The sequence below is a fragment of the Aptenodytes patagonicus genome, chromosome 1 (assembly GCF_965638725.1).
Source record: "Aptenodytes patagonicus chromosome 1, bAptPat1.pri.cur, whole genome shotgun sequence".
Taxonomy (NCBI): Eukaryota; Metazoa; Chordata; class Aves; order Sphenisciformes; family Spheniscidae; genus Aptenodytes; species Aptenodytes patagonicus.
In genome coordinates this window covers 195,089,397-195,233,282 of record NC_134949.1, presented here as the reverse complement: position 1 = coordinate 195,233,282, position 143,886 = coordinate 195,089,397, and the positions used below count along the sequence as shown (strand labels likewise).

Below are 143,886 nucleotides of genomic sequence, written 5' to 3'. Positions count from 1 at the left end.
TTGAAGCAACTGAAAATATTTTGTAATCTGATGTCACTTTTCTTGCTTCTGCTGCTCAATCATTCAGCAGTAATTTTTTTTCATGATGCTTTCATACTTTTTTTTTTTTTCGTAACAAACAGCAGATGTCACCAGGACTTACCTTAGAAATTTATCTTTTAAGCAGCGGCCCTGCAGGCTTAGGAAATGGCATGAGAAGACACTACAGAATGCTCTCCAGCATTAGGATATGGAAGCTTTCAAGGGTCTGCCTCTGACAAGTGGACCTCTCTCAGCAGCCACTCTAACATTTCGCAGGGTAAGACATCCTGTGAAAACACTCAGTTCTTCCAGCACGTTGCCTGAGAACTGCTGCTTGCCAGAACAGATGAAGCGCATCAATGCAGCAGTTACACAGTTCAGATGTCAGAAGTCAAACTTCGGATTCTGGGAATAAAACATTTATCACTTATCAGCTGGGTGCTGAACATCTGAATAGAAAAGAGCCCTTTTGTTCTGTTTAAATGAAGGAGAGACCTTGATGTAAATTTGGTGCACCGACTTCACATTTTCATTGGACTCACATAGTTTTCCCGAATGTCCCAGCAAAGACCGGAGGAAAAGAAGCTGTGTCTATCAATCAGGCTCACCTACTTTAATAACTTGCAGTGACTAATCCTGCTTGATCCTTTACTTTCGCTATTTGCAACTACGGTTCTCAGCATTTTTAGTTTGGGTGCCTTCCCGCATTATTTAATGCGGGTGAAATAATTTTATTTGCTACAGAAGTTTTGTCAGAAGAACAAATTTTTTACTGGTAGTAAGTTACTCATCATCTGTGATGGGCGAAACAAAAAAGAAAAAAACATCTTTCTAGAAGTGACTAGTCTAGTGATACAGCCGTGGCTCCTTGATCCATTTTCTTTTGTGACATAGCTGGTTTAACAAGCAACCAGCTCCATTCTTTGTCTCCATCTGCTTTTTCTTCTCACACACACACACATCCTCATCTGTATCAGTCTTGCGGAGCTATGCTGAGCATTGGATTGCCAAATAATGAATTAATAATAAGCTATAATACCTCTTTAATTTTTTTCCTTTTAATGTATAGTGTGAATGACAGTGGCACTGGCAACTGAAGGAGCAATAAACTGCAGAGTAGATGTGGGAACACATAGCTATGAGACAAGATAGGTGGCAGCAAGGACAAGAACTTCTTAAGCCAGTTTTGCCATCCGAGAAAATATATGATATATCTACCCAGATGGGATATGGAGAAGTATGGTCCACATTAACAGTATCTGTTCTCTCTCTGTCACACATTCGTGCTAAGAAACTCCACCATCATCGGCAAGCAGTGTGTGAGCTCAACTCTTTACCTCTTTACGTAAAGAGGACTTAACGCAGTCGAGCGTGAGTTCTTAAATGTCTCCATTTCCTGTGTTTTTAACCTCCGCTGTGATTCACCCTTCTCCCTTTTTCTGCTTAATCCACCCTTCCCCACATGCTTCACTTCAGAAACTGCTATGCAAATCATGTTTCTAAATTACTGGGTTTTTTTTAGTTGTACTCATAAGGAATAGTTGCATCCCAAGCTACGCAACAGGTTAAAACCAGAAGTTACTTAAATATGCCTGTACATATGGTATTTTACTGACTTTAAAGACACTGTATAATCCTTGCCTCAGCAGTTGTATTGGTACAGAGTTTACTATTAAAAACATCCAAAAGTGATGTTTTTTCAACTGTTTCTGGTGTTCAGTTCATAGCTACAAGGATTAGCCTTTTCCCAAGATGCCAAGTTTTTCCATCTGCCTTGAAATGGACAATACTGGAAAGCTTTTACAGCCTGAATTTAGTGGAAAACGGCAAGGTCTTTTCATTTTTCTTTCCTTGACCTCCTGAGTCCAGCTCTACTCCTCCTGAGATCAGTTCTGCTCTATCCTTTCCTGCGCTCCATGATTTCCACTGATTAAAAGGATGTGCAGACACGCACTTGATTCTATCTTCTAATGACAATCATTTCACTTACTACAGGGTCTTTAAAAAGGGCTTAATCTCATCTAAAACATGAATGTGTGTGTTAATTATGGCCGTTGCATCGTACCAGAAATGCACAGAGTCAGCGTTCCTGAGCAGGAATGGCTAAGGTGCCTTCAGTCTCCTTGCCCTTCCAACTTGGGTGGCTGAGCCACTCATAAAACAGCTGTCAAACTGCTAGGATTAAATGATGCTGTCACAGAAATTATCGTCTTCGGCTGTGTTAGCACTGACTACATATTTGTAAAGAAATATCCACCAGAACAAAGCAGGATGTGCATTGATCTGATGGAGATGTGCCACAGCACCGTAAGGTCTACCAGCAAACCGAGGCTACGGTAGCTCGCTCAGGAGCAGCGTGGCCAGCCACCCAGCAGCCGGGTGGAAAGCTGAGGACACTGTCGCAAGCTGTCGTCCTCTGCCAGGGTACCAGCATCCTCAGGCATGTTTTGTATTTTGACTGGATGCCTGTAAATCAGCATGTCTGGAATTCTTTAGAGGGTCAGCTGACCACCAATTTCCTGGATGTATGTTTGGCTTGGGATAGTTATCCTATCCTTGTAATTATTTTGGTTTTACATGCAATTATTTTTATGCTTCCTTCTTTTAGCATACTGCTGATATTTTTAACTTTAAGCCTATTCCAGGTAGCTCTTTCCTGGAGAATTATGAATAATGATTATTTACAAAAGGTAGAATTCAGTCATTCTGCAACATTAGCCTTAAAACTTAAAAAAAAAGCCTTTGGGACTTCTCTGTAGAAGTCTTCCAAATAATTGCCAAGGCTGAGCTATTTCAGTTGTGTGACTAAAAATACTTTTTTCCCTGATTTAAAAACGGAGCCTGTTTCTTTCCCACAATTTGATGCAAACATTATGGAGTCAGCACTGTCTTGGGCCCCTGTCAGAAACAATGCCTTGAACGTGTTTAAATAAACTGTATTAGAGACACCAGGGACATCTGCTTTCAGTTCTCCCCAGTGTACCCTTTTGTAGCTCAAAGATCTCACTGTGGTGTTTATTTCAGCTACTGCTGAAGTTTACAATCCATTTACTTCCACGCCCAAGATGTGGAAAGTAGGAAGATTCCTCCACAGAAGCCCATTGATGCGAGCTCTTAATCCACTGTCTCTGCTCCCAACCTCATTCTTCTGGTTTTTGACATTCTGCTGGAAGGTTTGGGGCAGGTTCTTCCTGATGCTTTTCATTTTGGCATATACACTAGACAAAATAGCTTGTTTTTTTCCTCTTCCTAAACCAATGCGGGTCATTCTGGTATTAGGGCAGGATGCCAGTTTGGTGCACTCTGGTCTTGTTGAGTTTCCACCTTGTCAACTTTAAAAACAGGTGGGCATTTCCTTCCTTTTTTTCCTTGTGATTCTGCATCTGTCCGGTTTTCTAATATTTCTGTTGGTGATGTACAAAAAGTAGAGAGGCTTTTAATCACATCCCAAGCAAAGGGTCTGACACAATACAAGGGTTCCTGACAACACACACATACATAAAGAGAGCAGCATGGAGAGAACAAAAAAAGCACCAAATGGATATGAAAATCTTTGAAATGCTACCACACTCTTCTTGCGCAGTATTGCTTTCAGACATATTTAGAATTTTGCATTTGTATAACACTTTTCGTGTAAGAATTTTGGAAAACTATGGGAATGAAGCACAAATTCCCTAGCTGATTTTTGCCAGACTTTAGTAAGAAATCCAGCAGAACTCTAAATAAATCTATAGCCTTTCCCACCTTACTACCAGTTCTTCCCCACCTGAACATGTAAGTTTCTCAAAAGTCGAATTTATTTTAACACATAGCCATGTGAAATTACCATTTTATAGCTGGGAATTTGATAGGATAACATCCAGACCAAGTTCAGACAACTGTGCAGCTTGGCCAGCGGCTACCCCTAAGTTTCCACAGCCCAAATCCACTGCCCTATTTACTGGCAAAGTCATCATCTGTGCTCAAAAAGGGAGGCAATTACTCCAGAGCATCTGAAAGCCACATTTTCAACTGTAGCTCTGTGTTGCATTCTGTTTACTGCTTCTACTTATTTCTGCATGGTACCATCTGGATTCTGCTTCCTTTCTACTTCCTCATGGTTTGCAATTTCCTAAGTTCCTGCAGATATTTTTTGCATTTTGTGGACAATCAGCAATTTTTTAGCTCCACGAATACGGCTCAGCATTCCTTCACTTTATTTTTAGCCCAAACTGGCTACGAGAGAACTGCAGTTTGCTAGCTTTGAGCCTAAGACAGCTGACTCACTCAGAGACCGGCCTGGCAGATGGCTCAATCCCTCTCTAAAGCTAAGCAAGAACGGATCTTTGTCATTTCCAATATGCCAGCTGGTTGCAAATCCTCGAATACAGCTGATCCTTGAGGTGTGTCTGCACATGTTGCCTGCGGGCCTCAGCATACCCCACCCCACCCCGACTGAGAAAACACCCTCCATTCACTCCTAATTGACTTATCTTGGTTCTGTTTGGTTTTAGAATAGGATAGAATAGACTAGACTATTTCAATCGGAAGGGACCTACAACGATCACCTAGTCCAACCGCCTGAGCAATTCAGGGCAGACCAAAAGTTAAAGCATGCTGTTAAGGGCATTGTCCAAATGCCTCTTAAACACTGACAGGCTTGGGGCATCGACCACCTCCCTAGGAAGCCTGTGCTGGTGTTTGACCACCCTCTCGGTAAAGAAATGCTTCCTAACGTCCAGTCTAAACCTCCCCTGGCGCAGCTTCGAGCCATTCCCACGCGTCCTGGCACTGGATACCAGGGAGAAGAGCTCAGCACCTCCCTCTCCGCCTCCCCTCCTCCCGAAGCTGCAGAGAGCAGTGAGGTCGCCCCCCAGCCTCCTTTTCTCCAAACCAGACAAACCCAGAGTCCTGAGCCGCTCCTCACAGGTGGGTTTTGTTGTTGTCTGGATTTGTTTGTTTTGGTTCCGTTTGGTTTTGTTGGGTTTTGCTTTCGCCGAGCCGTGCCGCGGCACCGAGGGCTGGCCTTCAGTTACCAGAGAGCCGGGTGGCTGCACGCTGGCTGAGGGACCCGCCCCCGGGGCCGGCCGCGCCGCCCCTCGCCGGGAGGTGGCGGGACCCGCGCTGTGTCCCGGCGGGCGGGAGCGCTGCTCGCCGAGCGGGAGGAGCCGGGCGCCGCGCCTGCAGGTGGGGACGGGGAGCCGGGGCCGGGCGGGAGGGAGGCCGGTGTTGTGCAGGGCGCGTGGTGCGCGTCGCTGGGGCGGCGGGATGTTTCGGTGCCTCTCTCCGGATTAAACGCTTTCCGAAGCTGTCCGGCAGGCTGAGCCCCTCCGTGTGAAGGGCTACGCGGCTTCCCAGCGCCGTGCCGGGAGGAAAACGCCGGGTTTTATTCGCCGCCGGTGCCTTCCCCTGCCCGGCGCCGGGGGGAGAGCAGCCTCTCTGCTAGGGAGCCGGAGCGCGGGGACCTCGTTGCTGCCGAGTCCGCTCCGTTTCTTCCTCCTTTTACAACAAACTGCGGGGCACGACAGATCAATGCATTCCTCTTATGCCTGTGGTAGGCATTCCCGTTGTGTTGTGTTTTGTTTTGTTTTTTAATTCTAAATTAGGCTCTTTCTAACGCAGATTTCCATTGTTGCTGAGCTCTGCTTTTGGGTAAGCTTACAGGCATGCAAAATCAAGACCGAAAAGAGTTCAGAATGTTAAATGTAGAGTCTGCAAGACACATGGAGAATCGCGGTTAACGTGGTGGTGATTGTAATTCTTTCGCTGTTGCTTCCAGGTACTTAACAACAGCAAAAAAATGAATGTTTTCCCATCATGTCTCTCCGTGCAGTAGCTCTAGCCAGCTACAGCAGAACAGAAGTCTTCAAGCACCCCCACTCTAGAAAGGTAAGGCGAGGAAGGCATCTGAATGTTGGCTCAGTGTTTTCGTTAGCTGGGGGGACTTTTTTCAAAAAATAGCTTTTAGTTGTCAGTGGTTGTGGTAAATATTTTTAAATGCTGGCGGTTTCATTACGGAGTTAATTTTGGAAATACAGTCCCAATATTGGGGGGGGGGAAAGGCTGACTCATGCTGTGAAAAATGTCCAACTGTCAGTGGTTTTTAGTAGTTACGGCAGCGTGTTGTACTTTTAATGCATGTCTGTTGTCATATTTCCTTATAAGTGCTCTTTAATCGCTTTTTTCTTTTTTTTTTCTTTTTTAGTTTGATAGTTAAATACTAAAGGAGCTCTTTTTCCCAATCTGTGATATAGTTGAAATTGTAACATCTTGAAAGTAAATGGAAATCTTTTATCCTAATTCTCAGAACACCGGTTGCTTCTGATAAGATCTAAGAGATGGGAGGGTTGTTTAAAAAAAGATAAAATCTTAAAGCTTAGCACTCTTAATATTTACGCTTACTGATAAAGTACTTGCATTCACCCTCGTGTCAGGCAGTTGTGATACTTGCATCCTAAGAGATAGTCTGTTAATTGCTGATATTGAAGACTATTTTTCTTTTAAATAAAAGTAATTAATAAAAAATGAGTTCCTGTGAGAACTACTTTATCCAGTAATATCGACAATATGATATTTATATGTATAAAGCCTGCCTACGCGATGATTTCTCCAAATTAGTGCAGAGGGAAAAAGAAAGCACTATCAGATACAGAAAAGAGTATTTTTCTAAGCACTGGCATAATCAAACACTAAATATTTGAAATTCAGCATCCTATTTTTGGCCCGAAATATTCTTCTTCAGTTAAAAGGGAAATTCTATGTGGGTTTTAATTTCTTCTGCTTTCCGTGAGTCTGAAGGGTATCTGGACTAGATCTGCTCTCTGAGTCACCTCGCTGTCCCACGGGACCACATGGGGAACGTAGAGGTCAACACAGGGTGGCAGAGGACAACACACCTTTTAACTCCCTTCTGTTTGTATGGGATCACAGGGTGCAGGGGAGGGCGAGAGGCACCCTGGGGATATTTCTGTGTGGAGACGTCTCTCTGATGTCTGTGAGTGGGGAGAAGGCACGAGGTACGCCTTGGTTAAGTGCCTTTTAATGATGCGCCCATCGGAGCAGCGCACCCCTTTGATTTCCGTGGTTTCTGTGATGTGCTCTGCAGGTCCGTGACATACTTGAGGCAGTGGAGAGGGAGCAGGAGACGAATGTGTGACCCTCACAGGAATTTGTGAGCTTGGGGAGGAGACCTCTTGCTTTGCTGTCCTGAGTGTATCTTACTCCCTGGCTGGAATTAGCCCCTCAGTATCTGCGCTAAACTGCTTGCTCTGGTTCAGCTTACGCTGGTTTGACAATATGGTAAATCCGGCTTTGGGGTTTGAATTACCAAATTGGAAGCGTCATGACTGCACAAAGTGAAATGCTGATCTGGTATAAACCTGCTCAGTCAGTTCAGATGCAGTCAAAATTTTTGTCAGCTTATACTAGCAGGCTGTATGCCAGGTCAAGTCTTATCTATTTGTGTTGCTTCTTGCTTTATGCTGGGCCAACCACATTACTGATGTGAACCACATGTACTATGTTCTATCAAATTAGGCAGACGTAATTATGTGACTATGCTTGCTCCCAGTTGATGATACAGCTGGGAGACCAAGCAGCACATGCATCAGGTGCTTGTGGAGTTGGGGCCTCATAGATTTAGCTCACAGCTTGTATACATCTAAACAGGCTCATGCTTCCAGCTACAGATGGGTGGTTCCTTGAATTGTTTTCCACTTCATTGCTGTTGTTTGACAGATACATAGATATCTGATTCAGCATTTTGTCTCGTATATGCTTTATGCACATGTTTAATTCTCCTACCATGGAGAGTTTCTTTTGGTCACCTGCCTTCTGGAGTGAAATGCAAGATGCAGAGTTGGGATGCCAGTGCGCTTCAGACGGTGCATGCTTCTGGGGAGATTGTCAGACAACCAGAAATATAGGCACTGGTTAGGTGACTGTTGGCAGGCGTTAGCACGGTGTTCCTCCTACTGGGATGACTGTGAGACAGGGGGTATCATTACCAGAGTACGGTTGTCTTATAATCAAATTGTCTGCCCGTGTGTTCTTGTTCTAGTTAAACCACGAAGGCCTAAAGGTGGCTTTCACCGAGTCAGTGTATTCTTCAAATCCCTCAGCGAGGATTAGCTGCCTTGCTCCGACACCTCAAATCTCCGTTCTCTCAGGTATGCCAATTTGTTCTAAAATGCCTCCCTCTGGGGAGCTTTGCTGGTGCATGTACTGCTAGCAAAAGCTGTCGATGTTTGTGTGTACTAAACAAGTATAGTCTGGTTGGAGAGGGAACCTTGCTTATTGGCTTTGAAGATGGGACAACATCAAAGTATATTATACAGTTTGAAAGTACAGGGTTTTTTTGCCTTTTAAATGGTAGTTTGGCCATTTTAGTTATGCTGGCATTTTGAGTGCTCGAGTGAAATACTTGAACTGCTCAGATGATTCTTGGCAGGTTAACTCCTTGTTCATTCAAGAAATAGTTTCTCAGATTTTAACAGATTACCATAATTACTCACATGAGTATCAGTTGCAAAACTGAACTTGAGGGGTTTTTTTGTTTGGTTTTCTTATTGGAACTAACCTATTTCTGGTAGTAGCTTAAAATGTGGGGTTTGGTTTGTTTGGGTTTTTTTGTTGGTGGTGTGTGTTTTGTTTTGTTTTTTTTTTTAAGCTTGGCAGAGCAGAAGCATGAGTTAAATTTTTAAAACTTGTTCTTTTTTCTCTTACAATCTACTAAGAACAAGTATTTAGCAGAGTAAGTCAGCATGGTTATATGATTAGTACTAGAGATGCTCTATGATGCTGGAGTAGTGGAGATGACGAAGGATGAGAGGGCATGGAAAGGCTGTTGGGATGAGCTTTGCAGTAGGAGAGCAGAACAGTTGAAAACAGTAAGACTAAATGTTTTGTCTTGCACAGAAAAGATGCTGTTTTCAGCCCTGGTTAAGGTATTCCCGTGCAATTGACCTATCAATAGTTACCAAAACTGCTTTCTTTTCCTGAAAAGATTAAAATATGTTTGTTTGAAAGTCAGCTAGCTTTTATTTTCCCATTCCTGGCCTTACGCTGCCATGGCTGGCTACATTAGCAAGGTGTTTCTTTGCAAGTGCAGCCAGTAAAATGTGCAGTTTTGCTGCTATTTCTGCAAGAGCTTTGTCGTGGTAAGTGGGAGGTGGCTGGTCCCAATCACTGAGCTCTTCAGCTAATTTTGACCTGGCTTTACTAGGACAGCATTGCTAGCAGCTCTTGCAGTATAGCTTATACGTGATGTTCTTTAATATTTTTTTTGGCTTTTTCTTGATGAGGACTGCTTTTTATATAGACTTGCTTTTCCAAAGTACGTGGGGGGTTTTGTTTTGGTTTTGATCCCTTCATTAGTAAACTTTCTTATCATGCAGTTTGAGCGCCTGCTGGCTTCCAGGTGAGTGACTTGTGGAGAGGTTTACTGTTTTCCACTGAGATATGTCCAAGGAGAGTAACCTCCGGGCAAAGTCTGCAGTCTGCAAGACTTGCTGCTTTTTTCACCAGTGTTGTTTAACATTCCTCGTGGTCCTAACTAAGAGTTCTTTGCCCTGGAAATGAATCTTCTTGATTGTGTCTATTCTTAGAATTTTACAACCGACTTATCTTCCCCAAAGGAGACAGTCGTTAACTTCATTGTCACGATGTGGTTGATAGTTTCTTCTTGAACATAGACTTTGTGTCTAATCTGTCCATTGCCTGGGTGATGGCAGTTCCTGTGAGGCTTTTTGTTCAAGGTATAGGACTTCAATTTATTCTTGAATAGCTACTGGTTGCAGCGCACACTTCTGCATCACGCTACTGTTGCCATGTTCGCCACTAAAAGCAGTATTCCCATTTTCTATTGAACTGTAGTTTTGCAGTAGATTATGTAGGACCTTGGCAGGCAGTATTTTTGATTCCTTCAGAGGCATTATAATGAACTCGCTGTGACAGAACTAATTTTCTTTATGGGTTCACGTAAATGTTGCCACCCTTATGAATAATGGACTGAAGGTTACTTTAGCCTTTTCCTCATGAGGAGGAGTGTCTGACCGAACTGAAACACACAAGCATGTGACCTTTTATTAGTAAGTGTATATTTTTTTTTCTTCCTGCTGTATTGGTACTCCCTATGTCTTGCTATAATGTGACCTTCTCTTTTACTGGCAATAGAACCAGTACCTGTACCGGCAACTGTACCTCATCCAGTTTTGTAGAACAATGATGTTTTTGAGCACGCTGACAATCAGTCACCATTAAAGTCCTAACTAATTGCGTTTGGCTAGCAGCAGCATACTTTACTGTTGGTTTATTACCTAGCCTTATCAACGACAGAATTGCTTCCTGACTGCAGAAAGCAAGAGCTTTCTTGCAGGAAGAGGCAGCAGAGTGTGGTGCGTGAAGTCAGTTCTTCCCTTTCTTCTCGCCCATGTTAAACATAATTGCATTTTATTCATGTTGTAAATTAAATTTTTTTTTTTTTTTTTGTTTGGGATTGTTTCCTAACCTCTTGGTTTCTTCCCTTTTCTGAACAGACGAATACTCAAGGCCAGCAGTGATTGGACATGCCAGAAGTTTTGGATCGTACCCAGACAGTGCTGAAGCTATCAAAGACATTCTCGTGTCTGTTTTAAATGCATCTGGTTTGAAGCCCTCTTTGGTGCTGGAGCAGACCAGAATGCAGGGAGCTGAGCATCTGGACAGTGATGTGGAACGGTGGGAAGAAAGCAGTGATGGGGATAGCCATGACGACAGTGACAGTGATTCTGCACATCACAACACTGCCTGTACGCAAACAGACATTCGGTTTACAAGGCACCGGGCATGTTGGGACAACACGTGCTGCGATTCCTCTAAACCTTCGCTGGATACTTTCTTTTGTCCCCGTTACTCTGGCGGCGATCCTGCTGCTTCCTCCTTGAATGGTTTCGCTCTTTTGGACGTGTCCCCTCTGAAGCGTGACTGCTTTACGCAGGTGACGTTAACAGGAGGCACTGTCACATCAGCTGTTGTGTGTTCTGGAAAAGAACGTTATACCTCCCCTGAACGAGACTTGACTTTCACAAGGTTTCTTCCTGATTCAACTGTTGGTAAGACAGCAGATCTGTTGAAATACCCTGATGCTTTAGAGCCTGCACCCGTCAGCAGCAGTGACAGCAATTCTCCCAGTGGACTTTCCCAGTCGGAGCCAGTCAATCGAACAGGTAACTTTACAGGTCCTTTTTTTTTTTTTTAAGATTTCTGTGCTAGAAAAGACAACTGTAGTTGAAATGGGCCTTGTTTATGGTGATTGCAAATTAGACAAATGCTGTAATTCAAAATAGGAGAGGGGAGAGAAAGAGCTTAAAAATGAAGGAGAAACAGAGGGTTGGACTCGGTGAAACGGGAGACACTTATGCTTGCGGTAGTCGTCTGTCTTATGACACAGAAGTGCTTCTGTAATATGCAACCTTCGGTAAAATGTAAAAATTGCTGAGCTGTGAGCAATGTAGAACATCCACTGGATGAGGCTTCCACGATCTTTGTCTTGTCCTCACTGTTACCCTTCTCCCAAAAGCAGATAGCGTGGATCTGGGCATTTGGTAGTGATTCATGAGTGTGTGTGGGCTCCCTAGGACATCTCCTTGTGTTTGAGGTGAGCTGGAGGAGAGGGAGACCTTTGATTCTGGGGTTTTGGAGGCAGGGCATTGACATCCATCCATTCTTGTTATGACTCAATTGGCTTGTGCCAGAGCGGGACTATTCTTCCTCTTCCCCTTTCCAAGCGCACCTGCCATCTCAGAGACACATAGCCCCATCCGATGCAGATCAGGATCTTTTTACCCCTCACCAGTTTCTGCCCGTATGGATATCCCGCATGTTGTCTGTGAAGAAATGCAGACTGAGGGCTGCTGGCAAAGGGTGCCTCTCCTGTTCCTGCACTGGCAAGGGGCTCAGGGCAGCACAGGTCCGTAGGCGAGGACCTGTTCAGGTGGGATGTTCAGCACAGTGCCTCCAAGATGGCTGGCGGAGCGGCTGGCCTGGCCTCAGGGCTGCGTGTGCCTCTGGGAGGTGCGCCAGCCTTCCTGGGCTGCAGGCCAGGGTCCCTGCTCCTCGTCTGGGACAGCAGAACAATCCCCTCATGTTTAATACCTAATGTTGATACGAACAGCCTTTGTTACAGTGAGATGAAGCATTTTTATTTTATTCATAAAGGGTGTTACAGGTATCTAAGGGCTTATTCTTACTAGATACTGAGCCCTGGAAAGATGGTGCAACCGAGTCCTGATTTTCTATTGGAAAGAAGGTGAGCAGCAGGGAGCACTCAGCCTGCCTTTGTATTATAAATAAAAATGGCAAAGGCTGTTTTGTTTTGTTTTTTGTTTTTTTTGTGTTTTGTTTGTTTTTTTTTTTTTTTTTTTTTCTTTTCTTCCTTTGGTCAATAGTAGTCCTAGTGGTGACACTCCATTGAGCTCTACTTCCAAGCTCTGGTCCTTCCTAGCTATTCACCAAGAGCTCCTCCAAGGCCTCAAAACAGCAGAGAGATCTCAAATAGGCACGTGCTGTTGCAGGACTGGGAGCTTTTAACAGTAATAACTCTGTCATCTGGGATAGGATGTTGTCAACAGTTAGTATGGTGATGATTATGGTTGTTTCCTTCTGCTGAGTGTTTTGGCCCCATGTGTTTGAGAGGTGCCCGTCAGGGAGAAGGAAACCACACCTGGTGGTTGGAGCTGGCTGGGGCCAGTCGTGCAGGTTTGGGTAGCCGGGTCTGGAAAAAACAGCCCAGGCTCTCGGTGTCAGCAGCGACCACGAAGCATGTGTGTAAAGAACAAATAAATCATGTGTGACTCGATCTTCTGGCACGAGGAGGACGTGTCACAAGCTTGTGTTGGGTCAGTAACGCTGCTGGCTCTCCAGAAAGCAAATGGAGGAATACGGCAGTCAGGTGACTGAAGAAATAGCGTCCTTGATTTTACTAACAAATACTTCTCACGGAACCTGGGATCCTGTTAGACACTGCGTAACGTGGTGGGCTCTGTCTGCATTAGACTGTGGTCTGTTCTGTACAAAGTGAAAACTTCTGCATTTCATCATTCCTTGTTGCTTCCAGCCATTTAACTTGCCACTGGGTAGCCTGGGGTGGGGGGTGTGAGGTCTCATTCTCCCCTGCATTGTGCAGGACTATGAGGATGGGAAAAGCAAATGGCAAACTGAAAAAGAAGAAATAAAATGCCTAATTTGAAGGCAGGAATTACACAAGAGCATCTCCTGACTTGCCATCCTTTCCATTGCTGTCTCAGAGGTGGTGGTTTCTCAGTTTCGTTTCTTGCAAGAGAATTGGTGAGGAATGCACAAGACATAAGAAAATGACGTAAGATGACTTAAATCAGAATAATTTTTTTCAGTGGGATTTTCTGCTGGTCCTGCGAGACTCCTGTAAGGACTTGTTCATACTTTTAAGGGCTATTCTCCGGTGGCCTCATGCAACCTTCTGAAAAGGCTCCGTCATTGTTAATGAAGAGCCTGTGACTGAATTTGGTGTTTTCTGGGGGCTTTGTTGTGGCTGGTGTGTCACTGGCAGTTCACAGGGCTTGTTCTTGCTTTTAACCTTGGTGTGCACCAAGGTTGCTTCCTTTTGCCACTCTTGAGGGCTCTTCCCCAGCCGCAGCAGCCTTCAGGCAACAGTGCTCAGGAGCAGAAGGGCAACCAGATTATTTTTTGCATCAGATCCAGAGTTGCGTCCCATTGCTGGATGCGCTGGGCTCCTTCCCCTTGCTCCTTTGCACTTTACTTTTTTTTTCACTTAAAGATGCAAGAGAGGAAGCCCCCATTAGATTTCAAAATGATATATAAGATGAATTGCATCTTACATTTTAAAGAGAAGGGAATAATTTTCCCATTTCCTTATTTCTGCTTATTTTTAGTTCAGAGAGTAATGTTTGTTATCTTAACTGATGGGAATGTAGGCTTTTACCAAGCTGTAGAGCTTTTAGCGCTTACCTGTACTCCCTGCACACTGCTTATCCAGTAAGATGAATTATCAAATAGGGATGAAAATAACCTAATTAGGTGATTAAATCTGTTTTGAAAAGTCAGATCGTCAGCCTTTCCATTTTTCCTCCATGGTATACACAACGGAGGTATTAATAATTCTGTACAAAAACACTACATCTGTCTCACTGTGCTTGAGCACAGTATTGACTTTCCAGCCTGATGTCACTGATTCTCAGGGAAGCATAACATGGTTTCTATAAATAAGGCAATGCAAAGAATCTAAACTAGGCCTGAGAGTCAGTGCCCTTTAGCTGGATAAAAAGTTTTCATAAATTATTCTCATGTTTTGTGGGACCTCTTTATGCTTTCTGTGACTTTTAAACAAATTTAGGAGTGGCATTTTTTTTTTTTAACAAAGAGCCATTGATTAAGCCCTGTTATCTGTAATGGCTTTAAATGCAATGTGTGGTGGTAGCATTTAGATATGGTCTGTTTTGTCCTGTAAACATCACCACAGTGAAACAGAGAAATCGCTTGGTTATAAGGCCAAAGAAGAAGTAGTAAACAAGCGCCAGTCAGTGTTTGAAAAAAACAACAAAGCAAACAAAAAAACCACAAACAAAACCTAAAAAACAACCAGGAGCCATTTCCTTTCATATCTCATTAGTGTGTACATCCACAGACATGAAATATAATCTTCGTCATCCTTCCAGCAAATTTCTTGTAGCAGTAGTTGTGAGTGCTTTGAAAACAAAACATGAGGGCATGATCTCACACCTTCAATTCTCTGGGGAAGAAGATTGTGACTATATATATATTTATATATAAAAAGCAATCCATGGTACATCTATAGAAAACCAGATGCGTGCCCTGCTGCATAGTGAAAAGTTCTTAACGGGGAAAAAGAGATGAATTTTGTTTCACATGCTCATCATACTCAGCAGCAAATGCCAGGAAAACAAAACAGCTGTTCTAGGAAGCAGGGAGTACTGTGGCTAATGCGTCTGCCCCAGTTGTACGTATTACCATGCAGTATGGGTTGCATTTGGAAACAGGAAGGAGATTTTCTTGAGATACAGAAAAAAAATGGCAAAGCTTTTTCCAAACTGTCTGTAGTCACACAATACCAGCAGCGATTCAGGGAATCTTTTAAGGCTGATGCATCTCTCTGGATGCCCAGACAGCAGTGAGATTTCTTTTTCTTCCAGCTATTGTGAATGAGCAGAGAGCAGTGTTAGCTGGCTGTGTTGCAAACTGCAGAGCATCACTGTAATCCCAGCCCAAGGTTCTGGCTCTGACAGTCCCCAACAGCTCAGGCTGTAGCTCATAGCTGGGAGAGGGCTGGTGTTGGGAGCGCGGTGGTGCTGTCACCACACGGCATTTGAACTGTGTTTCCCTGGTAGTTCATACTCATGCTTCAGGCTGCCAGGGGTAGTTCAAATGCCAACGTGTTCCTCACATCTCTCTCTCCTTCTCCTTAACTTCCACCACAACCTCCAGCCCTAACGGCGTTCAGTTTTGGGAAAGAAAGTTTGCTTTGCTTTCTGGAAATCACCCTGCACACATCCTGGGAGCTGCAGAGGAAGAAATAACTAATAAAAGTTCTTGTTACACCCACAGGTTCTACTTCTCCTTTGAACATAAGTGCTATACCCTTGAATCGTTCGTTGCAGGACATCTGCATGCTTCCAGAAGATGTGGAGAAGGTGAGGACAACAAAGACTATTGTCATAATGTTTTTTCCATTTTATAGTGGCAAAACCAAATGACAGGAGGCGTTTCTCAATAACACAACTTTCTGATAGATGGACTAATCTTTACAAATACTGTATTTTCCCTCTTCTTCCCCTCTGTGGGTGAACCTACAAACCTAAAATGCCTATTTCTTCATTTATTTTTACTCTTAATACATTAATTAAATATTTTAATTATTTTAAAATAATGGAAATATTTTAGAACACTATACATTTCCACTTTTCATTCCATCATTTTCCCACACGTTCCTTGAGACCAAACTTTAAGATTATTATAGTCATTTTAAAGCTACGTTAGAATATGTTATGTAGAATTTGTTGCAGCTACATGCATATAGATGGGATTTACCTCATGCTTTTACTATCGGGAGATAGGGAGAGGTTGGGGTTTTTGTGTGTGCTTATGATAAGCATGTGAGCTTGCTGTAAAGGAATTACAATATGAATAACAAGCACAGTAACTGTAACATCTGCAGTAATTTAAGTGGTTTCTCATGGTTTCTAATTTGCCTAAGGGGTCCAAATGGTCTTAGGTGTGTTGCCAGGTGGGCAGCCCATTTGAGCTTATAAACAGAGATAAATACGAGAAGATAATGCTGTCACACATAACGCTGTGTGCTAAATGTTCATCTTTTCTAACAATTGGAAAAGAGGGGTTAATGTTATAATTAGTTATTGCAATGAGTAGGATTTAATACAAAAGAGCTTTAAAAATGTGCCTAGAAAAGGGGATTTTTTTTTTTTTGCTGGACTGTGGATGTGCACGTGGTCCCATGTCCTGGGCTCAAGGGGTAATCATCTTTGTGCATAGCACTGGTTTTACTGGAGTGGCAAGTTCTGCGTTTGATTTGAAGCTCTCAGCGTCCCTGAGGTGCATTTAAAAAAAAAAAACAAACCAAAAACCGCCAATAAATCACACATCAAAACCCAACAAACTTGTGAACTAGCTTTTCATGTTGCTTTTTGTGAAAGATGTTTCAGAAAGGAGGTGATGTTTCTCCGTCTGTAACGTGGGAACCAAAACCGAAGTAATTTGCTTTCAGTCACCAGGAGACCAGTGAGTAGATATCTGGATTAGAAACCACAGTCTGAGAACTATTGAGTGAGGCAAGATCGCAACAGCTACTTCTCCTGTGCAGATGATTGGGGTCTGATGTGATTACAGGTTAAAAGATATCAAGAACTCGGTCCATTATGACTGAGACTGAGGCTGCCTTTAAAAAAACTAAACTAAACCCAAACCAAAAACATTTTCAGGTTGTGAAATAATCTCTTTGAAACTTAGGAGACTGAAAACTAAGGTACTTGTAGTGTCAGCAAGTCTTGAGAGTTGTAGTTGTGTGCCAGGAAGGAGATGGGTCAGATATTCTAGGGGAACTTTCCACTGATGCGAGTGGGAGGGAAGAGAAATAAGAAGGTTGGTGTGTCACAGCTGAGTTGGGACCGCTTCCTAGCGTGACGGACCTCGCAGGAGGCAGAGCTGAAAGCTGATAGAGTCATGCTGAGTACCGGAGTGCCTGTATCCTGTTCCATCTATTTGCAACTCTCAGATAAGCTCATAATTGTTTTTATCAGCAGGATATGCTGATGTGCTGTGCTCTGCCACTAACTTGGGGTTAACCACTGCCACACAGGCTTTTTGAATCTTCAGAGTAGATGTCCTCTTTATCTCCCAAAAGCAAAAAGGCTGTTTAATTTTTTCCTTTGCTAATGGTGTATCCTGAAGTTCACTGAAAGTTGTCTTTGGAGAAACTGTGCACCAAGCAAGTGATGTTAGTTATTGTTAGGGAAAAGATAAGTCTGTTCAAACACCTACAAGGACTTGTGGGCTCTTTCTAACGTTGAGATTAATCTCTTTTAAATGTGTTTGGCTGTGGACAATAAGAAAGCAGTGATGTCTGTTGTAGTCCTTAAGATTTAGCTATTTCTAAACACTGATGTCTTTCTCCATGCTTTCCGTACAGGTTGTAGGGGATGTCACAAATACAGATGTGAGTGGTACAATTTTCTGAGCATAAGCAACTTTTTAGAAAGCTTTAATTATTCTGCACTCAGAATCTCTAGCCTTAGGTACTGCCATGGTAATTTAGGCAGAGGTTTAGCCTTGCACAGTGCAAACAGATGCAGTTGAGGGGAGAGGGGGAGAGTATCCTGGGCATCTCATGAGTGTTCACCCACGCACCTGAGAGCACCTAACCCTTCACGATGCATCCACTTTTGAACTGAGCCTGGGCTAGGAGGCTGTGCCCAGGCCAGCAGCAGTAGCACAGGTGGGGCTGGTGGGATGTTCTGTTAGACCACAGGAAGCAGGGGATACAGCAGTGGTATTGGGGCAGAGAGCTCCAGGTTTGTCTGGATGTCTCAGTGGTGCCAGAGGTGGCTTTACAAATTCCCTTTTCCCAGAAGATGGGTGATCCAGGCAGGCAAGATGGTAAGGGACACCATGGGGAGGGGTTGTCTGGTGGGGAAATGCCACAGTGAAGCTTTAAAATGACTACCTTTTATTTAAGGCAGCGTGAACACCAGGGGAGCTAGGTTCCCACTTACCCATATCACACTTTCTGTGCAGCTTTGAGTTGACCATGTAAGCTATCTCACTGCATATTCCCTACTTCACTGCCCTAACACATGAAAGGATTTTACTAGCTTCTGTGCTACCCACCACCTGAAAATCCCTTCAAAACCTGCCTCTTCTGGCCCCATCCAAGTTAGCGTGCATGCAAAACTGCTTATACACACTGACTTGAAATTAAATCCTATTAAATAGTTTACATGGATTCACATTTGCATACTAAATAATGCGGTGTAACTAGAAGACTATGTCCCTAAAATGCATACATATTCATCAGTCAGGCATGTAATCAAGTTTGGTTTTATCTAATAGATGGGTAAGATAAAAGTAAATTGTATGTTTTAATCAAGGGTGAGGCAATTATCTGGGCAGTTGCCTTTTGCATGTTGTCTCTGAATTGCCCTTGGGGTGGTTTTTTTGTGTTTAAATGAAAGGTGAGATAGCCTTACATTTTCATTTCTTGAGTTGAAAAAGTATGGGGAAAAATTATATATTTCACTTCATCTTAAGTAAAGATTAAATATGCTGTGTACTAATGAGTGTTCCAATCTTGCGTCCAGGAAAACGCGCACTTTTTTGTTGCAGATATGATTATAGCATCACTAGAAAAAATGAAGTGTAATATCCTAAGCCAACAAGCAGAGTCCTGGAGTGTGGAGGAAACAAGTGGATCAGATGGCAGCTGTCACACTGATTCGGAGTTATCTTCTTACCCTGGAGTGAAGAAGTCTGATTCTTCCGTTGCCTCTTCAGACAGTGGTTATGAAGGCAAGCTACTTAGTCTATAACGCAACCTTGTCTGACAGCCTTTGCCATTTATTTTTGTGCAAAAAAATACTAAAATAATTTGAGCATTGCTTGGAACCAAATCCTCTGTCACCTTCTTTGAGTCTCTCAACAGAGCTGCCTTCCCTCAGGATCATTATGCCACAAGTGTTTTCCCTGTGGGTCAAATTCTTCCTTTTGAATGCTCACATCTGTGTTTTGTTGGTTTTTTTTTTTCCCCCTCTTTTACATGAAAAAGAAAATGTAAGGTTGAAGCGCCACATGCCAAGCACAACTCTCCATAGAGCGTGCCTGTAGTTGGCTGGTTTTCTCTCTGCTTAAATCTTTTTTTGCAGGACTTGAAGCCTGGCTCTTTCCTTCTGTGCTTCTGCAGCATGCAGATCGGGCCACGCAACTGATTTGAGTGAAACTGCCCAGAGTATTAATTCACATATAGTTTTGAGGCAAGATAATAAATGCTGCTGGCACTATAATGCTTGAGTCAGCACATGCATTTTCAAGTAGATTTTAGTCTTGAGTAATACGGATCTTGGGGATGGAACTTAAGTCTAAAGTCTAAATGACATAACTTGTGGGGAAAAATGGATGGTGTGCTTGCACGTGAGAAGGGGAGAGACCACTGATAATATAAAACCTTTTGGTTTAGTCTGTAGAAGCTTCTTCCTAAGAAACTGAGGGACATGCTGTATGACAGACTCCCAAGAATTGGCTTTCTGTGTGTGTGTATAAAAATAAATAAATAAAATTGCTCTGTAAATACAGGCTGCGTGCTGAAGTTTTGGTAAGTGAAGAAAAATGTAAATATAATTGTAGCTACTCTATAAATGCTGGAAAGGTTTAACTGGTGGTGTCTTTGTTCCGGACAGGCTGTGCTCCGCTGCCTGTCAGCTCCCCAGTGCATCTACCATCACATCATGAGGTTACCAGATTTCGTTACCACAGTGACTCAGAGGATGAATATGTAATTATTGGTAAGACTTTAAAATTATAACTGCACAAATAGCTCTATTGTTCATCTGAATCTATTGCATCGTTTGGCTTAGTAGATGTTATCGCAGGAGAAATAACATGAGAAAATGGAAAGAGCGATGTATGCATGACTCTTTATTAAAAGAATATTATTAGAATTTTTTCTAATATTATTAGAAGAATACCAGTGTGGTGCAGGATTTCCTTTCTACAAAATAATACATTTGCTGGTTTGAGGGACTGAAATTATGCCTAAGGATTAAACCCAATGAATGTGGGTGAGCAAAGTGTGAAACTGGCACAGCCTCAGCCAACTATAGCAGCATTGTTTGAGAGAATTTAGGACATGGTCATTTCCTAATTAAAGAGGTTGATTAGGTTTTAGGCAGCCCTCCCTCTGCTTCAGGACTAGAGCAGACTGTCCCCTTATAGTCACCAGTGCCCTGCTTCTTTTCAGGACATCCTGAGTTTCTTTGGTTACCTTCCGATTTTTACATATACAGAAACCCTTAAAAGTAGCCTGAGCAACATTTAACCTCTCTCTTATTTTTTCCTGTTAACAAATGCTTTTTTTTATCGCTCCCTTTGGTTTTAGAGATTCGCTTATTTTTTCACCTCCTCTTTTCCTAATCTAAGAATGAAGAACTAGCTCCCAAAACTGCATTTCTAGTAGCAAGAGTTATTTTGACGTGTATGAATGGGGAAGCATTTGTTTTCACAACAATATGTGTGGCCAAAACTAATGCTACCAATGTGAACACCTTGTCTGCACAAGCATATTTTGTCTATATAAACATAATGAAGAAGTGTGTGCTTTAATTCCATTCATCTCACCTGTTACTAACTTGCTTATAGTGTTAGCTGGCACGTTTGTGATCGGTGTCTCCAAATATCTGTCACTGTCTGAAAAAATTAATGTGCACTCTATTGGTTCTGTATATTATCATTTGCGTCTAGTGCTTTCTGGCTGGACCTGGACTAGCAGGCACTTAGTCTCTTCTTACCAATTCTCCTGCTCTTGAACGGAGGCTGATGGTGATGATATGATGCATAGCTGTTAGGGAGTACTCTTCATCAGTGGATGTCAGAGATCTGCAGAGGAGATAAGATTCCTTATGCCTGTGTTACAACCAGGGCTGAGGTTATTTCCCACATCCAGCAAGGGTGTTGTAAAGATGAATATATTTGAAACTGACACTGTGGTAACACAGAAAGTAGATTTAAAACAGTGCTGAGTAACAGAAGCTTTGTTTCTTAGACGGCTTGATAAAATTTTCTCCTTTACCGCAGAACTTGAAGACCTTGAAAATCTGTCTGTCGCCCCAGATGAAAGGTAATGCTGTGTACCTTTACTATAATAGCCCGGTGGCACTACCTTTTCTGTTGACCAGCTTTCTGGTGACTCTTCTTGCCAGGGCAGGGAAAGATGTGGGAGTGGTAAATTTGGTCCTCCCAAGGAAGGGAAAGGAATGCTGCTTGACAGCAAATGTCTGTGGCGCTTGGCCTAGTAGAGCGTTTCTCTGGTCCTGGAGTCTCGCTGGAGGGTGGTGGCTGTGGCTCTGCAAAGGCCTGGGTGTATCAAAGCAAAGGGATAGGAATGAAGGGATGGGAGAAAACTTTTCAGGGATGCAGAAGAGGCAGCGGAGCTGCTGATGACATGCTGCTATTTTTCACTGTCTGTATTGCTTAACTTTCAGATCATCTTTTGAACCAGGCAGCAATTCTGCTGAAGCAACAGCCCAGGAGTTGTGCAGAGCTTTCAGAAAACACTGGTTGCAGACAGACTGTGCAGTTCAACTGTCTGGTTGCCTGAGCTCATCTAAGCAGAGAGTGAGTCTGAGCCGAAAACAGCGGGCTCTTTATTTGGTTCCCCAAATAATCATTGTCTCACTGCAGCTGCTTCACTGTTAGGGAAAGGAGGAAGCTGCATTTAAAAAAAAAAAAAGAAAATAAATACAGACGAGTACTTACAGCTTATTAGTTCACTTTAGATAAATTTTTAGAAAATTTCTTCTCTCTTTAGCAATTTTCAGCACATCTAAGATGTGCAGTTGTGAACGATCGGGATGTACTTTCTTATTGGACTGATAGAAGGGAGTTTAACTGAGAGGGGGACTACATGCAGGTGAAAACTGAACTTTAAAATCCTGGACTATGAAGGGAGACGTTTCATAGCATTTAACATACATCCAGCTGATGGGCTGTTCATCTTCACGAGTTTGTCTTTCCCAATAGTCTGAGCTGAAAGAAGAGATTCCAAGAGAGCTTGAGTCCAGTTTGAATCTGGCTGAAGAAATAAAGATCATATCCAAATTAAGAGGATCTTCTGGCTGGTCCCCACCAAGATCGCAGATTATATTTAATATTCACCCTTCAATCAAGTAAGTCTAAGGGATCTGAGCGTTGTCGTTTAGTACAGCATGGGGATTTGTCTAAAACCTGCTGAAGTTGATGGAAAGAGCCTGGGTGATTTAACAGAACCTAAGGTTAGAGCTAGTGCGTGGTGCAGCCTTCTGCAGTGGCTGTCACCAGCTTCGCTAGAAAGCAGATTGTATCTTTTTCCCTCTGATGGCACGTCCTGATTGACGTGGCATGTGCACTTTTACATGTGATAATACACATACCGTTTGGTGTTACGGTGGCAGCGTGCTTAGCTGGACTCTTAAAAATTTCATTTTGTGAGACTACCTGGAGAATATTTTTAAGAGTTTCCCCGCTAATATTTTATGGGGAGTAGGTTTTCAGAAAGGGGGGAGAAAACAGTGTGTGTTTGGGGAAACTGCTGTCTCACTCTGCATAAAGTGCTGTTAAATGCACACAGCAGGCAAACTGGCTAATTCCCTGTGTTGTTGCAGGTCCAGTTGCTTTTTCAGTTGCAGATGTGGATTTCCCCCTCCCCCTTGATATTGATGCCACCTTAAGAAATGGAAAATAAATTAATTCTTGCAACAAGCTATATTTAGAAGCAGTAATTGATGGTATATTCTCCACAGAATAGCTTAGAGACTCACTAAAATAATAATGTGCATCTTCTTCCAGAACCCCCTTCTTCATGTGGAGGAGTAGAAGTCAGCTCCTAATTTGGGCATTTTCAGTGGTGCCAGTGTAGCTCTCTTGCACTTTGGGAGAACGTTAACTAAACTGTGTTTTGGATGCTGAAAGGTGTAACTGTTTACCTCTGTATGCAGGAGAGATGCAGTGGTGGCTGCCCAGAACTTCACGTGTGTTGGTTGTGGAACCCCAATAGAAAGCAGTAAGTATTACCAAAAGGGAAAAAACCTAATAAATCCATTAGTAGTAATCAGGCTATAATCTTCAGCAACATAGGTGTACCACAATTGTAAAATTATCTGAGCTAGAAGGAAAATATCATTGTTGGATGTGCCTGCAATAATAAAATGGGCAGCGGGATCCTACCACTGCCTGGAATTTCTCATTGCAGACAGAATACAATACTTGATAGATGTCCTTCTCATACACAGTAAAAATTCATGACAGTCAACAACAAAACAGGAAAAGCTATTAAAAAATCAAGCTTCCAGGCTGGAAAGTGCTGGTTTTACATCTTCTAATGGTTTCTTTCAATAATTCTTTCTCTGTGCCAATTTACACATTTCCAAAAGTCTCTAAAAAGAGACTTTATGGAAGCTTTATGCAAGCTTATGGAATGTGTGGGTTTGCTCTTTTGGGGTGTCTTTTTAAAACTTTCTTTTCTTTAAATCTTGATCACAAAATCCTGCTTGTGTTTTATTTGTGATACTTTGTGAGAACTGCTTGAAATCATGACGATTTACAGGTCTGACAACCAGACCTTACCTAAGAAATCTTTGAAGTGGCTTTCAAGACTTGTTCTGGGTCTGCTCACACAAGAGCAGCATTTGTGATGGCCTGTAAAGTATCAACAATCTGTGATGGGACATTAATTTGAGCAAACCTGAGATGCTGAGGTAGCTGGGAAAAACCCACAAACCTCTCTATATGAAAAAGTAGTATGCAAATGTGACTCCAAGATCAGCTTGTCTTTCCATTTGGTGGAAGAATTTTGTTGCGTGTTTTATCTTGTGTCTTTTTTGCAGGTAGAGCAACAATGGTTTCTCTAAGATCTCACGGTGATAAACATAATCAGTTCAGTCTGACAAATGTGGAAGTGAGGAAAGCTTTCTCTTCTAATGCAAAGTACAGACCTTGTACTTGTGTTTACCACAATAATAAAACCCTGTACTTAAAATAAAAAAAATTCTTTGCCCCTCACTCCAGTAGATCTGAGTTATTTAGACAGAATAGGCATACAGACAAGAGATACATCCCATAAATATTCACAACTTCATTGCTATCTGCCTGCAGAATATATCAGGAGACTCCGCTATTGTGACTACCTGGGGAAATACTTTTGTGACTGCTGCCACAGCTATGCCCAGTCTTCCATTCCTGCCCGAATACTGATGAAGTGGGACTTCAAAAAATACTACGTATGCAACTTCTCCAAACACCTTCTGGACAGCATATGGCAGCACCCAGTTTTTAATGTGTTGTGTATTAACAAAGCCCTCTACGTGAAAAGTAAAGAAATGGACAGGGTGAAGGTAAGTGTGGCCTTTTTTTATTGGGAATTTGTGGGTCTGAGACTTTTGGGAAGAACTCCTTAGGGCAGGTTGTCCTTTGCCATGTGTGTATGTGGGAAGGAGGCAGAGTTGGTTTCTCCGCACTTAGACTTCTCCCATCACCGCTTCTGGGACTTGCCCTCTCTCCTCACAGATGAAGGGGCAGGAGGGAGAAGTTCCCAACCTATGCCAGAGGTCTCATTTCCCTCTTTGTCTTTGGGAGGCGTTTCCTTATTGGTTTCCAGTTTTAGTTCATGGGGGGCAGCTGGGCTCCTGCAGTAAATATTTACCTCCGCTTGGCAATTGGCTGCTGGAAAGCTCTGGAAGTTTTGAATGACTCCTTAATTTTGTGGGCCATTAGAGAACTTGGCTCATCTAAGGGCTGTACCTCCTACAGCTTGAGGAAGGGTGCTCTGCCGAAGATTACAAGTTGCCGTGCACTCCCTTCTTGGCTGAGGAGACACTTACCTGTTCTTACATAGGTTTGGGTCTAGCATCTTGGTGTGCTGACATGGAGCTGTCTGTAGCATTAGGAATTGCTTCCCTTGACAGTGAATAAAAGTAGCCTTTGCCTTCCTTGGCCTTTCGTGCGTTAGAAAATCCATTTGTTCAATTCTGTGCTGAGTGTGAAGTTCCTATTTTTAGGTGTGGCTTGATGTACTGGCAAGGGTTGCTGACTCAAATAGTGGTGTTCCTCACTTATGATTATATAAATGCAATTGCTTTTCATTTAAAATTGTTTTGGTTTTCCCCTTCATCTTTTAGGAGGCGCAAGAACAGCTTTTTCATTTAAAAAAGCTTTTGAAAACCTGCAGGTTTGGTGAAAGGTATGGGCCATGATCATGCATGAAAAATAGCTTAATAAAATGTACCTAAGGTGTTTATGGAGCCTTCTTTTCTAGAGACATTTGAGTGCAGTTTTATGAGTTAATATGATCATTAGAGAAAATTCTGATAACAACGCTTCCTTCTATTGCACTGCAAATGTTGAGTGAAGAACAGGTTTTATGTGGTAGCTTTCTGTTTCTTGTAACATACTTAGACATTCGGTTTTAAAAGTTGAATGATTTTTGTTAGGTGTGCATTTTTTCCTACTCTGTCTCTTAGGTTCTCACTCATTCTTAAAAGGTCAAAGATACTTATGTATATCTCTGAGATGATTTGTCTTTAAAAAAAAAAAAAAAACCTAAAAAAATTAACAAATGTGTTCCTTGAGAGTTTAAAGATTTCTTCCAGAAATCTGTCATAATGCTCGATTCAGTTTATTTTATAAACATACTCAGATGAAAGTAGTAACCAAAAGTGATAAATACCAAAACATGACCTTGCTTGTTGCTGCAAATTAAAGATTTTTAGTATTCACCTTCCCAAACTATGGGCATAACTAATAGGTAGACATGTGAATGATAAAACCTTCACTGCAGAACTGCTGAACTCTTTAAAAACAGACATAAACAAAACAAGCTTTAAAAGTAGGTTTTGTTCTCTCTTTGACATGGACCTCTTTTATGCATCAATTACACGTTGTTCACTAAAATTAAATAGAAATGTATTTTAATGTCTCTCTTCTGGATGACCACCTGTGATTCCATTATAGAAATAAGCATTAGGATCCTCACTGTACCTTCTACATCAGTGATATTTTAAAAGTAATAGCTATATTTTCAGTGTTCACCCGCTCAGTACAAGCATAGTTTCACCCAATAGTGACCTGTGCAGGATAAAAACCCTCAAAGTTCTCTTTGCAAAAAAAAGTAAATAACCCTAGCTTATTGCATTAGATACTATATGGGATTTTACCTACTGTTCCTGAGGTAGGAGAGAGCCCTTTGCACATTATTTAAGAATTGCTGGGATAACTGTGCATGGCAGCTCAAATGCCTGAGGAATGCACATTTAAAGCAGGCATTTTGCTCTAAATCCCAAACCCTCCAGTTTTATTAATGTGATCTCAAATTGGGAGGGGAGGTAGGATTTAGCATGAACTTGCCTTGTATGATACCTGAGTGACTAGAGAAGTGAAAGAGGCTTACTCTTCAAATATTCTTGAAAAACAACTTTTTGTAACTTGATTTGGTTTTTCTTTCTCTTTGCAGTGTACTGAAAGAATTTGAACAGGTCCCCAGCCACCTGACAGAGGAGCTGCATCTCTTCTCACTGGATGATCTGGTGAAGATCAAACGAGGGCAGTTACTGCCCCTTCTTAAAGATATTCTGAAGAGCTCCACCTCCCATGTGGATGGTTGCGAGGTAAGGAGAAGCCAGGGCTCTTAGTGTCCTTGCAGCTGCTAGCGTGAGGAATATCCCTGCTGACATTCCCAAATAATTTTTTCTTAGATTAAAAGTAAATCGACTCTTTTGCTGTCTTTGTAGCTCTGTCAAGCGAAGGGGTTTATCTGTGAATTCTGTCAGAGCGCAGATCTGCTCTTTCCATATCAGATTGCCAAATGCAAAAGGTGCACAGGTATGTTCCAGACCAAACATTTTTCTTTATTCCTTCGGGGGATGTTGGTGCGTAAAACTGTTGGGACTTATTTTAGGAAAACATTGAGAACTTGCTTTACTGAATGCATGTGTATTTGAAAACCGTGGATAGCATGTATCTTTGAAAACCAGCCTGTGGCAGCTGTCTTGCATCAGTGAATTCAGAGAGCAAAACCAGGGACTTGTCTGAACATAATTATGGCTGCAGGGGGAGGCTATTTTTTGGGTCTACGCATGAGAGAGCACCTGGGACAGTGTTACACTGCTGCTATATCAGATCTTCCCGATGTTCACTGTAAATCTTGCGAATCCTATGAAAATCTTTAGTCATAGTTATTACAGTGGTGGTTGTTTTCCCGGCCTTGCACTGCTTCTGTTTACTTTTATACTTGGGTGAATTAGATAGAACATCCTTGAAGGAACACAGCTATTGATTAGTTTTTTAATTTGTTTTTTCCTGAATGTTAAACTGCTTGTATGTATAAACAGAGTGCAAAACATGCTTTCACAAAGCATGCTTCGAGTCTGGAGGCTGCCCCAAATGTCTGCGGATTGCAGCTCGGAGGACGCTTTCAGAAACTCCGTCACTGGTGCCTCCGTGAAACTGGATTCCTCTGATGACTGCTGATTTCAGAAGATGCTCAAAGCCAAATCTTCAGGTGCCTGACTAAGAATTAAATAATGTTGTTTTAGACATTACTATTTTTAATGTGTCTCTCCTTTATGGGGGGTTAAAAGAAACAAAGGGAAAAAAAAAAAAGAAAAAGAAGACTAATATTATTGAAAACTCACCCTAAAGGTGAGTTTCATTGTAAGGATTTTAAGGAGTTTCATCTTAACTGGTGACAGAAAGACTGGATGTTAATTCTGTGAGCAGCCTTTTGTTACTATGTTTTGTCCTTGTATGTAAGATTTTTAATATTGTATTTTTCCATATAAAAATTACTCTTCTCTGTAATTCTGCAAATAATGTATAGACGGTAAATGAGTGTTGGAAATCCTTACCTGTGTCGGATTTTGGAAATAGGAAAAAGTGGTAAAGTACAAAATCATTCTCTCAAAAGCTCTACAATAGAACAAGCTTGTCTGCAAGCTTTAGGCAGATGCTGATCTGAAATTCTCTTCTGGTAAATGCTTAATGTGAACCAGTGGATTTTAAGTTTCTTTTACACAGATGTATGCAACAGCTTGTGGTGGGTTGACCTTGGCCTGCTGCTAGATGCCCACCCAGCTGTTTTCATTCCCCCTCCTCAACAGGACAGGGGGAGAAGGTAAGATGGAAGAGCTCGTAGGTCAAGATCAAGACAAGGAGATCACTTACCAACTACTGTCACAAGCAAAACAGACTCGAATTGGGGAAAATTAAATTTATTGCCAATTAGAAATTGAGTAGGGTGGTGAGAAACAAAGACAAAAACTAAAACAACAACTTGCCCGTACCTCACCCACCCTTTTTCCCAGGCTCAACTTCACTTCTTCATTCCCAACTCTTCTCCCCTGCCTCAAGTAGTGCAGGGGGATGGGGAATGGGGGTTGCAGTCAGTCTGTAACAGTTCCTCTCTGCTGCTCCTTCCTCCTCACGCTGGTCCCCTGCTCCAGTGTGGGTCCTTCCTGTGGGCTGCAGTCCTTTAGGATAAACCTGCTCCTGCATGGGCTTTCCAGGAGACCTAATTCCTTCAGAGAATCCATGAGTTATATATATCCACGTGGTCCAGTGGGGTCATTTCCACGGGCTGCAGGGGAATCTCTGCTCTGGTACCTGGAGCACCTCTTCCCCCTCCTTCTTCACTGACCTTGGTGTTTGTACTGCTGTTTCTCACTTCTCCCCCCTCCCCCCCATGGTGTCTTGCCCTTTCTTAAATACATTTGCTCAGGAGTGCCACCGTCTTGGCTGAGGTGCTCAGCTGCGTCCTGCGGTGGGTCCATCGGAGCTGGCTGAAAGCAGTTGTGTCTGGCATGGGGCAGTCCTGGCCTCTTCACACAGAGGCCACCCTGCAGCCCCCCACCGCCAACACCTTGCCACCTACACCCAGTACACCACTCTAGAAGTTTCTTTCCAGAGCACTTAGAAATGTGAGGAGAGGCAGTGAGCGAGCAGGAGAGATGCTCCTGTTTAAATCCACCCTCACGCTTGCAGACTGAGTCCTTGCCTAAAGGTGAAGTGCTGGAAGTTGAAAGCAGCTTTCTTTCCCAGCCTGGTCGGTTACTTCTGATGAAACTGGCTGAGGAAGCAGCCCCTGTCTTCAGAAACCCAGAACAGCTGCTTGAACCTGTAAAAACATTTTTCTGTTTGTGCCACATATGAAGTACGAATGAACAGAGAAACCCCAAAACTTGAAAGCACGTACCCAAGTTCTGATCTCTACAATGGGGTGCTCTTAATATTTTGAATTTGTTGTTCTCGTTTTGTGCTTTGTTCTTCCTCTCCTCACCTGTTAGCTTCAGCTTTTAGCAAGGAAAAGATCAGCTGTCTGTTACCAGGGTCTGTGTAAGTTCACCTCCACACTAATGCTCACAGTACTAGTAAGCTCACTAACTCTTCCACTTAGCTATTTTTTCTGTGGCCAAAAACAGCTTACCTACTTACTGCTCAGAAGCAAGATTATCATCTCTTACTCAAGATCACCAAACGGATACTGACGTAGGTTAAGACGTGGTGAGAAAGAGCCTTATGCAGCTGACTGTATTTAATATTACGCAAGAGTAAATTCTCATTTAAGTTGGGTGCACGACTAACTGAATCACATGAAAGGCCTTGCTGTAGGGATTTTCTGCTTACGAAGGAGCTCACCTGTATAATCCTTCTGTGGGATAACCTGCAGGGCAACTGAATACATCTTTTTCACTATTCATTAATTTAGAAGAGCTGATCTGGTTTCTGGCTGTGCTTTTCACAAATATTCAAGTCTCACTAAACAGTAGTGGTACGCAGGAGGGGGAGCATCAGAGAGTGAGTTTCCTGCATCAAGTGTTGATACTTTACATGCACTCAGTTCTGTCCAGGTCTCCATAGAGCCTGTACAGCTTATCCTGACTGATTATTGCTATGTACCACAATGTATATCGCAGCAAGCGAAGATCCTCCATGAGTTTGAGTAGCTGGCGGAACGCGGAAGACCCAAGAAGATCAGCACGCCTATAATCCAAGTAAAACTAGTTAAAATGTTCTGCTGCTGAAGCTAAAGTAAGAAGGACGAAGTTGTGAGGTGCCAACAGGTTGGTCACAAGTTGGAAGGAATAACGGAGGCTGCTATTTGCTGCTTTTGAGGCGGTGGTGCTCTTGACTATTAGGTCTGGAGGAGGGTCATACCAAAACCGCGTTCTTGTGTGCTGGTGTCAGCACAAGATACCACAGGAACATGCTGCGACCATTCACCCTGAACCTCTTCTCTGGTGGGAAGCAGGGCATGGGTGACTAGACCTGCAGCCACAAGGTGTTCTCAGTGTTGCTGAGGTGAGAGTTTCTTCTTATCAGCTGCTATCCTGGGATAGCATAAAGCAACCACAATAAAACTGAAAGCATGCACTGTATCTTCCTGTATTTGGTGATAAAGTGGCTTGGACAGGAAGGGGTCATTTCTGTGCTACAAACCCTCTAGGTGTCTTTAGGGTGTAGTCGTGTTCTTTGAATCAAGTTTTGAGACTCATTAAGCTGCTTAGATCAATACTGTGCTCTTCCTGAGCATCTCTCTATGGATAAGTACCGAGTTCGACCATGTCTGAGGTTAAACCAAGTAAGGCAAATCCAAGATAAGAACTTTAAGAAACAAAAGCTATATGGCTACAGTGAACTTCCTTGCAGGAAGTAAAACCCTACATGTGGAAGCTCTGAATGCTTTGAGAGGAGAAGACATAGAAGGGTTAGGCTGTCTTACCAAGGAGCTGGGCCTGTTCAAAATAAACTGCCTGCTAGCTAGAAAGCTGACTGTGTTTCACAGAGGACAGTGACAGGAGACAGGACTCTTCAGCTAGGGAAAGAAAGGGAATTGTCGCCCCTTTCTGTTTGCCTGAGCAATGAGGACCAATGCTCATTCTTAACAGTGGGTTTCCATGATGCCATGTGGATGCAACAGGAGCACCTCTGAGGACCCTACTGGAGGAGCACTCTCAGGGGCACGAGAGGCAGAGAAACCTATTCCTAGTTAACTGCCTGCCTCACTCCACAGGCAGAATTCAGGTCAAAACAGTTTTATTAGTAATTTCCATAGGAGCAGGTTTTCAAAGGAACACAATACCAATTTCTCACTCTTGCTGCTAACAATTCTACCTGCTTGCCCACTAGTTATTTCTTTATACTGATTTGTTGTATTTTTCCTCTTAGTTTCAGTTGTGAGTTGTCTGGAGGTGGAAGTGCTTTGCTAAGACTTCGTACAGTGCGTTGCAGCCAGGATCTTTCATGATACATTATACAGCTGTTGCTGTAAATAATAGAATAATACTAATTGCCAGGCGTAGTATGGACTCACAAATACAGGTCTTGTTGCAACTGTAAGCAAGTATGTCAAGTAATTAAGTAGTTTTATGGGCGCATATAATTCCAGGGATGTCTGTCACACCCATTCACTTTAGGAGAAGCAAATATCTGTGTTTTATGAGAAATGATATTTTGTCTGGTTTTGCACACAGAGTACACAACCTCCTTCAGCAGAAGTCTTTCACCTCTTGATGTGCCTATTTTCATATTTTTCATTTTTCTAAAGGAAATTTACCACTATTTCCCCACGCTTGCTCTGTGACTGCTGCTTGATACAGTTTTCTTTTAGGCCATCAGTCCAAATACTCTGAAAAACACCTGAAGTCTTCTCTTTAAGATACCACTTGTACTTATGTGGTTCAGTATTGACATAATCAGTGGTATCCTTTGGTCTAGAGTATTTGCCCTCCCTCGCGATTCTGAACAAAGCTACAAGACCCTTTCATTTTGTACATATAAGCGCCATGTTTGATCACATGTTGCATATCTGTCTGACCACAGACTGAAAAGTCTTCCGAAGATTGCAAAACCAGGACGTCATTAAGGGAAATCTAATCAGTAAAAGAGGGAAAGGAGAGGTAAGGAATAGATTTACAAGAAAGGTTTGGGTAGCATACACTTTAGTGGACTGTGGAGAGAGCTGAGCAAGACTGGCAGCAGTAAAAGCAGCTCTGCACTGAATAAATCATCCATCCTGTCTACAAAGGATGATGATATTTTACATTTGACTAGATTAAAAATAAAAATGCAGGTTAAATCTGTTATCAGTAAATTAAACTTCCCCAGAACTGGTCTCTGGTACTGAAGGCAGATGGTGCAAGATGGGCCAAGTTCAAAACACTCCATGCTTTTGTTCGCCATGGGGTCGCCAAATCCAACATGCCTGTTGTGAATGGCCCCACATCCATGCTAACTCCTGATCTGTATTTGCTGTCATGAACTGGTGAAAAGGAAGCCAGGCACCAATGGCCTGGATCCCATAAAAAGTGCTGAAGTTGGGATTAAGGAGGAACTGAGTAAAAAAAATGCAGTCTTATGGAGGCCTTAGTTAGATGGTCCTTTCCAGTAAAAATTTTTCCATTGCCTGGAGGTCTCTTCTTCCTCAGGCCCAGAATTGCCCTAGTCTGAGCGGCTTGATTCTAGTTTCCTGCCTGTTGCTGCCTGGGATTTGGAGATGGGGAATTCTGCCTGAATGATGCACAGATGCTTGCTATAAGAGAGAGCTCAGGGAACAGGACGAAATGCTTGCGGAGCATCTTTCAGTATCAGCTCTTAGCTGGAAACATGCTTTTATTCAAGTGCCTGTCTTGTGCCCCAGCACTGTGTTGCTGATGTTGCGAACAGTGCAGGATCTGAATGTACCCAGAGCTTTTTGGACAATGGACATTTGTAGGAGCTGAGCTGGACTGATTTTTGACAGCTGCTCCCGCTGCCCCTGTGTCACTTATCTGAAATGATCTGACTGACCTTACTTCCCCAAGCAGCAGCAGCAGCAGTTCCTCTTGGATTCCTTTCTCTGCTATTTTAGTCAAGGCCCTTCCAGTTGTCCATAGAGGCAAAATGAAACTGAGAGGTAAACCTCCAATGTTACCAGTCCCTCTTCTCCTAGGCCTGTTTTATTCAATTTCTAAACCATTTTTACCTCTTTACAGCCTAGATGAATTTCTTTATGAGATGCGCTCCTTATGATAAATAACATAATAAAATATTTTTGCTATTCCATAACCTAAGGATGACACTGAGGAAGATTTAGCCAAAAAAAGGGAAGAAAATTCATTGAGGTGGTGTCAGTCTGAAGAAAATAAAAAGTGCTGTGGAGTAGCACAGACAGGTCCTTGGAAAGACCTGCCTCCTGCCTTAGGAGACACCACCGAGAAGCATTCCCTGGAAGAAATCACAGTGCCTTGCATAAAACAGAAGGAATGTGGTGTTGTGGTCACTTCAAAGCAAGTCAGTGACTCTGCTGAAATGCTGCTATTGTGCATCAAGGAGCGTGGTGTGGGAAAGGAGAATTTATTTGCCTCACCTGGAACTGTGAGCCATTTTACTGTGCTCTCATCTCAGTCCAACAGTTATTGTAAATCAAGTTCCCCCTCCCTGGGTTCTCAGAAGGTGAAACTAAAAGCAGGAATGGTTTTACTGGAATAGGGTATGTTTTCAGGCCTCCTACACATTTCATGGATGAGACAAAAGAAAGTGAGTAGTAGTTTATGTGCTAACACAGCACAGAGGATATATCCATGCTTCTCCTGTAACAGAGGCTTTCCGAAGCTAACTCAGACCCTAGTAACATCTGGCTGCAACAGCAATGTTCCTCTCACAGGAAAACGCCTTGGCACAGCATTTTCCTGTGCCAGCACAGCGCTAACATGGCCAGCATGTCGTGCTGTGTCATGCTAGAAAAAAGTTTGTGGGCCTATGGCTGAAGGAGAGCCCCAGGGCTACTTAGAAGTGTAACAAAAGATTGAGAAGTCACTGAAGTAGGAAAATCTGATGAGATGATATGATGAGCAATTGGAGAAAAGTGTTTGCATTGTTTTGTGGATAGCAAAATGCAGTCGAGCTGAGGCTGAAACAGCCCTGAGGAAGTTGATGGTACAGATGAAAGCACACCCCAGATCTAGACCAGCATCCTGAGCAGAGGAGCATCTTTCTTCTCTAACCTTGAGAGACACAACAGTGATGGAGACAGACTTTCTTGGGAAGGATGAAATGCACAGAGAAGGGTGAAGAAGCCCTGTCCCCCATAGTAAAGTTTCATCAATTTATTAGTCAACATGTTAACAGCACCACTCATCAACTTTCCCTCTCAGAGTCTGCTTAACATGGAGGATCTGGTTGCCCCAGACTCCTCTCTAAATGCCTTTGAAGACACCTAGCTCTCTCTCCTTGTTGAATAGCACTGCGTTCGCTGTAGTAGGGCTCTTTCAGTAGGTCCCAGCAGTCAGGCACAAGGCCTGTACCAGTTAGACAGGCTGGACCCCCCCCCCGACCCCGATCCCCAGGATTTCTGTATTTGAAAGACTGATGGGAAAGCAGAAATAACTACAGCATATCCTACACACTTCCTATTTCAAAACTGCTTTCTGGCTAGTTAACACACGCGCTTCCCCTTTTACAGACCAAATGTGCACAACTGCTGCTCTAGCAGGTGCTGGCTGGAGATGGCCATGACACTTCCCCAAGTCAACCTTCCAGTTGCTCCTGCCAGGAGATGGAGAAATCCACAAACAGCCCACCTACTGGTTCTGGATCTGGCCTCTGATGCTGGGTCCAGGGCCTCTCTCCATGAGTCTTGTCCCGGCGCTGTGCTGAGTGCTCACCAAAGGAATATGATGACCTTACTCTCATATCTTCCCTGCAATTTACCTCACATTTTTGTCTTCCCAGATCTCCTTTCCATGGGGAAACTCTTCAGGCCATCCTACCCCATCCTTTCCTCTCTGATTTCCTGTGAACCCTTTCCAAGGGTTCCTAGCTTCCACAGCCACACCTTTTCCCTCTAGCATTTCCTCTGCGCTTCCTCTAGCATCTGCCACCAGTGGTTGTCCGGAGCCTTCAGCATTCCTTCCTTCACACCTTACCTGCTAAGAAGATGCATCTTGGTGCCTGCAGCTTATTGCCTTCAGCCACTGTCTCTCCTGGGCACTCATCTCGGGCCCAAATACTCCCCTGCTCTCTATCCCTGTTCCTCCTCCAGAGGAGCAACCCGAAGAACTCTAATTTTCCAGCGCGTATCACATGAATTGGCATTTGACTATTACTAAGAGACTTCACTTTCTCCATGACTGGAATCCCCACCGCTCTCTGTCAGGTACCTTTTCACCACTCATCTTTCTTCCAACTTGACCTGACTGCCAGTGAAGCCTGGAACACCTTTCAACAACTTAACTACGACTCTGTTTCCCATTGACCCTTGTTCACCTACATAACTTCCCAGTCCAAGGAATTCAGAATTCCAGTCAAGCTTACAGGAAAAAAACTTTCTGGTGGTGTAAGACTGAGCTAGCTCACACTTCTGCTTCCCACATCCTATTGAGGACAGAACACAAACACATGCTTTTTTCTCAGAAAAAGGAACCAATTGTAAATCCTCAGATTTTATAATCCAGGGAGTCACACCTGGTCTAGACCTAGAAATGCCATTTACAATGCATCATGAAAAAAATGACACTTCTTTGTCTTCAGAGGTGGGCTGTGACCACATTTGCTGTAGTATCTGACTGTCCTTAGGGCGCTATTTGCCAAGTCAACAAGTCCATAGGTGCTTCCAGTCTTTCATGTGCGCTGGATCTTACCAGGAAAACAAATGCTGAAACTATGCCAGTGCCTAAGGGCAGATTTCTCAAACAAAACCTATCGTCCAAATTTGACAGCAGATGGCATAAAACTTACCCGCTGGTCCTGCCACTCTGCTGTGTCATGGATCATTTCAAGCACTGCTCATGCAGGGACGGTGGGCAGCTGGTATTTACTGTTTGCCACTAACTCATCCTGACCGACCAAGGATGTTGTTACAAAAGCCCGTGTAATGAATAGATGACCTGTGGCTACACAGGACTTCTCTCCAGAGTTCTGCCTGAGTCCGGGGAAGGAGGAACAAGAGGAAAGTTGCTGACACGGAACCGTTTCTCTTTCTACCCCAGTGAAATAAAAGCTGACCCAGGGATTTCCTGCTTTTTGCAAAAAAAAAAATCTTTGTCCCCTCCCTCCTCTCTGCTAAGCAGGCATCAGAATTGGGGGGGTGGGGGGTGGAGGGGGGTGATCCCTGCGTTTGCACTATGACATGCAGTGCTACAGCATTTGGCACCTGGGAGTTACAGAGTGAGAAAGAGGTCCCAGGGTTGCACTGAGGCTGAGCAGCGAGGGTGCCAGGGTGCCACTTGAGCAAGAAGCTCTGGCATGGCATATGACCCACCATGTGGCAGTTCATGCACTGGGGAAGCAGGAAATTGTGAAATTTATACATAAGCTTGAGCTTCTAGTTATGTGTGGTGGTTGTAAGCTGCTTGTAGAAACCCCAGGTGGCCAGTCTGGTATTTAATGGTCAGCTATGTGCCTGCACAAGTAGGTACGTAGTCGTGCCTGCACAAGTAGGTATGTAGTCGTGCCTGCACAAGTAGGTATGTAGTCGCGCCTGCTCCCGGGCTTCTCAGCCACAGGCAACTGGACACTGAAAAATAAGACATCACTTAAATTTTGCCCTGTGCACTGCCCGACTTTGCCCTAAGCCAAGATGAGGGGCAAGAAAGGAATGAAGACGGGTGTGTTTCACATGTTGATCAGAAAGATGTGCCTTGACCTCCAAAGGGATTTGGCACAGTTCACAGGCAGGAAGACCGAGGACAGCAGTGACTTGTATCTGTTCACCACCTCCCTTCCCCCCAGCCTCAATCAATAAAGCAGAAACCTGTTTTCCTCTTATCGTGAGAGGTGCGAGATGCTTGCTCAGCTGGACTCCAAGAGACGGCTCAGTGTAGATGGCATAAGAGATGGGGCTGTTGCAGGCGACAGGAATAGCCAAGAAACTAAGTGTGCTGAGCTCAGTGAGAGGACAAAACGAGGAGCAGCTAAGAGTGAAAAGCAAAAGCTCGGAACAGCAGGAGCAAGCCTGTTGGGAGTTTTGTAAATGTGATGGGGCAATGGATCGTTGCTGTTCTTCCTGTTGTAAACTTCACTTCACTCCCCCTGCACACACATCTTTCCTGTGCTTGCCTAACGCACAACTGGGCGGCTGCAAGTGGTTGCTTCCTGGGAGGAGGACATGCTCCAGAAAGGACCAGGCGACCACACTGCGTGCTCCAGCTGGTCCAACACCCAGCTCTGTGTGTTGGCCTAGAAACCTATCTGTATTTTACAAGTACAAAATGCCACGGGTGTAGCCACACAACCAAGGAATGCAGTACACAATCCTCAATCATTGGCTTTTCCTCCATAAGCAATGGGAGAGGACATGCCTGTCAGTTATTATCTGTGGCCCAAATCCTCCCTGCTGGCTGTGCAAAATCAGTGAATGGGTGTCTGTCGCTCACAGCTACCTTATCCTCTGCATGCAAAGGGAAGAGCCCTCGGAGTGTCTTGCTACACCATCCGTGTTACCTGCACCCTTAAGCCACCTTCCAGCTGACTGGAGCAGTGAATTGAGAAAGGACTTGCAATAAAAAGGTTCCTTCCCCTCTAACCCTGCCTGCCTGTACAGGTATGTCCACACACCCCTCCTTCTACACACATGCACACACACATGCACACACATACACGTGTGTTTAAAGGAGCAGGGCCCAATGCAAAACCATCAAGAAATGCCAAGTTTAACTTTGGCTGAATTACAACCTCTCGTCTCCAAATCGGGCCACATCCGAGAAGCAGGAATGCTGTGTATTGACCACCCAGTAATAAGCCATTGCTGCGCTATCTAAACATGACATGAAAGTCAAAGTCATATTTTTAACGATCTTTTGATAAATCAAGGTAATGATTTTTCTTCTAACCTCATCAAAGCTTTGTCCTCTGCCTCCAAGGTACACAATTTCAAAATCCCGAGTTAGTGGGAAGATCAAACTGAGGACCCCAGCACAAGCTGGCTGGAATTTTAAGCTTTTCCAGTCCTCTCTTTGAGGAGCTGTGTAAGCATGAGCTCCGTATGTAGGCCATCACATGTAAAATATGATGCCTATGTCCCAGCATGTGGGTCAGATGCCTTAAGTTACACTGCAATAAATACTGCTACTAAAATGCTCAAGTATAGTTTTAGGGGGTAGATCTCTAATGCTAGCTTTACATTTAAAGGTGTGTTTGGAAGTGCCCTGGGTGAAGAGGAAGGCAACTGAGGCTTGAAGACTTTCACAGAAGAGATGAGAGAAGCATTAGTGTTGAACTGAAAAGCTGTGTATTCCCAAGCAGCAGCTTTGTTCACGTTTGACCATAATTTTCATTTCACTCCGTCACAGAAATTTCAGAAGGTGACTTGCTCCGTGTGCCTTGCTCTGCAGGATAAGCAAGACTGTAAGTGATTCAGACGGTTTAAACCTCGATCATGTCACTATCTCATCACACCATGCTACATGTATAAAATAAATAAAAAAACCAACCCAGTTTCACAAAGCATTAAAACTTCACGGGGAAAGTACCACTAGAGGGGGCTGGTTGCACATAACTCCGTTTAGGTTCCTGCACTGCAGGATAAGTTACCGCGATCGCCGCCTTGGTGCCTCAATACCACTGCAGGTATGTGGCCGATGCAGCCCTAATGGACACCACCAGCCCGTGCAAACGCACCTCAGTGTAGCTCTAGCCACATAAACTGCAAAATCTGCCCAGAACCAGGGGCAGAACCCAGAGTGCTAACCTGGGCGATGTTGCATTGCTGTGTTCGTGCTGCTCTCTATTCCAAAGGTGCGTCTGCAGAGCCACCCCAAGCTGGGGATGAGCAAATGTTCATCCTGGGGAAGCAATGCCCGCACGCACCAGCAGTTCTAGTGTCTGCAGAACACAGCTGTACCACGGGTTCGCTTCAAGCTCTGGCTCCTCATTCTCACAGCTCCAAGCCTGCCCACCTCTATTCCTATATTCCCTTAACTCTTTTTACTATTCACGTTTTGTGAAAGACACACCAAGTGCCAACTTTCTCTGCTGCTGCCAAGTTAGCAATGCAGAGAGTACAGCCTTCTGCCCCTGGAGCCTGGCGGAGAGGCTGTGAGTCTGGTCCAGAAATCCTGAATGCATTTGGAGCTCTTTCAGTCTGGAGACACTTTCTATTAATTAGTCCTGGGAAGCTTTACAGCCATTCCTAAAATAATGGAAGAAATTGCATAAAGATATCCCTAGAGCAGCTCAATGTTAGCAAACGATTTTTCTTTGGAAGACACAGGACTACTGTTCTTTAAAAGCTTATCTATTCAGGCAGGAACTGACACATACCACCTCCTCCATGCTAGCCTGGCACAGCCCAGCTCTCATTTTGAAGCCAGACAGGGAAGCAGTGCTGCACTTGAGATAATAATAATAACAACAACAACAACAATAATAATAATTTCAATTTGCATGGAGGACAATGTAACTGCAGCTCACAGCTCCTCCTCTGCCAGCCAACTCCAAGCCCAGAGCACAGGAGGTCGTATGTGTTCATGTTTATCTGTGCCTGCATCACCCCTTGCAGAAGCACCTACTGTATTCTGCAGTGCCAGAGTTCATTTTCCTTGCTGTAAGCAGCCAGGAACAGGTGAGAGAAAGCCCAAGGCTGCTGGTAAGTTTACTGGGGATCTTGCTAGTTCCTGGATTTGGTGATGCTTTGAAATTATTTTGAATTTCAGCCATGGGCTCTTCAGCATGTACAAATCCTCTGGACTACATCAGTCCCAAACAGCTTTAAAGAAAAATAAAAATCTCCCTTCCTTCTGTACCATGGAGCTTTTCCCTTCCTGCTCCTCTCAAAATCGTGGGGTGGTTGTTCAGACCACCTGCTCTGTGGTAGGCATTGAAACTGCTGTGGTGTCTAAATCAATTTTCTACTCCGTATGTGAAGGTTTAACACTTAGCAAATGGCAATCTTCATGCAAGTGACACATTCCCCTGTTTTCTGTGTTTGAATAATGCTTATTATCATTTGCATAAACTCCTTCAGATCTTCTCTCTTCACTGTAATGCCGATGAGTTCTACTAAACCTCTGAATTCCCTCTTTCAGTTCTCTTTCTGCTACATCCATTTCTGCTTCTGCATTTAAATGTCTCTAACTTCGCTCCCAGTCCACACTGCTGCCTATCCCCATTTCTGGCAGCCTGTAGCTGGGTACTTGCACTGAGAGAACATTCAGCTGAATTCACTGACTCCAGTGAAAATCCCAGCAGAGACAAAGCCGTTTGAGTTTTTTACTATAATTAGCATAGCAAGTGGAGAAAAAGTCACAAAGTTTCATCCTTCAGCTCCACAGAAACCAGATTTCAGGTGCGTTTAACGGAGCAAAGCCTAGCTGCATCCTTGCTTTGGCCTTTGTCCACAGGCACCTAAATTCTCCTTGCAGCTCCCCGAGGCACTTGAAGACTCATTGCTGCACACACTCGGATGGGTTACCATTCTGTGGGAGCCACACAAAGACAACACCGAGTGCGCTTGAAATTGCTGAGGAGGAGGGGAAGAAGGGAAACTGTGTCTGCGCAACCGTGCAGAGGTTGGACCACTTACCAGGAGGTGAAAAGCATTCCTTCTTCGGCTGAGGTGGTTTCAACTCCTTGTGACCATATCGCAGCAGAGCTCACCAGCCACAAGTCAACAGGAATAAAGTGATGTGCGGTAGAAAGCAGAAGCGGTGATGGGGAGGGAAAGGGGGACTTCTACAGCTACACAGCTGTCATCAGGCATGCAAGATTCATGGGGCCAGAGCGAGAAGCCAGCAGAAGGCACCTGCTGTTGTGGCCCAATGCTCAAAGGAGCAAGGATGCCCGTGTGTTGGGCCCTGCCCTTGGTGTTACTGATGCAATTTCTCCAACAATTATTTTGGGACAAGTTCTGTGTTCTCATCACTGGAGTAGAGGGGTCCATCTGTCCATAGGAGTGCCTGGGTACAAAGAAGGCCCGTGTCATCAGTTTTTCATCTCTCCCTTAGCATTTCCCTCTTCTGTCTCTGCATCCCAACTGCCTTTACAGTGTTGTGTATACAACTTCTATGAAAAGCCATTACCAGTCTTTCCAACCTCAAGCCACACAATACTGAACGGCTCTTAAGACACACAACAAATCCAAGGCACTTCCAGCTGAAGGTTGTGAAAGCACCAGGTTTTGGGCAAGTCCCATGGGGCCATACCAGGAAGATAAAGCAACAGTCCCTTTCCCCTGTTCGGTCCAGGTGGCAGCTGCGGGCGTTCCACACTCGGGGAAGACTCAGGCACTGACTTCAGTCCATCAGGGCCCAAAATCTGTTACAGACCCGTGATAAAAATCCTTGAATATAAAAAATGCTTGCCTTGGAATAGGCACAAATACAATGGTTGTTACAGAGATTAGAACAAAACCCTTGAAGTATAGCCATGAAAAAATGCTGGATTTTTGTCATGTAAACGAAAGATATGAAAATCTGTTGCACTTAATAATTCTGCATCTGTCTTGTTAAGCAAATGATAATAAAATCAGGGGGTTGGGGTTTTGAATTTTGTTTATTAAAATGGCAGTTGAGTTTCACTATTTTTGTATATTTTATCACTTGCACTGATAACAATGTGGGAAACAACACAAAGCATCAACTAAGCCCTTACTGAACAGTACTGTGGTTAAAGGGTACTAAATCAGAAGTTGGAGATCTGCTCCCAGTTCTGTTGCAGGCTGTCTTCATCATCAAGTCACTCAGGCAAGGGGTTTTTTTGTTTGGTTGGTTTTTATGTTTAGAAAATCATCAGGCATTTCAGATTTGGGGACTGGAACTCATTAAAAATATGATTTTTTTCCTACAGTAAACAAAACATATTTACAAGAAATACCAAAACGTATTTACAAGACCTTCTATCGCTTGCAAAAATGTTGCAGTTTTGACAAATCGGTCCTAGATGTAATTTGTAGTCTGGGAATAAAGTTATCCTTTTTTTTTAAAGCAGTGACAAGTATTATGATGTGAAATGACATATTGCTAGCCATGGGGAAGAATCTGATCCCTTGCCAGGTATCACTGGAGGAAACACAGGGCCAGCATATAACTTCATTGATTTTACATAGGGCTGAGTCTGCTTTTTATTTTGATCCAACTGTATATTCATTGACATGAAACAGACCATCCAGAGCTGAAAGCACTTTAAGAAAGATATAGCAACAGTACACAGCAAGTGATCCCATCACTCCAGCTGAGTCCCAGGTTGTCCAACAGAATAACATAATGTGAGATCCTGTATTTCTTAACTATTTTATCCCATTCGCAGTTCCTCTGCTGTAATCCAGATCACTTTCCACAAAGTACTAGTGTCTGAGACATGAAGTTTCTATGGCACGATGATGAGCAGGCATGGAAGTTAAAAGGGAAGCCTTCCGATCTAAATATGTTCCTATAACATTGGACGAGCCAAAGTCCTTTGCCATACCAAGGTCCACTGCAGCAATCACAGACAGTAAAACTACAATGGGGAAGAAACTGGGTCAAAAACTTTGCATCATTCTTCTAAGACTATATACACACCCACAGCAGTTCAACTTCCTTACGCACAAATGCGAATTAAAGAAATTCTCTGGCCTCAAAATGACTACGGTTCATTGCTGCAGAAGGTGCTTAAACTTCCTCAGCTCCATTTTAGCAGAGGCCCACGCTATTACAAAGAAGTAATTACTCTAGCCTTAATGCACAGTCTGCATGGCTCCTGTGGGGAAGAAGGAGACAGACAGGTCAAAAATAGAAAGATGTACTGTACAGTGGAGTGGGGTGGAGAGAGAGGGAAGAAAATGATTCTGCAATTCCCAGAAATGGAGCTGATATAATTTTTGTCTCAGCTGTAAGCTTTAGGTCCATCTCCCTTCTGAACGGACTGGCTTGACACACAGCTACAACATGAAGCTGTAAAACACATTTTGTCTGGAGGACAGGTGGCAGTGGAAAATCCTAGGAACCTTAAATACAAGAAAGTATTTGCATGCTTGATAAATCTCCCTTAAAAGTAGTTTCACATTCACTCAAATACACTCAAAATCTGAACTGGGCATACCTGCATGGAAACCATTATATACCCCATATTATGTAATAGCAACCTTTGATCAACATTAATTTCATGAGAAAGAGTGGACCAAGTATGAACTCCCACTCTCCTAATACTTGTACAATTACTGATTAGGGGCGATCTATGCCTATTTCTTGCTCACAATACTCCTCGGGGGGGCAAGGGAACGGGATGTATTTCTGTATTACTTACTCATCCAATATTTTTTTAATATCTTCTGTGATGTCTATGTATCTTTCTGTCAGGTTACTTCTGGAGAAGCAAAGGGCGGCCAGATGAGTGAGCTTCTGAGGTTGGTTCTGAATCTTTTCATTCCACAACAAGGGGTGTATGAAGTTATTTTCTATTCTGAGGCATTTTAGTGGAAGTTTCAAAATCCCAGACGGCAAAGCAGAGAACTGGTTCTCTTCAATGTTCAAACATTTGAGCTTTCTGTAATTTTAAGGACCACCGGGCATTTATAGGCTGTTCACACCTTATCCTACCTTGACCACAGTTACATAATGTCCCAATTACCATTTGATGAATTAATAAACCAAGATGGCATGTATATATAAAATGCTATGTGTTTCTTACAGTGCAGTTTACATTCTAGACAAAATTGTACATACAGTACTTTTCTAATTATAATTTAAATACCTGGGTTATCTAGAAAGACAGGGACAGGTGTATCTGAATGCATTAGACGTACACAAAGAACATCAACATTAAGGGCAACAAAGAGCAACACAGTCTCACGTATGAATACTTCCTTTTCTACAGTTGCTATTGGGTGGGTTCCACAGAGCTATGTTTTAATTCTTATCTCACCAACACTTCACACTGCTTGAAAACAACCACCCATGGTTTAGAAGTACATTTTCTCTTTCTTTATAATACAAATGAAGTGTATGTGCACATATATGGTCCAAACGAGAGAATGATCGTATTTTGCATGGGGATATTTACTTACAGCTCTCATCAAGATGCTTGGAAATAGTAGCTGGCTCTACTCTATCCACAGCTATATTTAAGGTGTGCAATTATTTACTGGTTTTGTTTAAATGAGCCTCTTGCATAGGACAGGATTAAGAATGGGAGAGAGGGTGCAGTGAATCTTCCTGATGTATTCAGTGATACAATTAATATCCAAGTATGGTCCACAGCATTATGATGTACAGATCTGGTTTCATTTTATGTTGCTTATATACCTGAGGTTCTTGATGTCATTAGGAATAAAGCTAATACCATTATAAGCAACGTCCAGATACTAGAGATCTTCTAATAAAAACAACCTACAATGAAAGAAAACAGAATGATGAATCAGGACACAAATGACAGAGAATCATGGAGTCAGAATAATTTAGGCTGCAGGAGATCTCTGGAGGTCATCTAGTCCAACCCTGCAGCTCAAACCATTTCTAATTGCTACACAGTGTGTAGGCCTCTATGGCTTTTACCTAGTATGGGAAAGTATGATGGCTTAGTCTATTTCCAACATCCAAAACTGTGGTTCAGCTCTTTTACATGAGCTGAGATGACCCCTAGAGGTATTCTCTCCCCTCAGTGTGGATGTTGAGATGGGTGCCTCAATTAAATAGCTAAAGCCAGGAGGATGAAGCTAGGTCTTAGCATTCCAAAACACTCTAAAAAGGGACTTTTGCTTCTGTACTCCAGAATCTCCACAGGACAGTCAAATTTTAATGTATTGATTAAGTTTTAAAATGCTACCTATTTTTACTGCTACACAAAGGCAGACAGCAGAGCTAAGAATGGAAGCCACAAGACCATTCTTTCTCAAAATGTTTTCAGCTAGAATGTCTATTTACCAAAAATGAGCCACAGCTGACTTATACATTTATGTAGTGAAGATTAAATATGGCAAGGTATTTTAGCAAGCATTACAATTAACTTTCAGTACTTCTGTCTTCTACTAATATGAGAAAGTCTTTTTTGTTTGGGTTAATTGCATGGCTAGAATGGAAACTAGTGAATGATTATAACGTAGGTCAAGATAGAAATCCTTGTTTGTGCTTATAAATGCTGCAATCCTCTCAGTTACTAAAAAATATGTTACCCAGATGGACGATATGATAGCAAATTGAAGGAAACTGTAAATTTCGTCAGTGACTTCAGTGTGTGAATGTCATTAGGGATTTCTCTGATGGGGCTGTTCCAGAGCACCAGGACTTGTAAGGTTTTAATATTAAACACCTGAGGAGGGAAGGGGACAGCAGGTGGAATAGACAATGGCTATCCATCACAAAGCATGTCACAGTTCTGTTACAAGTATTCTGTATTTCTCGTATCAGTAAACTGTGCTGGAAGAACTGGGTAACAAATATTGTAAGATTAGCCAGTACAAGTACTGTATACGTAGCACAGATATAGCTAACTACTATAACCATTACTGCAAATACAGTGTGAGATACAATTGCCAATCACTTACTGTATCACTTACAACAGTGTGATTGGGAATTGCAAAGCAGAGCTGCTAGTGCTGCTGGGTGTAAAGACTGTCCAGCATTTCCCTTTATAAGCCGTGGTTTTGTTCCTCGTGTTGCATCCTAACTTTTTGAGATTAAATTCTCCATTTCTATAATGTCTGCTTGAAGAATGTTTTTGCTAAAAGCATATGAAAGGAAATCAGAAAAATATTTTGTTTGGTCAGCATTTAAAAAAGACATGAAAAAACAACCTGATAATATTTCCTGCTTTTGAAAGGGCAGTGTTTTTCAAATCATGGATCAAACCCACAAAAGGAGTAGTGAAAGTTTTCAAAAGAGAGGTCTGACTATTAGAAGCACCTTCATTTAAGTTACTCATCTGACTTTTTAAGGTCTGATATAGTTGGCTGCATACAGACGGTGAGTCAGAAAGGCGGGGAGGGAGAGGATCACATTTTAGAAAAGTCTGAAAAATACTGGTTAAGCTCCTTAGCTAAGACCCCTGTGCTCCTGAGGGAGACATCTGAAGGTCTAAACTGGTGCTGCTCTGAGTGAGGGTTTGGACCAGCTGACCTCCAGAGCTCCCTTCCAGCCCGCACCTACAACTGTAAGTTGTCCAAGGACAGCCTTTGCCAAGGCAGACACAACCCTGGGCCTGAACAGGGGAGACCATGTAACCATGTAGCTACCGCTGTATCAGGCGGCATGGCAGCGGGTGGGCTATCCCAGGCTTGTAAAAAGAAGGAGCAGGAAAATGTCCACAGTCCCCTAAAACGGACATATCTGCCGGCATTTGCTTAAACTGCAAGTGTTTGCAAAATATATAGTCAGCCCATGGTCACTAAAGCTTTTCTAGATTTTAGTAGCTACTCATTCCTAGTGATTCTGTTTACACTAAGCCTGCTCCAATTTAGATTTTCCCAGTAACTGCAGGTGTTTAGCTGCTGCAGATCATGTCTGGATACCTTAAGTGAGCTGGCCAGACTGAGACCACTGGGAATTGTAGCTACAGGTTGCTCAGTTCTGGGGGATGATTGTGGATAAGGGACAGGGAGACCTGTGCGAGCAGACAGGAGCCTGGGAAGGCAGCCATGAAGATTTCTGTGATTCCTCCCGTAATTATTACTAAATTCCAAATAACCAAAAAGGTAAAGAAGTTGAATATTGTAAATTACCATTTTTCATTTCTTTTAAGTATCTGTGCTATGCCATTTGCCTCGCTGATTAATTCGTGACTCTTTGAAAGTTATTTTTTATATCTAAACTGTAAAATTTCAGCCTTACGTCATTTTAGTGAAGTCATGGAAAATAAGCAGCACATACCTCTACAGGAAAGAGTTAATTATTGAATGACAAGTTAAGGTAGACCAAGGTATCCATTAAGGGGGTCAGGTCTGGAAGGTGAAAAAAAAAGTAGGCTTAAAAGATATATAAAAACTGGATCAGCTGCATAAAGAAACCCCTCAGCCTTTTCATTTAAATGCAAAAAAGTAACATCCTTAAGAACAGTTCCTCAGGGCTCACAGATTTACCATGAAACAAAGCCAGAAATACACAGTTTGAGTCCCCTGCGGATGGTCAGCTTAAACAGTGTCAAAGATATGCCTGAAGGCCATATTAGCATCTCAAAGCCCAGCCCACCTTGCCCCTTGCCACAAAATCCTTCACTGTCATTCCTACTCCCTTCCATCAAATCCAAATAACCTGTTCTCTTTTTCAAGGTGGGCACAGTCCAGAATTGGACTTTCTGCTAAATTTATCCACTCAAGGAGCAGTCCCTGGCCACAGGTCATGAGGTACAGAGTGGCGTATGTGCACACTGACTTCTTACCTGCTTGAGAGCAGATTGCACCTATACCGCACAGCACTGGGGCCTCTGCTTTCATGCATAATTATTATTTTGAAAGGTAGGGTTTTTTTCAGATTGCAGAGTCTGAAATAAAGTGAGGACACTCCCTGAAGCCTACCATACTGATGCCTTTATAGTGTGTACAATAGCATACAGGAGGGTAGAGGGTGACAAGCCCTAAAGCATTCAATTAATATGGAAAAGGAGGACAAATCATGTGCAGTCTTATCCATACTGCTTACTAGGTTGGGCCCCTGCAATGAACCACCTGCAGCACTACAGTACAGTTTTGTTGTAGAGGAAGCTGTTTGCTCACAGCAAGAAAAACTGGGGATGAATGAATATTTTTGCAATGTAGATGACCAGGGAACCAACATGTAATGAGGCACAGACACTGACACGCAAGCTCTACACCTGAGAGCAGCGTTCATGGAGAGCAGCAAGGTCTTCTCTCTTATCAGTGCCCTAGTGCAGGCTTTCCTCATTATGCGATGAAATAAGTGGCCCAGTTCCGTGGCTGCCTCTAAGCTCTGTCATTTTTGGCTTGCATTTTCTTTTTATCCCACTCTCCCATGTTGTTCAAACTGTGTTAGACTTCCCTTTGTAGCCTTCCTATGGCATACTGGATATATTAGCTCAGGCAGCCTAGTCAAGTTCTGGACTATACTCATCCTCCAGAGAGGATCCAAACCATCCAAACATGCAATCCAGAACAGCTCCAGAGCCCAGGCGGTGAAACTCTTTTTCATTTTGTTGCTCCTTTATTAAACTCTTTCTTTCATTTCTGACCTAGGAAATTTTATACAAACTCTGCTAGGAGAACACTGCTCCTGTATTATTATGACTCCTCTGGAAAGTATACAGTTATTGTTACACACACCGTCTCAAACTACATAGATGCTGAGATAATATTTAACTATTGCCACATATAATCTCAAACACACGTTAGTATATATAATCTAGCATCTAGTTCCTTGTAAACCAGACTTAATTAATCATTTTCACGACAGATACACAATAAAGTATATCTATACAACATACACTACCTATTAAATTGCCTGTAGGCATATCAAGTCTAAATCTAAGGGTTCCAATACAATATGATAAAATCTAAGAGTGATAATAAATAGGTACATGAATGTAAATAATGAAGATTATTATAATGAAAGAGAATTTATATACTGCATTGGAGTTCAGAATTTTCTTAGATTCCTGGAATCTGTTTTGCAAGAAAAACAATGCTTCAGTGCTGAAGATTTCCCAGGGTAGTAGCAGATGACCATAGTCAGAGTAAAAGAGCATTGTCTACATTTCATTAAAATTAAAAACCAGAATGAAAATTCTTCTGGATGTAAACAAAATCTACAAAATGGAATTCTAAAGATGAAAAATATTTCCAGCAAAAATGAAAATCCCATGCAGGTGTTCTCATTGGTAGCTGTGAAACATTCAAGAGATGTAGTATGAACAAGACAGTCTGAGATACTTGAAGGATTTTGTCATGGAGTTCAAATTTGTTGTGCTGATGAATTGTTTCAAACTGTGTAATTCATGAACAACAGATAAGAGCTCTCAAGTATCTGTTCCTCATATGGAACAAAGTTCACTAATTTAGCAAACAGCTGCAACAATTCCTTCTGATTTTAAATAACTACCTTTGAGGATGTAGAGGCAAAACCAGAAGCACTTTGTCTTCTAAGCAATACGATAACTCTGGGAACAAATATCTTGACATTTACTGAGCTGTGTGAATTGTGGTGGCTCTGCTTCATGTGAAAGCCCTTCCCTTTTTCAATTCACAGCATTTCTGTTTCTAAGTGTGTGAATGGTCAAAGTATCTGAAACAGCAGCTGAACCCTGGAAATCTGTCCTGTTTTGGCTTAAAGCAGATGACGGCATTGGGATTCCTTGGTGGGTCTAGGCAGGAGGGCTGGCAGTCAGTGCGTCTGGAGAAGAGGTGCATCTCTGGCCTTCCTCCCCTCTCCAGAGAGTGCTCTGGAGGCAGCAGCTTCTGGGCCCTGCGTACAAGGGGGAGTTTGGCTCTTCGGTCACATTCCCCATTCGGACAGATATCTTTCTTTGATTCCTCCAAGGGCAAGATAGTGGGCTGGATGATTTGGTCCTAGTCTGCTGACGGCATCATAAAAGCTTAAAAGCAGGGCAAATTTAGGGTGGTGTTTCTTTAGCAACAACAAACTATGGTCATATATCACTTACTTAAAGTACTGCTTTTGCTGGAGTTTGTAATTACATCTTCAAGCGCAAAAGGAAGACTTACTGTACAGTTGCATGAAAACATGTCTTCATATCTACCTAACACATTTCTAAGATGCTGAAAAATATTTCCTGTTCCCAAAAGAAAGCAATGTCAATAACATTTAGGATTGTTTCATATTGAGCAAATCGAAATGTCTTGATGACTTAGGAAGATATTATTATTATTTAATCTTTTTATGAATCTAACTTCTGCGTTAATAAATAAGCTGACATTTCAAAGGCAATGTGCCTTAGACAAATAAAAAATGTGTTTTGCAAAATAGAAATGAAGACATTTAAAAGAAAATCAAAAGTGTTGACCACTTTCATAATTCAATTTAATCGGAAAATTTTGGCCCAATTTTTAACAGTGGCCAAGAATTATCTGGAACACTAGAATACTGACTCTGAAATGAGGTCCCTCCCCAGTTTTCATTTTTCTATTAATGTCTGGCATGACTCTGCCAATTTCTTTACACGTGACTCTGTAATTTCTTTACACACAGATCTTCACTGCTGTACAGCAGAGCAGCACACCGTGACACAGACTTCTGGAGTTTCTGGACATGGTGGATTTTCAGGAACAGAACCCCAACCTCAGCAAAGCATCAGGTCTTTCAGTTCTCCCATAGAGAAAAAAAAATGCAATATGACAAATCTTTATTTCCCTTATCGGAAGCCTTAGCAAAACTGCAGAGATCATTGCGTTTAGATGCTGCATAAAGTTACAAGACGTGTATACTGTGTAATAAGGTGTCTCAGACCTCAGGCAGCAGTGGGGAGACTCTAGGGATAACTGAAGTCAGCCTGCTCCAGAAAAGGATGCAGCAGTGCAGGGTTGTGCATGAGCTGAGAGGCAGGGCTGCACTGACTTGGCTATCCTGCAGACCCGGCCTGTGTCCCTGCACGTAGCTGCATCTCACTGTGTGGATGTGTCAGCCCATTCAAGGCTAGCCTGGAGCTCTCTGCAACATGCAAAAGGTGAATAGGCCCTCATAAGGTTGGGACAATGCTGTGGTACTTCAGTACTTTTAAGTAATTTAAAATAATTTAAGTAGCTTCCTCCAAAGAAGAAGGGATGCAGCACAGCAAAGATTTCACCAGTGATGACCATGAACCAAGAATCTTTTCAGTATGTGGCAAGGTCTGATTGTCTACTAAAAATAACTTGACAAGACTAGTCTTTCCCCTCTCAAAAAGTCAGCAAAATGATAGTAGCGTTAGCAAATAATTCTCTTAATAAACAATAGGCAAAGTGTAGAAAAGTTGAATAAAATAAGGAGGAGGGGTCATTTGAGGATCTCAGCTAGTAAAATGGGGAGTAGCTCCATTGATTTGGATGCTTTGGAGATGATTTATACAGCTGAGGAATTTATATACTGTACACTTTTCAGCAAAGAGAAAAAAGATCTATAAATACTTTTCTCTACACCCACATAAGGGTATTGCTGGCAAGAACACGAAAAATCAGTAATTGTTTTTTTCTAGTACCAAGAAAGAGAACTCCCAGCACTGTTTGCTTGTGATGATGGTTCTGGTATTTCCATCTCTGTCATTGCCAGTTTCCATTTTGGTCACACTTGCAGAAACAGATAATAAAGTGACATAATCTGTTTGATTTGATAATTAAACTTCTTATGCATATGGTACCAAAGAACCTCAGAATAAATAGGTATCAGACAAAATTTGCACCGTATTGCTACAACAACATGGGATCCTTCTTATCACAGCTTCCAAACACAGCCATATCACAGCATAACATTTTCAGGTACCAAGCAAGTTCACAGTGAATACTGACATTTCAACAGGTTTTCTAGATCGTGGAACAGGAAAGGGAACAATAATACCAATTCTTTCAAGGTCATGGAAAAAGGAATGGAATATTTACGGTTAATTTACACAGCTCATTTGCTTAAGATTGAGGTTCCTTTAAAGCAGAATGCATCCAGCTAGAATTATTCCCAAAATCCCTAATCAATTATTCCTGATCCACCCTCTCACTAGATATATTTATTCTGAGATAATAAAGTCCGGACCTGAAATCCACTATCTACCTCTAAGGAGGAGCTTGCTTATCCAGATAGCAACTCCTATTCCAATGGAAGCCTGCAGCAGAGAGCTGAGTGAAGCCTACAAACCATTTATATAAAGGTGGCTTAGAAAACCATTTCCTCATGCCAGCTGCCAGGGATTTGTGTCCTCCATGAAGGCAGAAACATAAATTCTGGCAGAGGATCCCACGTGGGAGTTTGGGTGAAGCTTCCTCTGGCTTGTTCAGCTAGGAGACTAAACTGCTGGTTCAGACCCACCAACGGACAAAGTTTAGATCAGCAGGCAAATTCCCAGAAACCATGAAATATAAAATCTCTGGTTCCTTACCAAAGGCAAGAGGCACCTTCTCTCATTTTCCACATCTGACAACTACTTTGTATGGTGCTGACATAGCTTGGGTTGAATTACACTTTGGCAATAGGTACAGTGCTGAGCAAGTGCCATGAAAATTATGCAGGATGCATCAGAAAGAAAATGAGACACAGTAAAAGTACAGGGGAAATGGTGAAAGAAGGTGAGACAAAAGAAGAGAAGAAATAAACAATGGGGAATTTAAGACAAGGGAACTATAGAAGAAAAGCATGTAAATCAGTTATCCCTACAGCTACTCTAATGTTAACAAAAAAGTTTTAAATCATTCTAAGCACTTCTTTTTCATGCCATGGTACAGTAAGAAATTTAAGATCATTTTTCTGTGGATGAGGTTACAAAGCCAGAAGATACTTTGAATGAAAGCTGCTATTGACTATTAAACACAGCAACATGAGTAATGCATCTTTAAAAGATATACCTGAAGGCTAAGAGGAATCTTCTGGTATAAGAAGCAACATAGTACTTCCGCTTGGGACCTAGACATCAGTTTTTCCTCTTCATCTTGCTTGCTTGCTATAAAATGGAAATTAGTTTGCCAAACGTCCTCCACACTATTGCCATCAGGGGCATCATGAGAGTCTATGATATAAAAAAAGGATGTCAGGCATTACAGAACTTCTTAGGGGAAAGCAAACATTAGAAAATAAAGACTGAATGAGAAGTGTTCTGCAAACCTCCTACATCTAATCCTTGAGATCCTCTGTTGCCATACTCAAGACAAAACTCTCACACAGTAATCAATTAACTCATGAGTATCTGCACAAAGATATAAAGATTGCAGGTCCTTTACAAACACTTCCTTTCTTTTTCCTTTGATGGGAGAAGAAGTCTTCATGTACTGAAAAAAGGGGCCTGCGAGTAGAATTGGATTATGGCCTACAGCAATGGCAGTAGTTTGCCTTCCTCCATAGCCACCATTTGCAGTAGAGAGACTACAGGCTTCTCATTCTGCTGGAGTGTACTCAACCCGAAACAGTTCAGAAGGGGCATCCTTCTCCTGAGTGCTTTAGGTCTTGAACCTTCAACTCACTGTCACTTCAATGCCTTTTCACTCTTCACAGCTCTCTGCTACAGCTCAGCTCTCAAACAAGGCTGGGACCGTCGGCTTATCTCACTGGCTTTCTTGCCCGCCCACCACGGTGGTTGACAGCTTCCAGCCCTCTGCTGGGCACAGTCCACCCCCTGACATCTCTGCTGCCTTTTCAGTCAACTGCCTCACCGTGTTACATCCTCACTTTCTATACTCCCCTGCAGGGGAAAAGACACGTGCCACACCACATTATCTTTTTTTTCCTAGCTCAGGGCTCCCGCTCTCGGGTCTCAGTCTCACACTTCATGAAGCACAAAACAATTCCATCCACCAAGATGATTGAATTACCATTGCTGAAGAGTTGCTTGCTGATCAATGGGCATGCTGCTGTATAAATATCTTTCAGGTGTAATGGTTACTTTGGAGAAATGATCCTTGAACAAACTTCACTGCGCAGCTCTTAGATTCTTGTCAGGTTTACTATATAAATACATAATCTATAAATAGCATCCATCACTAATATGTACTACTACAAGGAGAGCCATCACAACAGAACTTTGTTTCAGGATAAAAGGTTTATCTATCACTTTTAAAATGGTTTAAATCATCGAAGCACAGCTCTGGTAGTGAGCCAGAAATATTTACATCTGTTTGGACAGCACCAGACTGGAAATGTATCGTACAGAAATAGATTTTACCAGCCTTTCAAAATAATATTCGGGAGGGCTTAATAATATCAAGGGGCCAATAATTATATCTTCTGACTTTTCAACCTTCATTCTCTAATTGAATTTTCCTTACTATTTTTAATACTGTCGTAAAGGTATTACTTTTAATATATTATTGTTATTCCTTTAAAATTAATATTACATAATGATAGTAACAAATACAGTATACAGTATTCTAACAAAACAAAAAGTCAAATTGCTTACCATTTAATTCAAACATCATAAAAATGATTTTCATTTTTTTTTTCTTTCTGTTAGCCTGCTTTATTGACTACGTGAAGCCTGAGGAGTTTTAGCTATTTAGATACTCCTACAGAATTACAGAAGCTAGATGGAAAAAAGAAAAGCGTGCTTTGGTCTCTTTAACCCTGTTTGTAGGGACAGCATTGTTTTTTCACGCTATGACTTTATTCTAATGTGCTGATCTGTGAAAAAAACCACTGTAAAATTTCTGTATGCTAAACTTTTACAGCAGATCCTGGGGCCTGGCGGTTTTGACTGAAGTCAGTGAACCTGTTCAGATGCCAGGGTCCGTCTCTACAGATCTGGTTTCAGGATTGGTGCCTGGTTTCCAGCTTTTTTTTTTTTTGTTACTTAGGTTAAAAATGTTTTGATTATAGATCATGTTATTGTTTTTCACTTTTCTTTTTAAAGGTTAGTCCTTAAATATTTAATCAATAGCTACTTTATCTAAACTGGAAAGAGCTTTTCATTCACATATACAGGCCCACAAAATGCTCAGTTATTTCTGAACCATGCGGCACTGCAAGTCCTTTGTTTTAATTAGAAAACCCTGATGCCTTTAAAATGATATAAGCCACGATATGTCTTTTTACATGGATATATATTCTGAGAAGAGCAGGACCATCCCCCAAAACCTCATTTTTTTCATTTTGCCTGAATCTCACTTCCCCTGTGGTCTGACTCCACGTGATCTAATTTAATTTTTCTTGACGCCAGCAGTTTTTCAGTTCTCCCTCGTATTTTTGGATGAGCTAGGGGGAATGCCTCTGTTATCCAGTGGGCAGTGTTCAAGCCCGATAGGTGGAAGACCCAGGTTCCAGCACCTCTCCCGATGACTCTTCCACTATTTACGTGAAGAGCCTCTCAAAGAGAGGCAGGTCATATGGGTCATATTGCAGCCCTATTCACACTGCTTTGCACTAGTAGCTTAACTTCCAATCTATCTTCTTCTTTGTTAATTTTAGGGAACACATGGAATTTGAAACTATGCACTACAGGAACTGTCTTTGTACAATTTACCTTTGCCAACCTTCTCTCTTGGTGCAGACAGTTTAGACGGCAGCTTAGGAGGCAGAGGTCTACGAAGCAGTTTTAGCTGCTCAACCATTTTCTGCTTTGCCTTTGTTCCGGCCGGATGACTGAAGATATTTCAAAAAATCAGAAAAATCTGACAACAAGGCAAAACAAAAGAAACAGTCATCTCTAGTTTAAGGTGCTGAACTATAAATGTCTGCTCAGATAAACCAGGTGATAAAAGAATCATAAAACAGCAGAAGTGGCCAAAAAGGGCATTTGTTCTCTTAGTGACTGACAACAGTTTTTCTAGTTATCGTTAGTGTTTCAGGAAATAAATCGGTGATATTATTTAAAAAAAAAAGTAAAAGAGCTATTAACTTTGCAATGCTTGCATTAAAGAATGTTTTTCAGCACCTCTGTCACAAAAGGTGAGGCAAATGGAGTTTTTAATCTCTGAGCCAAAGGAGGAACAGTAAAATAGAGAAATACCCCACGTCAAGCATTCTGAAAGCTCCCGGAAACAGTGTTCTGCTGGATAAACAGGTTTAATAAGAGCAACAGTTAACCCCAGTAAAAGGCCGAGTCTGCAAGTAGCAATTTTATGCTTCTTTCTGGCTTCCTATTAGTTTATGAATGCATACAGTGATTTCAATCAAAGAACCCCTGATTTGGTTTCAGAAATCCTCTTATTAGTAGCCAAGTTTAGCAGATCTCTGATTCGCAGTCATTTTCAAGATTATCTACATCCTGAATTGCAGAGTTTGGGGTTGGTTTTTTTGGTGTAGGGCTAAAAACATGTAAGACATCACACAGTATAAAGACTCGGTCCTAAAGAACTGCAAATCAGAAGGAAAACACAGAAGAGAAAACATTGATGAAGGTGACTTTGAAGAGAAACTGAAAGTGCCATCAAGCAACTAATGGCTCACAGGAAGATTTACGAAGATTAAGAAAATTGTCACATACAGCTAGAAGCAAGGACATCTCTAGGCAAAAAATATTTCAATAATTTAATTTGAAAGTAGATAAACTTGAGACTTCAGTGCAGTTTTGCATGTGGACAAGATTAATCTAAATGAAGTTTAGCATGATATAAAATGGTGATGAAAAGAAAAAAAATACTGTGATGAAAAGAATGAACACAGTCCTGCAGTGTTTATAAGCAGGACTGAGTTCAGATTTGACACTTGGCTAATGGATTTGAATGACAGTTAAACAAGGGGATGGAGAAAGGAAGAAGCAGGGGAAGCTTGAAAAGGAAGCCCGGAGTTCAATTATAGCCATGCTGAGTTTGAATAAATGGTCAAACATTGCAACAAGATGAGCTACCACTACACAAAAATAACGAAGCTGGCATGGTTCATGACGTTAACTGCTGGGGACAGCATCCTTGGAATAAACTGCAGGCACAGGAGGAAGAACATAATATTAAAAAAAAACCAAACAACCCAACAGCAACAAAAAAACCCCACAATGCAGGACTTCTTAAAAAGCCAAAGAAGATGTTTCAAGAACAGGAGCAAAACACTCTATAGCTATGTCTGGACTCCCCTGGTGATACACTGCATCTTATCATTCCAGTCTTTCACTCCTCAGGATAAGGGTTCTGGCACCTGCCACATGGATCGTAGCATAGGATAATAATTCAGGTCGGAAGATACCTCAGGAGGTCTCTAGTCCAACCTCCTGCTCACAGCAGGGTTGACTATGAGGTCTGAGCAGATTACTCGGGGCTTTACCCAAGGATGGAGACCCCACAAGCCCTCTGGGCCACCTCTGGGCCTCCTTCCAACACTGATAAAAATCAAGACATAGAGTGCACACCCAGTTAGGGCACACATCTAAAGACAGATAAATGTTCTTGTTTTCTCTTTTATAGGTAGCTTCCATTGAAACTGGCTGACAGACCAAGGAGGGTGAGAAATGTTCTCAGACTTGGTTAAGAAGAAATCAGTGCCTTGAGGAGCACTGCCTGCAAATTACCCGGGGGCCAAACAGACTGGAAAGAAATGAAGGCCTAGGATGAAAGTCGAGTGAAAGAACTGATAGCGAGTGTACACAGCACATTCAGTTGGCTCAGAGTCAGGGAAGGAGCTGAAAGCACCAGAGGAAACCTGAAGTTATTGTCGTGGTTTAACCCCAGCCGGCAACTAAGCACCACACAGCCCCTCGCTCACTCCCCACTGAAGGGATGGAGGAGAGAATCAAAAGGGTAAAAGTGAGAAAACTCGTGGGTTGAGATAAAGGGAAAGCAAAAGCCACGCACACAAGCAAAGCAAAACAAGGAATTCATTCACTGCTTCCCATCGGCAGGCAGGTGTCCAGCCATCTCCAGGAAAGCAGGGCTCCAAGTAACTGTCTTCCCAAGTAACGCGCAACGGTTACTTGGGAAGACAAACGCCATCACTCCAAACGTACCCCCTTCCTCCTTCTTCCCCCAGCTTTATGTGCTGAGCATGACGTCATATGGTATGGAGTATCCCTTTGGTCAGTTGGGGTCAGCTGTCCCGGCTGTGTCCCCTCCCAACTTCTTGTACACCCCCAGCCTACTCGCTGGTGGGGTGGTGTGAGGAGCAGAAAAGGCCTTGGCTCTGTGTGAGCACTGCTCAGCAGTGACGAAAACATCCCTCGTTATCAACACTGTTTCCAGCACAAATGCAGAACATAGCCCCATACCAGCTACTGTGAAGAAAATTAACTCTGCCCCAGCCAAAACCAGCCCAGTCATGGAGATGAGCAGGGTGGATAAGAAAGCAAGCAGGAGACTGGGTGGGGGCAGCGGAGCAAACGCAGTGCAGACCAGAAACCCTACTGTTTCTGGCAGGGAAGGAATAGAGTGGTTTAAGCTGCTAGAGACAGGAAGGATAAAAGCAAGCCACAGGGAGAGGGAACATTATTTTCTCATGAGATAAAATTGATCATTATAGTTGGTGAGACTCGAGGTAAAAATAAAAATGAAAGCAGAACCAGTGAGTATGAAGACCGTGGCCACAAAACCATGGCTGCGGTCACTACTGTAGGTCTAATACAATTCGAAACACCGTAGACACGCTTGGGACTTCTCGCTCTGGTCCATCCATTCCTACCCATCCCCGACAGGCTGCCCGGGCGCTTGGCTGCCGGCCCTCAGGCTGGGAGCTGGGGCGCTCTCTGGGCCATGTCTCCCAGAAAATTCACCCTCCTCCCTCCACAGGGGCCGTGCGGGCCCCCCAGGCCTCTGGGAGCCGGGGCTTGCCAGGGGCGGCCAGGCGTCCCCCACCCCGGTACAGGGCCACCACGGCTCCAGGAGGGTTTGGGGCGGCCAGGGGTGCCGGCTCCCTCTCACCCCCCAGCCCGCCAAACCGGGTCTCCCCGCCGCAGCGGCGACGCCTCGCAGCCTGCCGCTGCTGCGGCGCGCGGGGCCAGGCGGCAGGGGCGTGGCCATGCGGGGGAGCGGGCGGGGCGCCCGCCCTGCCGCCCGCCTCGGCGGGGCCCGGCGCGGCGCCGCGGGGAGCAGGCGGAGGGGGGCTGCGGCAGCCCGCCCGCCCGGCCCGGCCGCCCCGCATCGCCTGTTGCAGCGCGGCTCCTCGCTGGTAACTATTCTCGCATCGCTGGTTTATTTGCAATAATAATAATAATAATAATAATAATAATAATAATAATAATAATAATAAAAAAAACCCTGGAATTAATAGATGGTTTTATTTTAGAGAAGTGATAATTATAGAATTACAATTATTATATTGCTAATAAATATGTAAATGGATAATTATAATTAATGGGCAACTTTATTGTTGTTGTTGGTACTGTTATTACGTCCCCCCCGGTACTCACGGGAAAAAATTAAGATAAAAATTAAATTGAGCCCTCGCCGGTCGCCAGGTAGGCGCCGGGGAGAGCGGCCGCCGAGCGGGCGGCGACCCTCTCCGCCGCCGGCCCCGAGCGCCGGGGCGGGCCGGGGCCGGGCCGGGCCGGGCCGGGCGGCGGGGAGAGGTGCGGGAGCCCCGGCGGCGGTTCGGCAGAGGGTCGCACCGGGCTCTGGGTCCGGTGGGCGGCTGAGAGCGTGGAGCCGCGCACGGATAACACAGAGCGTCGGAGGGGCCGGAGAGGGGACCCGGCTGCTTTTGGTTTCACGCTCCGCCCTACCGCGGCAGCACCCGCCGAGTGCGGGTACGCTGCCTGGATGGGAGGTGTGTGAGTACCACCTGTGTAACACGGCAGGTGTGAGTCTGGTGTTTCTTAATGCAAACCGGGTCGAGCTGCGCCAAACCTCTGCGAATTAATCTCGGAAATATAATTAATTTCAGAAACGGACCCGGCGCTGCAGTCCTGATTCAAGCAAACCCCGTTTGGTCAAGCGTGAGAGAAATCTTGCCTGGGTGTAAAGTCTGTTGTGAGTGACTCAAAAATGTGGAATAGGGCAGAGGGGGGGACTGGACAGGACGGGGGGGGTGGGTGGGACACCGAACTGGAGGCAGTTTTAGCATCTCTGTTGGCTGAAAGTGATCTCATTAGGTTTCATCCAGGGACTGATGAGTAGCCTGCATCTGTGTTACGTGTGAACACTGACCACCAAGCATTGTTTTCTGTGTCAAAAACTGTTTAGCTGATACATTTAATCTCAGTATTTATATTTTAAATTCCTTTTTGTCCACAGGGTCCCGCTAAAGACAACTTCTCTATAGCGGTAATAGTTTTGAGAATTTCTGAAGGGCATTTCCCTTGACTCACTATGGAAGTGAAGAAGCTGGTTTGCATGTTGCAAACAGCAGATGACTCTGCTCTTTGTCCCCTGCCTGCAAGGTTAACGTTTCCCTACCAGGCTGGCAGCAATCAATATCCCTCTCTTGCCTCTGCTTCTGCTCTTCCTTTGCACATATTCCACTGCGGAACGTGAGTGGAATAGGCTGAGGGAAAAATTGGGATGTCTTTCCACAAAAGAAACTGCGTAAATGAAATTAAAGGTATGGCTGCAATGTGCATAATAGATGCCAGAGGGGAATTATTTATGTAACACACCAAGGCATTTGCATTTTTTTATGTAATCGTCATTCAAGAATCAATACTGTGCCCGAGTGATTTATTTTATCATTGGCTTTTGTGCTTAGCAGTACGAGATTCAAAGCAAAATGTCATAACGAAGAAATACACTTTACGTGTACGCCGTGCCAAATCGTGAGCTCTCCCCCATTAGGCTGTAAGCTCGTTTGGGCAGCTCTGGTGTCACCCTCTTTGCGCAGTAGCGATGGTTGCGTCTCCACCGAGGTGCAGCCACCCGCTGTGTGGTGCTTGGGGTCCAAGGGCTGGCTGGTGCGACACCCCACCTCCCGCTCCGGCACCCCTTTCTGTGGGAGGCAGAATGGGGGTGTTCATGCCTGCCTTTGGGTTTGGAGTTAGGGTGTGACCAGGGTGAGGATCCAGACCTGGGAGCCCAGACAATCTCAAGTCTTCTGGTCAGATGTAGGTGCATGCGCTGAAGATGGCGCCCTGAGGAAGGCTAGAAGGATACCCAAGGGATACCAGAATCCTCCTACTCAAACATTTTGTATGCGTTCATGCCGTTGACAATGAAATGCTGGGTTGCAGTCTTCCCTTCCCCACAAAATGTGGAATTTTTTGACTGGCAATGGGGCTAATCCAACAAACCCTTGCCAAAACTTGTAATTTTTCTTCACTGGAGCACTGACTTCAGCAGGGTTAAGTAGTTTCACTGACATGCACGAAGCCAAGCATTTGGCAGGTGGGACGTCGGGTTGGCCCAGGTACAGCAGATGATGGTACTGCGCTTGGGCTTGGCCAGGTCCCTTCTGCCAGGTACCCGCTGGCGGGGGTGGTAGGGGAAGCCTTCCCTGCAGTGCCATCTCCAGGCTCTGCAGCGGTGTCCGTATGGGCCAGTGCTAGGTAGTATGTGGACCCCAGACTGAAAACCCTACTTGTCACACAAAATGTGTGATTTAGGCTTCCTCTCCCGAGGAAGTTTTGCATCCTGTAGTCTGCGAGCGGGATGGAATTTTGCTCTTACAGGGGCTCCTGGCAAAACTTCTCCAAGCTTCAGTGGGATTGGGTTTTTTCTTCTTTCAGATGAGAGGAATAAGGTGGCCTTTGTGTTTGCAAGATCAAGGCCTATCTTTTTTTGTTTCAGCATAAAAGGCAGGGACAAGAGCTGTGCTTAAAACACCATCTCACTCAACGGCTTGTGTGAGTTTTCCCTGGTGGGAAAGAGCCTCTTTCCATTTTCTGTTCCAGGCCCTTCCCACGGCGATGGCAGGGGCCATGACAGCAACTGGGTGGTGGCACAGCCGTCTGAGCGGATGTCTGGTGTGGCAAGACATGTGGGAGGGACTGTGGCCCAGATCCCCAGCGGTGTCTGGCACTGGTCTCCATTGGTGATCTGTCTTGGGTGACTGGTTAGATGGTGCTTCCATCAGCTGCTTCCAAAATTGTCCCTCTGTTCCTTTAATGATTGTTAAGATGCACTAATTGTGAGGGAGAAGGTCAGCAACAGCGGCAGTCCAGTAACGGGGTATGCTATACCTGTTATTTCTGAGTTAGAAAACAAGATGAAACTCAGATGAAACTCCCTTTCCCACACCACCACATCACGTGGTGCTTCCTCACCGTTAAAGCTTTCTCTCTCGCATCCCATCACCGTCTCTATGACAGACCTGCAACTCCTGAATTTTCCCATGTGCAACACACACTTCAGATAGCCCTTGCTCCATTAAAGGTACGATGCTAAAAAATAAGTCCTCAGATAACTCATGCCCTCCCATCATCCATGCAAAATCAGAGAAAGGAGCAGCAAGGAACCATAGGCAGGGCTGTGTTGGGAGCACACGCCGGGAGATCAAGAGGAGAAACTCGGAGATAAACTGCTTCTGCTCCTCTGCATGCACATGTGTAACCCGTACAATTGCTAAATAACCAGACTTATTTATTTACGTATTTATTTATTTTACAGATAACCCACAGGTTTTTCTCATGTAAATACAATCATTCATCAGAAATTATATTCTTTTCCTTGTTATCAGAGAATCCACATTTTGGTTTTGAGGGCTGGATGGCATAAATACCAATTGCAACAGTGTGGGTTACCAAAATGGAATGATTTTCATCAAGAAGAAGCTAGGACCATGCTGCTAGTCCTCTTACTGACCTTTAGTATTGGCGACATAGGGATCACACAACTGGAAAACTCACAAATTGGTAATAGCATTACAAGGTGGACTTGAGGGATGGATTTCTAAATTGGTGATGTACTCTGCAAAGGAAACATCTGCTTCTTTTCTTCCAGTATTTTGCTTTTCTCAGGCTCTCCCTGTGCTGCCTGTGGGAAGACACCCTCTGGAGAGTGTCTGAGCAGAGCCCCCGACCCAGCCAGCTCTTGGGAGCCCTGAAGTTGGTCCCACTGAATGCAGGCTTAGGGGTCTGAGTCGGATGCTTGGTGTTAGGGAGGGGAATACTCCCCATGTAAGGCTTCCTCTTTTCCTTCCTATGCTACCTAGTGACCTGGTGACCCTTAGTATATACAGTGCATTCATTTCCTTCTCTCACGGGAAGGCAGCTAGTCCAATTTCCTTCTCTCTTACAGGGAGATAGCTAGCCCACTTAATCAACATTTTGAATAAACCTAATTTATTTTTTAATCTGCTTTAGTCATATTTAATGTTTCTATTGTGATCATCCTTATACTTCTTTTTTTTTAGGGTTTTATTCCGAATCAATATTTAACATATTTCCCTAGTTACCATTTCCCTAGTTTAAAATTTATTTATCTTTGTTGGTTTTCATTATTGAACCTTCAATATTTACTCTTCCTTTCCTGTTGTCATATTTTAGCACTAGTAGGCCTTTATTAGATTGCGAATGTACACCCTTGGCTACTACTGTTTCAGGAAGCCACTGAAGTTATTTTGTAGGGTTTTTTCTTTAAAGAAAATCTTAGAAGAAGGTCAACACATTTCATTTTGTTCTTGCAAGCCCTTATCCTGCAGAAAGTGGACTGTTTTAGCTGGGAACACTCATACATATGAACTAAGTAATCATGTATGCTTTTACATCAGAAAAGTTTCCTTCCTCATAGCATTGCATTTTAATATAACCCACTGAGCATAAGATTTGGGTAGATGAACTCCAGAGGTCCCTTCCAGCCACACATCCACGGTCCTTTCTTCTCAGCCTGTTTAAACTGAGTACCACAGGACGGAAAAGCGTGGTTAAAACTCCAGTGTCGAAGTACTTGGGACAGCAGAGTGGCAGCACGTGCCTTTCACTTCACACTTAAATCAGCGAGTCCAAAAGTTTTTGGAAAAGGACGTCAGCATCATTTCTGGAATTGATTTCCCCAAAGATAAAGCACTATAAAACTACAGTAAAAAAATTAGTTTCAGAGACCTGAATATTTTACGAAATGTTTTTGTTCCTGTAAGCAGAAATAGCTGTATTTCTTATAAAAGTGGAATTTCTTTCCCCTTTACAGTTCCTGTCACCGTGCTGTTATGTTGCCTAACCCTGAAATGAAAGCAGTTTTGTTAACTTTTTACAAATGCTTGTTGCCATGTTGGGATTGAATTGCCTATCCCTCTCAGGGCAGAAAAAAAATACAAAAAAAGTTTCATTTTCTTGTGTGTACTGGTAAAAGGGAGCCAGTATGCTGGGTAAGAGTGGAATTGAGTGAAAAAAATTCTGAAATAAAGCCAGTTACTGGTTCTTTTTTTTTAATAATATTTTTATATTGTCATCATGTTAAATAACAAAGAAAGATGGAAACCCCAGTGTCTGCTGTTAAGCAGAAGTCTCAAGTTGAATCACTGAAGACGTACCTAAAAATAGTATCTTTAGAAACAACTTCTTTGTTTCATGATTATGTAAAGATACATGAGAATATTCTCTAATTTTTATATAAACAAGTTTCTGAATGATTGACTCTAAGAAGTTGTCAATATAATTTTTTTTCTGTTGCTTATGGGAAGAACTCAAAAGATGAGATTTCAGTGTATCTTACAGACAAATGCTTCTTTGCATTTACAAGAAAATAAATAATTTATGCCATATATCAAAATCTCTCTACAAGCTATACAACTTTTACCCTACTTTTAAATTCGAAAGCATCTGTACTCCTAATTGTCAGCAAACTTCTAGCATTTATGCCCTGTTGTTTTGTATACAGTCCTTGCTTGCCTGACATTCTGTAAAGAGAAATATGAAATTCAGTTTGTGAGATTTTTATCATGAAATATTGGTAATAAACTCTTGAAAATGTAACTGGCTCCTATTAGTTAGCTTTGGCAGACTATTTTTCTCTTCTTTCCCTCCCCATATGTTTGCTGTCTTTATGTACAGGCAGGTGTCATGACTTTGCTCCTCAGTTTTTTCACCTGTGTATCCAGGCCAGAGTTTTCAAAATAAAACTTAAGATTTCAGATTACCCAGCTTAAGACATGAAAAAAATAGAGCAGTCTCTGGAAAGTGCTGAGCAGCTACCGTCAAGTAAGCTGTACTGTACCCCCTAAGGTCTCAGGGAAGAGGATGCACCCAGGCTTTCTGGAAGAGCTGCAGACTGGAAGTTCGTGGAAGTCCTTGGGTTCTGGATCTCAGAGTTCACCCGGTTCCACTCGGGGTTAGAGAAAACAGCAAAGACCACACAACATAAGTGGAAATAGCTTGAATTACGTTTTGCATGCACAGTGAGGTCATTTGCATGTTAGTGACTTGATCAGCTTGGCTTTAATGAGCAAAGTCAGAACTGTGATTAACACAGGAAGCGTGAGCAGGGACACACAATGAGCAATAATGTCAACATTTATTTTTGGCTATGAATTAAAATGAAGTAGTCTATGTGTTCTTTAAAAAAACCTTAGTTTCTCCTAACAGCTCTTTTTTAAAATACCCACCTTGCCATTTCTCCGTGAGCATGCTTTCCCAGCAGCTTGGACCCTGCTCATCAGGGGGGTCCTCAGCGACTGCTCCGTTGTAAGGCTAGGCAGAGTAACTCCTAGCTTGGATGAGCTCCCCTTGCTAAAAAGACCAAGAATCATAGGAGAGCATCCTCCTCACCAGGTACCCAAAGCCAAATGCCTTGCCAAGCTGGCTGGTGAGGTTGCTCCCGTAAAGAAGCCAGCTCTGAGTGTGGGAAAAGGCTCCCCTGTACCCGGTGGGAAAGACCTGTGATGCCATCAAATGATAAGCCTGGGGGCATCTGCTGTCTGTGAAGTGGTGCAGTAATAACATAGACATCACGTGGATAGATGGTGCGAGGGGACACTGGGGTGGAAGAAGTAATACTGTGCTACTCCCTTCCTGATGAGGTGGGGTTGTCAGCCGCTGAAGGTCTCCCATGGTCATGAGAGCGCGTTTCTCAGAACTAACAACAACTATAAACTCTTTAAAAAGAAACTGTCTTCGAATATGCATGTCAGTAGGAAGCCTGATACTTGCAGAAGTTGTTGGGTTTTAGGTAGTGCTGGAGGTGTCAGTATGCACAGGGCATTTGGGACAAATAATTAAAAAGTCCTGCGAAGAGAAAATAATGTTTTGCACATTTTGCTTCTCGACAATGTATCAAGAGATACTTCCCAGAAAATGAGAAAGGGATTTATAGTCAATCAGAGAAGGAAACGTCCTTACTAAAGATCCTTTAGACCCACCTTCAATCTCCTGTAAGTAACAGGATAACTGACACATTTTACATCTGATTTCTAGTATTAGAAGGAATCAAAATATTTGTTAATATTAATCACTTTTTTTTTAAGAAATACCAGCCTTCCCCTGCCTACTTTTCATTTTAGGTATTCATTCAGTTAAAAAAGCGGTGCAGTCTTAATGCTGTGATATACCAGTGAGCCCCAGTATTTTTGTGTGGATGCTACACATAGATGAGAAAACAATTTTTCAAGCCAATTCAAAAGCAGCCCTCAGGTGAAGATTGGCATTTTACACTGATTTTCAGATAAACCCTACTGGCTGCCCTTGCTGCAAAGCTGCCAAAAGTGCCCAAGCATTCACCTTTGTCCACAGTTCTCATTTGCATCCCAATGTCCAAACTTCATCAACATCTACTTTCACAATTGCATGCCCCACATAGACAAGCAGACAGTTGGAAGAGGAAGGACTGTCCAATGGTTAGACCACTATTTCAAACCATGGGAGATCTCTCTCAGATATATATATTAAAAATACGTCTTTTTCTAAATAAGAGAAGTAGAATACATTGGTCAGTGGCAGCTCAGTTGCTACCAGCATTTGAGCTAGCTTCTTTAAGCAAACTCAGGTATTTCTGCACTACTCTGCCTTCAGTGTCTATATGCCCTTAGTTAAATGGGTTTGTGCAACCAATGGTAACCAGAAATCCTAGTAGCTGCAAGAAAGGTATCCCCTTAGGCTGTGACCACCATGTATCTGCCATGTATTTATCCTCTCATCCTTCCTCTCAGAGCCTTTCTTGTGGTGGGATTTGAGGACTCTCCTGAGTTGGCCCAGGTGCACAGAACCCATGCAGTGGCGTGTCCCAGAAATTTTGGGCAGAAGCACACAGCCTTTGCTTAAATGCTGACTTATTTTGCAAGGGCAGGTAAGAAGACCTGCTGAAAAGATGGCCTTTAGCAAAAGCTGGGGTTTGCGGCTGCAGATTCCTGTGTGCTGGGAAGGAAGGGAGACCACAAAACTTTGCAGGGAGGCTGCAGAGCAGCTGGTGCATGGGATCTTAGTAAATGCACAGTGATTTCTCTCTCACTCATGAGTCAACATCTCTTGCATTCATTGCTGGAACATACCCTTGGGCACAGATTAGCTGGAGCATCATAGTTCACATGCCAGCTGTCCTCACGGTGCCTCAGTCACGTGGCTGTGGCCAGAAATGCACCTGCCAAAGGTGTCCCTGAGCTTTAAGTAGATAAAGCCCACGGTACTGAAATCTCACTGGGATGTGGAAATACACTTATTTTTAAAATGAAAGGTAACAGCTCTTCAGCCATGGAGGAAACAAAGATTACAACATACAGCTGAAACTACTGAGGAAATGTAAACAGGCTGAACTAAATCTAGTCTTTGCAAAGGCACCTGTGAACCCTCTTGTTTAAACGTGATTTGCAAGTCAGAGCCTGCAGCATGTAGTTGAGGGTGCACTTATGGTATCAGCGTGCTGCACGGGAGTACGGTGGGTCTTACTTCTCTGTGAAATGAGTCAGGAGAAGATTGATTTGTAGGGGATTGTTGGAGGCCATCAGAGCCACCCCCCAGTTTTTCTTCCTCTTCCTGTTGCAGTTGCAGGAACAGCTCGTGCAGAGGAGGGAGGAGGGACCAGGCAAACTGTGGGGATTTTCTTCGGTGTGAGATCTTTGCCTGGCTCTGCTATGGTTTGTCTGTCCAGTGTTTCTGACAGCTGAAACAGATATTTCATGACACACTACTCAGTCATGTAATATGTAATGCTGTGAAGAGCTGAAGAACATATTTTGTTATACCTAAAACTTAGATACTTTCCACACTAATGCTTAGAAAAGGATTTAGAGTTACTGTCATGTAGGAAACACATTGCTGCTCATGTGCAGCTCATAACTCACCAGGTGGGAAAAGGCAAAGAAGTGCCTGAAGGAGCATTAAACCAGCCAAAGCATGTTTAACCAGCAGGCAGACTGCTCCTGCCACTCTTGACACTCAACCCTCTTTCCCTTGAGCTATATGGTGGTTTGTGCCAATCTTTTATCTCAGTCTCATTCCACCTCTCCTGTGTGCCTGTCCTTCAGCCCTGACTAGCAAAGGGGATTGAAATAAAAACTGGAGATGCTCCTGCTTTCTTCTCCTCCCAACCTTTGCAGCTCTCTGAATGATGGTGGTAGAGCAAACCATCCTTCTGTCTGTCTATATCTCGTTTTTCTTACCTCCCTCTCTCTCTCATCTGGGAGAGCGCAAGCCCTTTGGGGAAGCTTGCTTTCTTATCCTGTCTTCCTTCATTTCTGGAATCACAGTGCCCAGAGGCTCCAGAAGCTCTTGTAGAAACCAGCCCTAGGAACAAAGAAGACATAAAGGTGCAAAGGGAAAAAAACCTGAGCAGCCAGGATCATTCTGGAAGAAAAATTTCCCACCGCATTACCCGTTCCTCTGTGCAAACTTGAGGTGCCAGGGAGGATGGTTTCCGGCCAGCACTTCACAGTGACTGAGGCCATTTTCGTCCATGAGCAGTAACATGGCTCATTGTACCTGGTCCTGAGTTTTGGAGTGGACTCCATGGCTAATCTGTACATATTGCCCGTGGCAGAGCTTGCCAGGCGTGTCTTTGCCACCGGCTTCGGTGGGAACATGCCTGGTGGAATGGGACTGGCAACCCCAGGGTGGATGTGTAGATACTCCTGCCTGTGGAGATCTGCAGAGGATTTACACTGCAGTCTCTTTGGCTCGGTCCTCCCACCCATGGAGCCTGCAAAACACCACCAGGACCGCTGGGCGTTGGAGCTGCAGGAGGAAATCATCTGATACTGACGGTGCACCAAGAAATCCTACTGCTCAGGTGGTATTTCGGTGCCTACCCTCCTCTCCATGCACTCTCAGTTAACCCGTGTGGGGTGTGCAGAGGAGACTGAGGCAGAGAATCAGTTTCCACAAATGGCTCTCGGCTATTTGGGAAGCTGGTCTGGCTTCATCCTTCCCCTGTCCATGGACCACCTTGCTTTCCCCTTGCCCTCCTGCTGCCGTAGGACAGGCACCAGCTCACCGGGGCGATCCCAGCCTGAGGGTCCCTGTGTGCCCATGTCTTGTCCTCGGTACAGCTTCATCTGCCTGGCCAGGGGGAGTGATGGCGGGGCTGCTGGCCATGCCTCGGTTGTACATACTGTCCAATTGCCCGCTTCCAGGTCATGACATAAGCTGGCCAGTGGTATCATCTGCAGAGGTTCCCTTCATCTTGAATGTGTTCAGGGGTCTATGTCCCCGCTGTTTGGGAACAGCTGAGCTCAGAGGTGATGGAGTTGGCCATTCATTGCATGCAACACTGATAAATATCTGAGAAGAGGCTAAACTGATCTTCCTGAAACCGTCTCCAAAGCCATCCCGCTCATCGTCTCGGCTGTACAATGAGGGATGGAAACTGGGCAGCAAAGCCGGCTGGGAGCAGGACTAGTGACACTGTCCCTTTTGGGGTTTTGGTTTAGGGGATGAGTTGTGTGCTTTTGCACCCTACAGGTCAGTGAGTGCCTGGGAAAACGGACCTCACTGTTGACTTGTGGGTGACCTCCAAGGGATGCCATGGTCTGTGCATTTATTTAGTAGGCTGCAGAGCTGAATATGGCTGAACGCTATCGCTCCTTGGGCTGTTAATGCAGGGGATTTCTGGGTAGCTGTCTGGAAGAGTTCGTTCTTTTACTGTGATCTGTGAGAGCAAAGAGGGCGCTTGCTGGGATTACGGGTGTGTGTTACCTGGATAGCACAGGGCTTGTCTCCTGGCTCTGCCCTGTGGAAGGCCTTGGTTTCTAAATTCCTGACACCACCAACAAACGCACACACAAAAGATCAGGATGGTTGTGGAGTTTTCATATGTTAGCGATTTGTTTAACATTTCAGTTTCCTCTGTGCCTCTTGAATACTGTGTCAAAAGAGCAATTAATGTTTGTTTCAAGTTTATCTGTCTTCTAGGCAACACTCAACAGGTAATGTTTCATGCTGTTTTTCAAGAACAGTTGTTTAGGGGCTCTTTTGAGTCTTCTGACATTTGAAAACACACCTGATGACTTTGCCTTGTTAGTTTTTGTTGTGTGGTGGCCACAGCAGCACAGAAAATGGAGCAGATAGGTGAGGATGAGGAGATGAGAAACTCCCCTGCTTGTCTGAGGATGTGCTCTGCCCATTTTCTAGCAGAGCAGGCAGCTCCTGTATGCTATCCATTGGTGCCAACACAAGCAGCATCGGTGCAAGCAAACTCATACCATCTGATACACATCTGACACTTCACTTAGCATTTGCTTTCGAGTGGCGGATCTTCCATCTCTCTGTGTTCCCTCAAAGGTCTTTCACTTTAAGCAGTCAGCAAAATTAAAGTCCAGTTTTCTCTTTTACAACATGTTCCTACTGTATGATTGCTAACTGAACTACTATCCCAATATAGAGGGTCGGCTGTACAATGAGGGATATTTTAGTCAGGTGCTAAATACGTTGTTTGCTAAAATTTGTCCAGCCTGCCTCAAACTTTTGCTCAGGTGTGCAAAGCCTCGCAATCTTGGCCACCGTTACTGTCAAAGCCCGGCTGCTGCTCTATATAGACTTCTAGAATAGGAACATGTCGTTGGATGAATACCCTTCAATTGCCTTGCAGAGCGCATCCACCTCTCTTCAACCTTATCTCAGCTGAGCTTCCAACCTTATCTCAGCTGAGCTTGCAAGAGATATCAATGCCAGCCACTAGGACAGGAAGGTGTTTGACCAGCAAGATGAAAAAAATGCAAGGAAAAGCTTGGTTTTGCTTATTTGAGGTAAGCAAAGCTGATAGTGGAAACATGAAGGAATCATAGCTGGGTTTTTGTGGGGCTTGGGCTGAAGCAGAATTACAGCTAAAACCAGCTGTAACTGGTATTTGTTAGTTTACCTATGTCATGGAAGGGGTTCATCCCAAATACAAGCTCTGACGCGGAGGTTTTTGTCATCACCATGTAAAAACATTACTGAGACTAGATTTGTCAGGAAAGAAGGTGGCCTTTCATGCGTCCCTTTTCCAAAAATAGAGATGCACCAGGTAAGAGTTTGTTAAGGATTCAGGACCTTCGTGTTACAGCCTTTGCAGAAAGCCTGGCCTCAGATACCTCCTGTGTTTAATTTCCATACTAATGCCTCCACCAAAAAAAAAGACTCCAATCTTTTTTTGTCTTCCTGCAGCTTCAGTCGATGCAGGACGTGTTCCTTCTGAGTGAAGGGCTGTCACCCAGCACAGCACACGGTCAGCCTAGGGCTGGCTTTCATCCCTCACCCGCGGAGGGTGGCGAGTCCCCCTGAGGCAGAGCCAGAAGCAGAGCCGGCTCTGCAAACACAACCGTGGCAAAGCTGGACACGAAACCTCCTCGGTTCGGGCATTTGCTTTCCAGATTCTGTACTGAGATTTTTTTTTTGTTTGGATGTGCTGTAGAAACACAGCAAGTTCCTCCTGGGGGAGGCAAACTTCCCCTCCCGACAGGGAGCTAATAGCTGCTTGTAGGGGTTTATGAGTGGCAGTTTCTCTGCAGAATTTCGGGCCGTTGACCCCCAGGCTTGGAAAATGCAGGCGAGAGGCTGCAAAAAGAAGTGGGGCTTCTGAGCTGAATAGCCTTAGAAAAATGATGAAGAATGCTGACAGAAGAGCACCACGTGAGAGCAAGTGAGCAGAAACTGCTAGGGTAGGAGTCAGGGAGTGAGGAAATGGCAAGAGGTAGAGGGAGAAGGGAAAAAAATGTAGAAAATGTGCAAAGGGAAAATGAGAGAATAAAGGGAAACATGCCAAAAAAAAGAGGAAGAGATACAGGAATATAGCTTTTAAAGAATCTGAGTGAAAAAAAAAAAAGAAAATTAAGCTAAAAGCAAAGCAAACAGCCTAGGAGGTTAAAATTTCCAACATTTAAAAACATATAAAATCAAAACATAACGATAGAGTATACAAGAAGGTGCGTATGCGAGTGTGCCTGTGTGCACGCGACATTTTGTTCAGTCATACAGGTGTTTATGTGCAGATTTCCTTCTGGATCCAAAGCAAATTGAATTATCCTCTTCTTGGCAAAAAGCCACCTGTGGAGAATTTGTTTGGGAGAGCAGCTTCATTTATAATGGATTTTTTTTTTTCCTGCCGTCACACCAGTTTGCAGCAGAAGACAGGTACTTGAAATTCTGGCGATGGGGTGGCGGCACCTGGGTTCCCAGCAGAAGTGCTGTATCTTTGCTGTGACAGCCGCCCCGGGCACGCGGCGGAGCCGGCGCCCACGTAGCGGGCAGGGGAGGGCGCCTGGGGAAGCCCATTTTCCTACCGTGCCAAAGCCACCTACGGTTCACTCACCAAAAATTGAGTGAGGTTGAGGCTGTTAAGTGTAACAGATAAATGAGAAGGTGGGTTAACTATGAGACAGCTTTTGCCAGATCCAGATTTTCAAAAATCATGACTTTGTTTCCTCCCAGCTTTGCAAAAAAACCTGTCATAATTATTATAATTAAAAATAAAACATTTTTTCCATCTGTTTCTCCACGCTTTTTACTCCTGTAAGCCTCTGGCCAGCTGAGCCACCAAAGTCATGTTTTCATACTTTCCCCCCCATCACAAAGGTGAAATATTTCCTGAAAGAAAACCAGAACAGCTAGGAAACAGATTTTGGGCCAAGTCAGGGTCTAACCAAAACTCCAGTTTTCGTAGGAGTGCAAAAAACCCCCAAAACATGAGAGCCAGTATTGTTGCAACAGCCTCCGCCAGTGACACTTCTAGACCCGTATCCTTCTGGAAACGGGTTTATCAGATGGTGGAGTCACTGCCGGTCTCTGTTCGAGACGTGGGATTTGGGCACTTTCCCGGGAAAGCCAGGGGCGCGTGCCCTCCTCTCACTGCAGTCGACCCCGGGGGTAGGCTGTGGGCCGTGGCTGCTCGGTCGGCTAATAGTGGCGAGGCTTTCCCAACCTCTTCTCTCCTCACCACCAAGTAAAACCTAAGATTAGCTCATGCACCGTTATTAATATTTCACTAGTACTCCCTGTTGCAGCAAATGGATGGTTCTGCTCAATAATTCATGGCTGGGCGTAGCCTATTAAATTTGTAGTGGGGTGTACACTTTCATGTTATTTATTTATCATTGCTTTCATTTTACAGGGTTTTTCCCCTGCTGTTTCTTTTTTCACTTGCTTAAATGCCTCTCCTTCAAAGTTCAGACTGCTTACAGGAAATTAATGTTGTTCCTTACGCCTTTGAAGTAAGGCTAAGCTCTTACTCTAAGGGCCTGGGACTGGGCCATAAGAAAAACTTTCAGACACACTCAGCCACTTCAGTGCAGGAGATCTCTTTGAAGCAAAGGACTTTGGGACTTCAGTACCAAGTCTGACAGCCCAAAATTCATCCCTGGCCTCAGAGCTGTCTGCTTTTGGTTTCACAGGGATGTTTGGCTCCTTCTGCTGAGGGAACAACCTGCTCCAAGACCAGCGATTGACCGTTGCCCTGTCTCCTCCTCTGCCAGCAGGCACTGTTCTCTCCTAGGCCCCTGCACGTATGTTTTGGGGAGCGTAAATCTTTCTAGGCTGGTTGTAGGTTGTACTTCCTGCTTAGGAGTGATCTGTTGCTTTGCTTTGTGGAAACAGTCTATTCATAGATTATTTGATCTTTGTGGCTCATCTTGATTACTAAATAAGACAGCCTGTCTGTGAAACCAAAAAAAAAGATTTCCTTAGAAGACTCAAAGACAGGTTTTCAGAGTTAAAGGTTTGGAAACCGAAAGCTGCGCAAGCATGTAAAATCATAAACCAGTCTCCCAGCCTAGGTTTAACTGGACATTATCCTCCTCGCCATTCCTGTGCCCAGCTCCAGGAGAAAGGGTGACGTTTGGAGAGCCACTGCTTCTCAGAATAACCCCACCAAAAACACGCTTTTCAGTATGAGACAACTTCTTTTTACATGCCTCTATCTTCAGACATGCCAGTATACAAGCCTAGATGTCCGTCCCAGCCCAAGTGTAAATGCCTTTTTGCTGATTTGCACCAGAGCTTGCCAGCTCTGCTATGTGGTAGAGGTTTCCCTTCATTTTCTTCACACCCGTGTAGGCATGGGCCATCACCCTCCATGCTACCTTCTCCCTCCTCCTCTGGTTCCACGCAGCAGCTGTGCAAGGCGCCGCTGGGAATGCTGATACAGGAGGTCCATGGGGATCGGTGGGTCCTGGCATGGAGGGTGGTGGTTGCATGGGGGTTGGAGATCCCATATGTCTCAGGGAGGGAGAGCATGGTGGCAGACTCCAGCTGGAGGTGAAGTCCTGAAGGGGTAGGTCTGCCCCACTCCTTCCTGCATGAACAGATTGAGGCAAAGAGTGAGATGCTCTTGTTGCACCAACAGATATTTCATGATATCATGATTCTACCCCCAAATGACCCCAGTATCTGTGTTGTGACAGGTTCAACGGGATCACCCACCATTGCTTTGCATTCTCAAGGCTTTTTCTGGCAGATGTAATGCAGGAAGAATACAGCGTAAAAGGTACTATTTTCACATGCATTCTGCCAAGCCCCCAGTCTTTAGTGTTCTCTCTCCTGCAGAGATCACACGTGGCATTTCAGGATACATTGCTAACATAGACAGTCCCAGCAGTGGGTCAAATTACCTCCCCCCACCTGAGCACATGCCATCAGAGTGATGACTCTTGCTTCACAAGGACTCATTTACCTTTCAACAGCATTTAAGTTCTCGGGGTCCATTTTCAGAAACAAGGAAGGCATTTCAGTACCTAAATCACTAATGGCTACAGGAAGTGTCACTGACTTTAATAGGAACAAGAACAGGGTCACATGGAATAAAGGTGTGATTCAGATTGCATCAAACTGTAGTGGGAATTAGATCGGGTCCTCTGAACTTATATAAGAGCAAGATATTTCTTTAAATGAGATAACTTTTAAATAATTTCCATTAATTTTGATTTGCCCTAGTTTTTCATGGACCAGGAGGTTCCCCTCAAAGGGTTCATTTAAAATTGTGCTGTCATTAAAACAAAGATACTTTGCAAGGTCCACAGGAAGCTTCCACTGTGAGCTTGGAAGATCTGTGCTGCTGTCCCCGCTCTGCTCCCCACCACGCTCTTCCCATCCTGTGTATGTTCTTGGATGGAAGATGTACACAACCCATGACTGTATCAGCAGTGGCAAGGAAGGCGTTGCATTATACAAATGTGATTTTGCAAAATAATAGCTTTTGGAGAAACTCATTCCCTGAAGCAGAAGCAGCCAGCAGGAAGGCAAAGGTCTTGGGAGACTGCAGTGGGCAGTTAGTTACAAACGCAAGAGCCAAGAGGTGGTCATGCCAGAAAAGGCCACCGCAGGAATACCCTTCCCTAGTTACCACAAGGAAACTGTTCCCCTACAGCAGACCCCAACTCCCTCCTCGCTTGGGGATCCCTGCAAACCCCCTCCGGGCTGCCAGACCACAATGCTGCCAAGTAAGATGAAGCTGCTGTACGCTCTTCTTAGGCAGATGCCCCAGTTCCTCCGAATGTAATTCCCATTCATTGGCGGAAATGGGATCAATGGTTCCTGCAGGCTTTATGGGTTGCCGCTTGTCTTGCTAAGAAATAGCCGAGCTTGATGACGGGAGAAAGTGGCACTTCCTGAGGCTCCCCAAGGCACCTGGGGCTGAAGGGGAAGAAGGTGAGAGCTCGTTGGCAGGCGAGGAGGCGGGAGTGAATGCATGCTGCTGCTCAGAGCTGGGGGGCTGACGCAGAGGCAGAGGATAGCCAAGGCTGCGGGAGAGGAGGAGAAAAGCCGTGGAAGGGTTTGAAGCCTGCGTGACACGGTCTGGCTGACCAGCAGTGAAGCCTGGCTGCGTTGCACGGGCAGCAGGATGAGAGTGTCAGCGTTGCAAAAGGTGCGTGGAAAGAAAGGTCCTTCAGGCACAGGGACGATAAGGGGCAAGGCTTTTGAAGTATTTTAGTGGTGACAACAGAAAGGAAAGGGTTGTTTTTGACCTGTTCAGCTGTGGCTCAGGGGCATGATCTGTTTATAATTATAGTCCTCCCTCTTTGAGTGATTGGACACAGTGCATGTTAATTTATGGTACTTAATTTGTAGATAATCATCTTAGCTGTTTCCTAATGTCTTTGCCTGTAACTGGAGGAACACCCCTCTCTAAGTCTTCTACCTTTCATGCAAGTAAATCTCAAAGTAGCTGCGTTGGGATTTTGGCCCTAAGACTGGAGCTGTAGGTCAAGTCTATTATTTTTCTAATGCGGGACAGTAATGGACATTTAACTCAGTATCACGGTGCATCCTATCATAACACCAGCTAGCCTGTTGCTAACCATAAGCATACATTATTGCAAAATACAAGCTATTTATATTGAAGAGTTTATATTGAAGAGTTTATATTGAAGAGTCACTTCTAGGAAATCGATACTATAATGATTGCCTGCAGTATCCTGCCCCGTGTAAAAAATTACGTTAGAGAGATCATTGTCATATAATCATACATTGTCAGCAGTGCCACAAGCGAACATCACACAGGTACAAATTAACCAGGTACAGGTAGGAGTTAACTATTGCACCGTACCAGTTAAATGTATTTCAGTGCTGCCCAATAAAATTGTTATTTGTGTGATGCTTCAAGGATGCACAGTGCAGAATTTAAATAGTGCGTTGTCATGACAGGACTTCAGCTGGGGTTGTGTGTAAAGACTACTTAAGTTTAATAATGTTTGGTGAGATGGCATTATTAGGTATACACAGCGACATTCCAGTAGGTCTTGAAATAAGGCAGGAAAAGGGAAAGGGATTCATGGTCCACATGGCAAATAGATCAAAATCTTTTGTTTACACTTGCCTTATAAATCCATCGTACTTTAAATCTCATCCCCGCTGTCTTTGTATTTCTAAGCTTGTTTGAGCACTGTTTTAGCACAGCTGGTGCCTATTGGTATGTACTGGTATGAATCAGTGCTGTGTACCGATGACACAGTATTGAGCTCAGTCTAAGTGAGATGAATATAAAATATCATATGCTAGGGTGGAAAATCTAAGTAAGTCCCTCACCTACCTTCTGCATAAGCTATAATAACTCAAGAGAGGGTGTTAAGAGTGCTTAGCAAACATCTCTGATAAGGAAACACCCACCCTTAGTTTTCCTGTGCAAGTAAGATGTTAGATTTAAGGCATGCATCCATTTGGTGCCCTCTTCCCTATCTCAGAAAAGGTATTGCAGCATTCAAGGAGATGTCATGGAGAGCAACGGAAATAATTAAGGATTTGAAAAAGGTCTGTAAGAAAAAAAGTTGGGGCAAACCATCAGGCTGGTGTTAAATACCCTAGAAAACAAAGAAGAGGAGCCATGGCACAGTCTATCAAATAATGAAATACCATAGGGGAGGTATTTTTCTAATAGAAGGAAGTAATAAAAAATGCCTGGAACATGTTTCAATGTAATTCTGAATACAGTGAATGTACGTGTGCTTCAAGGATGGATCTTAACTACAGGGATTTGTTCATGAGAAGGTTTTCCTGAAGCTCTCTACATCAGGATGTGGCTGATGGTCCAGCTGGTCTGATGAGCCGTGAATAACAGCTTTTTCATTAAAGCCATTCAGTTTGGTTATTTTTTCAGCTGCCTGTTTTCAGAGGTAAAAGTCAGAACAGAAGTTGTTAAAAAAGCTGAAGGATGATTCTTCAGCCTGTGGAAAGTGGTGGGAATTTTGCTGTTAAGGCAGGACATTTCTTAAAATCCCCGTGGGGTTGATGAATCACTTTTATCTATTGAAGCTGTGTTTTCAGTTCTGTTAAGGCTTCTTCAGCACTGTGTCATCAGGGTTGAAAGACAGCTAATATTTGCATCCATCAAGCACTTTTACGCTTGACCCTCAGTGTAGCTGGGAACCGTGTCCTTGAAATCGGTGTCAGTTGTGAGGCGACATGAGGAGCACTGTGTCCTGTTTGAGGCTCTTCTGTACAAGAAAGGCTTTGACAAACTGTAGAGAGCCACCAGGATGGTCATGGGCTGGAGCACACAAGGTCCAAGAAGAGGCGGAGAAGTCTGGACTTGTTCAGCCTGGAGAGGAGAGGGCTGAGAGGGATCTTCTTGGTGTCTACACCTACCTAATTGGAGCTTATAGAGAAGATGGAGCCAGCCTTTTGTCAGAGGTGCACACTGAGAATAAAAAGGTCACAAGTTGCATCAAGGGAAATTCCAACCACACGCAAGGAAAAAAAGTTTTCACAGCAAGGACAGTCAAACGTTGGCACAGGTTGCCCAGAGATGCTGAGGAGTCTCCATCCCTGGAGACACCGCCCCGAGCACCCCAGCCTGACTTTGCAGCCAGCCCTGCGTTGAGTGCAGGGTAGGACTGCAGACCTTGTCGTTCTGCGGGTCTAAAATGTGGCTGCGTTTAATCACCGAAGAGAGAAGGTGTTTTGTGCGTGCATGCATGTGCTTAGTGAGAGAGAACGGAACCAAAGAGGGGTAAAACTCAGAGGAAGTGGTACACACCAGTGGACCTATTGTAGGAGTAATGATGAGGTGAAGAGGGAGACCGGAGAAGGGTAAATTTCCTTATAAAGACAAAATGCATTTCACTATGACGTTTTGTCACCAGTCACTTCCCTCTCTGCGCTCAGTCTTGGGCTTGCAGTCTTGGGCTTGACTAGTTGCTCTGCAGAAAAGGAAGGTTTTCCTAGTCACACAGCAACCTGTTTTGACATACTACTTCGCAGTTCCCCAACCTACAAAAAGGTTGGGGTTTTTTTTTTAAAGAAGTTCTCCCCTTTCCATTGGATTTGCAGCTGTCGAGCAGTTGCTCCGGCAGTTTGGACCCACCGCTTGAGCCCAGGAGGTAAGATCACAGCACCTGCTGTTTTTTTAGCAAGCCACCCTCATTGCACGTACGAGCAGTTTAACTGCACAGGAAATTGTGGTCACCATGAAAAAGCAGTGCAGGTTCTGTATTAGCATGAAGCATTTTCCAATTGTCTTGTGCATGGCGTTTCTACTGACCTTCAGGAAAGTGTTTGATGGATTTAATTGGGCAGAGTGGTCTTTGACTGAGTAGAGTAGTGGTCTTGGAATTTGTATTTGCTGGCATTTCGTTAGTTTGGCAGGGTATGATAAAGTAAGAAGCCGTTATTTAGATGGCACAGTGAATCCTTGTAAGAGGGTAATTCTAATTCCAGTGATGAAAAACACTGATTCATAAAGCTAATGTATTTTGGCCCGTATTGTTTACAATACACTCTGCTGCCTGTTAGGACATTTGTACTAGGCTTTTATAAATGTAATTTTGCTCTCCAGAGAATAAATCAAACTGATTCATGATGGAGCCTGATTGTAGTAGGGACTTCTGCTTTAAAAATGGTGATATGTGGTGGTCCTAACATTATATTTGCCTTTTAAGATCTCGACTGTTGAAGCTGGTCAGTCTTGTCCCTTGTCTTCTTTGGGATTTCAGCTCAGGCTGTAGATGAACTGTGACTTGCAAAGGTCTACAGACATTTTAGGCGGTAGTATTGTGAACAGGAACCTTCGGGCTTCACTTTTTGCTCTGTAAGAGCAGTAGACTTGCTGTTTTTGTCAGACAGTGGTTTCCTCAGCATGAACATTTGGTTTGAACACTGTCTGTACAACTGATTCTTAAGCCTGTGAGTAACTTGACTTTTCAAGCAAATGGGACCTCAGGTCTTTTTTAGTGTAGCCAAAGTCACAGACAATGTTGGCCGGCTGACCCCTCACTGCTGCAGATATCAAGTGAAGATGATTTCTAGCAAATGGCAGGCAAGATTGTGCAATCAGAAGTGCAGATGGGTGCTCAGCAGATGGCTGTTTGATAATCTTGATAAAAGTAGATCACGCCCTGAAACCTCTCATGTAGAGAAACTCCAGCATATATTACCTTCATCCCCTCTTGCTTGTCACGCAGGAGCGGTTTGCCCTCCCAAGATGGGGCCAGAGGGTCTGCGGGGGGTCAGGGATGGGGCTGGGCAAACTCTCCTGAGCAGACAGGAGATGTGGAAACCCCCTCTGTGGTGGGAAACTCCATCGAGGAGGGATGCTAGAACCAGGAGGGACAGCGAAGTAGGTGACTGCCTGCTGGTAAGAAGAGTGGGGATTTCTGCTTCAATCCTGGCCATGAGGTCCAGATTTACTCAGCTCAGAAGCTGAAGACAGTGCTTACACAGTAGGTCAAAAAAAGGCGTTATGTTACTGGTTTTGAATCTGCTTCCTCAACTGAAATCAAGTGAGGGTTTGGACTGAATACTGTTATGGTTATAAAATGTTTGAGATCCTATATGAAACTCATTGCACTTAAACAGGTCTAGTGCTGTTGCTTCTCTCTCCCTGCTCGCAGAACATACCATGCACTCCATCGTGCCGTATTATGCTACCAATTTTTTTTTAATCCTGTTTCCTTCTGATTTCAGTCATGAGCAGCTTAAAATGCAGCTGTGTAGCATGGAGCAGAGCTATCTTGATAGAAATCCTACAGTAACAGTCATCAACCTTTTATTTTTTCTAAAGTATGAAAGAACTTTAGAAGGAGGTTGAGTAAAGGAAAGAAGGAGATGGGGGAGATCAGGGGAGTGCAGTGCATTCAGAAATGTAGCTGATTTTCATACTCTCAGCCCTTTCATGCAAAACAGCAGACTCCAGTGAAATGCTGATACAAAATGTAAAATATTTATCAAAATGAAAAATATTTATGAAAAAAAATGAAACAGCATTTAGGATACTGAAACCAGCTGTGCTGCAAGATGGAGTAGGGGGCTCTGCATTGGTCGCTCTGTGCATCTTTGCAGTTATCAGAGGGGAAAGCTGCAGGACAGGAATAAATCACCGCCCCTGGGTGAGACAAGCGGGGTGTCCCAGACATGGAGGCAGTGCCTGCAAGGAGGAAGGTGGTGCGCTGCCACGAGGGGTGCCTGGCAGTGGGGGCTCAGGGACCACACCATAAGGCCAAATTATTCTTCAGAGGAAAGGGGCACAAGAGGACTGTGCCTCCTGCTGCTGCAGTTCGTGCTTTGGTTCCCCATTGCACACTCGGAGACTCTACAGCTCCCAGCGTGGCACCACTGCAGGAGGGTGTCCCAAGCAGCAGGACAGCCTGTAAGGAGGGCTATGTTCAGATGTGCTCTCTGTTTTCTGGTCTGGTTTGGTGGGTGGAAGGGCCTGATCACTCAGGGGCTTGCTAAGCCCCTGTGAATCCCTGCTGAAATCAGTGAGGAGTCCTGCAAAACTGAGAACGGAATACAGCTCCCAGCATGGGAGCAATAGCAACAGATTCATAAATCCAGGTGGAATCAGTCAAATGCAAATATACATTTGCATCTAAAAATAATATAGCCACCTCCTTTCTACAGCTGGAACATGTTTTTAATATTTTCCATGCACAGAGGAACTGTTTTCCTGCTAACAAGCTGGAAACACAGGCCACGTTCTCCTTTTCTTGTATCAGATACTGGGCTTTCACAGGACATTTGGGACTGAGTCAGTACTTCGTGACCTGACCTTCTGCCATTGGGCTGCAGTATGATGACTAGAATCATAGAATCATAGAATCATTAAGGTTGGAAAAGACCTCTAAGACCATCGAGTCCAACCGTCAACCCAACACCACCATGCCCACTAAACCATGTCCCTAAGCGCCGCATCTACTCATCTTTAAATACCTCCAGGGATGGGGACTCCACCACTTCCCTGGGCAGCCTGGTCCAATGTTTAACCACTCTTTCAGTAAAGAAATTTTTCCTTATATCCAATCTAAACCTCCCCTGGAGCAACTTGAGGCCATTTCCTCTCGTCCTATCGCTTGTTACTTGGGAGAAGAGACCGACACCCACCTCGGTACAACCTCCTTTCAGGGAGTTGTAGAGAGCGATGAGGTCTCCCCTCAGCCTCCTTTTCTCCAGGCTAAACAACCCCAGTTCCCTCAGCCGTTCCTCATAAGACTTGTTCTCCAGACCCCTCACCAGCCTCGTTGCCCTTCTCTGGACACGCTCCAGCACCTCAATGTCCTTCTTGTAGTGAGGGGCCCAAAACTGAACACAGTATTTGAGGTGCGGCCTCACCAGTGCCGAGTACAGGGGCACGATCACTTCCCTACTCCTGCTGGCCACACTATTTCTGATACAGGCCAGGATGCCATTGGCCTTCTTGGCCGCCTGGGCACACTGCCAGCTCATGTTCAGCCGGCTGTCGACCAGCACCCCCAGGTCCTTTTCCGACAGGCAGCTTTCCAGCCACTCTTCCCCAGGCCTGTAGCGCTGCATGGGGTTGTTGTGGCTGAAGTGCAGGACCCGGCACTTGGCCTTGTTGAACCTCATACAATTGGTCTGGGCCCATTGATCCAGCCTGTCCAGATCCCTCTGCAGAGCCTTCCTGCCCTCGAGCAGATCAACACTCCCGCCCAACACTCCCCCACTACCTCACAGGAACAGGAAGAGAGGCTTTTATCTATCTGCCCCAGGGTTTTGTGTCCCATCTGCCACCCCGGCCGTGATGGGGCAGAGGTGGGGTAACTCCTCGTACCTGTATCCAAAGCAGCCCCTGTAGATGCTCTCCTCTTCCCCCACCTTAGTTAGCAAAGGTGGAACTGGGTGGGGCAGGGCTTTCCTTGCCAAATAGGACATCTGCTGAATGACTGAAGATGTTTGTCAATTTAGCTTGGTTTGAAAACCAGCTTTGGCCAAAAAAAAAAAAAAGAAGAAAAAAAATCACTGGAAAGCATTTGAGAATCAAAATGTTCCTTTTTCTATGGAAAAATGTTTTCATTGAAAAGCTAGCTAGCTTGTGTTGGTAAAGGGATAGAAAACATAAGTGACCTAACAAAAAACGTAGTGTACTGGATCAATTTTTTCTTCTTAAAAAATATTCTACAGACTTTGATTGAAAAATAATATGCACATATATGCTGTCTCCCTGGTATGATGTATCTGACAGATAAAAGACACATAAGGAGAGTATTTATGGGTTCACAGCTCTGCTTCTTCAATATCTTAATTTCCTTGAAGGATTAGCACTCCCTGCCACTGAGGGAGTGGGAAAGAGATCTCCATTTCTCTACAAGCTCTGTGGATTTTCCCTTCCTAAGCCCTGTTGACTCGTATTTGATTTAGGACTCAGGCATCGCATTGACAAATGAGGTCCTTTATAAAACGGAACATTAAGAAAATGACTCATGGACATCACCATGTTGCTTTCTGTCTTTTCTCTGTGTTTCTTCAAATTGTATACAAAATAAAATACGTGAAGTGCAACAGCTTAACAATTCCAGTGCCTGCATACACAGTGAGATTTTGCTGTTGCAGGCACCAGTCTTTTAAAATGCCTTTGAGGCAAAGAGTGTCATTTATTGTGGGCTAAACTGTGAATCTTTATCACATACCTGGGAGGAACTATTTGCCATAACTTCAGAAAGACTCCTCTCTGTATTTTGTATGCTGATTTAAACAGCAAGATCCCACCCAGGTTGACGGTACTGTAATATCTGAGTTACACATTGCTAATAGAGCCAAGTATGTTTCTGTCTACTTTAGGATTTAAAATTTAACTCAGCATCTTTGAGGAAATTAGAAAAAGCTCTTATCCATGTGTGTATCTATAGCTATTTAAATAGGGAAATAGTCATATCACTAAGTGCATGGCTTGAAAAATGAACTTTTGTCCTGGTTTCTGCTGGGAATGAGTTAATTTCCTTCCTAGTAGCTGGTACAGGGCTGTGTTTTGGATTCAGTATGAGAATAATGTTGATAACGCACCGATGTTTTAGTTGTTGCTAAGTAGTGCTTGCACTAGTCAAGGACTTTTCAGCTTCCCATGCTCTACCGACTGAGAAGGCTGGAGGTGCACAAGAAGCTGGGAGGGGGCACAGCCAGGACAGCTGACCCAAACTGGCCAAAGGGACATTCCATACCATGTGCCGTCATGCTCAGTACATAAACTGGGGGAAAGCTGGCCAGGGGGGCCGCTGCTCGGGGACTGGCTGGGCATTGGTTGGTGGGTGGTGAGCAATTGCATTGTGCATCACTGGCTTTGTATATTCTATTATTCTTATTATTTTATTTAATTTCAATTATTAAACTGTTTTTATCTCAACCCATGAGTTTTCTCACTTTTACTCTTCCGATTCTCTCCCCCATCCCACCAGAGGGGGGGGGGAGTGAGCGAGCGGCTGTGTGGTGCTCAGTCACCGGCTGGGGTTAAACCACAACTCTTTTTTCATGAACCTCCTCGCCTGTTCAAAGATGCTGCAATTCTTCATGCTTCTTCAATGATTTTCAAAGTTGTTGTGCAAGACATGCATCTAATTGACACGTGGTTCAAAACCTGATGGTATTTGCTGATGCTGTTGGTCATGGTGAGTAGCTGGCTACCTGAATAACTCACCAGCAAGGAAGAGACATATGGATTCTAGTTTTTATCTTACATCATTAGCAGACAAAAACCTATCACAAAAAAATGTCCACGCATCTGTCTGGAAGCTGTGATGCCAAACAAGAATAAAGGACATGGATGGGATTGTTTGTTTGTCTAAGATGGCTGGATACCCTAGAGCCATTGCTGCAAATTATCACTGCTCCAAACTGGCAATAAGGCTGGGGAAATTTAGTGTTAACGCCACTATCCTACTTTGCTGGGGGTGCACTATGGATCGCCCTGCTAGTGCAGGGATACAAGCACATTATTTTGATCAGAACTGCAAGAATAACAGCAGATAATAATAAATATATGAGAGAGAAGCACGATAATAGCAAGTATGCTGAGAATATGAAGTTTAATTGGGAGATAAACTATTCTGGATTATGCAAAAGAATATGTTTGGCTGATTGCCAACAAGATGGCTTTGCCTGTTGCATTTTAGCTGAAGGTCTTTTTTGCCAATGAGCACAAGATGAAACTTTAAAATTGAGGAACTTCTAGGTCACGCTGTTGTGGTTATAGCATTAATTCTCCTTTCAACATAAGATCCACTAAATAATTTCTCTTTTTCTCACCCTTTAGTGAGAATGAAAATGACAAAAACATGTCTCCAGAAGGAAAATATTTACCAGAGCCTAACTCATAAATCTTCTCCTTTCTTGTCTCCTCCTTAGCCCTTCTGTACTGTACAAAATAAGCTAACTGAGACATATAATTTGAACAGAAATGCATATGGATATATGGACTTATGTGTGGGACCTTATGAGAGAAATGTAGAGGGAAATATGTCTGGGGAGGAATATCCTATTAGGGATATTCTGATGAGTGACCAGGAACAAGGAGGGCCCCAAAGGTGCAAGAAGTATGGGACAAAGATCAAATATGCTCAAGATCCTCCCTTTTCCCTTATATTTTTCTGGCCTGCAAGATGCTTCAGATCTATCACAAGAGTTTCTGCACAATTCTGGGGCCACTTCTCTTATTCTTGCCTGCTGGCAGCACTGTCGAGGGTGGGCTGTGCATTGAGGGAGGATTGCTGGTGGTGCCTGTTGGAAATCAGCTGGGAAAGAAAGGCTAATGCAGAAAAGAGGAGGTATTCCCCAACCCTTATGGAAAGCCTGACATTTGGAAATTGAATTTGTGGATGAGACAAGAAAGAGAAAAGAAAAGGAACTGGAGCTGTGAGCTCTGATAAAGTTAAAGGTAGAGTTTTGTGTGGTGGGGGACACAGTCTTACATTGCCCCATGCAATTCTAATAGCTGTATTTTGCAACAGCTGTTGTTTCATCATTTTCAGAAAAAATAAACAAATTTGATGAGAAGATGGCAGAAGAAATAGGGAAATTTATATGACAGGGAACACACGTGCATTCCTTTATCTGATCACTCTCCAACACCTTAGAGGGGTTATCGTATTATTAACAAAGTACTAGCGCGTTAACAAAATAAAGCCCTGGTGGCAGAAAGTGAGTAAATATTAGTAATTTATTCAACTTTCTTGGCACCAAATTCACAGTTAAGTAATTCCTGATGACTTAAATATGTGTTTGTGAAATACAATGTTGCCCCATGAAATTTGCTTTTTTGCTTTGGGGGAAGGTGCAACTTTATGTCTAGCTGTAAAGTGTGGTTTCACATCTTCAAGGTTTTCATTGCCTTGCCTGCAGTAAAGCTTAAACACCAGAGAAGTGGAGGAAAATATGAAACAAGGTAACCATTTAATATAAGTCATGGAAACCTTTAGGTTTTAATGGCTTTGCCATTTATTATTTATATTGCATGATGGGTGCACACTTTGCCAAGTAATACATAACCAGGCAGCTTCTCAGACTACAGCTTCAAAATCGAAAGAGATGAAAGAACATCAATGTTGTCGTGTTTCAGTTTAGCAGTAATGTTCAGGTTTGAGATTATTTTAGTTCTTCCTTTATATTCCAGACTGAAAATAGTTTGTTATTAGATCTCTTAAAACACCAGTGTGATCGTAGGTTCTTCTGAGGTTAAGGTCAAATAAAAGGAGGCTTTACAGCATGGCTGTAATGTATTGGTTTGGAAATGACAGCAGAAAAGGGAACGCTTCATAGAGGCTCTTTGAATATCAGTTTGTTACGATTCTCAGCTGCTTAGGTGAGACAATTTTCTCTTTTTTTACATTAACCTGTAACTCAACAGTCTTCTGGGGAGGAAGGAGTGTATTTGCACAACTTTATTTTTGCTTTTGCAATAGCGGGTTTATGCTGTTTGGCAAACGAGAATGAAGTGTCACTTCCAGGCAATGTGTAATCCGGATGTCCTGACGCCATCCGAAGCTCAGTCTGTCTCAAGGAGTGTTTTATTTTCCTTCTGAATTTTTATTACCTTCCATTTCTTTCTTGTTGGCAGTTCCACTGTCTTTCTTGCTCTGACCCGTGGAGCTGTCTTCCCCTTCTCAGCGTCCTGCCTCCACATCCAAGCATGTGCTGACTTTCGTCTTGTTCTCTCTAAGGAACTTCAGTTCTTTCACTGATCTTTGATCACACCAGGTTCATGGTCCTTCCTCCCAGCTGCTGCTGACCTTCAAAATCTCATTTCTGCTGATAGCTAAGCTTTTGTTTGCATTCGTTCTTTCTCTAACTCCCCTCCCTCTTGCCATGCCCCGCTCCTGCCCAGTGTTCCTCTTTGCTTCTTGCCATACATCTCTGTGCTCAAAGCCATCGCCTGGTTCTCATCAGCTGATTTTCCCTTTGCTCCTCCCTCAGCTCCTCAACAGCTATTCAAAGAAGCTCTTCCAACTAGTTCATATTGCCACATGTTCTCCTTCGCTGTTATACATATATATTGTGGCATTTTTTTCTCTGCATCTGTCTTGTCGTACTGATTTTACAAATGGTTTGGGGCAGAGCAGTGCACCATATGCTTACAATGCCTTGTGGATTATCAGTAACTGAATTATTCACCTAGGGTGTTGGATGCCCTCTTGATGGGATGCCTGAGGTATTTTCACTTTGCGTTGAGGATGGTGAAGCACTGGAAGTGTTTCACCCCTAGAAGCAAATGACTCTGCTCTTGGTTGATAAAAATCAGAAGAAAAATATTGGGTCTGACCTCCCATACCATTATCCAGAAGCATTTTACATTTCTGTGTGCCTGAAGATAATAATTTACTTTTAATTATCTAAGCAAAATAGGCAGTTTATATACTGAAAAGTAGCTTTTAAAAAGTGGATTAGCTCCTTTTTGCTGTGTGTTGCTAAAGCGTTGGACTTTCACTCTCTTGATTTCCCTATGTTTTGTTTTACTACTTGAACAATTTCAGAAATGACAGCAATTTTTAATTGTGAATAACTCTGAAACATTTAGTCTGAAAATTCTGGGTTTGGTTATTTGCATGTAAACTTGAGGGCTTTCACACACTATGCAGAGGGCTTCTGGCTACAGCTGACAGGCTGAAAGCAAGAGATACCAAGGGACTGAAAATGCAGAAGAAACTCAGTTGTGTGTTGCAGCAGGCAGTGATGATAACTCCATCGCCCGAGTACAACTACTCCTCGGGTGATCAAGGACTAGTTCTCACACTCAGTGCAGAGATTCATCTGATTTCTCGGCTAAGCGTAGCCACCTTTACAAAAGAGTAGGTAAATTTGACCTAAAAGAGACGTCAGAAGGGTTCATAGCAGCAAAACCCTTCATCCTATTATGTATTATTAGCATACATGTAAATGTATGCACTATTAATAGGATTCTCTGTATTTAACAGATCAGCTGGTTACTGATCAGAGGCCACAAATTCTTATGCAATCAAGAAAGGTCCAGTTTATGTTGGTGATAGTTTTTTCTCAAGGTTATAAAACTCTGCAAAAGTAATGTTACGGGCAACAACCTGTGGTGTTTCTTACCTGTTAAGCTCTAGAACAGTCTTAATGCTATTAAAAGTTGTCTTGCAAATTATATTGCTTGTTGAAATGACTGGACTGGAAGGGATGATCTTGCAGTGGAATATGGATTTTCTTGCTGATGATAGTGTGAGATTTTCACGTGTCCAGGTGCATTTTAGGTAATCCACATGTTGCAAAAACACACAGCATGCTACAGAAAAAGATTGGTAGTGAGGAATCAGAGGCAGGAAAGATACCAGGATGAAGGAGGAAGACTATGGATCTAATTTTACCCTAGCATACATAACCCATATTGCTAGCGGATCACAGGGATTTTTACAGGTAATCCTTGAAATTATGGTGGTTAGAATCACTTTTAATATTATATTAGTATTTCAGTAGCAATCACAAGCTCTGTTATGCAGAAAACTGCACATGGGTTCTTGTGCCCCAAGAGTGACTGTGTTATGGATTATGCTGCATTTCTCTACTTATGAAGGTTGGAGTGAGTGAACAGATTTTTCTCTGGAAACTGTCCTCACCCTAATATCACAGTGATGAGGCAGATAAAGGGTGCATGATACTACAGGGAGACAGCAGGCAAAAAGCCAACCACATGAGATTGCCTTTGGGCTATTTCAAAGCCATGTCCATAGTGGTTCTCACAGATACAAGCAATCAATGCATAAGTTCAGGAGAGTATTAAATCTGAAGCCCAGATAGGCTGTACACAACTCTGTGTCTTTGTAGAGGGCTATAGGAAATCCGTAATTTTTTAAATTATCCCTGTATATCAAAAAAAAAGTCGTGGCAGTCCGGTGAAGTTCCCACTGACTGGAAAAGGGGAAACATAACCCCCATTTTTAGAAAGGGAAAAAAGGAAGACCCGGGGAACTACAGGCCAATCAGCCTCATCTCTGTGCCTGGGAAGATCATGGAACAGATCCTCCTGGAAGCTATGCTAAGGCACATGGAGGACAGGAAGGAAATTCGAGACAGCCAGCATGGCTTCACGAAGGGCAAGTCCTGCCTGACCAACCTAGTGGCCTTCTATGATGGAGTGACTACAGCAGTGGACACGGGAAGGGCTACAGATGTCGTCTATCTGGACCTCTGTAAGGCCTTTGACACGGTCCCCCACAACATCCTTCTCTCTCAACTGGAGAGGTATGGATTTGATGGGTGGACTGTCCGGTGGGTGAGGAATTGGTTAGATGGTCGCATCCAGAGGGTAGTGGTCAACAGCTCAATGTCCAGATGGAGGTTGGTGACGAGTGGCGTCCCGCAAGGTTCCATACTGGGACCAGTACTGTTCAGTATCTTCATCAATGTCATAGACAGTGGGATCGAGTGCACCCTCAGAAAGTTTGCAGATGACACCAAGCTGAGTGGTGCAGTCAACACGCCAGAGGGATGGTATGCCATCCAGAGGGACCTGGACAAGCTCAAGAAGTGGGCCTGTGTGAACCTCATGAGGTTTAACAAGGCCAAGTGCAAGGTCCTGCACCTGGGTTGGGGCAACCCCTGGTATCAATACAGGCTGGGGGATGAAGGGATTGAGAGCAGCCCTGCCGAGAAGGACTTGGGGGTACTGGTGGATGAAAAGCTGGACGTGAGCTGGCAATGCGCGCTCGCAGCCCAGAAGGCCAATCGTATCCTGGGCTGCTTCAAAAGCAGCGTGGCCAGCAGGTCGAGGGAGGTGATTCCGCCCCTCTCCTCTGCTCTGGTGAGACCCCACCTGGAGTACTGCGTCCAGCTCTGGAGCCCTCAGCATAAGAAAGACATGGACCTGTTGGAGCAGGTCCAGAAGAGGGCCACAAAAATGGTCAGGGGGATGGAACACCTCTCCTGTGAAGAAAGGCTGAGAGAGTTGGGGTTGTTCAGCCTGGAGAAGAGAAGGCTTCAGGGAGACCTTCTTGCAGCCTATCAGTACTTAAAGGGGGCTTATAAAAAAGACGGGGGCAAACTTTTTAGCAGGGCCTGTTGCGACAGGACAAGGGGGAATGGCTTTAAACTAAAGGGGGATAGATTGAGACTAGATGTAAGGAAGAAATTTTTTACACTGAGGGTGGTGAAACACTGGCACAGGTTGCCCAGAGAGGTGGTGGATGCGCCATCCCTGGAAACCTTCAAGGTGAGGTTGGCCGGGGCTCTGAGCAACCTGATCTAGTTGAAGATGTCCCTGCCCACGGCAGGGGGGTTGGACTAGATGACCTTTAGAGGTCCCTTCCAACCCAAACTATTCTATGATTCTATAAAGTTTGGAATCCAAGCCTCCAGGATGCAATGTTAGTTTTAGTCTGGGAGTGAGGTATTTCTGATTTTTTTTTCCTCATTTGAACACTGTAGCTACAGCAACCACTTTCCAGGATCAACTCAGGTTTCCATTCTATTCTATTTAAATAGTTGCTTGGTTAATTAATACTTAAAGAGACATAGGACACTAGAGTCATTCTCACAAATATAGAATAATAGATAATCTTTCTCCTGAACAGTTTCCTCATGAATAGACGCAGGGGACAGTAGGTGCATGAAAAAGCAGAGGGGTATAATGTGCATCTTCTGGCAGTGTATTAAATGATGTGACAAACGGAAGTAAACTTTCCCTTTCTGATTATTAAGAAAGGTGCCTAGAAAAGGAAAGTCTAATCCTTCCTCCTGCTTTATACCTTTGATGAGAGGAAAGGCAGGAAAACTCCTTCCAGCCACCCATTCCTAGAGTGCCACCCAACCTCAGGCACTAACTTAGGTACCTTGAGGGGCAAGTCCCTGAACTCTCCTCATAGCCAGGAAGAGAAGTAGCCCTCTGGGGAGCCCGACCTGGTGCTCTGAACACCTTGTGAAGGAGCTTCTCTCCATCCATCCACCCCGTAAGGGTGACCAGCCTCCTCATTGGGTACCCAAAGGTAGGCGGTGCAAATATCCCCTGGGGCTCCGGCTCCAACCCAGAGCCCTGGGAGCAGACAGGGCTGCTGCTTCTCTGCCAGTGCTGTGGAAGAAGCACGTGGTGAATTGTGTTTCCAAAGGGGGAATAACAAGAACCAGCACAATTTTGTCCGCTTTCTCCATGAGAAGCAAAAGCTAGCAGAGGTAGGATTTAATTCAAATTAAATTAGTGTGAATAAAACTGTTGGGATTTTGAGCAGGGCCTGGCAAAACAACAGGAGGGACGTGGATTTACATCTCATGTACGCAGGATTTTACCCCTTCACTTGATTTCAGGATGCAGAGAGGAACTGGGTTTTCAGCTATGGGGAACTGCTCCAAGACTTTGAAAATCCAAGTGAAAACCCCTCTTTTTCATCACGATTACAAACCCAAAAAGGCACCAAATAAAAACAAGTGCTTTCTTCTTGCAGACCTGCTGCTCGCAGAAATAAGAAATGGCGTCCACAGCACACTTCTCGGAGGAGGAGGTGGCAGAGCTACGAGAGGCTTTCTGCAAAGTCGGTGGGTACAGCAAACAGGAAAGACGCTGCAGAAGTGTGAAGCCGTAGCAGGCTCTTTTTTCAGGTCCTGACCAGACGTGAGGAAACCAAGCTTACTCCAGCACTGATCTGCTGTGTCACAGAAACCACAGAAAGTCCTTTTTCTGCCACTGCAGACCTCCTAGATGAAACCCCATCAGCACACTGCAGAGCAATGGCCTCTTACTGGAGAGAGATGGCGGGGCAATAAGCAGCAGGGTTTATGAAATAACCTCAAAAGCTGTACAGAAAACCATGTTGGAAATACTCTCAAGTGTTTTCCTAAGAATATTGTTTATTTCTGGCAAATTGTTTGGAAGGCAAAAAATTTTTATTTTAATGTAAACTGAGTACTCCCTCTGGGGAGGAATAGTCTGGAGAGGACAAATGTGAAAATGGCTATAAAATTTGTAATCCCTTTACTATGATCTTTCAAGCCCTATATATTTTTAAAGTGTGTGTTTCCTTTCCAAGCCTTTAAATGTCTCATCTGATTTGTCTCCTTTAAAGTCATGCAGATCCATCACTGCCTACCCAAATCCTAAGGAAAATCCTTGTGTTTCTCAAAGCTCACTTAACTTTTATTAGCAGATCTGTCAGCCTCGCTGGATTATGTGTTAATCAGTTGTCCTTACTGCTTCAGGTGATGATTGTTTGATTTCTGAGCACACAGTAGTCCAGGCTGGCAATCTTAAACGTCTGGTCACTGTGTGTGCCCAGTGCACCTGATGCACTGGCAAGGCAAATGCTGGAAGGAAGCTCTCGTTGCTCTCCCAGACATTTCCCTCTCCAAGTCCAGATCCTTTTGTTGTATGACTTCAGAAATGGATAGGATGCTCTTTGCAATCTTCATTACCCTGTGCTACTGATGCTGAGAGCCGAGTGCCTTTTTGCTGCATGCAACAAGTGACTCACATCATTGCAACTTACTGCGCAGGAAATCGGCACATGCTTCTTTGAAATCAGCTCGGCCTCTCGGCTGGGGAAGAAAAGCCTGCAGATCAAGAAACACACAGATATATAAAAACCAAATATAAATACCTAACTCTGTCTCTATATATAACTATGTACATAACCATAGTCTTTTAACAGAAACTCTCCATGCAATAGATTAATTTTCCTTTTTTATTTGTGGAGATTTTCACAAACTGGTAGAAAAGAAAGGACTATTTAACCCGTATTGGTGATCTTCTCATAAAATCTGGCCCTGGATGTTTTAACAGGCTCAGCAGGACTATCTGTGTTAGCACCATCGCAGAGAAACACCCAAGTTTTTATTTTATGCATGACCATATGCAGTTCCAAGCCTCTAAACTCATGACTTCTGGTGATATTAGAAGCAGAAAACAGGCCAAAATCACATTCTATCTATGAATATATGCACATGTAAGGTGTAACTCTGTATTGCATTATCTCCATTTTCTTTAGCTGTTCTGTAGACAGGATACTCCCTCTATAAATCACTTACATGGTTGTCTATATGTAAACCTCGGAAAGTCAATTATATCCATCTAAACCTAGCTTTGTTAAGATATTACTGTATGTCTAAAACATGAAATCATCACTGTGAGTTTTTGCTTGTTAAATGGTGATTGTAATTTTTTCTTGGGTGTGAATGACACTGCAGTGGTTGAAAATACTGGATTTCAGGATAATCTTTATATATAATGTACACTTCCCCAGGTAAAATAAAAACAACAGCCTTTGTGTGCATAAAATTTCATTAGGCTGATGTAGAATCTAAATGTTTGCTTTAATCTTTACAGATATCAGTGGGAACGGCTTCATCCATGCCAACGATTTAACAGATGTGTTGAAGGCAGCCAATCTCCCTCTCCCAGGATATAAAGCCAGAGAACTCATTCAGAATTTGACAACTGCCGGGGATGGCAGGATCAGCTTTGATGAATTTATTTCAGTACGTAAGATGTTATTTATTTAGTAAGTAGGATGCAAGGCGGGATACTCACGGTGGTCCCCAGGGCACAGCAGAGGCACAAGCATAAGGACTCATGGGCACCTAGTTAATCCAAGGAGCCCCCTTGCTGGAAAAGATGAGAGCAGGAGGTAACTGAACTAGAAATCCTGCAATTAACTGGGACAAGTTACATGAATGCAGCTGCATATTGACAGACTTAATACCTTTCAGTTTGGTTGATGCAGCAGGATGAAGTTTTTCAGTTGTAAGTTGCAAAAATATTATGTTCTATGGTTACAAAAAATTTCAGCAGATTGAAACTGAAAACTTTATGGGGCATTTTTTCTGTTAAAAAGCTGCTTCTTTTTCTGATCTGAACTGGGAAAAAAGAAAATGCTAAAATAGTGGAATTTACCTTGGGATGGAGAAACAGAATTTTACTTATCTGAAACTGTTAAAGGCCCTCCTCCTGCACATCTTAGCTCTGTGGCTTCATACCATGTACATTTCTGTTACTTAGGTGATCTTTGTTCACTGCTTTGAAAATGTAAAAGCTGTGTATGATCCTGTTCTACCACAGCAGATACACAGATTTTACACAGAAACCCACTGAATAATACGCAAGCTGTACTTCCCTACGTATGAAGCAGAGAGGACATGTCTCCTGACCCAAGAGCTCACTGTTTTAGCTTGGTGTAATTCTCCAAAATTTTAAAATTGCCTCTTGTGCTTGAAAGATTTTCCAAAACCTGAAGAGTGATGACGTTGCTAAGTCGTTCCGAAAACAAATCAACAAAAAGGAGGGGATCTGTGCTATCGGTGGGACATCCGAGCAGTCCAGTGCTGGCACACAACACTCTTACTCAGGTAGGTACAGCTGTCCTATACTGATAGCAGCTAGGAACAAGTGTGCCCTTGGAGATCATCTGCACCTTGTCTTGGTGCAAACCGAGGTGCTCTGGCCTCGGTGAGCTTCGGCGGCTGCTCAGGCGAGGCTGGTGCAAGGCAAAGAGTTGTGAAGGTGACAAAGCACCGGAGCAGGGTCTTTGTGAAAAATAGCGTGAGCCGGTTTACTGGGGCGGACAGAACTGTGGCTATGGAAGGAAGCTCCAGCCAGCTTAGCTTTCCGTACTATAAAGGCATTGCATCTCTGCTGGAGAACAGCCTCCCGGCACAGCTGCAGCAGCACAAAGACTGGCCCGTTGCTGTCCCTGCTTATGGGTGAGGCAAGGCACAGGTTCCCCGCTGTTGCTAACCCATTTCCTTGTACATTTTACCAGTTCTCTGGTAGTCTTTCTGTAAACTCACCTGTAACCAAATGGTTCCTAACCTTTTTCCAAAGGGGGCATGACCCCATCAGGGCTCTTCTCCCAGCCTGTTTCTGCAAGTTGAAGGTTTGGGGCAGCCATGGTTGCTTCTGCTGCCTCCTGGGCACAGCCCACTGAAGCAGTTCCACAGGGAGGAGGTCCCACCCTTGGCTGTCTTATCCAGGGGCAGGGGTGGGGAACTTCTCTGGGGAAGAGAGAGTGGAGGATGCTTCCAAGGGCATCCTGAGCACAGATGACACCTCCTCTGAGCTACTGGGGGTGGTGTGAGCTGCTGCTGGTACAGGATAGCTACGTTACAGCCCTGTTGGACTACAGGGAACATTTGCCCATTACCCTCTGAATGCTCCTTGTCAGAGTCCAATACACCCTGGCCAGGCTCTTCTAGATATTCCACACGTGGAGAGTATAATGTACAATACAGAATTCACTTATTTGAACTTATTTGAAGTTACGTGGGATTTCGATTTAGCAGAGTGATACAACAGTGCATTCAAATTATGGTGCAAGTACAAATTACACTTAGCAGAGCATAGCAACTGCAACATACAGTTGAATCACGTGAACTTCATTACCAGTCTCTATAATATGCCCGCCCTCATGACACCGGGCAACCCCAGTCAGTGGGAAGGAGTATGGAAGGAGTATTAACCAGCTCAAGCCCATCGCTGTCTTCAGCTCATTTGCCTGCCTCCTCAAAGCCTTCTTCCCCTGTAGGCGTTAGTTGATCAGTCACACTGATGGGAGAGTCTTCTCCCCCAGGAGTTCTGCCTTTGTAAGTAAAATGATGGTAGAGGTATTGCACAGCAAACTGATGGGTTTGATGTTGTGTCCACAGAGGAAGAGAAGTATGCCTTTGTCAACTGGATTAATAAAGCCCTTGAGAAGGACCCTGACTGTAAACACGTGGTCCCGATGAATCCAGAAACAGATGACCTCTTCCAGGCAGTCGGTGATGGCATAGTGCTTTGGTAAATAATACCCATCTTTCTCACAAATGGGAACCATGAGTCTGCAGAAGCTCACATCTGTGCTTAAATGGAAGCTGCTGACTTTACATTAAGCTTATGAATCTTTGCAGATTCAGGGACTTAATAATGTTAGGTTTTTTGCTTCTTTTCTCTTTGAAAATATAAAGCTTCTTTCATGTTAAGTGAGAGTTTTTCTTTGCCTCCGGACCCTTGCAATAAGATGAAAATCAAGGAGTTTCTTGATTTTATTTTTGTCCGAGGGCTTTTGGGGGTTCACACGAAGCAGCACGAGATAGTGAGTGCTTTCACAGAAATTTTCTGCACAATAAAATTCTCGCACAACTTCACCTTGTGGCATTCTTGGCCTCACACCTATAGTACAATCTGCATGTGACCGAAAAGAACTGCTCAAGTATTGCGTGTGTGCCTGTGTGTGTACAAGTAAAAACAGAGGCTGACTATCTATATTCGTTCAGTAACTCTCCAGCTCTGTGACTTGTCCTACAGCATAGTGACAAAAGCTATATCGTATTTTGTGCGCACGTAGCTAGTAGTGTATTTCTTGTTGTTTTTTCTTTTATTTCCAGTAAGATGATCAACTTTTCAGTGCCAGATACCATTGATGAGAGAACAATCAACAAGAAGAAACTGACGCCCTTCACAATACAGGTACTAAAATGTAACAAGATTCTTTGCTTTTCCCCTTAGGATACTTTGATACTTAGAGCAAAGGCTGGAGATACCATGGTCCTGCCCAACACAATCAGGCAAAGCTGTTTGTGGCCCAGTGAGATGCTCAGGTCCACAGCATAAAAACATAAAGACTTATATTTCTGTTTCTTTCCAAACATATGAGCAATCTGACTAAGCAAACTGTGTTTGTATTTGCATTTAGCCCAATGTATAATGTTTACCAGTTCAAAGCTTTAGATACCTTTGTGGTAGGTGCCGTATGAATGCAAGTGCAACTAGATAATACGGTGACCAATTCCAGTTGGAGTAGCTCTCAGAGGGCTGAACCCCACATCCAAGGTGACACAGGCATGGCCATGGACTTGAATTCACAACTGCTGTGTTGCAGTCTAATGTCCTCACCAAAATATTAACTGTGATCCAGGAAGTACCATGGTGTGCAACATGCCTGAGATGGGGCCATAGCCTTTGACTGCCTTTTACAAGCCATGCTATTTCACCTTGAATACTGAATCCCTTCTTTATTTCTATTACGTGCATATGTATATGATTTAAAAATTGGACAAAAAAGCTAATTTTAACCTATTTAAAGTTTATTGTGTTTCTCACACAGCAGTATGTAGGGAGATATTTTTATATGAACAGCATCTATGTATCTGGGTACAGAACATAAATAGGTATATGGAATAGATATGAACCTAACCCAGTTTAGCCCTCAGCTACTCTGATTTGATGGAACATTAGCCAGGGTCAAGTAAGCTCAGAAGCCATTAAATTGGATTTTTATGCTGTATACCACATTTTTCAGTTCTAATCATTTTGGTCAGCAGCATAGCTTAGTGATGCAACTCAGATCAATCCTTGTCACACGTAGACATGATTTGATCAATATAGCTTCCACTTTAAGTTAACCCTTTTACAGCTGTCTGGTGGAGAAAAGCTACTTAATTTGAAATGCTCCAATTTTTCTAGCTTATGAGAATTTACACTATGTCTCTCTCTGCATTTTGTATCTAATCAAATCTCTCTGTCATGCCAGCAGTGATGAAATTCATGTGAAAAATTGTGAAGCTGTGTGATAAATTACATTTTCCAGGCTTCTTTGCCTGCTTTCCTTGCCCTCTGTTTACCAAGCCACCTTTTTGAATAGTGCAGACCTGTGGGTCAGATTTTCTTATACCCTTTGTTTTAAATGGGAATTAAGTGGTGAAGGAACATAACGTTCCTGAAACATCACTTTCTTTCTGCCCCTCACTGTGACTCACAGAATCCCTCTGCTTCCACTGAACACTCCCAAACCAGGACTCCATACTCCAATGTTAAAAAAAAAATATCCAGGCTTGACCAGTTCTGACCTTGGCTGAACTGCAAGGTTAAAAACTCAACAGGTTTATTCATACCAATTCCTGTGACTATGTGCTTTTTGTATACATTGCCAGCTAGCAACTTATTTGTATCTTAGGTGTTAGGGCTTTTGCATAGTGCTTAGGGAGAGCCGAGCCTGGAATATCTGCTGGTTGATTGGGTTGCAGCTCCCTTGTTCCTCCATGTGTGCAAGACTGAGTGGAGGAGAGCTTGCCCCATGCTGAAGCTAAGTCTGCACTTGAACATGTGCTTGTGCATTAGCTATAGGGAGAGCCTGGCTTTGATAACCAGGATTGAGCCAGGACATCACTGTGAATGCAGATGTATGCTCTGAGCTCCAATGCCTTGTGACATGGTGTCTTTCACCTTTGCCAAAGAGGTCCTTTCTGTCTTTGTGTTGGGACCCAGAACTTACCTGTAATCCCAGGAGATTCTGCGTTCCCCTGCTCCCTGTGGTCAGACGTACATAAATGCATTCACAGTGAAGCTGCTCACAGATTTCAGTCGTTTTGGCTGTGCTCCCTTCCTGTACCCTCAGCTCTCCAGCTACTGCATCATTCAGAAGTTCTCTTCTTTCCCTAGGAAAATCTGAACCTGGCCCTGAACTCTGCTTCAGCCATTGGGTGCCATGTTGTTAACATTGGAGCTGAAGACTTAAAAGAAGGGAAACCTTACCTGGTTTTGGGTCTTTTATGGCAAGTCATCAAAATTGGACTCTTTGCCGACATAGAGATCAGCAGGAACGAAGGTATGTGTGGCTTTTCATTTCAGTGCTCTACTGTTATCACTGAACAGTCTTTAGGATAAAGCTCTTTTAAAAAAATCCTTAATTCCATTTTTTCTTCAAGTATTTGTTGCCTGTCTTCTTGACTGCTTTAATTTCCCTTGCTCTTCACGAGTTCCAGCACTCCGAAGTCCAAGGCTGTGTGTGGGCTTGTATGTGCAGAGCCAATTTCATGCCCATTGGGTCAGGAATGATGGTCTACACTCAGGTATATTGGTGTTTTGGCACTAAATCTGGGATAAGGAAATGCTACACTGCATTCAGGAAGCTTTGCTCTTTTCTTGCACTTGATTGCCAAACATCTCTTTCTTTGTGAAATCAGAATTATAGAATCATAGAATAATTTAGGCTGGAAGGAACCTCTGGAGGTCCACCCTGGAGGTCCTCTGGTTCAGCCATCCAACGTACAGCAGTACCAGTCTCAAGGTTAGATGAAGTTGCTCAGGACCTTTTCCAGTGCTCTCTGGGCAGCCTGTTCCAGAGCCAACCACTCTTGCTGTGAAATTTTTTTTCTTATATCTAGTTGGAATTTCCCTTCCTGCACCTTGTGACTGTAACTTCTCATCCTTTAGCTGTGCATACTGGGAAAATACAGCTCTGGCCCCTCTATAATTGTTGAAGACAATACTTGTTCCCCTCTCAGACCTCTTTCCAGGCTAAACAAACCCAGTTTTCTCATCCTCTTCTCATGTATCACATACTCCAGCCCAACCATCTTGGTCTCCCTCCACTAAACTTGCTGCAGTTTGCCAATGTCTCTCTTGTACTGGGAAGCCCCAAACTGGACACAGCACTCCAGATGTGTCCCACCAATGCCAAAATTCTCCGTGAAAGCTTCAGCGTGAGGCTCTGGGTGTGTATGTGCAGTCCACACAGCACCTCATCTTGCTGCTTTGTTCCCTGCGCCTCTGGATAGTCTGCTCAACCAACAGTGACACTTCTCTCCTCCATTTACCATGCAGGTGTTACCTTTATTGCTTCATCCCTTGCACATTTCTATCCCTTTCATAGCCAGAGCCACCAGTTTCCAGAGTTCCCAGTTCCCATTCCTTTGTAGGTAGCCTTATCCTGATTAATAGCTATTTTTCCCTTTCTGGTATTTTCTCCTTCACTTCTCATCTCAGACTTCAGTTTGTCAGGGAGACAAGCCAAGATAATTTTGATTTCTTTTCAGGTTCTCTCTTTCCCTGATAGCCCTTCTCTGCAGCTGTTCCTGGTGAAATTCCCCATTTTTGAATATGGGACACTGTATTTCCAGTGAGCTCTCATGAGCACATGGTATTAAGGCAGTAATACATCCCAACCTCTATGGGAAATACATGGGATGCACTAATATCATGTTTGGTTTTCCCCTGGTCATATCACATGGTGGCTCAGAGTACCTCAGAAGACATCTAATACACTCAAGTTGTTCTCATCCTCTGTTCGTATAAGCTTTTAGCTGATAGCAGTTATTTATATTAATTCCCTAGTGAATGTCTTTGAACATGGCACTATTAAATTACATTCAATTTTTATTACCGTCATCTAGTTCTTTCTGTCTGATTTCCTGATCGTCCTCTGTATTGACTATGCCACCTAGTGAATATCATCATCAGATTTTTAGCACATTGCTAGTACTTGTGCCAAGATAATTGATGCAAAAAAAATGAAAACTTTAATCCAAAAATCAATCCATGATCAACTCCACAAGAATCCTTCTTCCAGCCTACTTCTCTCACTGTTGACATTGTTCTCTTCATAAAATCCACTGTGTACTTTCAAATGCTTCTATTATCTCCTTCTGGTTCAGTTTAACCCCATAGCACTCTATATCAAATTATCTATGGAACTCCAGATATAGTAGGTCTCCACTGTTTCCTTTATGTAGCAAACCCATATTTCTTTCAAGGAATGACAAAAGATATTGGAAGGTGATCAGAGTAGTGTGACACACTCTCCCTTTTTATCACATTAACAATTAGTTTCTGTGTTGTTAGTTTTTCTTTTCAAAACTTGTTCTAAAGCCTTTCATGCTCCAGAGATCAGCTGAACATCCTACAGTTGCAAGGGTCGATCCTTCCCTCCTGCCTCTTCCTCCTTTTATGAACATAACTACTATGTTAATTTTTCTGTGTAAATAGGGTATCTTCTCCAGTTGGCAGATGAGTTAACCCTACTGGCCCATGAGCCCATGAAGTCATATGCAAATTCTTCAGAATACCTGTGTGGCTCCAGTTTCAGTGTGAAGGTCACTGAGATTTCTTTAATCTAAGCTGCAGAAAGTCTATGTTCATTTTTTCATTCCCATCTTGCTCCTGTGCTCAGTATCATCATCTTTTCATTAAGATCTGAGGCAAGGAAATTGGTTAGTTCTTAGACAACACTGAAATTGTCTTGCATTTCTATATAATCCACTACTAGATCCACAACTAATAGCTTTGTCCTCATTTTATAGATGAGACCCTTTTTCTGTTTATGTCCTCTGTCATGCTAACCCAGCTTGAATTTTGGCAACACTTTGGTTGCTCACTTTTAGAAACTAGGGTAGCAAAATGTGTAAGAGAGAAAATAGTTGTACGTTCTCCTCTACAAGTATTCACAACGTCATTGTTTTCCTTTTTTCCCTGCTTAGCCTTGATCGCTCTTCTGAGAGAAGGAGAGAGCCTGGAGGATCTGATGAAGTTGTCTCCAGAGGAGCTGCTGCTGAGGTGGGCAAACTATCACCTGGAGAATGCAGGATGCAACAAAGTCAACAACTTCAGCTCAGACATCAAGGTATGAGAAACACTGACCAACAGCAGCTCCACACCCAAATCCCTGTCCTCCAAACAGGGATTGTGCACTGAAACAATCCAAGCAGCTGAGACTGCTCTGCCGAACACAGGGAGCTGGGTACATAAAATCATTTTAGTGGGGTTTACCTTTCTGCTCAGTAGTAGTCCTCCTCCTCCTGACCTCCCAGTCATCACTGCCAGCCCCAGCACACCAAATGCTTGGGAAAGGAATGGCTGCTGGCTCTGGACAAGGCATATGGACTCTACCGCTGTATTTTCAGTTCCCTGCCTCTATTGCTCTCCTCCTTCCTAAACGTCCTTAAATGCCTCTTGACCTAGCTTTGGTTTGGAAAAGGCTGGACCTTACCCAGACATGTAACTAGGTGTAGGGGAAGAGGATGGGGCTCTTCCAATTCCCCCACCTGATCTTTCCTTCAGTACAGCACCTGGGTTATGTGCTCCTCTGTCCCAACCTTTGCTATAAGCCTGCATGCACTTACCTGCAAGTTTTAATGCAGTGGGACTATTCAAAATAATATAGCTAGATGGGGAGGCACTTGTGAGGATGGGTCTCTAGTCTGTGCAGCATATTTCACATACTTGGGACTTCATGGGCTTGTGGGTGCAGATTTCAGCAGAGCTTTCTCTGTAGGACCTTCATTCTTCCTAGACAGATGTATTTGAACCTCAGTGGTGCACACTGATGAGTGTCAGCCACTAAAGCTACAGTGTGAGGCCCAGCCAGCATCCCAGGGCTGTAGCGGGTATATCAGGGAGGGTGTCTGAGCTGGCTTCCAGGCAAGCCAGGGGCTAGCCAGCACACCAACCTCACCAGCTGCGATCCGACCTGCCCGCTCCCAGCATAGCATGGGAAAAGCCCCACTCCAGAGATGTCTGGCTGTAGGCTTCACCGGGAACTGAGGCATGAAAAGTCATTTACCATGACTTACTTGACATACAGAAAAAAACACCAGGGAAGGCAACAGGAGAGTCTGAGAGTCACATTCGACAATACAATTTTTATTGTAACAGATTTTTGGTTCACTGGGTGGAGGTTACTGGAGAATATCCATGGAAAGGGAAGGGAATGGAGTCTTTCCCATCCTTCTGTAGGCTGGCTGAGAGGACTATAATGCAACTGATTAAATCCTATCTGCAATTGAAAGATAAATCACACTTACCATATTTACAGTTGGAAAATAAGGTGCACGTTTACCTCTCAGAGGCCAAGACTTCAGCCTTTACAGCCATTCTCTAAATAAGTGTGTCTCCCCACCTCACTTCCGTTATAAATAACCGCTTTCTAGATATCGTAGTAATGCAGATGTATAAGATTTAAAATAATTCAGGTAATCTGCTTTATATTTTGAAGGGTGTTAGTTGGGTTAGTTAGTCAAGTCCCTAGATGCTAACATGTAGCTTCATTTTCAGTTCTTTGAGTTATTTCTGAAGTGAGATTAATATTTTCCACACATGGAAGCAACATTACATTTCACAAAAGATTAAAGACACAAGATGTTAAATCCTGGTCTTGTTCCTGCCCTTTTGCCTGAAAAATGCTGATACTGTTGTCGGTTTTAACTTTTGTCCTTGAAAACTATGCTTTCTCTTCCATAACTGTTCCAGCGTTGCTTTGAAATCCGCTTTAAACATCTGCTTTCTCCTTCTGCATTTTCTTTTATTCAATGCTCAGCAGCCTGACTTCTACAGCATTATAAAGGTATGCATTTTCTTATCTCTAATTTAATGTTCAGATTAAGTCAATTCTAGTATCTCTTTGTTGTTGCTGTCCTTTTTGTAAGTGCAACACACAGCATTTTGTCTCGTGCGTTGAGCGTTCTGCAGCATATATATATTGGCTTAGGAAAGAAATAGATCTGGCAAATACAGCATAAAGTAGGAATTGCTAAGTGCTTCCAGCTTAGTTAATTTAATTATGTAGCCCGATGATTGATGTAATAAAAATGAAGCATGCAGGCACATTGTTCAGGGGAGCACTGGCATGCAAAACCTGAGCTTTAGATGTAATTTTTACTCCCTTTAATTTCTCTGTCTGTCACAGGACTCAAGAGCTTATTACCATTTGCTGAACCAAGTTGCCCCCAAGGGAGATGAAGAAGGCATTCCGGCTATTACTATTGACATGTCAGGATTAAGGGTAAGATGAGATAAGTTTAGAGTAAATGCCGATATTTGCTGTCTGTTACTTGCATTTCTGGCCAGCACAGAGTTGCACCGGGATGCCAGAACAAGCAAACTCTTTTTAGCATTACAACATGATCTTGTATTTCAGAAATCAAAGCTTTCAAAGAATTAAATGATGTGTTTTGCCTTTCGTTAGATATTATCGCTGAAACTTTAACAACCATTGAACCAAACTGATAAATGACTAACATGTAGCAAGTATATTTAAATACATTTATTTGGGAATTTCATCAGTCCACCCCCTTTTATATGGAAAAAGCAATATAGTGAGATGGCTGGATTGTAGGTAAAGCCCGTTTTAAAACACAGACCTGCGGTTAGTAAAAGTGGGAAAGGAAGCAAATATAAATCCGACAAAGACCTGCTTTAACAGCCCTACACTGAGCTCCACATGCGGAGACCCCCAGTGGGTCTTGTGTGCAGTGCCAGGCGGTGGGCTGAGGCTGATGGCCCCGTTTTCTGCCGGCGCAGGAGAAGGACGACGTCCAGCGAGCAGAGTGCATGCTGCAGCAGGCGGAGCGGCTGGGCTGCCGGCAGTTCGTCACGGCCACCGACGTCGTCCGCGGGAACCCAAAGCTAAACTTGGCCTTCATCGCCAACTTGTTCAACAAATACCCTGCCCTGCATAAGCCAGAGAACCAGGACATCGACTGGAGCTCTATTGAAGGTAAGGAAAATGCAAATAAAGGATGTTTCTGGCCACCCGTGCCCCAGTATTCCCAGCTCTGAGTTGATGATACATTAACCTAACGCTATGTCCTTCAGACATATATTCACTGCACCGTTAGCACAGGCAGCCTTGAGAAAGGGAGGCTGCTCTTTACCTGCATGTAGCTTCTGGTATTCTGGGGGTCTGTTCTGTGGATAGCACATGTTAAAAGACAAAAATGTTTCTGGGATGTCTGAACCAGTACAGACTATTAGTTGAAATTAGAGTTGATCTGGCATTCCCTTAATTGAGAATATAATTTAAAAATCAGATCTTGCATAAACCTGCTGCCTGCTTGCTCTGGGCTGGAGTCAGGTCCACCGCTGTATGGATCATTTGCTGAGCTTCAGGTCCTTCTTTCTCAGCCTCATAGTGAAACTGTTCATGCTAGGGCACAGGCTGTTCTTGAATTCTTGAAGGCATTTCAAGGCCTATCTGCCTAAATACTATAATATATAGGGCATGAAGAAATATTACATGCTGCACCGTGCTCTTTTCTTTTACATGTCAACCAGTGTCTCCTTCTGTTTATGGTTCAGTGCGCTGTAAGTTCTGAGTTATGGTTTCATCACGAGACACTTATTTTACTGGAGTAAAATGTGTTTTACAGGCCTGTTGATTGATGTATCTGTTATTTTAGGTGAGACAAGGGAAGAGAGGACGTTCAGGAACTGGATGAACTCCCTGGGTGTTAATCCACGTGTAAATCACTTATATAGGTAAGAGGAGGTATTACACTTCCTTCAGATGATAAATACAGCCAGCAAATTGTTTACAAAAACATAAAAACTTTTGGACCCTATAAGAATATATGCTGCTTATTTTTTTTTTTTTCCAGAAAACTAAGTTTACCTCTACTACTAGTTTAATTGGGTTCCTTTCCTCTGCTCTTTGGACAATGATATATCTTTTTTATTGTTTTCAGCGACCTGTCAGATGCCTTGGTTATCTTCCAGCTCTATGAAAAGATCAAAGTGCCAGTAGACTGGAACAGAGTGAACAAACCGCCATATCCTAAACTGGGTGGCAACATGAAGAAGGTACAAAAAACTGGAATAGATCCAGTAGTGATGCCTTATCCTCAAAGGATGTCTATATCATTTCAAACAGCAATGTGGGCACTTGTGTTGCTCTCAAGTCCCAAGTACAGCACATCAAATGATTTTTTTATCTAGTCAGTGAATAATTTTTCATCCTGAAAAAGAAACATGCATTTGACTCACTGGCTCTGTTGACAGGTGAACAATATTTGTAAAGTAAAAGACTTGTCACCTTTTGTGTCAATATTTAAAAACTGTATTTGCAGACCACTTTTGCTACTGTCTTAGTCACCAATTATAATGCATCTTCACCGTGAGTCATATGGCACCAGCTTAATTGCAGCTGACTGGATCACTGCCCTCCACATCAAATGAAGACAGTGATGATAAGCATTCTTGACCAGATACCTCAAGAACCGATCACAGAGTTGCTGCTAAATACAAAGCTTTCTCCCAGCTATCTGGATGAGCAATTCCATCCAGTTAGGCCAGAGTGATTAACTGACCTAAAATATTGACTGGGACACTAATCCTTCGTCTCAGTGCAATGCTGTGATACTGGAGGTACCCATGAGCCATAGATTCCTATTTTCCAGGGTAATCTGTTTTTTAGGTCCTGATGATGAAGTATAACATTTCCTTCCATGTTAACTGTTTGCCATGGTATTTTTGGGATGGAACTGGCTGCTGGTAGTCAAACAGCTGTATTGTCACAGAGCCCCAAAGCTGCTGTTTGCCCAGGAGGATGTGGGCTAAGCGATCCAAAGAATTTAAAGTAACAGTGTCTTGTCTTCTTTTTTTCTGTGTGTTTCAACCACGCTAATTGACCCTGTCATTAACAGCTTGAAAACTGCAACTATGCAGTGGAACTGGGAAAGAATCAAGCCAAATTTTCCCTCGTTGGCATCGCTGGGCAAGATCTGAACGAAGGAAACCGTACGCTCACGCTGGCCTTAATCTGGCAGTTGATGAGAAGGTATGGCAGTCAGATACAAACTTCAGAGTGTTTTGGTATACTCAGTTTGCATTGTAATAGTTTCCTGATGCTATCACTGAGAAGGCTCTCCAGGCTACAGCTTTCTCACTCCTCCGCACTTATATGCAAAGACAGAGTAACCTTTTGCTCACTCCTAGTTAGGGATGTGATCAGGAAGCACGTTATCTTGTGGGCAAGGCCATTACAGTCAGCGCATGCAGAAGATTATTATCGTCACTATCTGTATAGCATGAATAAATGTTCATCACATGGAAGAGGGAAAAAGGTGAAAGGTCTGTGTATCAGGGAATGGGGAGAATGTACTGGAAACAAGGAATTGATGCAGAAGTTTTGTAATCTGCTACCTGAAGCGGATGCAACTCAGTAGCTCTCCCCACTTTAATGTAACTCTGTGTGTGTGTGTGTGTGTGTGTTTGTGTGTGTGTTTAAGAGCTCCATAATGGGGTGTAAAGAGACCCAGTGGTTAGGAACTGAACACAGACTAGATTCAGTCTATAAAGCAAGGTATAGGTTTAACGGGCAGGTAATTAACCTAGGGATGTGGTGATTACTTGCCATCAATTTGGGATGTCTTTCCAAGGTGTATGCTGACATATAAGCAAAATATTCTAGGCTTGTGTTTACGCAGAAGGTCAGTCTTAGACGAGCATAACAATTCCGTTCTGGCCTTAAAGTCAGTGATTATTTTTTAAGCACTGTGAGTCATTTACACTGAGATCCACTAAGAGGGACCTTGTAGGAATTTTGAGTATCAAAACCTTTTGACACTCCAAAACAGCGATTAGGGAACTGGAGGTGAATTAGACCCAACAGATGAATTAGCATGTTGTAATATAATTCATATATACTGTGAGTGTGTGGGAAGCAGGGGAATATCAAGTCTAAGAGGACTTTTGGGGTGATCCCCGTCAAGCTGCACACGTACAGGTTGGTTCTGAGGTTACGGTAGACTTTGAGCAAATGCAAGTATCCTGGCTTCCCTCTTCAGGTACACCCTGAATATCCTTGAAGACATTGGTGGTGGAGAGAAGGTCAATGATGAAATCATTGTCAGCTGGGTCAATGAAACACTGACTGCAGCCGGGAAGGATTCAACCATCTCCAGTTTCAAGGTACAGTTTTTTTGTTGGAAGTCTCTGCTTAGGAATCTCCTATTCAGTGTGTTTGTGTGTATGTTATATACGTTGCCTGTATATAGATATATATACTCATATACATGCACACAATATATTATGATATAATTAAATACATAGTTCAATTATTTTTCATTCCCTTTTAAAGGCATGTTCAGATATAGAGATTCTATTTAAGGGGCTTTATTATGAAAAGGTAACAGAAACATGATATGAACATAACAGGAAACACCTTGAATGCCAGTTTGACACAGGAAATCAAAGTATGGAGCCAGGAATGATGACTGGAATTAAGCAAGAACTGCTATGCTATTGATTATTAAATGACAGCAATTACAAATGACAGTATTAAAAAGAACAATAGCCATACTTTTATAATATGGTAGTACCATTCAGGGGTGGTGCCCTGTTTTGTAAGGCACCTTATAAACACAGAGATGGTCCAGTTCCAGAGAGCTTCCAATTTTGCTAACACATCTGAGACACTTCCCAAGCTGGGGAACATTCAGTGGATGTAAATTAGCAGTTTGCACCAGGTGAGGACAGATCCATCAGACTTCATGTAATGAGCTCAGAAGTCACACAACTGGTCCCCCTCACACCTCCCATCAGTAGATATGTATCCATGTCATCTCCCCACAGGAAGCAAATTCACCAACCCAGCACCCCATCTTTTGATTTAATGATGTCTCATCCATTGGGGAAAAAAAAAATCCTTGAAAGGGTTCTTAGTCTGCCTTAGATGAAAAATGATGCTAAGCAGCCCTTTGTGAAGATCTAAACGGTATTTGACTGAGCTGTCCATTGCTCTTGAGCCTAGACTCTGGCTTTGTGGGAGATCTGTCATCCTGTTCTTGCATCTAATTGTATTTTTCATCTATGCAGGATAGCAAAATCAGCACCAGCATGCCAGTCCTGGATCTCATTGATGCCATTCAACCAGGATCAATCAAATATGACCTCTTGAAAACAGAGGACCTGAATGATGAGGAGAAACTAAATAATGCTAAGTACGTTCGTGCCAAGTGACACTTAACACGAGTTACTTGCTCAGGCTTGCCTGACTCTGTCTTTGGAAACTGCTCTGCTATCATTCTCATCTGGCACAACCTTAACTGAGAAATACCTCCAGAGTTAGAAGCATGAAGGCTAGGAATTAGGCAGTAAAAAAGACTATCAATGGAAATGAAGTGTGTAATGTTATAATTCCTGCTTTATAATTCCCTTGAAGGGATCAAAATCACTTGGCTTCACAAGCTCCTATTTTCTCTTATTAAATTTAAAATTGTTTCAGAGATCAGGGAACAACGCCAACAATAGTGAGCCATGGAAACCAGCGATTAGAGGTCATGATACTTCTTTAGCCACATGCAGGTGGAACAAGGGCATATTTAAGAGAGAAGGGGGAGGACAGGATTCATGCCTGAAAAACTGGTTTTATTGATGTGGATATTGGTTTTTTTTTTCCCTGAGTGCAAACCATTCTCTAGCAGAGAGCCAATCCTGGGGGCATCTCCCTTTCCTTTCAGAGTCAGACAGATCACCTCCCGGTCTGATCATAAGTTTAGCTTCTCCTTTGCTATGTGGCAGCTACAAAAGAGAAAAGGTTGACTGTAAGGCAATCAGAGCTGCCATCATTTTTATAAAGACTTTTTCCACTGTTCTTTTTCCCTTCCATTTCCTACCATCTGTTCTCTTTCTTTCCTTGCAATCCTACGTGTGCTTCTCTCCATACTTTATTTCTTCATCCCTCTGCTGATGTTTTTCTCTTTTCCCTCTCTTTCTCGCCCCCCCCCCCCCCCCCCCAAAACATGTTTCTCTGCATTTTGGGGAGAATTTCACAAATGTATGTGCTCTGCAGTGGGAAGAACCTGGGATCTTCTAGCTTTTTTCATTAAAAAATAGAAGAGACATACCCACTGGAGAACAGCCAGTAGCTGTGCAACAGTGCACTCTGAGGAGAGAGATGGGAAGGTTAGCTTGCAGATTCTGGGTACGACTCAAGCAGAAGAGAAGCCTTCTGCTTTCCGTCCTCATGAATTTGTTTATGTGCGAAGACTGAGCAGCAGGGATTGAGAGGGAGCAAGACCAGAATGGCTGCTTGTTAGGATAATCTTTCAGGGGATGTGAGACTAAATGTTTCATACCGGACTTTGACCTGCAGTCTCCCATGCTGCAGGTAATCAGTGCTCTAACCATCAGGGAATACGCTTTACCTTTTACTAGAAATTACTTCTTTATGAACCTGTCTCATACATTCCTATAGAAAAGTTTAATTTTGACGAATCAGTAAGAAAGTTCCCAACCCTCTCTGGTACTGATCATGTAAAAAACTTCTTAACAGAGGGAAAATTAATGCTACTGCACTAATTTATTTCTTTGTTTTGTTTTTTTTCACCCCTGCAATGCAGATATGCCATCTCTATGGCAAGAAAAATTGGAGCAAGAGTCTATGCCCTTCCAGAAGACCTGGTTGAAGTAAAACCCAAAATGGTCATGACAGTGTTTGCTTGCCTTATGGGAAAAGGCATGAAGAAAGTTTAAAGCACAAAAGACTTGTACTGATGCCTGGTATTCACCCTTTTGATTCCCTCAAACTGGATGCTCCTCTCCGTATCAAGGAAATATGCAGGGTGCTCATGCTTTTAAGGCATGAATGTTATACACGGTTCCAGGTCATCCAAAAGTTGTGTATCCACGTGTATTCAGGAAATGTTTTGTTTTGAACAGTAATATGTGCTTGATTTCTTTGCCTTATTTTCCACTTTGCTAGATATAACCATTTCATATTCCCGAGTAAGTTTTCAGTAACGAGGCCTATACATATCCTTTTATTAATGGATACCAGGGTTTTCTGTCAGAGGTCACCTGGAGATCTTTGTCTTGGGAGGTACAGACAGCTTTTAGGATTATGAAATGTTATATACTGCTTCTGCCTGAAAATGTCTTCATGCTTCTGGTAGCATTTCTGCCATACTTTCCTTCAGTTTGCACCTGGCATAACAAAAGGGGTTTCCCCAAGCCAATGCAAGTATTAGTGACTATATTTTTGGAACAGTAGGATCCTCTTAGGAAATTCTTGTGGAAAGAGAGAAGTGTTTGGAGTCTGCTATGTGTTGCTGGTATATGAACTGAACAGTGCTTTTCCCTACAAGTTATGCCTCTGCCATCAGTGGCATTACTCACAGAGTACATTACTACTCATTGAAAAAAACATACCATAACCTGGTCCTCCAAGAACACCCAAACTCTGGAACCTTTGCAAGAAGTGGTCTCCAAAGGATAATTCATTTTTATGTCGTAATACTCTTAAAACATAAGCAGATTGCAAAGCATGATAGAAATGAAAACCATGTTAAAGAAACTAAGGGGATATACTCAGTTAGTAGCAATAAGAAAGGAAGTGAACCAAAGGGACGCAGAGTGACATATTTATGTAGTGAATAAAAATTAAACTCTGTTAACTTTACAGACTTGCACTCAAAGGGCTGTGGCCCTGATTCAGGAGAGCATTTGTATGTGTGCTTGCATATGAAACACATACTAAAATGATTCCCTGAACCCAAGCTGGGATCCTCAATGGAGCTAAATCAGCATAGCTTTGCGGCTAACAAGGTGCTGTCAATTTGCCTCAGTTGAGGACCTAGCCCCGTGTGCGGATAGTCAGTGGGATATATTTGCACTGAATCTCTTCCTTGGCTTGAGTCATTTACTGTTCTGGCCTTTACGTGGATTTTACTGTGGTGAAATGCAGAAGGAAGGAATTTTGCCTTAATGCAATCCCGTTGACACAGCCTCAGTTCCCTCCCTGTCCCCCTCCCTCCCCTCCAGCCCCTTCAGGATTGCCTTAATAAAGAACCAATATTCAATGATGTGAGAAGTCTCTCCAAATAAAATGTTCTATAAAGCCAAATGTGTAATCTTTGTTTTTAGTAATGCATGTGCTAATGGGGAAGTGTGTATCATATAGCTGAAATAGGAACAGATTAAAAAAAAAAAATCACTGTGGGCTCGCTAAGGATGTGTCTTCCATATTGTTATTGAAACCACAGATTGCAGAAAGCGGGAAGAATTATTTCCTAGGTCATTTCTGTACATGGCACTCTGAGATGTACATGCCAAAGATGGGACACTCTGCTGCAGCCTGACGCGGTACGATTTTCCCCATTCAGCGCAATACCTGTCATCCTCTTCTTTTGCTCATATACCCATAAACTTTGCTTTTTTATGTGTTCTGCAATGCAAATGTGCCACTGGGTTTCTGTACTAAAGGTCAGATCCTGTTCCCGATCAGATCTGGCTGTCCTGTTCCTCTCATGAACCTATGTATTTAATACAGGGTGGGAAAGGAACAGTGTCCCAAGGGCCATCCCATCTGGTCACAGTATTTCCCAGTGCTGGCAGAGGAGGAGAACATCTCGAGTGTTATACGAAGGAGACGTCACCCCAACTTATTGCCCATCAAGAGGGAGTTACCAGAGCATGGCCCCTACGCTGCTCCTCCTCTTTCTTAGGACCCACTGTGGCCATGGAAGAGGGGTGGCACTGAAAAGGTGGCTGCTCTTCCCTTATGTTATTTGACTTGGGAGTCCAGCAGAGGTAAACCAGAGAGAGGAAACTGCAGGCAGAAACTGTGACCACAGCATTTCCCTCGTGTGGGATGATTTTGTGTGTCGCATACGTGCGTGTCTGTTCGCAAACTGCAAGGGCCATTTTTGGCTGGATAGACAGTGTAGATCTGAAAGGGCCAGGTAATCCTGCCTGAAGACAGCCCTGCTCCAGGTTCCCCGTCTCAGGGAGATGCCCTCGCCCCAGACTCAGAGGTGGATGTGAGGGATGAAGTAGACCATGGATGGGAGATGGCAGCAGCACCAGGGTGCAAGGAGGGGCTTTTCCCTTGGTCCCAAATGAATGCTGGCACTTGCTATCCCCGCAGAGAAGAAGTGATTTTCAGACACAGCATTTCCCATTCACCAGCCCTTAGCAACTCAGTTTTTTGCATAGGGTAGGATTTTAGAAGAGCCTGCTGAGAGAGGCAGGGAGAGGAGGCTTTCAGACATCATGCATTTCCCATAGGCAAGATGTAGGACTTCAGTGTCCCTGGAGATCGAAACCTGCCTCTAGCTCAGGCTCTGGAGAGGGGCCAGGTGATGTACGCTGTTACTCAAAACGTTTTGTGAAGGGGGCTGCTTTTCCTCCTCCTCAGCATCCCAGCACTGGAGCCAGGCACCCTGCCATACAGCTCTCCCTGTAGTCCCCTGCCCCCAGGCTGCATTTTGGGGCACTATCTCTGAACCCCGACCTGCAGCACTGCACCAGCGGTGAGCCCTGGCACCAGCCCTGGCACCAGTGCAGAAGGGAGAGCTAACCACGAGATGGCAGTCATTCTATCTGGAGTTTTAGAGACTGGCATGCATGAGCTCCGAAAATGCTCTCCTCTGGGAAATGGAGAAAAACTGGGATATTTTAACCCGAGGCAAAACGCTAGCACCTGCCAGTGTGCAAAAGGGAATAGGCAGGGATACTACAGTAAATGCCTTACCAGATCTTCATCCCTATCTCTGTAATCTTCCATGAAAAATAAAGCTGTCATGGACCCGAAGGTGTGGGAATAGTCACATTCTGGTACAGGACTATAAATATTTTCACTTTTCAATGCACCTCTGTTTAATTGGATATTCTTGGTTTTTTGAGGGACTTGAGGTTTTGCTTTCATGAACTGGTAATAGTAACCTGTAATAAAGCTCCCAGCAATTGCTGAAGGGGTTAAACCCATGACAAACATCACAAAAACCCAGGATCTGGAATTTTTTGCTGTTGTTTTTCTCCAACTTTTTCCATCACTCTTAGAGAAAGCAGCTGTCTTTGGGATTCACTCCCAAATCAAGCTGGCTTTGTAAGCATTTCCATTATTGATTTTCATTGCACAATTAATCATAATTTTCAAGGCTTCAAAAAGGCTTAGACATTAATATGAATAAAAATAAAGTATCAGCAGTTTAACTAGGAGAAAAAAACATGAGGGCAATCAATCCACATGCTTCAGGGTACAGTCTGATCACCAGATGGACTCAGAAGGAAATATCCCCCCATAGTGTAGTAGAGCATAATTAGGTGCATGATGAGGATTTTACACCTTCTTGTAAATCATCTATCCTGGCTAGAAATCATCTATCCTGATTTTAGAAAGGGGATAGCAAGCAGTATGTCTGTCTGCTGTGCTTTTGTACAGATGAAGTCATGTTTCTACTTCCTCCAGAGATGGAATTGAACCAAAACCACAACCTGACATCACTCTTCCTTCCAAGGGCAGCTAACTTCTGCCATGAGCCTGATCATAAACTTCAGGTCTTGGTGTCCGTTGCTGCCTAACCATGCAGCAGCTTTGGTTTGGCTCCTACTTGGAAATCAGGACCCTGACTCTGGTAGATGGCTGCAAAAAACACACGAGCAGCACTGGTCCTACAGCAAGTAGTCAGCTACTGCTGCTTTCAGCTTGATGGAGAAATGGATCCTGGTGCCTCTGATCTTGCAAACCCATGTGGTGAGTTGCTACTGAGACTCTCCAGCTCCCCATCTTCTGCTGCTTCTGGCAGCCTGTTGTGGTTTAACCTCAGCCAGCAACTGAGCACCACACAGCTGCTCGCTCACTGCCCCCCCTCCCCCAAGTAGGATGGGGACAGAATCGGAAGAGTAAAAGTGAGAAAACTCATGGGTTGAGATAAAAACAGTTTAATAATTGAAATAAAATAAAATAATAATAATAAATAATAATAAAAATAGACTATACAAAGCAAGTGATGCACAATGCAATTGCTCACCACCCACTGACCGATGCCCAGCCAGTCCCCGAGCAGCGGCCCCCCCCGGCCAGCTTTCCCCAGTTTATGTACTGAGCATGATGTCACATGGTATGGAATGTCCCTTTGGCCAGTTTGGGTCAGGTGTCCTGGCTGTGCCCCCTCCCAGCTTCTTGTGCACCTCCAGCCTTCTCAGTCGGTAGAGCATGGGAAGCTGAAAAGTCCTTGACTAGTGTAAGCACTGCTTAGCAACAACTAAAACATCGGTGCGTTATCAACATTATTCTCATACTGAATCCAAAACACAGCCCTGTACCAGCTACTAGGAAGAAAATTAACTCTATCCCAGCCAAAACCAGGACACAGCCTCCTCCACCATCTGGAGAATGCACTTGTCAAGAATTTGGGAGCGTTTTACTCCAAGCTGCTCAGCCACTTGAAGTCCAGTACTTTTCAGGCAAGCGGACAAAGCGAGCAGCAGAGAGTAGCGTCACCGAATGCCTGAGCCTCATTGCCTGCTGTGTGGTGAGCAACATAAGAATTAAAATTTATACACAAACCTAAGAAGCTGTTCATTAAGCAAGTCAGTAAATAGGGGAGCTCTGTGTACTGGTAAGTTGATAAACTTTATATAGCTTAATGCGGGCAAACTCTGAATTAGGACCAAAATAACCTAATAACGTTCTCATTTTGTTCATATTTTTTACGTATGTCAGTGCTCAGTGGCAGTCCTCTCTGCCACCACGAAAACCGTGTTGTTCTCCTGATGGTTCATTTGCTGCTCAGGAAGTAACACACAGCTCTGAAGTGAAGTTACTATTTTTAAAGTGTTGGTTTTCATCGCACCTTATTTACTTTTTGTGCCTTGATCAGTTTTTAAAGGCAACAGTATCTTACACAAAACCTAACTTGCTCCCAGGGTGCAAGCTACTATTGCTATTACAGATCCATGATAAACTGTCCAAAGCCGAGAAGGGCCAGAATTCCCACAGGCCCTGTGCTCACAGGTAATGATATGTCTGAAATTTGTGAAAAGGGCAGAAAGCTTCATAACCGATCATGCATATAAGCACTGAACTCGCTCAGGGCAGGCACTCATTTAGTGCACGTGTTAAGTATCTAAAGGAATACAGCAATGAATATCTGTGAACACACAAAGCATGGAGAGAAACCCCACACATCCACCTGGGAAATCTCCTAGCAGGTGATTGACATGCATGGTGCTGCTTTGATTCATGCAGGCAGAAAAGCAATGTCCCATTGCCAGGCACCTCCGGCAGCCTATGAAGTTGTCCTGGCTCTTCACTGCAGTTAAGCAAACCGGATACCTCACAGCACGTGTTGGTTTGTCACTGAGGTGGGAAGATGTCTTCTGACCAGCCCCTCAGTAAGATGTCCTCCCTTGATTTTGCACCCCTGGAGCAGAACACCCTGCACGTCTGAGAGGTGGTGGATAAGCCTTAGGTGCATCAACCTCTCCCTGCCGTCTCCTCAAGACGTGTGTCTGCTTGGGTGCTAGTGAAACAGTCCTGTGGTTAAGTAACATGCCAGTGAAAGGCTCAATCGGCCACATCAGTGAAAAGTAATAGAGATATCTGAGGAGGGATGCAGGCCCTCACCACCAGCCCTACCTTCCTCACCACCAGCCCTACCTTCACTGCTTGCTGCACTGTCAAATTACATTTCACATTAGGGAAATGTGGCCGCAGTGCCCCATAATGCTTCAGTCACAATCCTTCTCAGACCAACATGGGGCGATGCTGCCCACGTGGTGATCAGACCTTGCAGAACAGTCAAATGCCTCTAGAAACTCCCCAAATTTGCTGCTGGAGCCAAATTCTAGGAACGTAAGTTCTGCTAATTGTAGAGGTTGTGAACTGTGCTAATGGGACCAATGTGTCAGAAACCTCCTTGGCTTGCCAAGCTTTACAACACGTGGGAACAACCTACTAATACAGGTTCAGCCTCTGCTGACCTTGTGGCATCCATTCGGGAGCACCCGGAGTCTTTGAGCTTAGTAGAGGAACAAATTCTCATAAGGTCATTTCACTCTGCACTTCTCATACAAGCTCTGGGCAGGGGGATACCCAGCACTGTGACAGAAATCCCTCTCTAGCCTACAGTGATCTCCTAAAGGTTTGGAAATGACACCCCAAACAGGGATCATGGGGCTCTCAGAGCATGGTCCTTGGATGCAGATTGCAGAAGCTTTCAGCACAGATGCCCCCAGCTGCCCGAGCAGTCACACCATGCCGGGCTGGAGCAGCCATACAACGGTGTCACTGCTTTGCTGGGGGTCTGCAACTGCAACACTGAAAGTGCACTGTAGGAAAGCTCACCTCTCCCCTTCCCCATCCCTGGACGGATAGAAGAAAAGTCAAGTGCCTATTCAGATGCATTTGTACAAGAGCTGTTCTGCTGGGACAGCGATGAGTCTCTCTGCAGTGTAGATCTGCTTGTGCAGACTGATGGTCAGCATGGGCTGAGAATGAGACGTGCCTCTCTGAGGTGGGGACCACACCAGCTGAGAGGGGTGAACAGAAGAGGGCAGGAGCTTTGCTCCATGGAACGTCTCTTCACCAGCATCCTCAAACAGGTCCCAGCATCCTCCAAAAGCCCAAAGGAAGGGCCCACTCTTCTAACCTCTGCCAGATGCCATGCAAGCAATGTGAGCAAGTGCAAGCAATGCAGAGAAGAGCAGCAAATAGTGTTGATGCACTCAGACACAGGCAGAATGCATCGTTGCTCCAGGGCTAATTGCATTCCTGATCTGTACATACATACCTGTGTACATAGAGAGGGGGACAGGTGTGCATCCATTCGCTTGCACCTTAGCCAAAGCGTGCTCTCTGTACGTCGTACTTGGAGCACCTTTCTCAAGTGCTCAGAAGCTCTGCCTGGAGTGCTCCTGTGGTATCCTTTGTTCAACAAAGTTAAACTTGCTTTGTAAGTACTCCTTGTTGAGATACTGGCAAATAAATCAATATCTACTGGCAATAAGATGACATGAGTCACTTGGAAAACATGTTGTTTGAGTGGAGTTGATAATAGACCTTCAGGAAACAGAGCTCATGAGGAAAGTTTTTAACCAGTACAGACACCTCCTCACCTCCCCAAAACAGCACATAGATTACAGCATCTTTCTCTCTGCTGACCCTGGAAAGCTAAACAGCAAGGAGAGTAGAATAAAAAATGAATAAAGTAGGGTGGCATAACTGAGTACTCAAAAACGCAACGCGAACATGCATTTTCAGCCTCTGCTCATACCTATCATCAGCCACGATTGAAACATACTGCCTGTACAGCACTCACCCAGGGATGAGAGGTCTGTTTCCTCCCAGGTTAACCATCACTTTCTAGCACAGGTAGCAGCTGATTTTTATATTTGGGAATGACGTGAGGGACAAATGCCAGAACAACAGAAATTCAGACATAGTCCAGATTTTCCCCTCCTGGTGGTTTCACGGGCTGCAAAATTGTTTCCAGAATGAAATGACAGGGGTTGGTGACATTGGCCATGTATGTAAATGATCACAGTGTCCTATGGAGATTAATTGGTTCATGAATAAAGATGAAGAGCTGAGGTGTGCAGGGAGAAATCATTTATCAATTATATGCCTCGGAAAACTGAAAGATGATGCGGCCTTAACGGCTGAATGGGTTTGAAAGGGAGACTTGTAAATTGAGTTCTAATTCTGTTCTGCCGCGTTCATAATAAAGAGCTGTTAAACTAATTGCATCCTTGTGTGGTTCATGAGCAACGGCACTCAGCAAGCAACAGAGATCAGAGTTTAGTTAGATTTTAGTCATCCTTTGCCTCATGTAGGAAGGATGCTAATCAGTTACCTTTGGCCTCATCAGTAGTGATAATGCATTAAAAGAAAGGGGGAAGAGACTGTAAATATTTTTCAGGAGATTAATTTTGCATTTGAATCCGAATTTAAGAACCAAGAAGGACAGCACAGGCTCACTTGGCTTTCGCGTTCTGCTTCAGTCACATAGATCCATCAGAGCGATTACCCATCCCTGGAGGGACTCGTTGCTGATTAACTGGAAACAAGAGGATTCTGGAGGATTAAAATAGCAGAATATGCTAATCCCAAACAGGGAAAAGGATCTGAGGGATGTGGCTGCTGATAACAGCTGACTTTCCCTCCTCTTGCCCCTTCTGTGTGCTTGTTAACAGGTTTACTGTTACTGACAGACAGTACCAACCTAGCATGGGCTCTGGCACACGCTGAAATACAGACTCGGATCTGAGAATCTTGATGCAGAATGAGGCTTGTTATTTAAAATCTTGCTGCTGGATACTGTGCAAGCCCCGGGATCAAAGAGGACAGCCACACTTAGGTCCTGGCTGAGCTTAGAGGAAATCTCATGACACTTGGATGCTGAAAGCCAAAGGTGCCAGTAATGGGAGTCAAGATTACTCAGCGGCACTGCTGCAACTGCTCGAGACCACCTGGCTGCAGCAGTTCAAGTAGTTCCTCCTTTGATATGTCTTATCTGACCACTTTCTGGGGTCTGGCTCTCCTTCACCAGCAAGAGCAGCTGCAGGAGCCCAGCACGATGGCCAGGCACAGTTGCGCGTCTCAGAGTATGCTGGTGCAGATGGTGCTTGAGCAATGCTACCCTGACTTAGCTGGGACACTGGTGCCTGGCCTCTTCTGCTGCCACCTTTTTGGGCGCTGACATCTTAAACCACCACACAAAGATGTGCCGGAGCCTGGTCTGGGTGAGGTACAACACCTATGCAACATCAGGAGAACATGGGTGTTACTACATGTCAATGTGGAGAGGGAGGGGAGAGACAGCAGGTTCGGCCAAAAGAGTGGAAATATCTCTTTAGAATTGCCTTTAAAGTGTGATTATACTTTTAAAAGCAATATAGTAATGGCACCAGAAGCCTTTATATACTGCCAGTCCTAATTCCCACATGCGCAGTTTTCAACAAAGAAATCAAGAGACTACTTTGTTAATTATCTGCTCTAGAAACTAGGACCTGATCACCCCTTTTTAAATAAAAATCCCTGCATGTCCCAAAGCTACTCTAAAAGTTAACAGAAATCAACACAGATCAAACTGTCCCCCATTACTGCAAGGCTTCCAGTCACATCTGCTACAGTAACACTTGCAGGCACCAGTTCAGCATAGCCCATGGTCTACCCGGGGTTGAAGTAATAATTAATCCAGGTGCAGCAAAACCTTTGAACTCAGCCAGAATTTTTGACCAAGCGGGTCTTCATCAGGCAATGATGATTCATCAAAAGCGAAAAGGGTTGCTGGAAAGGCTCAGTTTTGATGAATTTCCCAATTAGAGAAAAATAGATGTGTTGTTTCTATTATGTCAGTAGGTTTTTTTACTGATGTTCTGCCTGGGCAGGGCTAGAGCGCTCCTCAGCAGCTCACAAGGCTTTGGGGGTAGTCAATGTATAGCTGGTTGTTCATCAGAGCAAACCACAGCAGTGCCGTATAGATAGGTGATATCAGGGGAAAGGAAATCTGACCTGCTCGGAGACTGAACCGTCACAGAAATTGTCTTTGTGCGTGAAATGTGTGTTACACAGTACAAATATCTTTGCAATGGGAGGCTCCATGCTTTCAAAAATCAGCCCACTTAATGGAGGTGCTTACTGACCAGGAACCTCATCTTAGGCACCCAAATGGCTGCTGCTGGTGAGGTGGCAGTGCTGGGATGGAGCTAGGGGCTGTAGTGGGTGTGGAGCTGCCATTTAGTCACCCAAGGACAGTGACCAGTGGCACTGGTTTTGAACACTGTGCAGGACCTGGTTGCTGAGACAGGCTGTGTAAGTGGGGGGGGATGTAGCCTGTGTTGTTTAGATACCAATGGAAGGAAAAAAAGCAGAAAGACGATTGTTCCAAATAAGCAATGTTCAGCACATGTTTGAAAGGCAATGGGTTTGTGTCCTACCTTGAGCCGTGAGATCTCTGAGGCTTTCAGGCAAGCAAGAGGTATGGGGATATACATCTCTGCCTCCTGGTCAGTCACATCTTCCATTTTATTTTTTGTTTATTTTTATAAATTTATTTTATTTATTATATAATACAATATAAATTATATTTTATTCTTTCATCCTACACTTACTTTTCTGTTTATTGTGTTTTAACCTGTATGATGCCTTAACCACCACAAGACTCTGGTTTGTCCTTCCATCAGAATTTCCTCTAGTACCTTTAGTTCCCTCAAACACCCCTTTTTTCCTTTTTTTTTGTGAAATATTTCCAGTGCATACCAGAAACCAAAAAGCAAGTAGGAAAACGGCAACTTTCAAACAGTGTGTGAACCATCTCTTTGCAGACAAGCTGGAGAACCCATAGGAAAAACAACCAAAATCCAAAAATGTCTGACAGCTACCATTTGTCCAAAACTTTCTTCTCAGGTAGACAGCAGAAAGTGTTCCCTTTTCCCACTTAATTAACATATTAAGACATAGAGAAATATGATCCTTTTCTTTCCTTTGTTACCAGCAACCCCACTCCGTCAGCTTTTCAATCTCCTCTGTTACACCTATCTCAGTAAATCCAATTTTTCTTTAAATTCATACCTATGCATGAGACATTTCCAGATGAAAGTGTGACTGGATGGACCAAGTTTCATCTCCTGTATTTTAACCTCTGTTGGCAGCTTCCTTTTGCCTACATGAGGGAAGGGCATCTGAACCATCAGTTTAAAAATCAACCCCTGTGGCAGCCTGCTGCCCACTGCCCTTGCTGGGAACAGCCTCTGTACCTTACCAGAACTTCCTATTTGTTTGAACAACATCTAGAAAAGATAAAATAGGAACTACAAAATCTAGGTAAGGTGTCAGTGGTTTAGCTTCCCGTGAGCCTTTTTTTTTTCTTTCCCTTTGGTGTCCAGTTTGTGCTCAACTCCAGTTTAGGGATTTTCTTTCAGTGTTTGTGTATTTTCATAGAGACATGAAGAGCAGGGTACTCACTGGGGAACATGGTTCACCTCTGCTGACTTCAGCCATTTAAAACTTAGATGTCTGGCCTCTTAGGGCAGGTCTGCCCTCCTAAATAAAAAACAGACAAGACTCAATTTGAGCTCTGAAGTCCCAACTGCCTGCCTAACTGGAGCACTGGCTCTGATCTGGACCACTCCAGAGCTGTTTTAGAGGAGGTTGGTGGATGCAGCCGAGTCCATGTTACCTAACCTTAGCTCCAGGGCTTGCTCCCAGGCATTTTGCACCCAGTTGTATAGCTATAACCCTAAGCTATACCTACAGCATCAAATAATTTAGTTCCTCCATTCACTCCCAGGTCTTGGCTCCCTGGTGTCCCCATTGCACATGTGTTGATTCACTCCTTGGTCCTCTTCTGGAATGAATTCTCCCTGGAACAAAACCATGTTGTGTTTCTGGGGACCACTCATCTGAAAAGCCTTTTATATCAGACAGCGTAGATGAAACTGCCCCAGGTTTGGTTCCCTCATTCTGTACCTATATGACATGCTCAGCCAAGGGCTAACATTAGGGTGGGTCTGATGCTGGAGATGTAAACGAGCAGTTCTCCTCTGCATAAGGCTGCCATTAGGGTGTTCTCTAACCAGTGCCATGCCTTGAACTGCTATGTTGGTGTGTGGAAGAAGAGGACTTGGACCATGTACTAAGCCTGCTATGTTCTAGCCAAGTTGGATTTACTGTTCAAGCACAGAACATATATGGAGATCATCTATTCTGGACATGTCAAATTCATTCAGCTTTTCAGCATGTCCTGTCTGGACAAGTGGATAGAAATACAGAAGACAAATCTTGGGACATGCAAAAAATAATGAGATGAAGAGTCACTGGTACTTTTTCTTGAAAAGCTAACCCAGTGTGACATGTGGAAAATACATAGCTGTCAGAACATCACAGAAAAGAGGGCATGGAGCAACACAAGCAATCTGAAATCCTTGGATGGGTCGGGTGTTAACCAAAGAGGTAGAGGCCAGCTGTGGAAGATGGAGATCCACTCAATGTGCTCCATTCTGAACTAGAGGAACGGCCCTCAATAGCAAGAGTATCATGTCCCACTTGCTCCTTGTTTTCTTTGCTAGCAAATGCCAGCAAAATAAGCTTTCCTGCACAGGATTTTTCCATTCGGACTTAATAAGTCCCACTCCTCTCACCCAGCTTCATGCTTGGCTGTGATGTGCTATAGGAGTGCTGAATGCAGAATCATAGAATCATAGAATCATAGAATCATTAAGGTTGGAAAAGACCTCTAAGACCATCGAGTCCAACCATCAACCCAACACCACCATGCCCACTAAACCATGTTCCTAAGTGCCGCATCTACACGTCTTTTAAATACTTCCAGGGATGGTGACTCAACCACTTCCCTGGGCAGCCTCTTCCAATGTTTCACCACTCTTCCAGTAAAGAAATTTTTCCTCACGTCCAATCTAAACCTCCCCTGGAGCAACTTGAGGCCATTTCCTCTCGTCCTATCGCTTGTTACTTGGGAGAAGAGACCGACACCCACCTCGCTACAACCTCCTTTCGGGGAGTTGTAGAGAGCAATGAGCTCTCCCCTCAGCCTCCTTTTCTCCAGGCTAAACAACCCCAGTTCCCTCAGCCGCTCCTCATAAGACTTGTTCTCCACACCCCTCACCAGCCTCGTTGCCCTTCTCTGGACACCCTCCAGCACCTCGACATCCTTCTTGTAGTGAGGGGCCCAAAACTGAACACAGTATTCGAGGTGCGGCCTCACCAGGGCCGAGTACAGGGGCACGATCACTTCCCTACTCCTGCTGGCCACACTATTTCTGATACAGGCCAGGATGCCATTGGCCTTCTTGGCCACCTGGGCACACTGCTGGCTCATGTTCAGCCGGCTGTCAACCAGCACCCCCAGGTCCTTTTCCGCCAGGCAGCTTTCCAGCCACTCTTCCCCAAGCCTGTAGCGCTGCATGGGGTTGTTGTGGCTGAAGTGCAGGACCCGGCACTTGGCCTTGTTGAATCTCATACAGTTGGCCTGGGCCCATGGATCCAGCCTGTCCAGGTCCCTCTGCAGAGCCTTCCTACCCTCGAGCAGATCAACACTCCCGCCCAACTTGGGGTCGTCTGCAAACTGACTGAGGGTGCACTCGATCCCCTCATCCAGATCATTGATAAAGATATTGAACAAGACTGGCCCCAGTACTGAGCCCTGGGGAACACCGCTCGTGACCGGCCACCAACTGGATTGAACTCCATTCACCACAACTCTCTGGGCCCGGCCGTCCAGCCAGTTTTTTACCCAGTGAAGAGTACACCTGTCTAAGCCGTGAGCCGCCAGCTTCTCCAGGAGAATGCTGTGGGAGACGGTGTCAAAGGCCTTGCTGAAGTCCAGGTAGACCACACCCACAGCCTTTCCCTCATCCACTAGGCAGGTCACCTGGTCATAGCAGATCAGGTTGGTCAAGCAGGACCTGCCTTTCATGAACCCGTGCTGGCTGAACAGAACACGCTGCTGGACCTCCGTAAATATTAGGGGACCACAAAAACTTTGCGCTTGGTGTTCTTTCTTATGTCTGTGGTTTGTAGCTGCAATGAAATGACACAAAGGCTGAGATGACAAAGTGACTTGTCAATATGAAAATGTCCAAAATGTACCTTATCCTTTTGTGGATGGGTGACATCAATACCAGCAGGAGGGAGCTCTGTCATATTGACTTAGCCACCAGGAGCTTGGGGTTGAGGTGAGAGAGAGTATTACATTTTAACCACTCTTTAAATAACATTTTTTAAATCAATAATGTGGGTCCTGAACCTTTGGCTTTCCAATTGCATTTGGTTTCATTGTGGATGCTGTGAAGATGAAGTTTTACCTGCTCTTTTTTACCCTATTTATTTGGATTCAAGAGAAGCATGTCTTCACTCTTCCAAGGTAAGTATCTGATGGTGCTACTTGGCTTTTAGTGTGTGGTGAGTGAGACAGGGAAAGTATTGAAGGAAAAGAACTCCAAGTTGCATAAGAAAACATTTGGCAAATGTTGACATTTATTTATTGCTCTTGTAATTGGATATGTGGTTCAATTTAATATATAGATGGTGGGGGAAATGAAATTAATCTAAGTCTTCTTTGCATCCATAAATCCTTTGTTTTTAATCATATTAAAACTATTCTTTCTGGTCTAAGTGCAAATCAGTTCTGTTCATTCAGTGCTTTTGAATGCCAATAAAGGGCATTCTGAAACTTAATGGGAAAAAATAATTTGCTTCATTTGCCTTAAAACAAGACCTTAAATGAATTACTTCTTGAAGTAGAGAGAGAAACAATTTCAGAAAGTGCTAACAATCTGTTTTCTTTCTAAAGCAGCTTTTATGATTGTTTTTCCAATCATAAATAATTTTTGAATAACCGTTTGGTATTTGTACAATGCTTCAGAAGCAGCTTTATTGTTACCTATCGATAAACTTCAGGAATGCCCTGAAACCAAATGCTTTGTTAAAACATGAGAACATATGTCAGAGATGAAGACAGCCAAAGTGCATTTATTTTCTACATGTACAGCTGGTTTAAAAACCTGAAATGTTTTAATAGGTAGACCTAAAAGGATAAGCCCCTCATGTGGTGACATTAAGCAAGATGAACAAGCTATAGGAATCACGATTAAACACAGCCTGCTCCCAGGACTGAAATACCTGCACAAATAATAGTGAATTATGTCTCACAGCCTTCTGTGACTCCGCACCACAAGCCAGTGGGCAGACCTGTGAGAGGTGAACACTTCTTGAGTTCATGCCTTAAAAAGAGAATCTTTCGTCTCCATTTGTGTTGCAACCATATCTTGTTGTGGATTGCTATGGAGGTGTGAGGGTTAAAGTATGGGGACAGTTAAACATGTTTTTAGGTGAATTCAGTGGAGCAATATTGCTCTGTGCTACTCGAAGGTTCATTTATTTCATGTTTAAATAAAACACTGAATATCTGACCCTTACAGAAGCATATGGCATTTCCCACTGGAAAGCATGAGTCTAACCCTCCCAGCCCCGGTTATGAAAATGGCTAAAATAATGAGATTTTAAAGGTGATATATTATATCTGACTTTTTACTTTTATTTGAGTGCTAGCGTTGGAGGATTTAGTCATGTATTAAAGCTTCCCTTTGCAAGGTTATAGTGTGATTACTGCATCTGGACTTCTAAGAAAAATACCGAACATTGTGAGACTTGTGAAAGAGCTGATAACCCCGGAAAGACACCTAGCTCACTTGTAGGGAAGTGCAGCCTCCAAGGCTGGAGGCTGTTTGAGAGGCAGAAAGGTGGGAGAAAAGAGAGCCCACAGGCAGACATCTGTGCTCCAGGCAGACGAACAGGTTACGTGGTCCAGGAGAACAGGAGAAGATGCTGGCAGCACTCCTCTAGTGACACTACCTGCTAGAGCCAGGGTAAGACATTCAGCTGAAGACAAGTCGGGAGGCCTCTCTTCTGGAGATGTTAGTCAGAAAGAACATGCAAGGTTTAAATGAAGCCAGGCTATGATGACAGAGAGACACAGCCATGCTGATGCCTTGTTTTTGTGGGCCTGTGTGATATGTGATGCTGACGGCCTTCCTAGTGACTGAGAAATGCAATGGAGAGGAGGGATGAAGAGACTGAGATGCCTGCAGAGAGCCGGCACTGATTTATGTCTATCTGTGAGATGGTGGCCAGGGCCCCTGGATGGGTTTCATCTGACTATATGGGATTTCCACACAGTTCTGCATGGGAACAAGTCCCCTTCACCTCCCTGTACAGCTAGTGGAGAAAAATATGTGTATTTAAGTTATAATTCATTCCAGTTTAGCACACACATCTAAATTAGCTCAGGTTAACCGGACCCTGACAGTGCCTGTTTCTTTATTAAGAGAGTGACTAGCTCAGATGAAGATATCAAAACCATCTGAAATGAACTGTAATGCATCCCACTCACTGTGTCATAGCTACATAAGACCTGAGCATTGTAGTGTGGGGATGGCAGCTGGACTGCCACTGGGAGTGGAAAAACAGATGGGGAACAGTGACAGAGTCCAGTGGGACCCTGGCAGAAAGTTGGAGGAAGGGAACGAGAGGGATCCTCTTAAGGACAAACTCAAAGAGCAACCAGAGAAGCAGGGCATGAGGACAGAAAGTGAAAGAAAAGAGGCGTCTTCAAGACGAACATGTCCAGCCATACCAGGGCAGCAGGCAGGGCAAGGAAGCTGGAGGTGAAAAGTTGTTTCTAAGATTAGCATAAAGGCAATAATTAGAGCTTTTGTCTGGGTGTTTTCTAACAGGAGTGGGGCAGAAGACAGATGAAAGAGGGTATAATGCCCAATCGAAGCAGAGGAACTGAGAAGCCCAACGACTACAATTTCAGCTGTTAATACTCCCCATGTTAAACATGACTACAAGAGCAAGGGCAGAACTTGGATCAGCTTGTTCAGTGTATTCAGGTCCTACCAACGACAGCTATAGAGGAATTGCTGCTAGCTACCACCTGTCCAGTGCTTACCACACTCAGCTGAAATATTTGTGCAACAAATGGCGGGGTACAGGTACATACCAGCTTCCTCGTTATGGCACTCTCAGGCTGTGGGAATCATAGGACAAAACCAGGTGCAGCAGCCCTTTTCTGGTCTCCCCTGTGAAAAGACTTCCCCAGATACGAGAAGACAAATTCACTTTTAAAGTAGCCCCAAACACACGCTTTGGAGTGCACTTGCCTAAAGAAATAGGCAAACTGCCAACCCTGCCTATCCCTGATTGCTTTTTGATGCTCTGTCAAATGATGGTGGAGGCAAAAATAGGGCTGGCGTGTTGTTGGTTCTGCATGAGAAACAACAGTGATTGCTTGGACCCTGGCTAAAAGTAGAAAAGATGAATCACCTGGTTGCCAGATGCTGTCAGGTCTCTGCTCAAAATCAGTCACAACAAGAAGTTGTGACAATCATGTTATGCAGCTTGAAAACACTAGTTTTGAGAGCCTTGCCTGTTTTCTTTTCAGAACAGCTTTTGCAATAGGGCTGGCAGGGACTTCCACAGTGCCTGGTTTATGCACTGCCACCAACTCCACACAATTAGAGGGCTGAGAGCCACCCCAGCCCAGAAAATGGAAATAGGGGTCTGACATTCCCCTGAGTCTCCTCCTTCTACACACACAGGTTATTTTAATTATCTATCCAATGCAATTTTGAACTACATGGCTTGCAGGGCACTGAAGATCAGGGCTGGATTTACAATGCAAACTGGTATTTTTTCTTTCCAGAAAGTGAATTTCACTTCTGTCACCAATGGTGGGGTCAGGCATGGAGTAGCTGGGAAGCGCCATCTCATGTACAGCGTGTCCGGACCATGGGTTTCAAGTAGAAGGGGAATATAAGTTACCGGGCAAAGAGGGGGAGGACAGTGGAATAGACCAACTGAAACCATACCTGGCAGAGGGACAGAAATGAGGAGATCAGAAAAACTGGACTGGAGTAGGAATGACAATGGTAGTAGCCTCTGCACATCTACAAAACATCACGTTTGGCTTTTGCCAAACTGGGAGGGCTTTTGCTAGACTGGGAGGGCTCAAGTCTCTGCTGAACAGTGACTGAGACCAAGAAACTCAGGGGAGAACAGGAGAGCTGCCTTCCTGGTCTAGGCTAGTTTTCCATTGGTGCTGCTGCACTCCGGATTAGCTGGGGCTGGTTATTGTTGTGCTGGTGCCAGCTCCCAGGAGCGATCTCAGAGTCCAGCGGTAGACATTGGCTAAAAAAGCCCTGCAACACCTCTTTCATGGATTTTACTGATTGGCAGAAGCAGAGGCTGGAACGGGGCTCAGCATCTTCATTACTGAATCTTCTTCGAGTTCATGGCAGCCAAGCCAGGGAAGACGAGAAAGGCCAAGCCTGCTTCTCTACTTTTGCGTGACCTAGAATAGTTCCGAGTACCTGTGCTTTACCTAAATACCCTTGTTTTTCAGGGACAAAGTTTTGTGGGCTCTCCCACAAACAGACGAACAGGTTGAAGCCCTTCAGGACTTACTGAACACCACCGAGGTAAACAGATCCCTCTGTCTCTCTGGTCTCTAGGCCAAATTCTTCCCCGAAGTGCACTAATACTGTCCCCCACCACCACCCAAAAAAGATTTAGCCCACTTTCATTCATTTGTCCTAATACAGCAACTCAGAAAATGCTTGGTTTTCATCGCTCCGCTACCTTCTGGTTTACATGAGGGGACCCCTCCTTCATAAAGTTATAGTAGTGCATTATATCAGAGCTCAGATTTCTGCAATTGATTTTGTGTATTAAGACACTGCAAAATTGGCAAAGCACCAACACACAATAAGTAGAAATACATTTGCTAGGGAACATCAGCACTTTAGATCAATGCAATCTTGACCTATATGACTTGCACAGCTTTGAAGATCAGGACTGGATTTTTGTGGTATTTTTCTTAAAGTGGCATTTAGAAGATAAAAATCTCTTAAGCAATACTTTTTTTAATTACTTCTATCTTTCATTAAAGAACAGAGTATTTAATTAAAATGAGGCATCTCTTCCTCTTCAAAAGCATTTGCCCAATCACACCCTCCCAGTTCGAAGCCAACACTCTGCAACAGGGGTGTAACCATTCCCTCGACCAACATAATTTACAGGATGATTGTGGATGTGTCTCAGATGACTGAGAGCTTTTAATGGTGCCTATGCCCAGTCTTTCTCCGTCTTTCTTGGCTCCTATTCATTTTATGTCCACACCAAAATCCTATTAGTCTTCTGCTGTCCCTGCTAGCATCTTCTGATCCTTCCCTTCAGTTCTCACAAACCTTGATAACCTTCCTTCCTCTTTTCTACCTCCACAAGTCAACTCACATATCCATCTCCTTTGCTGTACCAAAATAAATCTCCCCTCCTCCATCTTTTCCTCACCACTGTCACTCTTCACTTTCTTGTACACAGGAGCCCCAAGAAGTCATGAAGAACAACTGCAGTACATTCAGTGCAGAGAGAGCATGCGGTGGTTTCTACTAAGTCATTTATGTGAATATGCAAACTGAACATTTTTCAAGGGTTATAAATTGGCCATTTTTTTTCCATGGCTATAAATTGCTCAAGTTATAAGAAGAAAAGGGAAAGGGAATGGGAGAAGGAACGGTAATAGGAAAGGGAAAGGGAAAGGAAAAGAGAAAGGGAAAGGGAAGACACAAACCTCGCAATAAATTTTAATGGCTAAAATCTAGCAAAAAAGCAGCAATTGAAAATTAGCATCTTACAAGAAGAATTATTAGGCTAATTATAGGTGCTACTGCTGCACAAGTTGGAAAGCAAAAACCTAAAACAAAGGAAATGCTTTGTTCTTACAGCACACGCATTGCATGTAGCATCCAACAGAAGACCCAGACGCAGGAACACCTACAACAGTCTTTTGTAGCTGCCCCTAGGGGAGTATTGACCATTGCTGATGATGTGTAAAGAGATCAATAATGATATGCACTATCAAAGTTTCCCATTTACCCCCATTCATTGCTCCTCTGCCACCTCAGCTGTGTCAATCCAGAGTTCTTTAGTTCTCCTTACTCTCAATTCAAAGAATGCCTACACCAAAGAGAAACTGAATCTGAACTGGTGCATGTCAGTGCAGACAGCAGGCTAGCCAGGGCAACAGGGAAATCGGTGCTGGGGAGCTAAGCATCCAGCTTGCTTCTTGGATGGGTTTTCCAAACAATGCTGAGCCGTGCGATGCTGTCACTACCCTGCCAATAATGTCTGAGATGGCTACACTGAGACTAGCTCAGCCATTTGTATAGCACATTGCAGTAATATACCCAGTGGCCAAACGTTTTACCATTTATTGTTCCAAAGTCTTGATTAAAAGCACGGATGAGTTTTCTGTATGATTTTGCAGACATATTCTCTCTGAGAAATGAGTGAGTAAACAGTTGACAGCTGATACATGCCTGGAAACATGGCACCCTAAGTTGAATGTAATATTCCTGGTGCAACTGCACCAGAAAGGAAAAAAATAAACCCTATTGTCTGGCAACTCCATGCTGTATGTCTTCAAGAATGCATCCAAGAATTATGTTGACCTTTTTCACATTGTAAATTCATGCCTAATCTTCTGCTTACTGTCACCCCTAGATCTCTTGGTATTATTGGTTCTAAAGTTTCAGTCTTTTATTGAATATGTTGCTTTCTGTTTTTATTATTGTAAAAGATTTAATTTTACCAAGAAGAATCTCATTTTCTTATTTTCCTCCCATTTCTAATCTCTGTATTGCTGCTTCAACTTGACTTATATTTAAACCCCTTCTGGCATTTATCTCCTCCCTGATCAAAGTCATCAGCGAATACAATAACTACAAAGACTGGTCTGATCTTCATTAATTCTCCAAATACCCTCAGGGAAAATAACTCTCAGCAGACTTGAAAACATATAACATAATAACCAGCTAAACATATCTATTATACTAGAAATTCTATCTCAGAAAATGTTATGTTCCTGTCTTTGTTCTTGATTTATGAATATATGTGCAGAAGTCATTATAAACACTTCTTAAATACACACGTTTCATTTCCAGCAGTAGCAGAATGCTATAACACAACACAGGGAACATTAAACTGCTTGTTACAAGTGGTCTCTTAAATTGAAAACATATGCTTTGATTATTTTCAAAATACTTATTAAATGTTAGTATTTTTTCTTTCCTCAGTAAAAAAAAAATAAAATGTTTTCGGAAACTTTGCAGGTCATTCTCTGGCAACCTGTTGTGGTTGAAAACATCAAGAAGGACAGAGAAGTCCATTTCTATGTCAGAGCATCCAGCATAAATAGCATAAAAGCTCAGTTAAGGCAACTGACCATCCAACACAAGTATGTATTTTTTATTTGTTGTCATGAATGTTTCTGTAAAGTTGTTTTGTCATTTATTTAACAGGAGGTTGTGCTCTTTCTTTGTTATTCAGAGTCTTGATGGGAGATGCTCAAGGACTTATTGAAAAACAGACTGTCAATGACACAGTCAACCCACGCAGTTCTTCATCGTATTATGAAAACTACCATTCAATGAAAGAAGTAAGATATTTTTGTTGCAATCCTCTGTAGATTCAAGGGGTGAAATTTGTCTCATGGTTGAGAATGGAGATAGGGAAAGAAATCATCAACAGGTAAATAATTACCATTGCATTGCTCAACCACTGAGAGTTGTATTTACTATAATGCCTTCATAGAGAAAGAAAGAAGCACCAGACAAAATCTCTCATATGTGTATTGCCTCAAACTGCCATTCAAATGCAGTCAATACAGAAGAAAAATGAAGTCACAAAACAACATATAAATATTTAAAACATGAAATTAATAATAATTTAACCAAATAGAACTAAAGAGGAATTTCAGGGCTATACTTGGACTGTGTTGTGACTGTACCTTACTATTTAAGAGAAATTAGAGTCAGGCAAGTGGTAAGTGGGCTGAATTGCTAGTTTTTCTTTCCCATCAGCTAAAGAGGCAAGATTTTGGGGGGAAGAATGAATTCAAGTCTAGACCACTTTCAGGGACGAAGGAAAACAATAGGGAGAAGATCTATTTACTAACTTGATCCTTGCAGATATACCGTTGGATGGAAGAAGTAGTGAAAGTCCATTCTGACCTCCTCCAGAAAATTTATATTGGATCATCATATGAAAAACGACCACTTTATGTTCTGAAGGTACAGCTGTGACTTACTGCAAAAACTTTCCAAGTACTAATGTAAGCAAGTGATGGGGTTTGGCCAGAACACTTTCTTAAATCTATACTTATATGCATATTTTTGTGGGGTTTAGAAGTTTCCTAACTTCTTCTAGTAAGGTGCATTACCTTTGCAAAGTCATTTGACCACATTAGGTTCCTTGTTGGATTTCAAAGAAGTTACAACATCTAGGCCATCATCCAAAGGCATGAAATACTGGCATGGTGGATACCCTCCTCTGTTGACTCTGAAGCCAATCTAGTGTGTTGCCCTGCATAGCTGGTGATCTACTCACTTGACCTCAGGTCTTGCTGTAGTCTTGGTGTCTATGTTTGGAGCTTGCTGCAAGCAGTCTGTATATGGCTCTCTGACTGTATGCGAATGTAACTGACAGCAGTATCCTGGCCCAGGATCAGTCTAAGCTCTCCCTACAGATGCTTCTTCTTCCGTCTTGGTTACCCTTTTCACTTCCACTTTTATGTGGTACACTTTACAATGGTGACATTTTAATACAATTTCTCTTTTGTCAGCTTTCTAAAAGCCAGGGAAAATCCAAAAGTGCCATATGGATTGACTGTGGTATCCACGCTAGAGAATGGATTTCTCCTGCTTTTTGCCTGTGGTTCATAGGCCATGTGAGTAGCTAATCACATCTGATTACTGTTTTCAAAGCAAAGCAAAAAATCTTGATGCCATTTACCTTCTCTGTCCAATTGTGCTCTAAGCTCCATAAAGTCTTAATCTATTTACTTCCACAACACCAACACACAAGATTCGTGCCTAAGCTGCATACGTAGCAGTGAGTGTGTCTGCATGTATGTGTGTGTCAGTAGATGGAGGTGTACGTGTGTGAGAGAGAGAAAGTCACACGGATCGAATGCAAAAGAGCTCAGATGTATTCTCATGTATGAAAGAAACTTCAAAGTACGTGCGGCAAATTCAACAGAGATGTTTACAATTATGAACAGCCAGGGATGGAGAGGGCATGCCAGGAAAAGCATGTATTTGGTAATCTACTAGGGCTATGTCTATACTGCCACATGGATTCAAGGAATGATCTTGGCTCTGGGTCATGCAGCACATGGTGTCTCGTGCCCGTATTACTGCAGCTGGCACTGCCTGGAGCAGATCAGAGGACACCCAGAGTGAGCTCAAGCTGTCCGACAACCCTTGGCTCTTCCCTACGTGCCTTCCTAGAGCAATAGGTATCCCACACTCGTCTGCTTCAGGCATGGCATAGCTCCACACCAGCACGCACACCAGCAGTCTCTACTTAGCACTTGCTGGGATGTGTCACCTCCTGCTGTGTCTGCTGCTACCGCTACTCTGCCTCCTGCCTCTGCATTTTCTATTTGTGCTCCTGCTTTTTTCTGGATCTGCCTCATTCAGAGAATGAGGCCACACAAGCCACCTTCTTCTGAAGGTACCATCCCTGCTAGAGACACCCTCATTTCAGACCTCCAGAACATGACCAACAACTGCCAGCCACACGCATAGTACCAGTTCATGGAAACTAGTAAATGACTGATGGGATGAGACTGTAGTATGGGCTTAGCCCGACCAGCCTTGATGTGCAGCTGCAGACCAATGGTCACATCTGATCTTTAATATCTTTAATATCTACACTGCTCAGGATAGTGAACAAAGGTACACCAAAAGATACAACATCCATGGTTTGCACTTGATTCTTAACATATGTTGCCTTGGTGTTTTGGAATTTAAGGCATTTCTGCTCAACTCATTATGCTGAGCTGCTGGCCCAATTCCTAGTATGGACCAGGAAAAGGCTCCTAAGGCCTTTCTGGCCCAGATGAGGTTGCCCAGCTTGCTCAGTTAATGTCCTGAGATACTGTTTACTGTTACTTTTTCACAAAAGGAAAGTTGACAGTAAAAATAAGATAGACGAGATTGAGACTTCACAATCACCAGTACTGTAGCCAGAGAAACAACATAGATGAGTCCTGGAAACATGAATTATGGTTTGGACGTGATGGAACTAAATAATGATGATGATAAGAAGAAGAAGAAATGTGTTTATTTCTGTCCTCGGTCACAACTATAAAACCTCAATGACTATAACACTTGAAAGGAGATTGCAGGAGTTAGGGACAGATACAGCTGAATGTACCTTGTGACCCACTGATAATCCCAGTTTTCAAGGTTCCCTCGGAGAGAAATGCATTTGCCCTTTTCGTGCTGCTCCAAATAATTACCAGCTGTGCTGTCACTTTGCCAGTGACATGTCCCTGCAGCATTTTTCAGAAGTAACAAGCTGAACATTTAGGTTCTCCATTCCCTTGATCTAATTTACGTGTTTTAAATACAAATTTTATTTCTGTATCTCTTCATGAAGTAACATTTTAAAATCTGACATTAATACACATCTGCGCACACACACACTAAAATCACTAGCTCTCTCTAGCGAATCCTAGGCATTCTTTATAATGGGTCCACTCCTTATCATTTAATTTTGTCGTTAAGATTGTAGAAAGATTGACATTTCTCATTTAGTCACAGAAAGTCCATTGCCTGAGGAAAAATAGGAAGGATTTAAAATGAAAGAAGGTGGTTTAAGTAAGGCATAAAGAAAAAAAAAAAAGATATGATTAAGGACTTATTCTATTCTAATAGTAACAAAACCACTTATCTAGGTTAAAATTTATCCCTGTGTCGTGGACCAACAACCAGGTTAGGTATCACTAAAGCCTTCACAATAGGCTGTAAGGCAAAATTAGCAATGCAGATCTTACTGACTCTTGGCATACAAGTGCATTGAACTCACAATGCAACCAGAAGAAATAATGTTATGTAAAGGAGCCATTTGAAATGTTACTTGTTATTTTTGGGCTTGCTTTATTTTATGCTACTTTTGTGGTATTTTGGTGGGAGGGAGGGTTTCTATCATTTATACAAGCAGCAAAAGCTCAACCCTTCCTATTAATAGGCTTCAACTCTCTCTCATGACCACCCATTAACAGTAAAGGACTGCAGTGTGTCTGATTGACTGTATCAGTTCAATTCCTACACTCTCCCTGGCACTTCCAACCGAAGAGCTACTTTGCTATTTAGCAACTTCTGTAATGCAATGTGCCTCTATCAGGAGGTAGACTGGTCTGATAATTGCAGTTATTTTACATAAGCCATCAGGTGCCTTTCTAGGAAGGTAAGAAAACCACTATTACGAATGTTTTTAATAAGTTTCCCCTGTGCTTTATAGGCAATCCATATGCGTGAGAGAGATCAGACCATGACAACACTTCTGGAGCACTTTGATTTCTACGTCATGCCTGTGATGAATGTGGACGGCTATGAGTACACGTGGAGCCATCCCTCTGTACGTAGAGCTTTTTTGACAGGCTGTGCAACGTACTGATGTGCTACTTATGGGAACTATCAGTGTGCATGCTTAGGGCATCATTTCCATCCTGGAACTGCATGCCCCAAACTCTTAATCTGTGCTTGGAATTTCTGCATCTCTGCCCTATTTAAACCACAGCAAATACTGCAAATAATTGGCATTTGACCCACAGTACCTTTGTGTCTTCCAAGCTGCTGGAAATGCATTTGGAAATGACTGAATCTCATCCTGGGATTTTAATACTTCCAGATGCCAGGGAATGCCTGTGTCAGCCTTCAGCAGCAAGGTTACAAATACTGGCACAAACCAGCACAAGCTGAATAGCATGCTGCATCACATAGAGCACAGCCATTAACTCACTCCTTCCTCCTGCAAGGTAGCCTCGTTCTCCGAGTACTTTTTGTTTCAGATAAGTGAAGGTACAACAGGTATCTTTTGTCCAGGATTTTATTTATTGGTTGGAAATTCCAAGCCGTTGAGATGATTCTTTGATCTTTAGATCCTTCACTCAAGTTAAAAAAGAAAAATCTCCTCCACTCTTTTACTCATTCAATCTTCAACCCAGCTTGGCTCGCATTTGGGTAACTATGCATATACACCTCAACAGCTGCACACCAAATTTCCAACTTCCTACATGCTGTCAGCAATGCCTACAGAAAGGTTGGACTCGGACTCCTAAGCTCACATACCTAGCCAAACTGTATGTCTTCTCCTCTCCTTCCACAGTCCAAATCCATTGAAATCAGACCAGATGCGACCACTTCCTATCCTACCCAACATTTCCTTTTATCACCCAGCCTCACTGGCAATCAGGTTGTGGTTTTATAATCTTCCTTGGTCTTTTGCCCCTTCATTGGCACATGACCTGTAGAGGCACAAGTGGGAAGTCACATTTAACTAACCAGTGAGATGGTGCATCACTTTTCTCAGCTTTTTCCCTGAACATGGCTTACGTGTCTCTTCATAGAATCGGCTGTGGAGAAAGAGCCGCTCATCGCACGGTAACAGCAAGTGCATCGGTACTGACATGAACAGGAATTTTGATGCGCACTGGTGTGGTATGACATCATTTCCTTCCTATTGCACCCCTGCCTCACTTTTAGCCTTTAAAATTATTTATTTTGAAAATGTTTTCATTCACCATTTCACAAAGTTGATATAAAGACAAATGCAGCTGAATATCTGTTATGAACTGGTGAACACTTCCCCAACTTGAGACACTTTTTGTTGGGACTCAGGATTTTTCCTCCCCAGATGCCACATGGGGGACTAACCTCTTCCCAGCACAATGACAAGAGAGAAGGGGACCAGGACACTGGATCCTGCCCCTTGCATCACACCACGACACACCTGGTACAGGCTATTGGTGGGAAGGAGGAAAGAGGGAAGAGGTGGCCCTTGCCATGTCACCCAAGGCCTGTTGCACCATCCAGTTGAGTAGATGATCCACCATGTCCTATGAACTGATCACCTCAGCCATCCTTCAGTAATGCCTAGCTGACCAAAATTTTTTGGCTCTCAGTGTTTGTTGTAAAGGCTGTATCACATTTACTTATCCGCAGGCACTTGACAGGTTTTTAATAGTCTGCAGAATAGCTACCTTAAAATGTTACCCTATGGATCTGATCTGCCTTCACTCAGTACTGACACTAATGTCCTGTATGACTTTCAGTCATTTTAGTCCATTGCTAAACTGGGAATAAAGATGTTTATTTACCATCCATGACCATTATATGGAGAGAAACATACATTTTTTCAGGCACAAAATTATGAGGATGGGGACCAAATACATAGATTTAAAAGCGACATTCAGTATAGATATGCCATAAAACCAGAACTTGGAGTAGTCTGAAGGAATAACAGCAAAAAACTATGTGATACAGATACTAGTTTCAGGGAAAGGTTACGTAATGCAGTGCATTCAACTTGCGAAGCACTTTTGGTGGTGAACAACTTCTGAAGCAGAGAAATGATTCTACTTTACAAAAAGCAGAATAATACAGGTAGATTAGAAAGTGCTTCCTCTCTAAGTAAGTCTGGACAAAATGTACACCTTCTTACAGGGCAAAACCAAAACATCTTACGTGAGTAACTAGGGAAGTATTCATACTGTTTTCAGCCATGCTACACTTCTCTCTTACACATGGCTGAAAACACAGAGAAGCCTCAGCACCTTGCAGGGTCATTGGAGAGAAAAAACTGTGCAGATGAATCTAAGCACCAAAATCAGGTGCTTACAATAACTTAAACAGATGGTTTATAAAGACATCTCCCTAGGTTTCTACTTCTTTTAGTTATACAGTCAGTAAAATGCTGAAAAACAAAATCCTATTTTTCTTAGTTAGCATAAAAATATTGTTTATACTGATTCAGATACATTAGCAACTGACAGCAATGGTTGAACAGATTTGATCCAGAACATATTAACTGTAGAACCTCCATTATTGCTGTAGCTGTGTGAAACACCAGGAGTTCAACAGCATCCTCAAAAGAACCAAGCTGCAGTCTTATCACTTTATAACACTTTTGTAATTATTATTAACTGTGTCAATTGAATAAAATAACACAATTGTGTTCATGGGAAACGACCACAGATTCATGGGAACCTGCAATTTAATCTTTACTTACATACTTTTAAACAGAGAAGAGTTCTTGTCGAGGGTGCCAAATGTTCAGACTTCCACTGGCTTCAGATTTGCTTGTGAATACACTTTGTGCCACCGCAAAGTTCCAGGTTTTAGATCTATGCATTTAATTAGCAATGTACCACCATGTTTATCTGTTCTTCCTCTTCAGCTGCTCAGATAACAACTTTATGGACTTTATGAACAAAGCCCTCATGGATTTTATGAAGAGCAAAATATACTAAATGCACTGATACCTTACGCTTTTCTTTTAGACCAATAAAAAGCAAAATTACTCCACTAAAAGCAATGCACTAACTTGGAATTTGCTCTGTGGAACTAAATTTGACTGGAACCCAGACTTAAGTTTTTCTCCACATTTTCTGTATCGTTTCCTTAGCTGGCTGTTCTCAGTGTGACCCAGAATTTAGGAAAGCAGACAGAACATTCATCCAAGATTGCCAGCCAACAGATTCTTCATTGCCTTTTTCCTTGGACAGTACTCACTTCTGTGTAAAACAGAACAGTGTAGAATTTAACATCCTCATTTTGCCACTTTTGCATGATTTCGCATAGATGCCAGGAATTGTTTGCATTTTCATGTGCATGAATTTTCATGGACTGTCTGTGAAATCCCCCTCAATTCAGAAACATTACGGCTTATACATATATCGCAGAACATAAACATACCACAGCCTTCTCTGCCCCAGTACCCTTGTTTCTGGCCTCCCAGCCTGCATCTTGCAGACTCGGTGCCTCTGTCGCCACTTCTCCCCCACAGCCTGCTCTCTTCACTATATTATTTCTGCTGCTTCTGCTGTGTCATACAAGGGTGTAGGTCATCTGAGGAGTTATTTTCAGCCACAGATATTATAAAGGGGCTTGCAGTATCTGTGGAACAGTTGAATGCATGAAAATACAGGCTTATTCTTAACATCGACAGCCAGGTACCACCACATCACCTAGTCTTTCTGTCTGTCACAACTACATTTCACCCAAATACACCTGTACGGAGCCTTGCAAATTTTAATTAATTAAAACATATATATCTCTCTCTCAAAATTTTTAAGTGTTTTTGGGGTCCAGATATGCTCCCCACTACTTTGTGGCATGCTCTAGATCTTCCGTAGATATCACTGGCACCAGAAGATGTTTCCTCCTCCTGTATCATATGATAATAGCTTGTGTTGCTTCTACAGGGCTGCTACTCTGCAGATATAACTGGCATTATTGATTTCTGGAAGATGGACATCTGTTAAAGTGTCCCAAGAAGAAAGTCTTGTGGGTGTTAAAGTACTCAGTGAGCTTTATTCCTGCATAAGATTTAAGGATAAAATGTCCATTTAAACTACAGATAGTAGCAAAGGGGAAAATTTAGAAAATTTATTAAAACATGAAGAGCTGACATTTAACACTAAAGATCCTGGCTGCTTCCAGAAAGTTATTTGGTCTTATTCTGAAGATAGCAAAAATGGTGAATCCTAGTTGTCTTCTTGGTAACTTGTTCCAGTGCCTAGTTCTCCTCATTCTTAAAAACCTTCATTTTGACTTGTGTTTCTTCAACTTCCAATTGGCAGTTTGCTTTCCCCGAGATTAATCACTTAGAACTCCCTTCTTCCTGTAGTACTTCTAGATTTTAAGAAGGGATCTCACAATCTTGTTCTTGATGAATATAAATGAAGCATATTCATCCTCTCCTTTAAGACTTTTTATCCAGCCTTTGAATAATTTTCTTTTCTTCACCTTCTCCAATTTTTTTCAAGAGTACAGTAGGTGAGAAAACCAAGTAGGCTCGCACCGATTTCTACAAGCATGAGAGTTCTTTCCATAGCATGGCGGAGCCCATGATTTCTTGTGTATTAGCATCATGCTCTACTCTTTCATTAGACAAACAGAAATGCAGAAGGAAAGAAGTTAAGGAGTAACACTGTGCGCTTTTTTGTTACAGAGGAAGGAGCATCTCCCTATGAATGTCAGGAGATATACTGTGGACCCTACCCAGAGTCTGAGCCTGAAGTGAAAGCAGTGGCTCGCTTCGTCAGAGATCACAAAGACATCATTAAAGCCTACATAACCATGCACTCTTACTCCCAGTTGGTATTGTTTCCATATTCTTACACTATGGACAAAAGCAAAGACCATGATGAGCTGGTAAGTCTTCCCATCTCCTGAAGTTGTTTCAGAACTTCTTACCCTGCTTGGTTAGGCTTGTAATGAGGGAGTCACAGTGCTCTGAGGATCAAGAATTAGGAAATAAGATTTCTCTTGATGTTCTTAAGAACTCAAAGAAGTCTGGGCTGGTCTAGCAGTGTGTAAGTCAGCAAGCTTCTTCTGAAGACTATGGAAAAATAAACATTTATTCCAGATTGATAACACATCAACAACCCCCAATATGTTGAAGCTGCTGCTAAAAGAGCACAGTCTTGGTTTTTTGGACACCTTGAAAAGATACTTGTGCAAATTCCTGATTATGTTTTACAGTTTACACAAACTCTGAAATTAGTTGGGTGTGTAACTCTGAAAAACACCCTCCACATAACTAAGCAATGAGGTATTCTAGTGGGCACTTGCTACTTTTATTAAGGTTTTTGCTAGGGATACTTATTTAAAATGGTCCTAATGGTAGGACGGAAAACATATCCTGCTTATGTAGAATTTTACATTCTAGAGCCACCAAATCACACAGTAAAAACTCTCGTAGAAGACAGACAGAGTTCAAAACAGAAAAAGTAGCCGCTGCTTTTTCCCACTGACCATAAAACTCTGGCTTTGTCTGGATCTGGAAAGGATATCCAGGCTAAAATGGGACTTGCTAACACAGAGTAATCAAGCCACAAGAGTAGGTGGACAGCTTAGTCATATTACTCTTATTTAAAGACATTAAATTCCCTAGAGCAAGAAATTCCCTTTCCTGCACTTCCTAGCCCACTTTTTGGTGTTTCCTAAGGTCCAAGTGCTGAGGCAACAAATTCTTTTATTTGCAGCAAGGGCTCCCACCTAGCAGTAAGAAAGGAGAAGAAATCACATAAAGGCGACCAGAAAGCAGGTTTGCAGGCTTTGGGATTTGCCATGCGAGAAGACAGCGCATGTCTGAGGTGGACAGGTCATTTCATATGCTATATGACATAAGGACAGGCAGTAAGAGAGTTTATAAAGATACACGACTGACATTTGCACACACTGCTGTCATTTTTACTGCTTTTCAACCTCATGCATCTCCCATGTCACTTCACATATTTTATTTTTAAAAACACTTTATTTTAAAAAATAAATGTTTTATAGATAAGAGGACTGTAAAAAGTACACAATTAATGCACTGGAAGCACCCTACTTCATTAGACAAAACCCCAGACAGTCCAATATACCATTTCCATTGGTAACTAGTGCCAGTGTGTTCAGAAGAAGAAATTAAAAAAATCCAGTAATGTAAATATGGAGCAAACTAACTCCAAACAACATATAGAGTTATGCTGTCTTGGTTACTGTTTAATTTCCTGAAAAAAACTGTTTTATACACTGCAATAAAAAAATGCAGTTGTGTGTGAACAGTAATAATGCATTTGTGACTCCTTCCCTGTAAAGCAGAAAGAGATGCACTAATTCTGGGCATTTAAGTCGTCTTCATGGCTTAAGAGTAGAATTCCCTCAATGAAAATCTTTTTCTGCTGTTTTTGTCAATACTACATAAATCAACAGTGACTTAAATACTGTGGCGGAAAAGGAAAAATATGAGACAAGTGGGAACAAATGGTTTGACAACAGTTTGCTGCCTGAAGTGGTGGTAAGGTCCCATCTGTATTTTTTATCTAGCTACAGCAGAAATGCGATCTGTAGCATGGGCATATGCTGAAAATTTTAACCATGTTCTCTGGGTTTTCTAGAGCCTTTTATAAGAGTAGTTAACCAATGTGAGATCCAGAGCAGTGTTAAGTAAATCCTAACTGCATACATATTAACTATTATCACAAGGCTATAAAGCTAATAATGTTTTGTTTAATTTCAGGAAAGTCTGGCAAAGAAAGCAGCTAAAGCTATAAAGAGGACAACAAAGAAAACTTATGAACTTGGTCCTGGTGCACAAACAATTTGTAAGTATGACTTTACTACAACAATAGGCATGACAGCATATCCTTGCTAGCATCAGAAGACAGCTTTTGAACAGAAAACTGAAGCTCTGGTTTCAGGTAACTTACCTGTTTTCCCTTCCTCCCATAGATTTAGCTCCTGGAGGTTCAGACGACTGGGCTTACGATCTTGGTATTAAATATTCTTTTACCATTGAGCTTCGGGACACAGGAACTTACGGATTTTTGCTTCCTCCTCAGGAAATTAAACCAACTTGCTTAGAAGCACTTTCTGCTGTCAAAGAGATAGCTCAACACATTCTTCAAAATTTGTGATGTTGAATATAATTTATTCCAGCATGACTGTACTTAGTTAGCTCAAATAATAATAAAAAAGCTTGCTGCTTTATTAAATTTTTTTTTATATAGGCAAAAAAAAAGAATGACTGCACCCCCCGTACTTCATTTTAGAATACATCAGTTTTTTTCAACCTACTTATATACCTATACCTACAATGGTAGTTCAGTGCACTACATATATATCTATACCTAGTGGGAAGGGGAAAATAGCATAGATAATCTTATGTCCCTTTAGGTGGTGGGAACTCCAGGTGATGTAGCATTGAATGTGCCTCTGATTGACATGCGGCATGCTGGGCAGACCCCATCCATAGAAGAGATTCCCCCGTTTCGGTCATTCAAGCTATTATAGGATTTCCTTACAAGAAAACAACCCTATTCATCGCTTCCACTGTCAAACAGAAAGGATGTTCACAAGAGAACTTCTCGCTGCACGTTTAGATAAAGGCAAGGACACACAGGTGGCCAAATCACTGATAGAAAGTGGGAGCTGCCCACAGGCTCCTCCACTACAATTAGCTGGCCAAGTTTATTTGTCCTGAGGCTGAAGGTTTGTGCAGCACAACACAGGCCTGAAGGCTTTTTCCCAGGGCCTGTAGTGACAGGACAAGGGGCAACGGTTTTAAACCGAACGAGGGTAGGTTTAGATTGGATGTAAGGAAATTTTTTACGCTGAGGGTGGTGCAACACTGGCACAGGTTGCCCAGAGAGGTGATGGATGCCCCATCCCTAGAAACCTTCAAGGTCAGGTTGGCTGGGGCTCTGAGCAACCTGACCTAGTTGAAGATGTCCCTGCCTGTTACCGTAAGTCGGCAGATGAAGAACTCTCTAAGACTCAATTTGGAGCTTTAGAAAGCAGGCATTATTATAGCCAGGTGCAAGGTGGAATTTCCACAAATCAAGCACGCCTATGGCCAGATCACCGTTACATTTATACACAGAAATTATAAGGTAGTACATGCCCAGTTACAATGATTGGTTAGTGATTTACATATAATTATAGTATCGGTTGTGTCATTCTCTTCTGCTACTACGCTTGCGCGGGGGAAGGGTCTTCACCTGGGCAAGGGTCTTCTTGACCTGTGGGTGTGTTTTTTAGTATTATAATGAAGGCAGTTCACTTCAGGACACCTTAAAAGTAAGTTTTGTTGCCAAGTTGGCCAGCTAGGTATCTACCTTGCCAGGCTGTCAAATAACTCATCCCATATACAGTAGAACGTGGGGGCTCTGGTTATGGTCTAGGGGGTCCAGAGAATAGGGAATAGGGACTTCAAGCAACACAGCCTCAAATAATAAGTAACACAGCAACCTATACGTAACGCTACCATAGGGGCTAACTTATGGGAATCAAAATGTTCTTATAGTTGATTATTTCACAACCTAAAGATTCAGTAAAACTTAAGATGAAGTTCAAGATGCCCACGGCAGGAGGGTTGGACTAGATGACCTTTAGAGGTCCCTTCCGACCCA

At 43.4% G+C, this 143,886-nt stretch overlaps 3 protein-coding genes across 8 annotated transcripts; all 3 read left to right on the top strand.

Moving 5' to 3' along the window:
* The first annotated feature begins 4,872 nt into the window (after positions 1–4,872).
* RUBCNL (rubicon like autophagy enhancer) lies at positions 4,873–28,113 on the top strand. 5 transcript variants are annotated; one of them, XM_076363736.1, is made up of 16 exons: positions 4,873–4,929; positions 5,780–5,889; positions 8,060–8,168; positions 10,536–11,204; positions 15,598–15,683; positions 18,864–19,071; positions 19,956–20,060; positions 21,349–21,391; positions 21,756–21,888; positions 22,294–22,439; positions 23,247–23,311; positions 24,403–24,641; positions 25,425–25,486; positions 26,756–26,909; positions 27,033–27,123; positions 27,633–28,113. In XM_076363736.1, exons 2-16 carry the CDS (start codon positions 5,818–5,820, stop codon positions 27,743–27,745), a joined length of 2,295 nt encoding a protein of 764 aa, XP_076219851.1. In that variant the 5' UTR covers positions 4,873–4,929; positions 5,780–5,817; the 3' UTR covers positions 27,746–28,113. The 5 variants fall into 5 exon arrangements, with proteins under 5 accessions (XP_076219851.1, XP_076219842.1, XP_076219838.1 ...); XM_076363727.1 differs by lacking the exon at positions 4,873–4,929 and adding an exon at positions 5,137–5,187; XM_076363723.1 differs by lacking the exon at positions 4,873–4,929 and adding an exon at positions 5,293–5,554.
* A 30,687-nt stretch (positions 28,114–58,800) lies between these two features.
* On the top strand, positions 58,801–111,527 carry LCP1 (lymphocyte cytosolic protein 1). 2 transcript variants are annotated; one of them, XM_076363711.1, is made up of 16 exons: positions 58,801–58,847; positions 91,542–91,632; positions 93,416–93,567; positions 94,305–94,434; positions 95,731–95,863; positions 96,451–96,532; positions 98,504–98,669; positions 101,320–101,462; positions 103,524–103,619; positions 104,138–104,333; positions 105,016–105,094; positions 105,301–105,415; positions 106,258–106,391; positions 107,401–107,524; positions 108,431–108,555; positions 109,957–111,527. In XM_076363711.1, exons 2-16 carry the CDS (start codon positions 91,566–91,568, stop codon positions 110,087–110,089), a joined length of 1,875 nt encoding a protein of 624 aa, XP_076219826.1. In that variant the 5' UTR covers positions 58,801–58,847; positions 91,542–91,565; the 3' UTR covers positions 110,090–111,527. The 2 variants fall into 2 exon arrangements, with proteins under 2 accessions (XP_076219826.1, XP_076219818.1); XM_076363703.1 differs by lacking the exon at positions 58,801–58,847 and adding an exon at positions 78,559–78,752.
* Positions 111,528–124,136: 12,609 nt separating this feature from the next.
* On the top strand, positions 124,137–142,470 carry CPB2 (carboxypeptidase B2). The gene is made up of 11 exons (XM_076363688.1): positions 124,137–124,221; positions 128,263–128,338; positions 131,030–131,154; positions 131,247–131,355; positions 131,888–131,989; positions 132,541–132,645; positions 135,228–135,344; positions 136,336–136,426; positions 139,941–140,143; positions 141,996–142,080; positions 142,208–142,470. The coding sequence occupies exons 1-11, from the start codon at positions 124,151–124,153 to the stop codon at positions 142,390–142,392; spliced, it is 1,269 nt and encodes a 422-aa protein (XP_076219803.1). The 5' UTR covers positions 124,137–124,150; the 3' UTR covers positions 142,393–142,470.
* The last annotated feature ends 1,416 nt before the right edge of the window (positions 142,471–143,886 follow it).

Bases quoted from the DNA above. Each gene is read 5' to 3' on its own strand.
- LCP1 (XM_076363711.1), top strand. From the start codon at position 91,566: ATGGCGTCCACAGCACACTTCTCGGAGGAGGAGGTGGCAGAGCTACGA. The intron at 103,620-104,137 runs GTAAGATGAGAT...CTGCCGGCGCAG, and splicing joins TTGACATGTCAGGATTAAGG to GAGAAGGACGACGTCCAGCG. The intron at 107,525-108,430 runs GTACAGTTTTTT...TCATCTATGCAG, and splicing joins CAACCATCTCCAGTTTCAAG to GATAGCAAAATCAGCACCAG.
- CPB2 (XM_076363688.1), top strand. From the start codon at position 124,151: ATGAAGTTTTACCTGCTCTTTTTTACCCTATTTATTTGGATTCAAGAG. The intron at 135,345-136,335 runs GTACGTAGAGCT...GTCTCTTCATAG, and splicing joins ACACGTGGAGCCATCCCTCT to AATCGGCTGTGGAGAAAGAG. The intron at 142,081-142,207 runs GTAAGTATGACT...TTCCTCCCATAG, and splicing joins TCCTGGTGCACAAACAATTT to ATTTAGCTCCTGGAGGTTCA.
- RUBCNL (XM_076363736.1), top strand. From the start codon at position 5,818: ATGTCTCTCCGTGCAGTAGCTCTAGCCAGCTACAGCAGAACAGAAGTC. The intron at 24,642-25,424 runs GTAAGTGTGGCC...TTCATCTTTTAG, and splicing joins AAGAAATGGACAGGGTGAAG to GAGGCGCAAGAACAGCTTTT. The intron at 27,124-27,632 runs GTATGTTCCAGA...ATGTATAAACAG, and splicing joins CAAATGCAAAAGGTGCACAG to AGTGCAAAACATGCTTTCAC.